Source organism: Castor canadensis, chromosome 8 (assembly GCF_047511655.1).
Source record: "Castor canadensis chromosome 8, mCasCan1.hap1v2, whole genome shotgun sequence".
In the NCBI taxonomy this organism is placed as follows: domain Eukaryota; kingdom Metazoa; phylum Chordata; class Mammalia; order Rodentia; family Castoridae; genus Castor; species Castor canadensis.
In genome coordinates this window covers 53717350-53824470 of record NC_133393.1, presented here as the reverse complement: position 1 = coordinate 53824470, position 107121 = coordinate 53717350, and the positions used below count along the sequence as shown (strand labels likewise).

Here is a 107121-nt window from a genome sequence, read left to right as displayed (position 1 = left end):
TCCAGTGCTTTCCTTTTAAAGAGGATAAAGCTGGCTGAGAAAAGGTGGTCAACTTGCCCAAGATCACTTTGAGAGTTAGGGATAAAGGCTGGTCTTGGGATTCCAGCAGTAGTTCGTAAACCATGTTGTGTTGTCCCTAAGTAGGACAGTAGGAAAAATGACATAATGACAGTGTGGTGCAAAGGGTAGGGTACATGCTGTCCATGGGCCTGGGAGCCAGGAGGAAGAAAAGGAAGTGAAGGTAATAGGGAAGAAACAGCCTCAGAACAAGGGGCAAAAAGCGCACTGCTAGGTCTGAGTCCCACTCTGTCTATGGGAACAATGCAAGTGCACATTGCATGGGAGGTTCCTACACAACCCGATTTTGTATACAAGGAGAAAAATGATGTTAGATGGAGTCTGCAAGCTCTTCCCAAAATGTTAACATTCTTTTTCTAAAACTTTCTTTTACTCAGAGCCTCCTTGTTTTCTCAGTCCATAAGAATTCATTAATTTGGCAAAAGTTTGGTAAATCCCTATTTTGTGTCAGGTCACATAGCTACAGTAATAAATTAGACAGGGTCTTTCTTGGAAGGCTGTTGTCTAGTGAGATGGATAAAAAATAACCAAATGATAATTTCTGGTCCTAAGTGCTATGAAAAAATAACAGAGTAATTGTGATAGCAACTACAACATCGACTTTTAAGTTGGGTTATCAGAAAAAGCCTGTTTGAAGAGATAATATTTCAGCAGAGACCTTAAAGACAAGAGAAGTTACGCGAAGAGCTGGGAATGATGTCTGGGTAAGAAGGCCCAGCACAGCACAGGCCCCTGGCAGGACCAAACCTGACAAGTCTCAGGAACACACAGAAGGCAGATGAGGCTGTAATCCAATGAGCAAGGAAGGACAGATGAAATGGGGTCAACAGACATGAGCCATGCCATGTCAGCTGAATGCATTGCTTCATTCAAAAAATACTTTTTAAGCACTTATGCTGAGCATTGTTAAGGATACAAAAAATGAATTCTGAGCCTCTTAGACTCAGAATTTAAGAATTTAGTAAGGATGCATTTCAGACATTAGTAAGGCTGACAGAACACCAAAAACAAATTCTGCTAAGGTTATAAAGATAGCCACAACTCAGACACGTTCCCAAGGGAGGATGGGTACTGTTCAGAAGCAAGTCCATCAACACATCTATGCTCTAGACCATAGTCTCATGAAGGGGGCACAACCATCTAGCGCCACGAGATATGAGGTCAGACAGCCGGCCATCTGCTTTCCCAATGAAGGCAGTCAGAGGTCTTCGCGGAGGTGAGTCATGTCGCCCACCTTTCCGCGCCGCGTGAGCCTTCTCGGTCTTGGTGGGCGGGGCAGGGCCGCAGGAATTCCCGTCCTAAATTTATCAGTCGCGCTCAGAAAACCCAGACAGGAGAACCCCGAAGACCAGGGTTCTGATTAGCACCTGCTTGATCGAGGCCATCAGGGCAGGGCAGAGACTGCTGGTAACAAGCCCCCAAGTGGCCCACGGGAAAAGGCCAGTGGGGACTCCAGGATCTGTGACCTTAGGACCTGCTTCCTGCCTCGCCGCCACCAAGGCCCCAGACTGCGCCTGCGCGCCCGCCCGGCCCTGCACAGCCAGGACCCTGGGAGCTCCCGGCTGTGGCTCAGGCTGCGCGTGCGCACTGGATCCCCGAGACCGCCTAGGCGCCTTGGTGCGCGGGGGCGCGGCCACCGGGAATCCGACTACAAGTCCCAGGGTGCGGGCGGGGGCGGGGACCCGCAAAGCGAGACCATTTCCCGGCAAAAGCGTCGGCACCTCTACCCGGCTAGCGCCGGGAAGTTCCTGGCAGTTGAGCGGGAAGCCCTGCCATCATGCCAGGTCCCCGGAGACCCCCGAGTCGCGCAGGCCCGCCCGGACGATTCCCATTGTCCTTGTTTGCCGGAGCACTAACGCCCTGCTAGCGCCTCCCGCGCCCCACCCTCCCCTCCCGCGGTGGCCTGTCACCAGAGCCGGCCACTAGCGAGTCGCGAGCGCAGTGCCCAGCGCGCTAGAGCGCGATCCGTCACCATGGGGAATGGGATGAACAAGGTAACGTGTCTCCGTCCTTCCTGCTGGTTTGCCTGGACTTCTCAGCCTCCCCTCCCGGCGCTGGGATCGCCCAATCCTCGCCCCGAGGGCAGGGAAGCAGGTGCAGCCCACCTGATCCCCGGGACACGGTCCCACCCGGATTGGACCCTGTGCACTTTCCGGCAGCGGGGAGAGGGGCGGGAGGCTGCGGCATATTTGGGGCTATGATCGCGATGTCCTGTGTTTCGGGGGTGTTCCCCCACTCCACCCCCCGCCAGCTTCCGGGTAAGCACCCCCCCACACCGCCTGCCCCGCCCGCCGGCGCGTTTTGTGGCTGAAAGGAGCTGTGCCCTTTAAAAGTGTTGATGCTGGTGCTTCTGAGATCTTGCTGGGCTCCGAATGGATGTGGTTTCTCTTCTCTCCTCCCTCCCAACTAGGCTCTTGAAGCCTCACCACCCACATCATTAGTAAACTGCTGTTGATGGGCGTCTTCTGACATTTCCTCTTTTCTCCCCATATTTGTGTGCATGTGTGCACAGACAAGTTTTAGTGGTGGAGAAGTTGACAGAAGCCTAAGAACTGAGCTGGTGTTTTTCAGTAACATCATAAGAGAATAGATTCAGAGTTGTGGCTTCTTCTAGGGCAACCTGTTGGCCGATTGCTTGTGCTCTTGACGCCTTCTAGAAAATCTCTGTTGCTTTCTTTGCCTCTGTTCTGGCCCCCACCTGTCTTCCAAGCCCTCACACCCCCTTCCTAGGTGTGCTGTGGTCTGTGCCTTTCCTGTCAAGGGAAGGAAGGCGCAGGATTCCAGTTCTGGTAGTGAAGCTGCTTGAGGTATTTTTGTATTAATCTCAAGGTTAAGGATTTTCTAATTTGATTCTTGCTGGTTAGAAGGAAATTTTTACAAGGCTTAAAAGCCCTCGACAAAGATAAGTTCCTCTTTACAGGTCTTTGAAATGGCCATGAATTAGATCACTGTCTGGTCTTGGGCTTCTGTTCCAACATTTTATTCCATCCCACCCACATCTCCACAAAACTTTAGCTTCCATATTGGGTAGGTATAACAATGTGACTTGGTTTTTTTTTTTCCTCCCTTCCCTTCCCTCTCTCCTTCTCCACTCCCCTCTTTTCTTCTTTCCTCTCTTTTTCTTTCTTTCTCTTTCTTCCCCAGGAGTGGGGTTGGCAGTCTTTTGAGTCTTTCTTCAGGAATGTGAAAGTGGGGATTCAAGGTAGGGAAGGAAAAGTGTAATGGGTGAGTCCTGCATACATACTTGATTTTTTATCTGCCCTCAAGTCTGTTGTGTGCTGGAATCCCATTCATGAAAAAACTGTTGTATATTTTGAGCCTGAGGTATTTTGGTGACCAGAACTTTTTTTTTTTTTTTTTCCTTTTTGGCTAGTGATCAAGTTTGAATCAGACTCCCTCTCTTGGATAAATACTTGCATTATGTCCCCATTAGCCCTGGTATTCATCATTATCATCAGTCTTCTGTATTTTAAATTAGAACAATGAAGATATTCATTACAGGTTTTAGGGTGGTATTTGCCTTCCCACAGATTGTGGCCCTACCTCAGCTTTTCTTTGGTATTTCCAGTCTTCCCCACTTGAGTTGTTCATTGGCCCATCTTTTTTCTACATTTAATTTGTATTATTTTTGAACTGCAATTCAAAGAATAGATTTAGGAACACAAATGATTGCCTAGGGAATCAAAATTAGTTTCATGCTTTTCAACATTCATATCATGCTTTTTATCTTTCAATGTAATAAATTTCTTGACTATTTTATTGTCTTGAAAATAATAATTATCTTGAAAACAGAGACACAATCTCCAATGTAGAAATAGAAAAGCGTGTACAGAGAGATTTAGACACTTCATTGATTTGATACCTACTGCTTGTGTACTTGCTATGTGCAATGTTGTGCTACTTAGAGAGGAGGAAGAGGAGTTCAGTGACAGGACACAAAGTTCCTAAATAGAACCTTCAGTGTTGATCAGTGCTTGCCCAGTAGAACTATAGCATGAGCCATGTATGTAATTTACATTTTCTAGTAGCCACATTAAAAAGTAAAAAAGGAACATGTGAAGTCACTTGAAGAAAAAAATTTAGTCAACTGAATGTATTAAAAATATTGTCATTTTGCCGGATGCTCATGCCTGTAATCCTAGCTACTTAGGAAGTAGCGATCTGGAGGATGGTAGTGCAAAGCTAGCTTAGGCAAATAGTTCAAGAGACCCTATTTAAAAAAAAAAAAAACTCATCACAAAAAAAGGTTGGTGGAGTGGCTCAATTTGTGGGCCCTGAGTTCAAATCCCAGTACCACAAAAAAAATTGTCATTTCTACATGTAACCGATATATAAAATTATTCATGGGGTATTTTGCAACTTTTTTCTGTGTGGTCTTCAAAGTCTAGTGTATATTTTATACTAAAATCACATTTCTTTGGGGGCTAGCTACGTTTTAAGAGTTTAGTATACTCTGTGGATAATGACCACTATACTGCACAAGACAGGTTGTTATTGTTTGTGTGTTTAAGTCTGTGTGAGAGAAATACACAGACAGAAGCAGAAAGAAAACAAATTCAAGGTGGAGGACTACAGATTCAAAAGTTAAGAAAAGCAGTTTCCTGAGAGTGGGGAAAGTAGAAGATGTGTTTAAATCTAGGCTTCAATCTAGGCAAAAGTCCAACTAAAGTAAACTTGTTTAACCTGAAGTCAAAAGGAATTACTCCAGATTACAAGGTTAGGTAGTGGTAAAGTAAATCTTTGGAAGCTAGCAACTAAGAGACTAACCTAGAGCTTCTCCATTTATTGTTGTGTAACTCAGAACAGGGCTTCCTAGTTTCCCCAACTGTAAAAAAGACAAAAGAGCAATTGATTTGCAGAATGAGTGGAAGGTACTAACTATAGAAATGGATTTCTAAGAACATTTGTACATGAAAATGCATTATGTCATTAGAATTAAAAACATAACCCAGAGTGTGTTTACCCTGAGGTTTCTGGGACAAAATTTCTTTCTCATCTCATACAAATTGATCACCCTTGGCAAAAGAACATTTGTGAACTAAACAATAGATTCCACTCTTGATTGCTTGGGGATCACAGTTTTTATTTATATTTCACCTCTCTGTGGTGGATCTTTTCATCAGTGTGTACCAGTCTCCTCGGTGCTATACAGAGGATGTGAGAGAAACAAGTTTGTATATTCTGTCCAATTGAAGATGAGAGGAAATAGTAGTAGGCAGCATAGCAGTTTGGTCTGTTATTTTTTGAGCCATCAATCACATGCCTGCACTTTATAAAATCTAAGCCTCTCCATGGACCCATGAGGTAAGGCTGTCTTATCCTCATTGTACAGAACGGGCATTAAGATTAGATCTTAATGCAAGAAGTGGTAGAACCAGATTTGAATCCTAGTTCTCATAGATTTCAAAGACAGTAGAAGTCTTTCCTTTGAGCAAGGATGTCAGTTCATTCCAAGTGAATTTTGAAGTCCCTGAAAAATAACCTTAAAAGATCCCCATAGTTTGAGATTAATTGTAAAACTCTTCCCTTCCTTCATATTTGATACTGATAACAAAGGGGTAAAAGGTAAGGTAAGTAGAATTGTCTTTTCAATGCTTTTTATGCAAGTCCCAAATAGATGATCTGAGCTTGCCAAAACTGTAATGAGCTTAAGTTGTGTCAGTCCCCTTTGGAGTACTTTACCACACAGTAACTCATCTGCTTCTGACCCAGCCCTATGAAGTAGGTGCTACTTATTCCATGACAGTTTTGCAGATGAGGTGTACAGAGTTTAAGGGATGTACCTAGGTCACACATCTAATAAGTGGCAAAGCCTGGACTCATATGCCAGGTGGTCTGGCTTACAAGATAGAGTGTCTCACTATGCTCAGAGCTCAGTCTAGTAAATGTTGTTGATAATATTAGGGGAAAAGGAAACAGGCTATTTCATGCAAATGCCATGTTTCTGTGAAGCCTTTGAAAATTCCTAGTTGACTCAAAGTTCTCTCAAGGGTCTTGACCCCCCCACACATCTTTTAGGGGAGGACCTATATGTAAAACTCCTATCCTCACTATCATCTTATGAGTCTTTAAGTACTGGAATGCCTCATTAAAAACAAAGCAAAAGCAATGCAGCTATGCAGAAGGCAGAGGTGGGAGGGTTGGCCAGCCTGGGCAAAAAGTTAGCAACACAAACCAGGTATGGTGCTGCTTGTCTGTAATCCCATATAATGCAGGTGATATGGAGGAATTGCAATTTGAAGCTGGCCCTGGGCAAAAGTGAGACCCTATCTGAAAAATAAACTAAGCAAAAAGGTCTGGGGGCATGGCTTAAGTGGTAGATCACTTGCCTAGAAAGCACGAGATTCTGAGTTCAAACCCAATTACAACACAACACACACAAAAACCCTTGTCTGTCTAGGCAAACATGATGTCAGAGAAAGCTGCCCAGAATACTTCTCACATGCATCCCTGTTGCTTGATCGGCTTCAACTAATGACTTAAAGTGTCAGAAGCCCTGCCATTCTAGGGTTGTGAATGCTGATTGCTAGAGTGGTTCAGCTCATTAAACACTGAGCCACTTGGCTGTGGCCTGTTCCATCCTCCCTGTTCAGTGCTCTCTGTAGGCACCCTGCCTAGTGAGAATGGATGTTGTCCTGATATTTCTTGGGAAATGGTAATGGAAGGTCTACTTTTCAATTATATCCATTTTCCATGAGAAGCGTCATCTGATGCATCGCTGCCACTCTGCTCATTTGTGTTCTTGAACAAACAACTTAATGTTTCTGAGATTTATTTTCTTTCTCTTCCAGGATTCATAGATGTTTACAACTAAAAGACCTTCAGTGGTTAGCTTAATCCAGTCTCCTTATTTGCTCTAAAATGAGTACAGCTGGTACCTAGAAGGTATCAGTTCTACTTGAGTTCTTCAGAGAAGCCAATGAAAATTTATTGGATGATATTTTTGCAGACCGTAAATTAGTAAATATGCTCCATTACTGGTGTTCTTGGATTTTTCCAAGCACTGGTTGCAGTGCTGCATCAAGCTTTGGATGTGGCTGATACCTGTTTTAGAATAACTCTTTCTTCCATAGAAAGATAAGGGAGTACAGTCAAGAAACAGTATGGTTCAAGGGAAATATGAACTCCAAAAGAGAGAAATGTTCCTCAACAACTTGCACAGTTAACATTGGGGCTCGATCATTATTTTTGTGGTGACTGTCCTGTGCATTATAGGAAGTTTAGCAACATCCCTGGGCGGCATCCAGTAGATACCATTTGTATCCTACCCTCACAGTGGGACAACCAAAAATGTTTCCAGACATTGACAGATGTTCCCTTGGGGCCAGCAAATTTGTCTTCAATTGAGGATCACTGGTCTAGGGTTCTCAGTCTCAGAATCTCCTGAGGCCTGTGTGATTTGGTCCTTTATAGGTATCATGAAGTGAAATAGGGCTTAACAGTTTCAGAAGTACTGTTTCATTAGAGGAAGAAGCTGGACAATCTAGCATCTTTATGATACTAAATGCTGCTCTTCCACCTGACACCCAGTGACTTTGTTGCCTTTGTAATTCATTTATTCATCCAGTCATCTGTTCATCACATTGTATTAACTGGATACCTGCTTTTGTCAAGGCACTGCACTAGATGTTATCATGGAAAATATGCAGGAGGTGAACACACAGCCACTGCTTAGGGCTGGACGTTGGACAATGGTCGTCTCTGTTCTTTTCTCTCCATCACCTTTTGAATGCTTTCTCATTTCTTCTTTTCTGGGGTACTGGAGATTGAACCCAGGGCCTCCAACATGTGAGATAAACACTCTACCACTGAGCTACTTCCCTGGCCCTTTTTACTTTCTTTTGAGACATGGTTTTGCTAAGTAGCATAAGTTGACCTCAAACTTGTGATTCTCCTGCTTTAGCCTCCCAAGTAGCTGGATTGCAGGTGTTCATCACCACACTTAACAGAACAGATATTTAAGGCAATGTTGTAAGAACACATGAGTGTATTCTCAGATTTTTCCCTTTATACTCTGCATAAGTCTATGGCCAACTGACATTAAGAAAGTGACATTTAACCCGTCAGGGAATCCACCAAAAATTTCCCCATTCATCCCTGGCTTTGAATCCCAGAAAGCTCTTTCTGACCTAGGAAGAATTAAGATTCAGCCTCACCCCACACACATGGCCTTGTATTACTGGCTGCTTGATCAGGAATTTATCTCATATATCTGTTTGGGTAGAGTTCTTAGATTTCTTTGCATCCTGAAGTACTAAAGGAAATGTTTAAAAATAAACTCAAAATATTTCCTGCCTTAAAATCAGTATTCTTTTGGGCATAAATATGTTTTTGAAGATAATGATTGTTAGTACAGTGTAATATGTGGGTATAAAGGATATTGACCAAGAGGAATCATCAGCCATAGGAGTCTTTAGTGGATCTCAAAATGTGTCTGCAGGATTCTGCCTTCATTGCCTATGCCCAGTCTTATAACAGAGAATAGAGATCTTTTGGACCAGAAGAATACCAGAGAACCTGTTCCTATGTGATTTCTGCTGTTTCACCACCATTTATTCACTGATTATCTCTTAGTGTGCCCGATGCTGGGACACGTTGGGGGACACAATCAGTGAACAAGGTGTGTCCTACTTTGGTTTGAATATGGTTTGACCTGACAAAAATATATGCTGTGTCTTGATCCTCAAAATAATGATATTGAGAGGTGGTGGGAAATGAAAATGAACCCTAATGAATGGATTGTTTTTTGTCACACAGAGCTATGTTTGCTACTGTAGTTCAGCCCTCTTGTCTCTCTTCCACATGCAACAGCTTGGCCATCTGCCAGAAAGCCCTGACCAGAAGCTGATCAGATGCTGTACCATGCTCCGGGTCTTCCAGACCTTGAGCCAAAATAAATTTCTTTCCTTTACAAGCTTCCCAGGCTCAAGAGTTCTACTATAGCAACAGAAAATAGACTAAGGCATGGCCCCATTCCTCAAGGTTAGTCAGAAAGGAAACAGATAAGTAAAACCATTTCAGATACTGATGAATGTTTTGAAGAAATAAAACTAGGTAAAAGAAGAGAGTATTGCAGGAAGTTTAGTGGTTAGGAGACTCTTCCCTAGAAACTATCATCTTGTGGGAGACATGAGGTAAAAGGGGCCTCTTAAGTGACTGATGGGGTAGGGTATCCCTGTCAGAGAGAAAGAATGATGGCTTCAAGGGCCAAACATCATTAGGACCAATTCAGTGCTTATTCTTTTAAGACATTCCCAAATCACAAACTTGTTAATTCTGCCAGGTGTCAGTGGTTTCACTCCCACCCTGTTCTTGCTCCTGCCTTGTGCCTTGGCTGGTCAGCCATGTTGTCCCAGATGAGCACTCTTTCTTCCCCAAACTCCTCTATAAGCTGTCTTCCTGCTGGAAAATCATTTCATTTTTCTCTTTCTCTGTACTAAGGGATTATCATCAATAATACTATCAGGAAAGTAGATGGGTCACATTTTTTTTAATGAAGCTGACTTATAGAAATTTGTTCATGGACTTTTACTTAGTATTCAGGTACCAGACTTCCTTGATCTTGTCTTTATAATTTTATATGGAAAAGAACCAGAATCTGACTACAGAAAAGGGGATGAGAAATTTGTTTTCTATTTTCAGCCCTTGAAATCCTAGCTCACTTTCCTAGTCTGGAAAAAAGAGTTAAAAGTTGATTGTCACAACTCTGTCCTCTCTTCACAATTCTTAAAAGTATTTTAAATGCGTATATAATACCCATCTTAACTTATTTGCAGTAAGTTGCCTGTTTGTGCAGACTTTCTGACTTTCCTAGTGTTCTCCTTCAGCACCAGTTTGGCCCCTGCTCTGCTCCCACACTGCCCCGATGCCGCTGATGTTTCTGGTCACTGTTTCCCACATGGAAACCCACTTAGGACAGAAGTGGAACATTTGATCTCTCTGATTGTGCTTTCATCACACTTCGCCAACTATCAGTTTTCATGTCTCTTCCTTCATTGTTTTGCCTTCTCCCATCCTGTTAACATTGTTTATTTGCTCGTGTATTCATTAAAAAAATTTACTTGAATACATATCCATTGGTAAACCAAACGAGTTTAGAAAAATATAATCAACCCTTGTTATCTGTGGGTTCCACATCTACTAATTCAACCAAAGGTAGATTAAAAGAAGATTGAAAAACAATATCCAGAAAGTTCTAAAACCAAAACTTGAATTTGCTGCATGAAGAGCACTAAGCTGAATCTACACAAATGCAGTTACCTCTGCCATTTCACAGTTCCCCAGTCTTTTTCCATTAGAACATTGTTCCCTATTCCTGGCACTGCATAGTTAGACCTGTGATGTCTACTACTTCTGTACTGAATATGTGCAGATTGTTTTTCTTTTCTTTTAAACTGTACAGTGCAACAACTGTTAACATAGCAATTATATTATGTCAGGATAGTAGGTCATCAAGAAATGATTTAAAGTATATAGGAGAATTTGCATAGGTTATGTGCAAACACCACATCATTTTATGTAAAGGACCATGGATTTTGTCACTCATGGGGTGTCTGAGAACAGATCTTTCTGGGCTAGCAAGTAAATTATTTACAAATACAATATAAGCATCAGATAAACTGTATGTTCATGAGCATAGTCATCCCACAGATGTGTTTCATTTGTTTATCTCAGTATTTGAATGAGTTTTAAAAATTTATTTTTTTCCAAAAATTGGGCTACTTTCCTACAAAACCTGGATGCTGACATCTGGGTACCCTGCCTGACTGTAGTCACTGTTGGGTCATGGTTTCCTCCTCAGATGGATTGTTTTAGAGATTGCATCAGGGAGTTGAAGATAGGATTGGAACTAAGTTCCCAAGATGGATTTAGGAGTCATGAAGACATAATCTGGAGCATTTAGAGTGCACAGGTGATCTAATCTCATGCTCTGGTTTTGGTTTTGTTTTATTCTAAAAATAATATAAGATGTATTAGTTTATGTTTAATAGAGAAGGTATTAGAAATACAAAGAAGAAAAGCAAAAATGAGCCATAATCTTTTCCCCAAATAATTCTTCTTGATTAAAAAAAAAAAAACCCAAAAAGGTAAATTGAAGTAGAGCATGCAGATGGTTAGAGCATGCAAACCCTATGTGCAATTTCAAGCAAGGTCCCCGTGGGCATGATGATGAAAGCACGTGTTACCCAAACAACTTTACTTTTCCATTTTTAAAAGACATTTCCAAGACATATTAAGTAAAAACACTTAGGGTCTTCTATCTAACAGTCTCACATATCTTAAATGTTTTAGTGGCTTTTCATTTCATGACATTTAACCTAGAGCCCTGAAAATGTCTAGTCGTTGCAGTGTCCTCGGCATGATTCCAGCTCCTCCCAGCTGTTCAGCTGCCTCCTTTTGGCCTCCCTTGTGTTCCTACCCAGTGAATCTAGGTCTTTTTCTCCAGGCTGACCATTACACTGCTCCACTGTCCACCCCCTCCCCCTTTCCTGACTGCAGATCCCCTGAGCATCACTGCTTACTGGACATCCATGATCCCAGAGTGGTCACATCAGCTCTACCTTCCCTCCATGAGAAGCCCCATGAGGGCAGGTCCATGTCTCTCAGTCATCCCTGCATCCTAAATGCACAGCACGGTGCCCTCATATGACAGGATCTCAACAGACACTTACCCACCTAGATGTCATATTGTAGTCCATTCTAACCCATTATCGTCACTGTTTGGAGATGGAGCCATTTGTAGTCACTACTGAAAAGAAAAATTATTCTGACACTTGTTAAGAATGACAAGACTTTATTGAAGGCAGTAGTATCAGGTTAGAGATTGTACTCAACTCTCAATGTAACAGGAGTCGTGGGGACTGAAAGCCAAGGAGCAGGGTGAGGGAGTGGATGGAACATAACTAAGAAGAAGAGGAGCTTGGTGTGATTCCAGGGAGCAAGGAGTCTCCATAACCTGGCTTAGGAGGGTTCTTTGTTCACAGGTCTCTGGGTTAAGGACAAGGCCTAGTAGAGAAGAAAATTCAGGAGTTTGACTAATATTTGGTCATAGGAAGTCTTTGTCACCATCAGGCAAAAGAGTCTTGTGATAAGTGTGCCCTTTAGCATCTAATATTACATCCTAATAAAAATAGGGGAGGCCCAGGGAAATGGGAGATCAGTTGTGAAAAAGCTCTAGGCAGCTGTTTCCAAGATGATTTTGCATTGTTAGGTTTTAAAACAGGAATGATGAAGTATACTCCACCCTTCCTTTCAGGAGAATCCTAAAAACTATGTTTCAAAAAAGACCTGTCAAGTGTTTTAACTCCTTTGCAGTGGATGGTGCTATTTTCCTCTGAGATATGTCTCATATTTCTTATCTACGAAGCTGATCCAGCCTACTTCCTGCTGTTACTTCCGTGACTGACCTAGGGGATCTATGGGGCACTCTCCAGGCTAATTTTGTGTCCTTAGATTTTGAGCCAGACAGGGTGATCAGACTGTTCCCTATTCAGGTCACTTTTCATTCCCAGTTTGGTCAATATGTTGTGTGGCCTCGGAGTTTAGCCACACAGAGGTTACCTCTGTGGCTCCGAAGGGTGCTACAGCAGACCCCCTGCATTGACTTTATCCAAGCTAGGGGTTTGTAGCAAAGCAGCCTGTGGTCAGAAAGATGCATGATGAAGTCAAAGCACTTGAAAGACATGACACAGGCTACTTTTGGCTTTCTCAGAGGGACTGGGTAAAATAGGGACTAGAGGGGCCAGAGCGGTGCTAAGGAGGGCATGGCCAGGATATCCCAGTATCTGCTATACCAGCAAGCTCTGTTCTTACAGCTTCCAGAGTATACCTGTATTTGGATTTCATAGTGTCCACGCAAAGGCCTGGCAAGATAAAAATTACCTTGGTGCTTTGCAAATCATGGGGTGCTTCTGAAAAACACCATCTTGGTTTGCCAAGAAATGGCCCATATGGAAAAGGTAGTGGAGAGGAAGGGTTGGTCAGAAATATATATTTATTTGCTGCCCAAGGGGCTTTACATTCCATCAGAGGGACAAGCTCTTCAACGTTACTGAAGCGTTGTCCACCAGGGCTGTAAGAGAAGTGCCCCCAGCACTGGGGGGACACCTGCATCTAGGTTCTGAGCTTAGTGAGTTGATGGGCATTGCCTGCATCTGTCCACAGGCCCTTTGAACAGGTTTCCCAGTGCTATGGGCAAGCTAGAACCTGGAGATGGGGTCCCCTATGCCCTCTTTCAGGGGAGGGGCTGGGAAGTAGGTATGGCAGGTGACTGATAGGGCTCTGATGGGACTGTGCAGCCTCTGCTAGAGAGAGGACCCTGTGTCTGCACCAGCAGCACCATGGGTTTGGGGAATGTGACATTCATGCCTCTGTCTCTCTTCTAGATCTTGCCTGGCCTGTACATCGGCAACTTCAAAGGTGAGTTCTCTCTTTTTTTAGCATAAAATGTACCATCTTAACCATTTATGGGCTGGTGAAATAGCTCAAATGGTAGAGCGCTTGCTTAGCAAGCCCTGAGTTCAAACTCCTGTACCACCGAAAAAAAAAAAAGCCTTAAAATACTGTCATCCTTTCATAACCATTTGTAAGTGTACAAGTCAGTAACCTTAAGTACATTCAAATGGGTTGTGTAACCATCACCACCATCCATCTCCAGAATTTTTTCCTCTTCCCAAATTGAAACTCTGAACCCTTCAAACATTAACTCCCTATTCCCTCTCCTCTGCCCCTATCACTATGAATCATACATTTTTGTCCTTTTGTGACTGGCTTATTTCCTGAGCATCACATTGAAGCATGTGTCAGAATTTCCTTCTTTTAAAGGCTAACATGGATAGACCACATCTTGTTTTCCATTTGTCTGCTAATGAACAGTTGAGTTGTTTCCACCAAAGATGAGTTCACTTTTTGAAAAATCAACTTTAGACTTCTCATGTGAGATTAACAGGAAAGGTGTAGACTGCATCGGCACAAGTCTGTTCTTGAAATAGTCATCATTTGCTCCCATGCCCAGGCTCCAACTTGACCTCAGGTCCTCCTTTTAACTGTCCACACTTGGTGGAATACTGTTATCAAAAGATGATTGGCAACAGATACGTTTAGCAAGCATAACTTATTTATAATCCTTTGCCACTTTTGTTTTACATTTATTGATAATAAATTTTCAGAAGCTGATTTTTTTAATCATCTGGGAGATATACGAGTTTCAATTTCAGCTCTAGCAGATTCTCACTTTTGACTTTTCACACACTTCTGATTATTCAATATTTATTAATTTTCAGTCAGGAATTGACTTTTTGTTTTTCACTCACCCATGGAACAAATCAGATGATGGTCACCAGACTTGTGGGTTTCAGGGAGGATCCTATTCTCTATGCTGTGTGTCTTTCTGAGTGTGCATATGTGAAAACATCAATGTGAAAACATTGAGATGAGGTATGGTTAACAGAATGGACAGACCAAGGAAATTTGCAATAAGTTCCTACCTGTGTTGTGTTGGAAGGAGTTAAACGTCATCATACACATCTAATTTTCCTCCTTCTTGGGACAAACCAGAACATGAGTAGACTCAAAACCACTCCTGTCTGTTGTCTGGTTTTGCTTCAATTTGTGAGTTCAGGTTCAGAGTGGAGTATAATCCTCATGATTTCTCTGCATCATGTGTATTTCTCTTTCTTGTGCTCTGTAGGCTCCTAGTGCTGATAATTGGCGTCAAAGAGAATTGAGCACAGGGAGCTGACAGCTACTAATTGTTGCTAGAACATGTTTAAAATAGTACTAGAATTCCTGAATTAGTATTTGTGGTCGTTAGGCTAAGTGGTGTTGGGATACATTAACTGGGAAAATATCTTAAGAGTTATTTAACTATTATTAACTGCTTTCATGGGAGGTAACTTTAGGTTTGAAAACAGTTTAGGATAAGTTATTAGAAGTACAATTGCTGGTATGCTTGCAAATTAAAAATTTTAATAAATAGCAACCAAATTCAATACTTCTGCCAGTAGTAAGTTTTAGCCTGACTTACAGAAAGCTACCTTCCTTTAGAAGGACATGTGTGTCCAGCATTAAGAAAATATTTGAAATTCTTTTTTATACTGAAATCTATACAGGTCTTCTAACTATCCAGTTACATAGCACTCCCTCAAGGTTCCTGGACTCTTGTTTGTGGTTTCATCTACTAGAGTGAGGTTCCAAGAGCTCACACTCTCTCCCTGCACAGATGGTCAGTGTTTTGTCACTGCCTTAAATTATTCTGATATTAGTACATGGTCATGTTATGCTCACTCATTAACTCACCAGACATTTATTAAATACCATGTGCAAGGCTTATCTAAAATAAAATAATAGTGTAGTGCATTGGCAAGAACCTGGAAGGAAAGCAGGTATTGCTACTCAGTAGTGCTGTGAACTAACGCACTCATTCCACAAGCTCATTGGGAATATGCCATACTCCAGGAGTTAGATGTGAACATGTATCTTCATCCACAAGTGTTCAGAGTTCCAGGGCAGGTACAGAACAAGAAGAGGCATGCAGAGTGCAGAAAAGCTGTCAGACGGCTTACTTTGAAATCTCATGACTGCCTATGAGGCAATCGTGTGTTTTCTGATGAGTTACAAGCTGGGTGTGCAAAGTAGAGATGGTGACCTGAACCTAATAGGCCACGGTGGGGCCCAACCAGACAGTGAGACCATGTCCTTAGTCATCTTGGTGCCTGGTACCTGATAAAGGGTGCTGTGTGTGGCACCCTTACTATGGGCTGTGACTATCTTGAGAGTGAGGTAGATACCAGTACCTTGCCAGGTCTTGTAGGCATGAGTGAGCAGGAGTTGAAATCTTTTTTATTCTCCTGGCACGTAAACCCAGCTGTTGTCCATGCTTTAGCATGGCATCTCATTTACTTACTTACCCTTCTCTTGAAAATTGCAGATGAAACAAGCCTTTTGTAATACAAGAATCAGTATAAAAATACGTAAAGAAAAAATGAACAGCTACTCCATATCTTCTCCCTTCTTTCTCCCTTCTACTTTTCTTCCCTTCTCTCCTGCCTTGCTTCCTGTGTCCTTCCTGTCTCCCTTCTTTCCTAACCACTTTCCCTCCAGTAGGATCCCTTAGATGCCACTTTACAACTTTCCTTTTTTATGAAATTGAATTACAAGTTGTTTTCTAACACCTGGTAATTTTCCTGCCATACAAGCTAGCTTATAGAGTCAGGTCTTTGACACTCTGCTGGGAGCCTTTCAGTTGCAGGGCCCTCTCATCTTTTACCCAGCAGCCAGCTCTGCCCCAAGACCAGGAGAGAGAGACCAGTGTGAGCAGGAAAGAACCACTCTTGCCTAGGCCAGAAAGTAGGGTTCTCTGCTTCTTTACAACTTTTGCTCAGACAAATATGGATGTCAGCTGTTAGAAGAAACCCTCTTTGTTAGAGGATGTCCTCAAGAGTAGGAACAAACTCAGTGAGTGTGTGTGTGTTGGGGGCGGGGCAGTAATGTGCATGAAGAGTATATTCAGGCCTCAGAGCTTTGGTTCTATGTCTGCCAGTGAGATAGACCATCTGGATGATGAGTCCTGGTTGTTCAGATAAGGTTGAATTGGTGAATGGCTGCACATGAGTATGAGGTGGTCTGCTGTCAGCTTAACCTAAGATATTGTGGTACATGTTGGGTGTCACTTGAAGGAAAAATGAGTTTCAGGGTCTTTGCAATAAGTATGTATTTAAAAACAGTCAGTGGTAACATGGATTGAGGTGCATACTACTGCCTTGGGACTTAATCCAATTGCAATAATAATGATGAAGATGATATGTTAGTCTGCTTTCTGTTGTTGTAACAAAATACCTGAGGCAAGGGCCCCTTGACTACGTCACAATGTGGCGGAGAAATGGAAAGGTAATTGGTCACATGAAAAGGGGGCCATGCATATGGGGTGGCCTCACTTCATAACAACCTGCTCCCAGGAGAACTGATTCACTCCCTCAAGCCAGTATTACTTCCTTCCAAGGGTGTTGTCCCTATGCCCTATTCACCTGCTACTAAGCCCTACCTCTTAAAGGCTCCACCATCTCACTAGGGACCAAGCTTCCAGCATGTGAACCCTTGGAGGACAAACCACAATAAGTGATGACAGTGAACACCCATTTACACATGCCAGGCATGTTACAAACTTTTTCTATCATTTAGTTCTTACAGCAGCCTTTAAGGTAGATATTCTTACTACTGTTCCCACTCTGCAGGTCAGAAAAGCGAGGCACAGAAAAACATGTGTGAGGTCAGCACATTTCAGAATCAGGATGTGGTCAAAAAGGGAACAAGTTGTCTCTGTCCCCGATTTCAGCTCCCAGCTTGGGCTGAAATGGATCCACTTAGATATCAAACCCACAATAAATTCATATCTTTAGACGTTATTATAATGTGTGATAACTCTAGAGTCATTAAAATAATTTCTCAGTAGGAAGTAAAACAAGACTGGACTTTCTTGCCCATCGGCCAATACATTCTCAAGGTTAGAGGGAAAGTTGTATGGAAAATGATTCAGATATGGCCTGGGGTTCAGAGCCTAGCAGAGAGGACAGCTTCTGTTTACTACAGAGAATTCCCCCACCCCCATCTCTGCATGCTTACTTGGCCACACTGTCCCTGAAGCACTGTAGTAGGTGCTGTGAAAGGCACTGCCAAAGTAGCTTTTTCCTACTCATTTATCATTTTTTAAGAGAGTGTGTTGATAGGAGAGAATTCTAATTATTGTTCCAATATATTTTTGTTAATTTTGTTCAAAGACAGTTCTGCTTGGCTTTTGCTAGGCTAGCTCCTTTCCAAGGCCTCTCTAGCATTTTCATACCTCACTATCAACATAAGAATGAGAGCTCTCCAGAGGTAAGCATGTGGCTGTCACTTTGCCCTTTGAGAACCACATTTTTCAGCAAAGCTACCAGTGGCCCCTGTCTCAGCACTCTACATGGAGCCTTCTGAGCCATGGAGGATACAGATGACCCAGAGCAGATATACATGTACCCATCACTGTTTCAGTGTTCAACTTGTGTGAAAGAAGCATTTGCATCACATGCTGTGGGAGGCTCCAGGGTAAGAGGCTTAAGGTAGGTGTGGGCAAGAATCCAGGGGCTGGCCAAGGTGTCAGCAAAGAGAGGAAAAGAATGTACTTAGCTATTAACCAATGAGGGATTGACTAATCATTTGACTTTCTAATGCATTCATATTTGAAAGAAATATTTTTAAAATCTTGCTTGATTACAAAAGTAATGTGAGTTCATCAGTAAAACAAATCAGCAAAAAACTCCAGATATGACAGAATGCTAAAGAGAGTGAGACTTGTCTTAATCCCACATCCTGGAATAACCATGGCTGATGTATCAACATATCCCTCTAAATGTTGGTTCGTTAGAAGAACTTTCCATGCTTGTGATTGCAATGTACTCCCAATGGTTCTCTGACTTTCAAATAGCATTATTTTATTAGCATCAGCATTGGGAGGAGATCCACTGGCCATAAGACCATTCACTCCAGGCCCTCCAGCACTTGGTGACTAGGGTACCAATGATATTCTGGGGTTCTTAATTAAATGCAGATCCTGATCATTCCATAGTTGTGGAATGGGTCTAAGGAATATGCATGTCTGACATGAGCCAGGTGATGCTCTCCTATCAGTTAGAGGAATCCAGGAAGAACTGACTTAAGACTTGCAGGCTTGTGCATGTGTGGGTAAGCAAACTGATGACTGCATGGCAAGACTCACAGCAAAGCACAGAGCGCATTACCACAGTGCCATGGTTGTAGGTTTCCATCCAGAATGACATCAGATCACTGATGTCAGTAAAAATAAAAAGTCCATTGCCATCATCCAGCAGTGTTTATTCCGTGCATGTTCCCTTCTGTGGACGAGCCTGTGCCTTATGGGAAAGGGTAATCCCAAGTCCAACATCCACACAGACAGCTCTTATGGAACAGAAAGCAGGCAGGCAGGAAACCACCCTGCCCATGAGTCCAGCAGCCTAGTCTGTTAGCATGTGTCCAGTGGTCCTCTACTCACTAATGTATCATTTTATCACCAAACCACTTCTTAAAAATATTAATCTTCTACAAAATAATTTTTCATTAGTGATGAAAATGTTCTAAAGTTATATTGTAAAGATAGTTGCACAACTCTCTGTGACTGTACTAAAAACTATTGAATTGTACACTTTAAAAGGGATGAATTTTATGGTATGTGTATTATCTATCATAAACTATTGTAATACAATGTATATTAAATACATTGTCTGTCAGTATCTGGTGGGATTTGGGTCCAGGACCCCTCACAGACACCAAAACTTGTAGACACTCAAGTCCTATTTATAAAATGGTGCAGTATTTGCATAGGGCCTGTCCATATCCTTGATATACTCTAAATCATCTCTAGATTACTTGTAATATCCAGTATGATATAAATGCTATGTAAATAGTTGTTGTTATACTGCACTGTATAGGAAATAATGACAAGAAAAAAGTCTGTATATGTTCTCCAGATGCAGAACCCATACATAATGGAGGGTCAACTGTGTATATGAACAAATATTGATTATTAAAATTCAAATCCTAGCAGAATGGGAACCTAAAAGAACTCTGGGGCACCACCATGAGCCTTCTCCATCAGGCTGTCTACCTCAGCCAGATTATCTGTGGGCTGTGAAATCTCCAGCCTCATCTTGCTTCACAGCTTGTCTAAAGTGCACATATTGGTGGCAATTGAGAAATAGAATTTTGGTATGAATGTTGGGGTGGCCAGCTGTGGATTCCTAAACAATTCCTATTCCTGCTAGTGTCAGTCAGCTTTCTATCCCTGTAACAAATACCTGAAACAATCAATTTAAAAAGAGGAAAGGCTTATTTTGGCTCATAGTGTCAGATGTTTCAGTTTACCATTGGTTGGCCCAGTGCTTTGGGGCCTGTGGCAAGGCAGAGCATGTCACCATGGGAGCATGTAATGGAAGAAGCTGCTCAATTCACATCCCCTGAGAAGTGAGAGAAAGGAATGTACTGTCATCCCACTGTCCCCTTTGAGGGTGCACCCTCTGTGACCTAAGACCTCCCACTAGGCTCTACCTCTTAAAGGTTACATCACCTCCCAGTAGCACTAAACTGAAGACCAAACTTTTAACACATGGACCTTTGGCGGACATTTCAGATCCAAGCTATAGGACTGTATAATTCAAACCTAATCTGGCTAACACCCCAAGTTGTGATAGTGGTGGGGGGAGGTCCAGATGTGAGCCTTATATGTGACAACAGCTGTTGGACAGCTGTAGATGGTTGGAGGAATGAAGAGTCTTAAAATTAAAAAAAAAAAACTTTAAAATTACTTTTGAAGGCTTTTTCCTGATGCTACCAAATATTTAAAATAATGTTTCATAATTTCTGCTCCATCTTAGGGCTTCTTAGAAATTCCTTAATTATACTATGGACCTAGAAATAAATTGGAGCCCAGGAATTGACCTTTATAACAAGCCTCTCAGGTAGTTTAAAGTGTGTTAAATTCTTAGAACCACTTGTGTAGAACACACACACACGCACACACACGCATGCACACTACTGAAGAAAAAAAAGCCACTTGTAATTCTATCTATTAATAAGTCTATACCAATCCCCCCACCATGTGTGGTTTTGCCCGTATATGTTTTTTCAAATTGAGTTTATATTGTATTTATATTTAATACCTGCTATTCTCCTCTCCTTAACATTCTATCATGTGCCTTTTCCCATGTCATTAAATATTTTCTAAAATCATGATAATTAAGAACCTTCCTTTGACTCCTGTTTACCCTGTATCATTTTGAAGAGTTTGGCTAGGCCAGAAGCACAGGAGAGGTGATTTAACTTCCTTCTTTCTGGCAGACTCATTTTATAGACTAGTAAATGTTTCTGATTCACAGGGAGTCACATCATTGGTCTTCTTTCTGCACATAAGAACATTGGAAGGAAATATAATTTTGGTGTCTCTTTAGTTTCATCAGCAGATGATTTAATAGTTAATTGATGACTGATGAGCAACTCTGAAGCTTCTAAAAACTTCCATTTTCCCTTTTTCTCTGAATAGAATGTAAACATCATAAACCATAGTCCAGTCTTAATTTAGACCTGACTCTGCTTTTGATAATCAGGATAAGCACACACCTGGTAGGCTCCTCTGTCTTCTGTATTTAAGTGAGAATTTGGTAGTTAGTTTTAACTTAGATTGCTACTCTTTATGAGATAATTGGGTTTTTAAATATATATCTTTATTGTGTATGTCTCATGTAAAAGTCTGATATAAGGGTCCACAAATGCCATTACAAATCAACTTCATTTCTTTTAACTATGACTTTCATTATTACAATGTTTATTAATTGAAGTGCTTTTCAAGTTTTAGATTAACACTTCAGATCAAAAATCATGAGGTAAATAAAGGCAAAATATATTAAAGCAGTGCCCCTAAATTCCCCAAATCTAGATTATTTTGGACATGGTCAATTACGAAGTTCCGTGAAAGAAATCTACCAGCTATGTTGTGTTGTTTCCTTCCTGGGATTTAGGAGTAATTAATTCACAGAAAAATTAAAATGTCCATCTTCTGTCTTCAATGACAGATGCCAGAGATGCGGAACAATTGAGCAAGAACAAGGTGACACATATTCTGTCTGTCCATGATAGCGCCAGGCCAATGTTGGAGGTAAGAGAGGGCTCTGTGTGTGTATGTGTGTGTGTGTGTGTACATGTATGTGTATTCATTTGTGTTATGTGGTAGTGCATATAACTCTAATGAAGGCAGCCATATTTTCTCTGACACCAGTGTGCCCCTGTGATCACTGGCACACTGGCAGTATTAAATTTTGTGCTAAGGCCAAATTATGTTTATGGCCTGCTTTTTGACATGTAATGAGAATTTTATTTAAGCCAGTAAGTTTTTGAGTTTGAACACCTTAAAAGTCACTAGAAACCATAGCAATTTCCTTAGATTTTTTTTCTCATTATGATTTTTTTTATTTGTTTATTCATATGTACATACATTGTTTGGGCCATTTCTCCGCCCAACCTCCTCACCCCCTCCCTACCCCCCTAACCTCCCCACCACCCGCTTCCAGGCAGAACCTGTTCTTCCCTTAACTCTAATTTTGTTGAAGTGAAAGTGTAAGCAATAATAAGAAAGACAAAGCATTTTTGCTAGATGAGATAAGGATAGCTATACAGAGAGATTCCTAGCATTGCTTCCATGTACAAATGTGTTACATCCCAAGTTGATTCATCTCTAACTGACCTTTTCTCTAGTTCCTGATCCCCTTCTCATATTTACCTCTGTCACTTTAAGGTTTCTATATTAGTTCCTCTGCAGTGGGAATATCAAATACTATCATGTTTTTTGGGTTTCTTAGCTATCCCCATAGCGCCTGTGTGTGCTCTCCCCTTATGTGACCCAAGTCCAACCACACTGCTGTATCTAAAGTCCGCATATGAGGGAGAACACGATTTTTGGTCTTCTGAGCCTGGCTAACCTCGTTCACAATGATGTTCTCCAGTTCCATCCATTTACTTGTGAATGATAAGATTTCATCCTTCTTCATGGCTGAGTAAAATTCCATTGTGTATAAATACTACAAGAACTGGGTGTTTTTTTCCTTAGCCATTAAAGTTAACAGGTTTTGGTTATTATAAAACAAATGAGAATGGAGAATAATAAATGATCCTATTAAACATTATCATACCACAGAATCAGGTGGGAATGAACCTTAGTTTATTGCTCCAGATCTAAGAATTTACACTTCCTTGCATGTTTTAGCTCATAGTTTTTTTGCTTTGTTTTCATTTTTGCTTTTTTTTTTTTCTTAGGTGCTGGAATTTGTGTTACATGGTTTTATTGAAAACAGCAAAATATATTTTGAGCCTAACAGTTCTTTTAAAATAAAGGTTTCCTTTATTTTAATAAATTACATAGAAGTCCTTCTCACACTCACCTACCAGGCCTGCCTGTTTACTTTATATTCCATTTGATGGAGCATGGCATATTGTAACCTCTATCTAGACACAAGATCTTAGAAATGAGAAAGCTCTGTCCCCTGTCTGTCCCATCCCATCCCCTTGTACAAACAGAAAGACCAGCTTTCAAGTAAAACAGGTGGGTTTGTAACTCAGATTAAAAGAGGCCACTGTTTGTATAAAACCTCAGAACCCTGGTAAATTGTGTCCCCTGTTAATATACTACATGTTTGTTTTTATCCCCTGTTTATTTTATATTTAAGGATAAATTCTGCCTTGAAAAAAAGAGAGGATAGAGAAGAAGGGGGAAAGGAAGAACAGAGAGAGAAGAGAAAGAGAGCAGAGGGAAGAGCAGGAAAAGAAAGGAAATTCTGCCCCTTTTAGATGGCTTTTACTTTTTCCCCAGAGCATCATATTACACATACTCTTCAATAGCCTATTCTTTGAGAATCCTCAGAACTTCTTGTTCTATTCTTTGGATGCTCTTATTACTTCAGCTTAACAATAAGTACTTCTCTGTGATTTCATTCACTAAGGGTTATACTGCAGTTTTACAGCACAACATAGTTTAGGATTACCCTTTTGTTCATTTTTTACTTCACAGGTAGTTCATAAATATGTTATTGGAAAAACATGTGGAGCAGATGGAGGCACCCAAAGCTACTTAAACTGATGCACCACAGTGTTTATGTTACTGGGGTTCCAGAGGTTTTAAGATTTTGTTTAGTTGTCTTCTGAAATTTCAAAATCAGTTCCAGAAGATATGACCTCACTCATGTGAGATGTGGTTGAGAAATTATTTGTTTGTAGCTAGTAGGGAATCGATGGATGGATCTAATCCTTTCTTAGCTTGATACTATGCTGGCCCTGATCCTTGGAGGGAAACAAGGCAGGGATGGAAGTAAGGGGGGAGTCTGTGTGTGGTGAAGCAAAAGGAGTGTGTTGATCTTCTGCCTGGTGAGGATTCCTACTTGAGGGAGAAATAAGGGATGGGAGAGGAAAAGAACTAGGACCCCTTCATTTTCTGAGATCTTCAAAGCAAGGCATGTTTATCAAATGACCCTAGGTTGCTGTGGAAAGCCCTAGTCTGGGGCTGGACAGGCAGTGGGGAGGTGGGTACTATAAAGAATTGAAGGGCTTTAGTCCTGCTGCATCTATGCAGGAGTTCCAGGAACCTTTCTGCCAGGAAGCCATGCATTGGGTATACTCAATGGGTTTAAAAGCACTGGGATACTTCACATCAATTAACAAGGGCTTCTAGTATCTAAAAGTCCACTTTTATTGCCAGGGACGCTAAGTGAGAGAGGTGTAGTCATATCATTGAATGTGGCCTCTAGAATTGAGGTCATAGCACAGGGGTTTTGAGTATTCTCAAAGAAGAGGCTATTGAATTGTAGCCATAGAATGTGATATTTGGGAGAAAAAATAAAGGAATTTAGGATACAGTTATGTTGAGAGAATGAAAGTTTTAAAGTTTTGCAATGCAGATGCATATTTATCAGTCTGTCTGAGCAAGGACCCAGTTTGTGTGTGTGCGTGCTTATCTTACCTACTGAGATCCCATGGAACTATCTACATTCCATAGACAACAGGTCCCATAGAGTCCAAACAAGCCTTTTGAATGGGTGTTTGATCAGAGGGTGCTCATGCATCTGCTGAGCTAAGGCAACCAGGTAGAAGAGACAACACCCAATCTAGTCTTGTTGCTAGCCGAGGCTGCCTTCATACAGATTGCCCCATTTCCATATTGCTTCCCTTGTTTCATTTTGAGAACTTGCTTTAGGGAGAATGGGAGGTTGTAGAGTTTTTGTACATGTTAAACATCCTCTCTGGACATAATGATCTCTACCCTGCCACAGTTTCTGACAAATGCCCATACTCTAAAGTACACTCACTAGAAAAGGCCTGATGAAGACAATTTTAGTCATTATTGATTTTACTTAGGAAAGAGATAAGGAAATTAATGATTTATTTAATTTTAGTTGGATTAGATGTGACTCTCTATTAGCTGGGTAATTTGAGGAAGGCAGGTTCCAAAATATCATTCACAAGATAGCATGCTCCTCTTAGAAGTATGAATGGTAGAAGACATTAGAAAGCTCTGTCCTCAGGCCTCCAGGTAGCTGGGATCTTTCACTGATAATCAGGTGGAGTTGAGTGGTCTCTCATGCTTCTTTGGTTGATGAAACAAAATTTGTGTGCCCTCTGAACCATGAAATGAGGTGATCAGCCTAGGGAAAGAGGCCTGACACTTAATTACTGTCACTTCAGAAGAGTATCAGAATGAAGACTCTTAGAAACATTGCAAAAATTTAGGAACCTTCACACTTAGGAGACTCAACCCTAAACTGACACCTGGAATTCTGAAGTGCTCTGATACTATACTATACTATTATCCTTTCTTATCATCCATTCCCTTTGCTTTTAGTTAGCAAAATTTTTTGTTTTGTTTCATTTGTTGCAAATGACCTCTTCAGTGTCCTGTGACTTAATTATTTCTTGAGCTCCTTCTATGCCCAGGTGCAAGGACAGGTGCTGGAGAGAGCAAAAGTGAATTTGTCCCACTATTTGCCCTTGCAAAGCCTTAGTGTATACAGAAGATATGTATTCTGACTATTTTGTAAATATATGTGATCATTACAGTCCAATGAGAAAAGAACTGTGACTCAAGACAGGCAGCAAATCAAATAGGAAGGAAAAGGAGTAGAAGCCCTGCGACCAAGATCCCTTTTTCTGCCTGTGAATAGAGAGGTGTTTGTAGTGAGCATGCATTTGACTGGGCCTTTGGCAATGACTAGGAGTTTGTGATGTTCTGGCTTGGTAGAAAGCTGACAAAGAGGGCCAAGATGAGACTTCACCTGGGTGGCCTATACTCTATACCCACAATCTCATTGATCTTCCAAGAATTTCAAGCCCAGCAAGGCAGATGGCATCATCCTCACTCTTGAGGCATAACTTCCAGGTGACACATCACCTTCTAACAAATGGCAGAGGATCTACTTGTGAGAACCCATGGTCTTATCACTAAAAGACACAGGTCTTCCTGCCAGCCATAAATCTTTGAAACTGTACTTTGGTTCCATAACATAGTAGTAGGTGATACTAGAGTGTTAGAGGAAAAATCGTTACCACATATATTATTTCAAATGAAACGAAATCCAGATTGTGATCATAATTTTCAAAGGTACAAAATTCTTCCTTCATCTATATCCATGTTTAGGACTTGATTGGGGAATAGCTTGCATTCACTGAAAAGTGTTTCTTTATGTGGGGTACTGACATGAACTGGTGTCTTCTGCACATACTGATTGCTTCAGATTGGAGGTGCTGAGGATGGTGATTTTTTTTCAAATCAGAAACCCAATATTGTTTGTAGGTGCTAAGGAAACAATATTGAGCAATGAAAGGTTTCTCTCTTCCCCTGAAAAATGAAACAGAACTATCTTTCTAGTGTAAAAATTTCAGAGTTTGTTTCATTTTTCATTCTTTGTATTTGACCAGCACACCTGCAGGAAACAAAGCTATTTTTCACTATTAACAGAATCACTTTAAAAAGTATTCTCATGCCTTCATGAAGCTGGTAACATGAAGAATTTTCATTTTGAAATGACTCATAATGTAGAATTCAATAGAGAAAAAAATATTTTATACACAGGTATGTAAGTGAGGGTATTATATGTAGATGAGGTAGATTTTAGGAGTTAGAATTTGGCTTGGGAGTTATCTATTTTAATTGTGGTTTTTATGTTTTGGGCCATTTGTGTGTGTGTGTGTGTGTGTGTGTGTGTTTTAGAGAACAGAATATTTCCACAGCCAGACATTTATTCTCTTTTCTTTTAGACAGGGTCTCTCAAACTCATGATCCTCCTGCCTAGCCTGCTAAGTGCTAGGATTATAGATGTGCATCACCACTCCTGGCCAGACATTTATTCTTCTTTTTTCCATTTTCTTTTTCTTTGTCTACATTCATCTGAGTTTAGATGTACTGCCTGAATAATCCAGACATACAACCCCCCCCCTTTCCCCTGGTTTTTCAAATAAAATCTTCACTTAGAAAACTGAACACTAAAGCATTAAAATACTCATTTAACTCACTTCACAAAAGCATTAACAGATGACATAAACCTTCCGTAACTATTTAAAGACAAACCAAGGCAACACTAACACCGAGTGTAAATAGACAGAGGGATACTGAATGGTCAGAACTAAAACTCTACCCAGATGAGGCTGTAATGGCAACTAACCATTAAAGACACGGAGATCCCAAACACAGCTAACTGTGGGTCACAGCACGGGTCCTGGGGACCACTGCACGTCACAACACTGCAACATGGATGGGTGGGGCACCCGCAGGGCCAGTGGGCATGTTAACTGCGATGCCTAAGACTGAATCCTCCCATGGGCTGACGGCTGAGTGCAGAAGGCGCAGGTCAGCAGCCCGGGGCTTTATCCGTACTGGTAGTTCATGCTGTGGTCTGTGTTGCAGCCGTAGCTGCCCTGTGAGGACTTGTAGGAGCCATGAGGGCCACTGTAGTTCTGTCCAGACCCTGGGGAGTTGTAGTTTGACTGTGAAGAGTACCCTCCTTGTTTGACTTGGTATATTTATTCTTAAGTGGTTGTTTTTTATTTCTTTTAATGTTAAAGACATTTTTTGAGGTATCCTTGCCCAGCATTTAATTTTGTGAGTTTTGTTGACTGCTTTCACTAGTTCTGATACATAGTGTTATCTGTATGTGTGTACTGTTACGGGCATTTACTTGTTTATTTATGAGGAAATTTTCACCAAGATGAGATGCCCCATCTGCCCCATCTGCTTGGACAGTTCTGTCCTTTTGCCCAGGGACTGTGCTCAGTGGCTGAATGGCCCTGAGATGGGAGGAACCCCATTCCACATGCTCTTCTGGTGGCCCTCCCCATTTCTCTCAAACAAAAGTTTTATTGGCTTCCCAAATGATAAGCAAACCAGAATCAGGGTGATAAGTAGTATTTAAAGTTTAAGAAAGCACACTTCTGTTCATCTTCTCTTTTATTTTTAATTACTATGTAAATTGCACATATTAATGGGGCTAAGTATGACATTTTGTTATATGATCAATATCAAATCCAGCCTCCTTTTATCCAGCCTCTTACCCCCTTCCCAACCTCTAAAAATTACTACTGTACTATCAGGTCAACTCTGTGTCTGTCCTCCTTTCCCTGTAAGCTCAGGCCTAGATTCCTTCCTCTTAAAGGGACACTTTGGTGCCTGCCAGTATCATGCTTCTTCCATTTTTCTGTGTTTGCATGTGTGCTTTTGGTTGGAGTGTGAATTATGTCTGTGACAGCTTCTCCACTATATCAAACAACCACCTAAACTCTGTTTGATGTTCCAAGTCTTCCTAGCACATGTTGGGCTCCTGAGCTGGTTTGCAAGCCCATAGCAGGCAGGTGCCCCATTTGGATTTCTTTGATCCCTACAGTATTCAGCTTGGATCTGGCACACAGTGGACCCTCTGAAGATGCTTACTGATGAATGGAGAGCTGTGTGCATTTTTAGCTTTATTCCAAAGTGAGAAACCATGTCCTTGGTCACTTGTGCCTCACTGGAAGTGAGAAAGAAGAGCTGAATTAAGAATGGTTTATTAATCGGGAGTTATTTATGAAGCCAGAGGCTCTGCTGAATGTGATGCAGCCTCCCTCTTATGGCAGTTGGTGCATTTCCTTGTTTGTCCAAAAGTTTTGGCTTTATAGAGTTGCTCCAGTTGAGAATGATCACTTCTAAAGTTAGTATACCCAGAGTCCCCTGTGAAGCTTCTGTGATTTTCTAATTGATCTCTAAAGGGTCCTTCAGCTTTCTTGGATTGAATTAGCAGTTTGGTCCCATAAGGAGGACCAGGCAATGAATAATCAATTGAAAAAAGATTTGCCATGCTCAAGGCCATGCCTGAGGTAGGGGCACGGGGACAGTGAAAACATTGTTTCAGATTTCATGGCACTTACAGTCAAGGCAGAATAAACTGAGAGAATATTCAGGAAACAGAGATTCATATTCTGGCTTCTCAAAGGCAAGCCCATCCATCACCTGTGGTCCTCCTCTAACAGCCCCCCTCAGGCATACCTTCAAGTATCACCTACTGCTGTGCCTCTTCACCTGGTGACTACATCATTCCTCAGCTTCCAGGAACCAGAGGCTCTTCATTCCCAAGTTATGAAGGCATAGGTCACATTTCTCCTAGCACAGGAGAATAAACTCCCAAAGCCTTACATCTTATGTATATACACACAGGGGTACAGAAGAGCAGGTGTACAGAAGTTTGTGGCAACTTTGTTGGTAATGGTTAAAAAAAAAAAAGAGCCAACCACCCAGAAGGTAGTGATCAGTTATAGTTCATCCATATTAAGAAATAACCTCCCAGCAATTTAAAACAAAGAAAATTTCTGTGTTCAAAGGGGAGAGTTCATTAAGAAAAAGAAACAAGTTGTGGAATAATGCTCACAATCTGTGCCATTTATGTAAAATTTAGAACCAATAGTTATTTCTCTTATAAGCATATAAATGCATAGATAAGGGTTTGAGCGGACCATACCAGGCCCCCACAAATGATTATTCTCTGGAAGAGAGAATAAGAGAGGTAGTATGGAAGGAGCTGGGGGAAGGATTGTTTTCACTTCTTTGTTTTTTCATTCCTTAAATCTTTTGTTACAATGATGCTGTCTCTGAGTGGAGAGAGGAAGGGAATGATGGTAGGCAGGTGGTAAACCGCTACATGTGAGTGCTCAGGCTTGGAAGAGATTCTGTGTTTGGTTTCACTGTGTCCCATGAATTCACATGTGATGTGTGGCATCAGACATACTATATCCTGGCTTTCCATGGTCAATAGATACAAAGCAAGTATATCATCCACTTCTTTTAAGTAGTTTTTATCTTGGAAGGGAGAAGATAACCCAAGACACACCTGAAATGGTATAAACTGCATTTTCAACATTGAGTCGATGGATATAAAAACAAGTTTTTACTCTTTTAGGATTCACAGATCCCCTAGTAATGCAGCATGAAGACTGGGCAAGATTCCCTGTTTGTATTGACTACTGTCCTCCAGTGTGATGATTTCAATTCTTGCTGGCACTGCTGAACCACCACACTGACATGTTGCTAGTAAAGTCCAGGACCTTTGGAAATAAGTCACTGTTTGACTTGGAATGGTTTTCAGATTAATAGCTGTTTCATCAAACCTCAGTGGCTTTCACTTCTCTAGGAAAATCTCTTTGATGTCACCCAAGAATCAGTGGTACCTACTCTACCCAGGCTTGCAGCAGCTTTCATGTGTTGAGGAAAATTTGTTTGACACCAACCCCAGACTTAAATAGATATGACTCAAATAGAAATGATTATGGTAGGTATCGAAAACTGTCTAGTAATCACTCTCAAATCAAGCTGTCTTGTGTAAGGGCAATCAAGTGCACAAGAGAACAGTTCTATCTGCTGGCTGACCTTTCTGCCACCAGCTCACTTGCAAATGGAGCTCTAGAAGGAAACCTCCTGCATGAATGGACTAGAAGGGCTTGAAACCCTCATACTGAATTGTTTCTAGGGAGGAAGTGCTGTTTCTAAAATCTCTGGATGAAAGAACTCTATGTTTGTCTTCTGATGGCCTGGCTTTCAGGACTCACCTTGCACTCCACGTGTGGTCTTTAGTACTCCTTGTCTCACTGACCAGCATTTCCATACAACCAAAGACTTATGCAGAACACCCCACTCTTATTTCTTGAGTATTTTCTGCTAAGCCTCCTTCTGGTCTTCCTTTTCCTGACTCCTCTTCATGATCAAACACTCAGTATGTGTGTGCCAAATACTCAAAGTGGATTTGCCTGCCTATGTCCATCCCAGTGCTCAGAATGGAGTGCTGAGATCTGCCAGAATCTCTGAGCCAGGCCTGAGCCAGGCCTGATCTTAGGAAAAGCATGGCTTTGGAACAGACAAAAAGTTTGACCTAGAAAGGTTTTTAGAAATAGAGAATCTTGCCCAGTTCTTCAAGTTGCATCACTAGTAGATCTATGAGTTCTAAAAGAAGTAGAGAAATTGGTTGTTTTAATATCCAACCAATTAAGTAGAAGTAGAACATACTTATGTTGAAAATAAAGTCTATACAATCACATGTTCTCCTTTGCATCCCAGTTGAGTGTGGTGTGCATTGACACAGCCACATTAAGATGGCATGCAGGTACTGAAACGTGGCCCAGATGTGAGAGCCCTGTCAGTCTATACGTGTTCTAGCTACTCATAGGCTGGGGGTTGGCAAAGACTAAAGATGGATGTTGAGGCAGCCTCATAGAACTAGTATGGTTTGACTCAGTGAGGAGGGAGGGAGGGCCAGTAGGAGTACCTTTCAGGGTGTACTCCCTTCAAGAGGGAGAAAATGAGCCCTGGAACCATAAGAGATATCCCAACGAGGTCCACCTGATGATAGAAGATGGTCTGTACAGTGAGGCAAAATTTGTCCATCTTCTGTTCTTTTGGTTAAATGGGAGTTACTTCTCCAAATCCCACACATACTGGGCACCAGCCTTGCAGCAAGGATTGAGGATGAAATACAGAGAGCAGTAAAAAGGAGCCCAATGCTAAAGAGAGATGGTCACATAAATCCTTACAGCAGCTCAGAGTTGTAAATTCGTACAAGATGGAAGGGTTCTAAGGGCACCCAGGAGAAAATGGCAGCTAGCAGTCTCTTCCAAAGAATTGGCAGCTTGTAACCTAGAAGGTAACACACACGCACAGGAAATTAACGTGAGTCAACTCCCTGTATAGCTATCCTTATCTCAACCAGCAAAAACCCTAGTTCCTTCCTATTATTGCTTATACTCTCTCTACAACAAAATTAGAAATAAGGGCAAAATAGTTTCTGCTGGGTATTGAGGAGGTAGGGGGGAGAGGGAGGAGGCAGAGTGGGTGGTAAGGGATGGGGTGGGAGCAGGGGGGAGAAATGACCCCTGCACATATTATTCATATGTGCCTTGTATGCACATATGAATAATAAAATAAAAAAAGAAGAATTGGCAGCTTGATCCTAAATGATAATAGAAGTTTGTTAGGTAGTGATGATTAGGAGAGACAGTTGCAATTGGGAGTGTAGTTCTGGGTAAAGAACACAACACAGGCAGCAACAAGGGACACACAAAGACATGGAACATGCAGAAGCATGGGTGTGCTAAGGCACAGAGTGCAAAGGCTAGGTGTGTCCCAGCACAAGAGAAAGGCTCAGCAGAGCAGGTCTTCACGGTGGCCAAGCTGGAAAAGCAGGCTCAGAGCAGATTAGGAAAAGTCTTGTTTGTCAAGCTCAAGAGACAAGCTTTATCCTATAGGAAGCAGAGACTCACCCAAGATTTATGCACAAAGTCAAGTGCATACTTGTTTAGATTGTTTTTCTTATAATGTTGATGTGGAAATGAGGTGGAGTGAGAGAGATGGATGTCCCAGAGATCCTTGGAAAGCCCTTGACATAGTCCTGGTTAGAAATGATGAAAGTTTGAACTTGGGCATTGGGAAGTAAGGTTTCTTTTCTTTTCTTTTTTTTTCCCTAGAAGTAAAAGAATAAAATTGACCCTGAAAATCTTCCATAAAGTCACACTGCAATGTTGAAAATGAAAGGATGAGGAAAGATTTTGTAGCCAACATAAGCCAAAAGAAAGACAATAGTTTTCTTTGTTGTGTTACTGATAATTGATCTCAGGCCCTCACACATGCTAGGCAAGCGCTCTACCACTTGAGCCATGCTTTTTGTTTTTTATTTTATTTTATTTTTGAGATAAGATCTCACTAACTTTGTTCAGGTTAGTGTTAAATTCACTATCCTCCAGTCTCCACCTCCTGAGTAGCTAGGATTATAGGCATACACCACCATGCCTAGAATATAGCAATAGTTTTATTAGCAAATAAACTATTAAAAGCAAAATACAAAATTGGGGGCAAAAAGGGAAACCACCTTTAAAAAAAAAAGAGTAACTCATCAAGAAGTTTTAACAGCCATGAACTTGTAGGCACTTCATAAAACAACTTCAAAATCTAAAGTCATTTCTCAGGAATGAAAAGGAATTGTCTTAGTGCTTAGTTATGGGAGTATATTGGGGGAGGTTTCAGAATGACTGAGGTTTCTGCTTGATGGGCTAGCAGGATGGACAGCTGGACCACTGATGGAGTACCCCAGAGGGTGGAGCTCAGTTCTGTGTGAGATGCTCCCACCATATTCCTAAGTGAATAGAAATACAGTCTCTCCAGGACCCAGAAGAGAGACCCAGGCTACACATAAAGATTTGAGTATTATCAGTACTCAAATGTATATATATTATATATATATATACATATATACATATATATGCACTAATACTAGTCATTATACGTGTGTGTGTGTGTGTATGTGTGTGTGTGTGTGTGTGTGTGTGTACCCCTGCCATTGGGTTAGTATAAGACTGTGTAAGAAAATGCTAAGAAAACATGATCAGGAGACAATGGTGGTGCCATGATTGCCTTTTATGTGATGTTATGTTACTATTCAATACATGTCAGCACAGGATCTCATCAGTCACCACATTTACATTGTGAGATAGGTGCATCTTTGTCATGCCTGTTAACCCCTTCTGCATTCTAATTCATCTCCACGCTTCTGAGTGCAGCCTGGGTTTCCCTGCAGGGTCACCATAGGGTACCTTGGCCCAGGTGAAATTGATGTTGTGTTTTACCCCAAGCTGCAGTTCCTTGGTCATTTGTCCTAATTCAAGGAGACCCTCACACACATAGCTGTTTTAGGTGCTAAAAGAGTAACAAATGAAACAAGGTTTAATAGGGGTGTGATTGTTTTGCTAAGGAGGTTAAAGGAGAATCGTGGCTTAGTTCAGTGGAGACAACAAAAGAATATGTGACAGAAGGAAAGGATGTTTCTGGCTCTGGATCAGGACAGCGTAGTAAGTGGCTGGCAATGTAATAGGAACCCGTGAGCACAGCACCATGATGATATATACCAAGGGGACTCCATGGGACATAGGCTTCTTGGGTGGAGGGCCTCCACGTCTGCAATCAGAAGTTTGAATGGCAAGTTAAAAATGGTCAGTTGTTTAAGAGCCAAAGCAGGGTTAAATGTCTGTAAGCACCATTGTTGTTTTTAGGCATAAGAAAAATAATAATTTAAATGCAGCTTGGTTTACTGAAGATTGGTTTAAGCAAATCTGCTGTTTTCAGGTGCCCTTAATAATTCATTGCTGGGTAGGCAATGCAGGTGGACAAGTGTCTGCCCACACCTGCAGGGGAAGTGATTTGACCTAACTTAAAATTCTGAGAGTGAAGCAACAGTGCCTAGTTGGTTTCATCACCTCTATGTAGGCCAAGCAAACAAGCAGTATTCAGAACTACTTTTACAATGTGTCACCCTCTGTAGCCTGACTCCCAGGAATGTCTGGAGACCTGTGTAGGTGTGTGTTGGGGGAAGGATGGTGCCCATCCCTGGATTTGGATGAGAATTTACTTCACTCCTTGCAGTTATCACTACAACTAGGACAAATGTCAAGATTCAGCCTTGATCATAGAGCTGGGATGTGTGGGCTACCTCTTGCCCTCTTCTCTGATGGAAAAGCAAATGAAATGCATGGTGAAAGTTCCAAGAAGCTAAACTATAGGTGGCTTCCAGTGTACTGACCCAGGAAGGGAAATAGGTGCGTGTGAAATCTAACTTTAAACCTCTTCCTCTTTTTTCCCAGCAAAAGGGAGATGACCTGCAAGGTCCTTTGCTCCTTCAGTGAGAACCACAGCCAGTGGGAAGGAGAATATGTGGGAAAAGGACCAGCAATCTGTCCTTTTGTTAATTAAGAACAACTGTAAAGACACAGACTTCCATGTCACTGCAATTCTGGGGTGAGGTGTCCGAGATGAATAGAGCTGAGTCCATAACCTTGGCCTAGACACCCACTCTTAGACACTGTTGCAAGGCAGAGGGGTTCACAGGTTACTCCTTGCTCTGCTCACCTGAGACAGAAGCTGGCCTTGTCCAGGAGGCCAACTTCAAGACCCCTCAGTAGAAGGCAGCTCCAAATCTTCTCTAAATGATGATCAGTTTAAACTGTATTTTGAAATGGTTCAACTTTATGCCCTCAAGGAACAAAGTAGAAGTAGCCTTTCCAAGTGTTGCAGTGTTTCCAAGTGTTTTGTTTTACTGTTTCTTTAAACTGAGGTTTCCTGCTTTTGCTGATGAAAACCTCTCCCATTGTTCCTGCATATGAGTGGCATCACAATGGAACCTCTTTGACTGATCACCCTTGGGGTCTTCTGGCCTCCTTGGTGGCCACAATACTTTCTGCCCTGGTGCTTCCTCACATGGCCAAGATAGCCTAGGGCTTCCTCCTATGCCTCTGTGCAAGAGGATGCAGCTGTCAAAATAAAAATAGCCATCAGGTTGCTAGCAGTGGCAGGCATGGGGGAGGGGGACAAAGTGCTGCCCCTTCAAAGGAAGGCCCTGGAACATTGGTACTTAAACAGAGGGGAGAAGGTGCTTTGCTGGTCACACCTGTATGTGTGAACCTCAGGCAGTGCTATGGAGCATGAAAAGGCAGCACAGTCCATCATTCACATTTACTGACATTGTGGAGGAATGCTGCTCCCCACGTAAAGAAGTGAGTGGCAGAATGTCCTTGTCCTGTCCTTTGCCTCACTTCTCCCCACTCTCTAGGAACCGGGCTGCTTCTGCCCTGAGCTCTGGTGGCCCTTCCTTGTGGCCCAGGTGTTGACCTTCAGTTCATCTGCCCTCTTCCTATAATGAGCCTGAGCCTTACCTTTGAAGGACTGGCAGCTCTTGAGAGCAGTGTCAAGCTCTGAGTCAGTGTTTGCCTCAGTCCCAAAACAAGCATTTCTAGGATCTGATCACAGAGATCAGACATGGTGTCAGGCTAAGGATGGTGAGTGCTGCTTAGAAAGGACTTCCTCAGAGCTGTAGATCATGCCCAAGCCTGAGGACACAAAGCAGTCTACACAGCCAATAACTCACACTGTCACTGATTGATCATTCTACCACAGGCAAAGGGAGCTGGGAACTCATTGATTTAGGCATCTGCAAAAGACTTACAAATAATCTTCCAACAGTGCTATATGCCCCTGCCCCCAGAGATAGCTGTTTTAAGGGGCAGTCATATCCCACTGAGAAGGTGATGCAGGCTCTGGCAGGTGCACTCATGGAGGCATAGCTGGTGCTTGCTCAAATCCTGATTTGTGTGATGCTATATATGTAGGCAACCAAGCAGATAGGTAAGACTGCCATTGAGGGAGGCCCTCTGACCATAAAACTGTTTCCAGCCATTTATTGAGCACCTAGTATGTACTAACACTGTACTTAGTCTTTCATATGTTGCATCTCATTTCCTTGTTTTAAAAAATCCTATATTTAAGAGAAATGCCTCTGCCCCTCTCTCTGGCATAGCAAGGGAAAGAACCAAGTTGTGAGTCTAAAAAGGCAGAGTGGCATGTCAAACACCATGAAAACGAGAAAAGTGTGATGTGCAAAATGAGCTTCAAATCCTCAGAATGACTTTGAGACAGGGGACTGCGTAGGCCAGGGCTCAGCACACTTTTTTTCTGTCAGGATTTGGGGCTTTGAAGGGTTCCGCTGCAGCTCCTCCACTCTGCTATGATGCTGTAGACAGCAAGTAATGAGTGGGCCTGTCTGTGGCCTGATAAGCACAGGCCTTAGCTTGCCCACCCTACCTTCACTGCCAGGTGCCTTGGAGAAACCTCTGTGATGGTATGGACATGCTTCCAGGAGCCCTGCCTGGACCTGAAGCTTGAGGCCATGTCATCCAGTTCTGAGAATGGCTAAGCTTCTTTGCATTATATTTTCTGTTCTTAGTGAGCCTGCTCACCATGCAGTGCCAAGACCAGTGACTATGGTAGTAAAGGTGGAGATGTAGGCCTTATGATAAGACCGTTCACTCTGGCCTGCTGACAGCAGGTCCCTTGACTAGCCCAGGAGCTGAAAGACAACTACCATAGGAATGTGGGGTCATTCATAAGCAGCCCTAGCCCACTGTGCTGGATGGTGGTGCTGCATGCTGGGGGTTGGTGGCGTGTTCAGAACAGGGAGCTGTAGATGGTGTAGGCTGAGCTGGTGAGGGGAGGCTTGCAGAGAGACTGGGCGTTACTTGCAGGAAGCTTTTGTACAGGGAGAGGATGCCACAGGAGCCTGGGCATGGTGGTGGGAGAGGACAGAACATGTAGGGAGACTCACAGCAGCCTAGTGTCCCTGGAGCAGGTAAGCTGGGATAGGAGAATGCATGGCTGTGTGAGTTAAGGAAGGGTTGTGCACAGCTAGCGAAGGACTTAGAAGATGACTTTCAGATACAGAGGAGTTTCTGAATATTCTTGGCCACACATGATCGTATAAAAAATTATCTTTTAAAGAGACAATGTTTTCCTTATAGATATCTACAGAATACTGAAGTGTTGACTAGTAGACTTCTGCTGGTTTCTAAGTGGTGCTTTCATTTGTGTCATTTTTTAATAAGGTTGTTTGGCATTAAACTGCACAAATGATGCCTTGCTTTGGAGCAGCTGCTGAAAAAGCCCCAGTTTTCATGAGTCACAATTGTGTACATCAGCGGGTCCTCACACTGAACTGAAAACACAGCAGAGGCTTTCGGTGGTGAGATAGCGCTAGCATGGATCTCCCCACTGTGTTCCCATACCCCACCCCATGCTAGCTGAAGGAAATCCGATGTGCCGACAAGGCCCACTTTAGGCTTTCATTGAAATACCTTGAGCAAAAATAAGCATTGGGGTCCTCATCTGTTGATCTGACAAGTCAAATGTATGTCGTTTTTTGACTAACCTGAAAGAAGCCAACAGGTGTAGGAGGTTTCTCATTTGCATCTTCTCTCACAAAGTCAAACCCAATGCTAAATCTTGTCTCTCCACTCTGACCTTCCCACCCCCTCCTCGCCCCACCAAGGACCACAGAGTTCTTGGAAGTTGTTATTTCTAGCAGCGTTGCCTAAATTTAGTGTGCAAGAAGAATCAGTGGCAAATGGGTACTTTTAAGAAAATGCATCTTCAATTAGGCTTAAGCTTGCATTATGTAGAGTAACTACAGGACCATATTTACCTTCAGTGGTGTTTTCTACAGTGATTTCTTGCAATGATGTCAACAATAAGAGGCAGAGGAAGACAGAGAGAGAGAGAGGAGAGAAATATTACCCCCTTGATCTTACCTATTTATAATTTTCTATGCTGATTTCCAGTTCTTAGTCCACAGTCATATGTAAGTTTTTCTAGGCACAATCTTCCCAGTGTTATAATTTTGACTTCTACTTTTTCCTTTTAATATGACATGATTTCTCAAAATGTTATGGACTGTTCATAAATTCTTAAGTTGAAGAGAAACACAGCAAAGTGTCAATCTCTATGTGCTTTCACCGGAATAGAGACACTGCAGAGAGGCCTGTATAAAGGAGACTACAGTTCCTGAACCTGGAGTGTGTATCAGCAGGCAGTTTCAAGTCAGCAGTCTTCACCTCTTGATGAAGTCTCTGCTTTTTAAGAGTCCAGATGAGTTTTTCAGAGTTTATTTGCCTCTAGGTTTATTTAAAAGTACAGAAGAAGTCAGATTTCCAAAGACAGAAAGGACAGTGGAAGTTCTCGGGATTGTTAGTGTTTGATGGTTATGTTTTGGAAGATGAGAAAGTTCTGGAGATGGATGGTAGTGGTGGTTATATAACCATGTGGATGTAATTTAAGCCAAGAACTGTATACTTAAAAGATCAAGATGTAGTTGGGTGTGGTGATGTGTACCTATAGCCCCTACGACTCAGGAGACTGAGGTAGGAGTACCTTTTGAACCCACAAGTTTGAGACCACCCTAAGTAACAAAATGAGATCCCAGCTCAAAAAAAAAAAAGACTAATATGGTAAATTTATATTATGGTTTTACCACAATTTTTAAAAAGTTGGGTGAGTGGTTGCTCCAATGGAAAAGCTTTTCTGTGTGTTTTTGTTTTATTTTGTTTTTTGGTAATAGTGTATTAGCTGTGGTCTGGCTTCCAATAAAGTGAGGCCAGTCAAATTTAAATTTTGCTTTTAATTTTCTTTTGGGAGGTCAGTTTGGGGGAAGATGCCATGTCTGTAGGATGAATTCCCTTGGGTTCACTCATGCTGTCTCTAGTACTGGATGGGCTAAGATATGAATCTAAAGGTTCTAATCATGACATTTTTATTGACAGCAAAAATAACTTTTTCATTGTATGGATTTCTAGCCTCTTCTAGAACTTACTCCCTTCCTTCTTGTGCTCCTGCAAGGATACAGTTATAATCTTTTCTTTAATAGACATATAATAGTTATATGTATTTATGAGATAGAGTATGATCTTTCACTGCATGTATACAATGTGTGATGATCAGATCAGAGCAATTAGCATATCTACCACCTCAGACATTTATTATGTCTTTGCAGTGACACAAATTATTTTGAAATGTACAATTAATTGTTGCCAATTATAATTACCCTGCTCTAGAACATTAGAAGTTATTCCTCCTGTCCAACTGCATCCCTGGTACCATTAATCATCCTTTCTAAGTTCCTACATGTAAATAAGATTGCAGTACTTGTCTTTCTATCCCTGACTTATTTCACCCAATACAATGACTTCTTTGATCCATCCATGTTGCTGCAAATGGTGGGACACAGTTCTAATCCATAACTTCTTTTTGTTAGCTTTCCTCAGAGAAAGAGAATAGCTTCTGCAGGGCTGAATCTTTCTTTTGAAAAGTAGAATGTCAACTGGGTTCTCCAGAAGACTTACTTAGGATGTTTCAGAAAGAAAAGAACAGTGAGTTTTAAAAATTGTACTTGAAACAAGCGAGAGTTTAATCTCTTTCCTAGACTTAGATCAGACTCTCAGCCTTGCTTTTCAGGGTTGTACCTGTGTATCGTTTTAAGTGTGATCTTTAGTTTCAGGCCTAAAGAAAGGCAAAACAAAACAAAAAACTGGCTTTTGGTGGTTACTGTACTTGTTGAAAGAGAAAACTGAAAAATAGTAATACTTTTGAGAATATGGACTTTAGACAGCTTTGATCTTTGTTCAAATAAAGCCTCTGGAATTCTTTCAGAACTTTCCTCTCAGGCCAGTGATGTCTATTATGTCTTTCAAAACCTAAACACAAGAACATCACCTCAAAGCTTTTCCTTATCAGATCCCTCTTAATTCTTTTAGTTCTTCTCATATTTTCCTTATTTTTACACTACATGGTTTTATTATAATTGGTGAGTGTTGTATCAAGAATATTCAGTGTATATGAAGTCACCTCAATGTAGATAGAGACATTTTCTGAATTCTTCCCTCTTTTTCTCCCTCTGGGGCCTACCTCATCAGTGTGCAATTCTCTGGACATGTTAGGACACTCAAAATGCCTTGTAATCCAAAGAAATTAGCTGTTCTTTCTTCATCCTCCATAGGAATTATAATAGTCTAAAAGCATAAATGGAGACCTTTCCAATAACAGCTTGGTTTGTGTGTGTGTGTGTGTGTGTGTGTGTGTGTGTATTTCAGTGTAACATGAGACAAGCTCTGCAGATTGAAAAGCTGTAACTTGACATTTAAGAAATCCATAAAAGTTTAATATTAATTGGCTTTACCCATTGAAATAGCATTGAAAAGTGCTGAATTTTTGCTTATTTAGTGAGAATTTCATTTCAGAGAGATAATAACCAATATTATTTTTGTTTTTGTAAAATCTTAGAGGTAATATAAAGAAGTGAATACTATGCAAGAAATGCTTCTGGCAATGTTGTTATTTTTATTGCAAATTTTTCACATTGTTCTAGAATTTTCTAAGTTCTTTTTAACTTCTAAGTTGCTATTCTTTCCATAATTGTAACTAAACATATCCTACACCTTATCTCTGTCTCTGTCTCTACATAGCTCATCACTACTAGACAGTGGTCTTATTAGAGGAACCATTTCTTCCCTATGGCATGAAAATGTTGCTCAACTATACTCATTGCTTCTAGGATAATTTTAAGTGAGCCCAGCTTTCTGATGGCCCCAGGGTCTGCTTGCTGCTTTCTAAATTAGTAACTAACTGTTATGAACTGTGCACATGTGCAGGCATCTGAAGCCTTTTTTAAGTAGCTTGAGTTCTATTGTCTGTTCCCTGAGAGATCTGTGCTTTGTTAATGACTAAGCCAAGATAATTAGATGTTCTTGGGCGGCAAGCAGCTGAACCATTTTGACAGTTTTGCCTCCTTCCGTGGCTGAATCTGCATGCTTCTTACTGTAGATCACAGTGGAGTGGTTTGCCACCTGTTAAGTGTAGGAGGCTGATGTCACTGGAGCGTGTGTAGATAATTTTCCCTTTGCATGGTGTGGCCTAAAACCCAGCTCTTTTGCTTCCATGGTTTCCAGAATAAGAGATGGGTACCTGACAGCATTTTCTTCTTTTTCACTATTGTCATGGTGTTATCTTTGTGGGAGAGATTTTCATCTTGTCCTTTTGTGCTCAGCAGACTTTTAGTGAATGCCTACTTGGAGACAGGCATCATTTCAGGGAAGTTTATTGTTGTTGCTCTGTCTTTGAGACAACATGATGATGTCTTATGTTTTGTATTTTTCTCTGTCCCGCCTTAACAGTGGGGTATCCCAAAAGTTGTAGTTGGGAGCCACTGTGTTCCTCTAGAAGTTGCACAGATGGGAAGCAGTAGCTGCCACTTGCCTACCCTACCTGTGAAGATGATGATCCCACATGCGTAAATTTGCCTCTTTGTCCTCAGTAGCTCTCAGGAGCAGAAACCCTTCATCTTCCTCTGTGGATAGCAGATTCTCCTGCCCACCTGATGGGCTCTTCTCTCTTCCTTCTGCGCATCAGACAGCATGGAGGCCACCTAAAGGAAGCACAGTGCTGCCTGTTCACCTGCTGTTGATATTTATAGCAAATGCTCTTAACAGGCAAAGAGCTATTTAACCTACCCTTTGTCCATTCTCTTCATTTTCTTCAATGTTTTTCTTCCCTCCAAATATACAAAGTAGACTGACTTTAGATCCACTAGAATGAAATGGCCATCTGTCAATATTAGAGAGAGGCAGGCATTTCTGTGCTACCTTGGAGAAGCTACTTCAGCAACCTGGCCTGACTAGACTTGCTGAGCTGAGCTGCAAATGACAGTAGCAGGGGAAATAGACTAGAATATGCTGAAATGATCTGAAAGGAAATTCGAGAAAGTGTATGAGCAGAAGGCATTTCACAAGCTTCTGAGCCCCATCCAACTACAAACTCTCACTTAAGAGTAAAAGAAAAAAGCTAGTGAGTCACTTCAATGGCGGCTACAGGAAGTGGTCAATGTGTATCTAGACCAACAAGCTTGCTTGTCCTCAATAGAGGGAAGGAGCGAAATGATTGATTTTTACAGTGGTGTTTCCTTTTCATTTGTCTTCCCTTAAATCACAGCTGCTCAAGATTCCCAACAGAGCACAGTCCCCAGAGTCCAGGAAAAATGAGGCCCAACACAGAAAGACTGGTGGGGATAACAGGGAAAGTCAAATGAGAGAGAATCTACTACTTCCCTTTCTACTTCTGCAGGCCAGTCCCTGAGCTCAACCCTTGGTGAAAGCCTATTTAATCTCAGGCAAGTGCACCCTTTGGATAAACAAAAGTAAAACTTGCCCTCAAGACTCCAGAAAGCCTTTGCTGAAAATATAATAATTGATCCCATGATTTGTAGTGAGCTCTGCAACTGGCTCTACTGCCATTTGCACCTGCAAGTGAATGCACTGCTATTCACCTGCCTCTTCTCCTGCTTCACTCACTAGTTCCTAGGTATTTACATGCCAGAACAATGAAACCCAATCCTGACTGCACACTAAGCAACAAGGGCAGCTGGGAAATGGTGTTCCCTGTCTTCTACCAGAAATGTGGACTCACTGTGAGGGGCAATCTGAGTGTGCATTTAGATGTTTCTCCTAGGACACACGTTCCTGATGATACAAGTTAACAGGAAAAGTTAGTGGCAAATTATAAAATGATTTCAAATAATTCCGGAAGTTGCTCCTCTGAAGGACTTGGGTACAGTCTGGATCACTGTTTTACATATCTGTCCTTGTATATTGGTTATATTTTTAGTTTCTGAGTTTCTCACCTCATTGTCCAAGATATAGTGAAAAGATTCTGTGAAATTTGGCAATTATGAGAGGAAGGGATTAAAAAGAGTTCATCTAATTCTTAATAAAGCTACATTCTCTTGCAAAATTTTTTGAGTTTGTATTTTTCTTGACATTGAAGACATTTGAACTATAATATCAATACTTTTAATAGAGAAACAGACCAGGTTTTCAATAAAACTTCAATTTATGTAATTATTGGGGGTTCTGAGATTGAAATAAGGGTCTCCTTCTTACTAGGAAAGCACTCTACCACCTGAGCCCCACCCCCACTCTAAAAACCTCAATGTAGCATGGTTTTTGTAGCATAAATTTACATAAACATTTTTTAGACTTTTTATAGGGAAAGTTTTTGTTTTTGTTTTTGTTTTCAAATTCAGACCTTGTTTTTAAAGAAATGTGTTAGTTTGGTGCACAAACTTTAGCTGTTCTGAAAATGAAGCAAAATAAATTATTCCAGGGTGTAAAGCACCTCGTGGTGGAATAGTAACTCCTGTGATACCAAAATCGACATAGAAAGCCATAACTTGACGTCACAGTTTTCAGTAGCATTTGAAGGTTTTGACTCCTAGTGCATCCTTTCTGGATATTCAGTATCTTAAATGAGCTACATAGACAATGTAGAATGTTTGAATAGCATGTGAGAGGATAGTTTTGAACTTGTTGACACTTACTGAAATGTACTTAGCTCTTTCACGTTTTTGTTGCACCCTTTGAGTTTCTCTAAAACTATAAGATGTTTGCAAACTAAGCATGAATATTTGTGTGGATGGCCATGGAAAAAGAACCAGGAACCTTAATTAAACAGTTTTTCCCTCAGTTCCTTGACAACAAAAGATGAATTAAAAACTTCTCCTTTTTATTTTTTTTATTTTTTGAACTGAATAAATAGTTCCTGTACTGAGTATCATCTTTTTCACTTATGTATTTTTTTTTTAATCATTCTATAGGGAGTTAAGTACCTGTGTATTCCAGCAGCGGACTCACCATCTCAAAACCTGTAAGTTTTTTTTCTGTATTATTTGAAGATGTTAACATTGAATACAGGACTCTAAAGTCAAATAAGTAAATTATTGCATCAGCCTCTGGGGCCATTGGTGTAGCTGCCTAGCCGCTGGCCTGGGAAAGAAGACATGGGGCCAGAGGTCAGAGCTGGCCAAGGCAGTGGCTGGAGGCAACTTGTCATTTTCCAGTCCCACTATGGCAACACGATGGATCAGAAGTCCTCAGAAAGGGCCTCATTTTTAAAAAGTATAGTTGAAACAAAACCTATAACATGTTCACCTTTTTTCTAAAAACCAACCCTTAAAAGAAGTTACTGGGTTTCGTCTAAAGAAGGAGCTGTCTACTAGAAATAGAGTATGAGCCACAAATGTGAGCTACGTTAGTAATTTTAAATTTTCTTGGATCCACATTTAAAAAAGCAAAAAAAAAAAAAAAAAGGCAACATTAGTCCTAATAACTTATTTTACTTAACCTAATACATCTAAGATATGAGTAGTACAGTATATACTCAATATAAAAATTCCGCAAGACTTCTACATCTTTTTTTATACTCACTCTCAGGAATGTGCTGTGCATTTTTTATACCAACAGCTTGTCTCACTTTGGACCAGCTGCATTTCCAGGGCTCAGTGGCCACATGTGGTTAGCAGCCTCCACATGAGACGGCACTCTAAAGCCTGTTTGAGTCCAGGGACTGGACTGGAAAAAATTCCAATCTTCTGTTTCTTCACAGTTGAATAAATGTTTGATGTCATTTTAATCTTGTGTGTACCTATAATCAGAGCTGCACAATTGTGACCCCTCCAGACTGCAGTAGTCACATGAAGAGTGATGGAATGAGGCTTTGGCAGAATGGGGGCTGGGGCTCTGGAGACCCATAGCAGTTACAGATGTAACGTTCACCCTGCCTGATCAAGAGTAGTCCAGAGGGACCATGGCATGGAGCAGACATGGTTTTCCTAAAGCCTGGATTTGACCCTTGCAGTCTGACAGGCTGGAAGCAGATAAGCCACTCCGTGTACCCTCTCATTCTCAAACTGGCTTGTTCAGGATAATGGGGGGTGTCAAAGATATAACAGTCCTCCTAGAATCACATGTTCTTGCATTTCATCAGGAGAAATTATGCATTTTAGTTGTGTTTGTGAGTTTGGGTGTCTACAGCCTTGTCAGGATTCATCCTTCATGGTTCACAATCTCACAAACAAATCTTACGTGACAGTAGTACAGGCCATACTACTAGCCCACGTGATCAGCGTCTCTGAAAGTGTTCAGATGCAGGAGTGTCATCCAACCTGGAGTTTTCACTCCCGGAAAGCAGAGAAATCACAGGGTATGCAATAATTTTGAGAGATCTACCTGTTCTAAAAAAAAGAGCTAGAGTCAGGTGGATTGAGTCAGGAGACAGGTGGTGTTGAGTTAGACCAGGAAAAGACACAGATAGGTGGGAAGTTGGGAGAGACATCTTCTACCCAATGGCTGTGTTTCCATACCTATTTATGATACTTTATAGAAAGGTGAAACTTTAAGATTAAGAAGAATGGAAGAGGAATTTTGCTAGGAAAACAAAGTAGTAGCCTAGGCCTGGAAGGAGGGGAAGAAGCATTAGAGAACTTCCCTGGTTACTAGTCGTGTCAAGAAACAGAAGTGGTTGGAAGGGCATGGTCTGTACGGAAGGAAGTGAGCCACACTGCCTTTCTCCAAAGACCACAGCATATTCTGCCCTTGTTTTGGTGGCTATTTTTGGAATGGTTTCTTTGTTATCTCCAACCAAGATTCTACCATGCTGCTGCACTTGTCAATATCTGATTAGTAGCTTGAGTATATACAAGAGTCTTAACTGTGACCTATCCTGGGCATCATTGTTATGGCCACTTGAACTTCCTGGAACTTCAGATTTTCTATCTTGATGTCCATGACAATAATCAGACTTAAGCATTGAGTGGTCTTGTATTGTAGAAAAGTGAACAATAGACCTACACGTCAGAAGATCTCAAATTTAAAACCAGTTATATCTACCTTGGGTAGATCATTTTACCCCATCTACACCTCAGTTCTCTCATCTGAAAAATGCCCATTCTTCAGGATTTGGGAAAGCAAGAACAATGGTATGTACATGGAGAGTAGTGTACCAAGTATATAACGTGCCTTGAGAATGACAGAAAAGGTAGTTGAAATAACAGACTTCAGGGCCCAGAAAGCTGTATTCGGCTCTTGGAAGATGTACTCACATGGAAGGACAGGGAGACAGAGCATATGGCAGCTTCCCTTGTGCATTCCAGTGCCCCATGGGTCAAGTCAGATTTCTGGCAAAACCAGCCCAAACATAGTCTCCCCTGGGTCTAGAGGACTTCCTATAAGATTTAATTAACTCTCTCCCATCCCAAATATTTCAAGAGGTCCTATGAAGTTTTGTGGTTACCTTTTGGCATCTGGATGACAGTGTGAGAAGGCTCCCAGGTATTTTCAGAAGCAGTGTATTTGGGGCTAATGTGCATAGAATGTTCTCATGGTGCTATTTCTACTGAAATTCTACAGCAGTCAGACATCCTTTTCAGTTAGAAAAGGAAATCAAAAACATAACATATTCAAAGGTAGAAAAGGTAGGTACTCTACAGCTGAGAGTTCTGCTCATAGGTACTTGTGTGATTCCTTGGGTAAATATTTATTTGTTTGTTTATTTATTTATTTATTTATTTATTTATTTATTTTATTCATTCATTCATTCAGAGACAAGGTCTCGCCATGTAGCCCAGGCTGGCATTGAACTTGTGATACTCCTGGCCTCAGCATCCCAAGTGCTGACATTATAGCTGTACACCACCACACTTGGCTGAAACTTTCATTTTCAATACATTGGTAACCACAGGCTTATCTATAAGGAAGGCATTTGACACACAAGTGTTCATTATTCTAAATATTTCTTGCTATATAGAAGTTATATGGAGATTATGAAGTTGAACTTGGAACTTAGAGTATACTTTGGTTTGTTAAGAGATAGCTTAGCATATAGCTTAAGTTTCACTTTACCTGTTGCCAGTGTCCCATTGGAAACATAGAATACTTTTTAATGGTGTATGTCTTAGTCTATTTCTGTTGCTATAACAGTCTGAGCTTGGGCAGCCACATCTGGTGATGGCTTCATGCTGCTTCATAACATGGCAGAAAGACAAAGGGCAAGTGAGCATGGCAAAAGAAAAAAAAAAAGGAAACCAAACATTTGAGAGAACTAACCCATTTCTATGAACAAGGCTTTAATCCATTCATGAGGTCTCCTCCCCTGACCCAAATGCCTCCTACCAGGTGTACTTCCCAGTACTGCTGCATTGAGGAATTAAGGTTCCAACACACAAATTTAGGGGAGACACAGTCAAGCCATAGCAGTGAGCATGCCTTCATGATATAATCATATGATTAACCTAAAACTGGCAGGCAGAAAGCTTGATTATCCATGACCAAATTCATTAGGGGTTTCCTGTATTAATTACTCACCACATATTAGGAGCTGACAATGAACCTTCACTTTCTGTATCATCAGGCAATGTGAATAGTCAGAAGACAAATAATCTTTTCTTTTTTTCTTTTTTTTGGCAGTACTAAAGTTTGAACTCAGAGCCTCATGCATGCTAGGCAGGCTCTACTAATTGAGCCATGCCCCCAGAGCTAGGAGCTACATTAACCATTAACCATTAATGCTTTTGTAACAGAAGCCAGAAAAATCATGTTCCTAGCTTGCTCTTAGTAACCTAATTAGAAATGGTAGCTCTTCAGTCTGGCCTTGTTGAATTCCTGATACCTAAGAGTTCCTCTATTTGATGACAAAATAAATTCTGGAAAACTGTACCACTTACCATCTTAAAAGGTACCAACTTAAAAAATGCTTTCCAACTTGGAATATAACATTTTATTTTCTAAGTCTTTCCCTGCAAACCCCTGAACCAACAGGAATTCTGGCTAATTGTGCTTAGAAAGGTTTGTGACCTTTGAAACTGACTGCTGTCACTTGACCATCAGTTGCAAACTACCCAGAAATGTTAGTTTTCTGTCCTGGCCTTAATCCTCAAGAATCTCCTCATGTGCCCTTCCAGGAAATTAAAATGTAGAAACCTGGTTTGAGATAACATTAACTCAAAACTTTAGCTCCGTTCCCCCAACCACCTACCCTGGTCAAGTCAGGAAATGTAAAGTTCAAGCTCTCAGTGTCCTAATAACCCCCCAGCCCCAGTGTGGTGTGTTTTGCATGATGTTGTAATTAGAGGTACCCTAGAGTAGGTATCAGTGGCATGCATTTTGTGTGCCCAATGTGGCTGGTGTCGGGAGGTAGTGAACTAAGGTCTTTGGAAAAACATACTTCCTTTTACTTTCTGGGTTTTTTTGTTCTGTTCTGTTTTGTTGGACTGGGGTTTGAACTCAGGACTTCATGTTTGCAAAGCAGGAGCTCTACCACTTGAACCACACCTCCAGTCCATGTTGCTCTGGTTATTTTGAAGATAGGGGTCTCACAAACCTGTCTGGATTGGCTTCAAACTACATTCTCAGCCTCTCAAGTAGCTAGGATTATAGGCGTGAGCCACTGGGCGCTTATCTTCTTTGGGCTTTTTAAAGCAAGGCATTTTAACCTTTTCTGACCTACAAAATGCTTATCTCATAGGATTTATATAGTGTTAAGTGAGATGATATAAGTGAAAGTGTTTTTCATGAACACTAATTATTTACAAAACTAAGATTATATTTTTTATCTACTCAAGTAAGGAGTACTGATGTGTTTTGAAAGTGAATGGTTAGATGTACACTAACCTGTATTTGCTCATTTTTGCTTTGGTATTTATTAAATTGGTATTTTGTAATTACTAAGTAAGTAATTTTTTTTTTTCTCTGTGAAATCCAAAGGATCTTGATTTAGGCTACAGAGCCTGTAGCATTGCATCATTACAGTAAGTCTTTGTGACTTCTGTGGTTTGAGAATAGAGCAGGTCTGTAAGTTTCTTGAGGTTTTAGTGGAGAGAAGACGCATTAGCAATACAAAGAGCTTTTTATTTAAAACTTCAGGAAACTTCCTTGCCTTATTCTACCTCCCTGTCTCTTTGTCCATTTTCTTTAGTGTAGCTATACTTTCAACTCCCTTTTTCTTTCTCTGTATTGAGTTGTATTGTTTTGAGACAAAGTCCCAACTTCGCTTTTTCTCTCACTTACCTTTTCTTTTAACTTTTATTCTTAAAGAGCAGTTTCACAAGATCTGAGCTAGGCAGGCCTTTGGATTACTGTGGTCTACTTCCAAACAGCTTCTGATGACTTTGAAGCTCACAGTGATAGTCTTCCTAGTCAAGGAGAAAATGAGAACCCTCTGGAGAAGGTGTCATCAGTGTTTGAGCTACCTTACTTGCTCCCTTGTTTTTGGTTTTCTTGAGTGTTTTTGGTTTTCAAGTTTACTTTTAAAATGACCTTTCCTGGCAAAATGAAAATTTGGTTTATAAGAGTTATTTTTTTTAATGTTGACAATGCATAAGATGTAAAAGTCAGTCCGTGAGTGAATTCTCTGTGTTTGATGCTGCGTGCTGATAGAGTGGCCCACTTGGTCCCCACGTAGTTGGTATGGTGAAGAATATTGCTCCCCTGGCTTCTGGGGATGGGGAGACTTCACCTTCAGAGTTCCAGTTGAAAGGTGGGTAGGGCAGGGCTTGGGAGTCTGGTCCAGTTCTGTCCCAGGAAGAAGCCCCTCTACACACCACACACACACCCCATGTAGATATACACACACCACACATCACACACACATACATACCAACACATCACACAAACACACACATACCACATACACACCACACAAACATACACCACACATCCATCATACACATACCACACATACACACTACACATCATATACCACACACATCACATGCATGCACCACACATCACACACCAAGAACATACCACACACCATGCACATACAACACACATCCCATCCACACACCATGCACACACTACACACATCCCACCCACACACCATGTGCACACTACACCACATGCACATACTTCACACCACACACATGCCTTGCACACACCCACACATCACACACACAACTCATGCACCACACACATCACACATGTATCACACACACACGCACACACACACACAGCACACACACACTCCAATACAGTTAAAGGAAAGCAGGCACATCCTTCTCTCAACAACACCTGGTCTGGTGCCACTTGGCTTTGGGGTGAAACTAGCTGCTATGCCAAGCATCCAGATCCCTGGGCTCTGACTCCAGCAAACAAAGCCCTTTTGGGCAGGACAGGACTGTCTCAGATCCCATTCATGGGGATCACAATCTCCAAATCTCACTGTCTTGGATCAAGAAGTACTTGTTGGCTTCAAACATGAACATCATGTGGTGTGGCTTAAAAGAGCCATCCACAGTCCTTTCTTGGAGTCCCAGCAGGTCAAGAAAGCTCATCTGGTTATGGGCTCTTTGGTCTCTGATGCAGAGTGGGGTGGGGAGGGCTGCTGTTAATGAGGTGGGGGGTTGAACAGTTGGCAGCTGGACTACTTGCTGTGTCCATACAGAGAATATCTCTTGCCACTGCACTGCGATGTCCTACCAGGATGAGTGGCAGGAGCTGGTGTGATAACCCCCAGGCACTGTTAGGCAAGTTTGTAATACACCTATAGATCACCTTCTAGGTGAGCTCAGCTCACTTTCTGCAGATAGAGCATGTATGGAAGTTCAGAGTAACTGCCAATCAAACACAAAGCAAGAACAGGGAACTGGTGTTCATTGAAACAGCTTGTGGTGGGATGGCTTCAAATTGGTGCTTCTGCTTCAAATTAGAGTTGAGCAATACAAGAAGCCAGGGCCATGGGTATTTCCCACTGTGGAGGAGGGAGTTTAGTGACCAGAGCTTAGGCTTATGTCATTAGCTTCCCTGGAAATAACCCTCCATACTCTATAGCACACAACTCTAAACCCAAGCAGCGATGAGGTCGCCTGCCTCCTGCTTTTCTTGGAAAAGGCATTTCTAGGAATGATTGTCTGGCTTGGCCTCATGCCTGATCATGTACCTGAGTCAAGCTTCACAACGGGGCTCTGAGCAGTCTCCCTATGGGCATTGTTCATGGGGTGAGAGAGCAAGTGGCCCTGTCACAGATACCTGCTCTGGAGTTCTACAGTAATTGCCCCTAACACACTGTGGATGGAAGCTGCAACCTGTGGGTTGCCCTGAATTTTACTGGGAGATCTATTCTGAGATCCCCCAGTATTAACACTTCAAATCTCAAGATTAGAGCCAAAATTCTTTCTTGCCTGCTATATACCAAGCCAGTTTTTGGATAGAGTTGCAATTCTCTGAGCTATTTTCTATGTTTACATCTGGAAAAGCTATCAGAAGTAGATCCTGCAGTGTTCTGCTAGTTAGAGATGTCAGGTAGGAGTCTGAAGCCCTAAGGTCATTCTGCTTGGACTTTTCACTTGTGACACTTCTGGTTGTTAGCAATACATGAGTGTGTATGGTGTGTATGAATGTGTCACACTTAAAATTTCTTCCACCTCCTGTCTGTCCTAATTTCACTGAGCACCTCCAAGTAAGACTGTGGAGTTTCTTTTGCAATCAAAAGCTAGGTGAGTTTGCTGTGATGGATGTGTGCTTCCCATTCTTTTTTGTTATTGTTTGTTTGGTTTTTTCACTACTGAGGATTGAACCCAGGATCTTGAAAATGCTAGGCAAGCCCTCTGCCACCTAAGCTGTGTGCAAGCCTCTACTCTGATTCATTTCACTTGTGCTATCATTTTGCAGTCATGAACTATATCTTATTAATCACTGATTGTCTTAAAGTTTATCAGAATCTCTGGTAAATGGGCAGTACTTGATCACTTGAACGGGAAATGAATTTAGTATATATATGGTAGGTTTAGTGTTTTCAAGCTTTAGAAGCCATTTGAAGGTAGAATACATGAAAGAAGCAGGTACTCTGTCTTCTTAGTACCTGAACTTAACTCATAAACCAGTCCAGAACACTGTCCTTCTGGCACGGGGCACACAGCTGCCTGGGAACTCATCAAAGTAGGGTTTGAGTCCTGTTCAAGTTTGTATCTCAAGTGACCAGGCATTGAACTTGACCTCTGAGAAGCTACACAGCAAGGTACAGCCCATGCATTTGAGCAAGGCCTTACAGGTATTTTCTCTCTCTCTCTCTCTCTCTCTCTCTCTCTCTCTCTCTCTCTCTCTCTCTCTCTCTCTCTTTCTTTCATTCTCTCTCTCTCTCTGTCATAGCTGAACAAGTGACCAGACAAAGTGATAAAGTGATGGCCCAACAGAAGAAGGAAGGTGTATAGCATTCATTGTCATTTAGGATTTTGGACTCAGCAAAGCATATTGGCATGTTACCTCATCTAGCCTCGGAGATGTCATCTCTACTTTCTAAGTTGCCCTTCCCAGGCCACATAGAGGGTTAGAATAGGGATTAACCTAAATTTGCTTTTCCCTCAGCTCTCCAGTGGCATGTAGACAAGACCTGCCAAGGTCCAGGGCGGTCACTGTAGACAAATGACTCAAGGCTTTTCAGCTTGTCAGAAGGAAAATACCTTTGAAGACTTGAGAAGTCCACATAATATCGACACCTTTCGGGGTTACTGTGGCTGTGCGAGGTTCACAGCTGGTGTGAGGGTCCCTGGTTTTGCTGTTGATCAGATTGAACATGGGAAGCTGACCAGGAACTACCATTTCCCTCAATCAGCAGAAACCTTATGTTTTAGGAATGGCTTGAGGGGAATTTACAGAAAATTTCAGGTGCTGAGAGGTCTTTGCAGACCTCAGCATGCCTGTGATTGAGACTAAGGCTGGGGCAGCCCTGGCCACTTCAGTTGCGAAGGGGTGGGACTCTGAGACCTTTCAAGAAACCTCAGGTGGATTTTTCTTATCATCATTTCCTACATAGAAGATGTCACTTCTTGCTTTTCTTTCTGTGCCTAGGACAAGACATTTCAAAGAAAGTATTAAATTTATTCATGAGTGCCGTCTCCAAGGTGAGGGCTGTCTCGTGCACTGGTACGTATGTCTCTTGCTGAATAATACCTTAGCTTGTTCTGGTTGGCTTGATTGCTCAACAGTGTCTTTCTGTGTGTGATTAATTATTTCATCTCCTAATAGTTTTCTCTAAACCCTGAATTGCAAATGCACACTCCACCTCTGCCCTGCTCTGTCTTAATCATTGTTTGCTTTTATTGAAAGTGAACCCTGATTGGTTTTGCTTTTGATTTTGTGTTTTTCATTTCACTCACCACCAGAATTTCTGGAAGTTACTGTCAAGGTTAGGACAAGAAACACTGTCCCTTGCTAGCCTGCCTCTAACATTTCGTGAGAACAGCCTCCCACAGATAGGACTGTTCTGTAGCTCATGCCTGAAATTTCAGTGCCCTTTTCAATACTCTTTTCCTTCTGGAGAGTTTTGATTGCAGCTGTGGGTATGTAGGAATATATTACTGTTAACACCAAAATAACCATTTCTTTTCCACTTACAGATTGGGACTTTTCTGTGCATTTGCCTTACTACATTGCTTTGAAACATTCTAAGTAGACTTTAAAATTAAGTAACAACTTTTGACAGGGTTTACACTGTATTGGGTACTGTAAGTAATCTAGAGATGATTTAAAGTGTACAGGAGGATCTCACAAGTATACCAAATATAATGCCATTTTATATAAGGAACTGCATTAATTTGGGTATTTGCAGTGAGCCCTAGAACCAATGACCCATGGGTACTGGGGGACAGCTGTACACATGCACACACACACTTTGTGAAAAGTAACTTACACTAACACTCAATCTAAGGCTCATGCATCTAAAGTTCTTGGTTTTCTACCTGGTAAATCGTGTGCCTGGAGCAGAGTAAGTGCTCCGTGAGTGCCATCGTTTTATTACCACGAGTGGTCATACTAATAACTTGGCAAATTTGCCTGGAAAATTAGTACTCAGCCTTCTGGAGCCTGGGCTCTGTTGACTGGACAGATCCCTCCATCTTTCTTTTCTCTTTTACTCATATGTGCATACAATGAGATCCCTCCATCTTGAATGAGGTGTAACATTAATTAACTAAAAGTGTAACAGTCTCTTCACTTCCCCAAAGTAGCCACTCTTGCAGCACAGACTCTTGGGAAATCTGATGCAATAGCTCCTGTGATGCTGCTGCTCAGGTTGGGACACCCATGCACAATAGTCAGAGAAATTGCTTAGGAAAGCTGAACTGAGCTCTGAGGGCCTATTACCCAAGATGGCAGGAAGGGACATGAGATATTTCAGTGGCTTCAAATGTAATCAATGTTTTGTGTATTTGTAGGGCTTTGAAAGTAATATTTTTTTTAAAAAGTTTAAAAAAGTAAGAAGTGTAGTAAATGCAAAGGGTAGGCTTTTAACTTTCAATTGCATTTGGTTTGAGGCACCCTGAGGTGCAGTTGGAGGCAATGAGAGTCGGGTTGTTATTTATTGATTGATAATAATAACGTTATTATTAAAATATGTATAAGCCTGATAGTCTAAGAATTCATATTTCATAGAGTATGATATGGCTTCTTGAAAAATGAGACATTTGCTAAACTTTTCCATCTTAAACCATTGCTAGAACCCTCCAACTTTGAGGATGAATAGTCTTATTGTGGCTAACTTAATTTACGTATACATTTAAAACTGATCTCCTTACTAAGCCTGATGGAGATAATTAAGCTTTACTGCCTATACCACCATCCTGACCCGAAGCCTCAGAGCTCACTCAGTGTGCCTTCTTTGCTGCTTTGCTTGGTTATGTCAAAAAAAAAAAGACAAAAAACCAAAAAACGAAGATTTTGGGATTTTGGTAAGGGCATCTGGATTTAGCTCTCATTACAGTAGCTAAGAAAACAAGGCTTTTAAAAACATGAAGACATTCTAAACTAATGCAGGTTATGAATAGAATTGTTGCGTAGAACTTGGAAGACTCATGACCCTCTCTCTGTGTAGTTGTTATTTTATTGCCTGAGGAAATGGAATACCCTAGGAGGACTCAGGACCAATGGAGGGTCACAAAGCATAAGTGTCTGGGCCACATCTTATCAAGGAAATCAAGGAAAATGGGGCTAAAATGCCTAAAGGATGTTGAGATTCTAATGTCCCCAGTAGAGGGAAACTGGTATGTTTCTATGTAGTTTCTTGTGGTCCACACATAACTAAGGCAGAACTCTCTAAAAAGAGGCCCTCCAAATCCCCTGCTCCAAATGATCTGGGTGGCAGATCCCTGGTTCCAAAACTGCCCTTGCACATGGGCTTTCTTGGTTCTACAGTCTGGCTGGGGTCTCCAGGAGTGTGACGCTGGTGGTTGCATACATCATGACTGTCACTGACTTCGGCTGGGAGGATGCCCTGCACACTGTGCGTGCAGGGAGGTCCTGTGCCAACCCCAACCTTGGCTTCCAGAGGCAGCTCCAGGAGTTTGAGAAGCATGAAGTGCATCAGGTAAGCAATCCTTGGGAGATGTTACCAAAGCAGGCAACTGCCTGAGTACTAGCCTTAGACTTTCAGAGCCACAGAGGACATGGGGCCCAAGGATGCCCACCTGCACCCCTGCCCCAGCTGCAGGATCTTACCCTTTGTCATTGTCCTTATGCCTGGTACTCCATATCTGCTTATTTCCCTCCCTTTTAATGAAGTACTATCTTCTTGGTTTTGCTTACTTTCTTCTTTTCTTTTTTGCTTTGAATTCACCTCCATCTTTCAGCTTCCAAAGGTGCAGTCAACCAGGTGAGGGAGTAGAGGATACTTTCCAACACTAATCATGTAAACTCAAATTTTAGGTTCTTCTTTGTAGTAAGACAAGTTCATCATCTTTACAAAATTATTCCAAATCGCAAAAATTCTCTCTATGTTTTTACCCTGGATTCCTCTATTCAATCCTGTCTGCCAAAGACAACACAAAAACACATTTTTCTTGCATCTGTTGTGGAGCCCTTAGCAGACTGCTCCAAGTCTACCAAATGTATGTATGCACTGGTGTGCATTGCTTTTATGTCCTCAAGCCAAAGCTTTGAAGGAACACTCTTTTGATTGACACTGACCAGCCACTCAGTCACAGAGCTCTGATCGCCCAGTGCCCTCTAATTTCCTTGCTTATATGTGGCAATAGTGCTACCACTAAGTAACAGGTGAAAGGCATCTTGAATGTAGGTATCCACATGTGTGTGACATTTTGGATTTGTTTCCAACTTCTCTAGTATCGGCAGTGGCTTAAAGAAGAATATGGTGAGAGCCCTCTGCGGGATGCAGAAGAAGCTAAAAACATTCTGGGTAAATATAAAGAACAAGGGCATGTGGAATCCCAACCTGGCACCAGGAGGTGGAGCAGCTTTTCCACCCTACCTCCTCTGGCCTACAATAACTACACAACAGAGACCTAACACAGAAGGATCTGGTGCCTTCCTTCTGCTGCTGTTGTTCAATGCTGCCTACGGGTGCCATGTGCTGGTGTGCTGGCTTCTGGCTCTGAGGACCGCAAAGGGAGGTGAAACACTCAGGACTTCTTCCCCAGAACCCTACCCAGCTCTGCACCAGGCACTTTCACTCTACCACTTTTACCCCGATGTTGGCCTCAACTGAGCTTGCTGCACCTGGGATGCTTCTGGGCTGCTGTGCACCACTGTGTGCATGTATGTGTGTGTGTATGTGCATATGTGATCAAGTGTGAGTGTGTGCATGTGTGCACAAGTAAAAGTATGTGCCCATGAATTTACAAGTATGACTGGTGAGAGAGTGTGCACACGAATGTGTCTGTGCATGTGTGAACTCTGAGTGTTCATATTGCAGGAAGCCATAAAACCCATGCTTTCAGGTTTGGTGTAGCCCCCTTTTTGTTTGACTCCACATGGAAAGCGTTTGAATTTGGTCTCTGAAAAGCTGCTCACCATATAGCAGCCTATGCCTGTAAGTAGAGAGTGAGGAGAACTCAGGGGGTAAGCATTGAAAGCAGTGGCCTCTTCTAGAACTTGGGGTGGTGCACAGGAAAAAGTAGCAATCAAGCCCTTCTGAGCGTGGGTATTTCCAGGGAACATGAAGGGTGTATGAGTATTGGGCCCAGGAAAAGATGTTCTGAACATTCCTTCAGGCTCTGTGCTGCTCAAGTCAAAGCTCTTTTCACCCTATCATGTCCCTGAGTTCTACTGGGTATCTGTTTTGTGTAAGATCACCTGCATTTGAGATCCCTGGTAAACTTCGGCCAAAGTTTGCATGCACCACAGGGCCCATCCTGTCTACTCCTATTCAGCTTCATGTATCCCTAGCCTCTTGCTGTTCTCACTTTGCAAGGGCCCCTTCTTAACCTTTGCATGCACCTTCAGGATTTGGGAAGAAAGAGCATTCATTAAGCACTGTAGCAGTTTGCATTTTAAAATGCCTGAGCATTTATTAAGCTCCTTGGTGTATGCTGCGGTTTGAACTTAGATCTCAGCTACCTCATTAAATGTTTTTTTGAAAAGGTGGGGGTTTTTTGTTTTGTTTTGTTTTTGTTATTCCAGTCAAGTCTGCTTCATAGTTGAAAATGGTCAATCGTGATTGCTATTGAAGCCAAAGGAAAAGGTATCAATATCATTGTGCTATTTAAAGTTTATACTTCAAGCTCCCATCATGCTTTCTAGTGGTAAACACCCACCTTGGGTCCATACGAGCATCCTGAGTTTGCAGTTGGGGCACCAGGCATCCTGGGACACTATACACAATCCTATGTCCAGTCTTTTATAGTAACTCCAATTTCTTAAGGACTCAGAGCCACACAAATGAAAATATATACTCAAACTCTCCCTAAAAAAGTGTTGCAACTGAATTTCTCTGAATTACACACACACACACACACATACACACAAGCCCCAGAATAAGAAGAGCAATATTCCTACTTACATAGAAGGTGAGCTCTTTGGGACCAGGAAAAGTGAAGTTGCCAACTGTACACACGTATATAGGCCATGTAGGTACAATGACTGAGAAAGGAAAACATGGCTATAGAATCATTCATGGTCACCTAGAACAGTTTACCTATAAAATACATTTTTTTCCTTAAACCAAAAAGAAATGTAAATATGCTATCAGAAGTAACTAGGAGAACTGAGGGTATAATTCAATGGTAGAGCATTTGCCTAGCATGCACAAAGCCCTGGGTTTGATCCCCAGCACTGAAAAAGAAAACGAACAAAAAAAATTTAGCACACTAGAATAGATGCTTAAATATGTGTACATGTTTATGAACAACTGCATATAGGTTTTGAAATGTTTTAATTTTTGTTGCCAGTAATGTTCTTTCTCCACAGCCACCCCAGGAATTCTGAAGTACTGGGCCTTTCTCAGAAGACTATAATATATCCGAAGTTTCTGAAATATTGCAAAGTTCATGCTTGGTGCTGCCAAAAAGAAAAACAACTAGAGTTTATTTTTAAGTAACTGAGTAGTGATTTGTAAACTTGTTTTCATTTTAAACTGAATAAATATATAATCACATTGTAATATGTTGAGAACTATGGAGATTCTTTGGCAAGAGAAAATATGTTACTTTACTTCCACTACTGTGACTATTTCTTTACCCTGACTTATGCCTGTAGAATTATCTCAGGAGCCCTGCTGCTTTGTTTTGGTCACTGTTTAGTAGTCAGCACCTGGGGATTGTGCAGTGTGAAGTCTGCTCTCATGTTCTTAAATTCCCCAGCTTGGCAAATATCTATTGGCGTGTGTTTTATCCATTGTTTGTGTTCTCCATGGTGGAATTTGCCAAAAGTTACACATTTTAATAAAGGGAAATTTGACCAACATCATGTGCAGGACATTATTCCTTAGGTGAGAAGGTTACATCATTTGTCTGTGAAAGACCACAAAGCAGCATTTAATCTGCTCCTGTTCTTGGCCATGCTCTCCTCCAAAAGGTAGTACAGTGGGTGCTAGGAGGGGCAAACTAAGGTCTCAATGGCACAAAACTGATCCCTGGAACTGGGGAAGTAGCTCAATGGTAGACTGCTTGCCTAAGAAAAACAAAAAAGAAAAATTAGTCCTCATTGTGGGTTGAAAGAAATTCAGACATTGAAGTTACGTTTTGCCTGCATTAGAGTGAAGACTGAATGGTTAGCACCCCTGGAATTATTGCATTTAGCACAGAATAAATAGTCCAGGTATTCCATGAACTTTTGCCATACATTATTGAAGACAGTTATTCTAATTCCCTATTCTGCTTTTAAAAAGCAGGAACACAGACTAGCTTGAAGAGCAATTTAAGTCCACTTACTGAATTTTCCTGGTGTAAATATGATGGAGGAAGATAAATTTGACTTGAAGGAAAGGCAGGTGGACTCAATAGCTGATACAGTGGGCTCTGAATGTAGGTCACAGGCTTGACAAAAGTTCTGTTTCCAATGCCTGGAAGCTCCTGGCCCAACCATAGGGGAGTGTAGACTGCTGCCAGCAGTCCCAGTGGGCATGAAGGAGAGACCTGATGCTCTAGGTGTGTGTATATGACTGAGGGTGACACGTAGCCTTCTTGTAGGTACCTCTGTGTATTCTCATGTGAAGTTAACTAGGAGCTCTGGGCTCAACCCACCCTTGAAAATGTAGGGACAATGGAGAAGCAATGGCCCCAGTTCTGAGCCATCTCAGAAGGACTTTCATGTGTGTAGAAGGAGACACACAGCAATGAAACAGCCACATGTCCAATCCATCAGGGCCACCCATCTCTCATGGCCTCATGTCCCTTCCAATCATTGTTTATCACTACAGGACCACATCTGACACTAACACCCACCTAATAATTGTGTGGCATTCTGCAGGTCACACACTGTCACTCCTCAGCTTTGTAAACTCAGGAAGAGGGATTATTTCATCCACTCCAGGTTCAGATGGGTCAATAAGTATATCTCACACTAAAACTGTCTGTACAGCTGCATCTTGAGTAAGTAAGTGGGTAGGAGGGGTTGGATGGCTGCTTTCTGTGACCAGAGAAGCTCAGCCAAGCAGCTCCAGTGTCCTGCCAAGGGAGAGCCAGACCAACGGTAGCAATGTCAGCACAACAGCTGACACTAAAAACATCAGTTACCCCACCATGGGCTTTGGGGAGTCATGGGCCAAACCTTTATGTGGAAGCTCCTGGGTTCTAAGATGGCATGGACCCTGCTTAGACATTAGGAGTGAGAGCCCCATTTCTGTACATGACTAGACCAAGTACTTGTGGAGACACAAGCTGGAGACAAGTTGGGCACCTTCATGTGTCTTGGGGGGGCTTGGCTTTGTAAGATGAGATGAGTAGTGGCCCAGGACCTTAGGCTGTTTTCTATTTTCTTTGAACACAAAATCTATTCTAGCCAGAATTCAGAATCACTGTTCACAAAAAGAGGAAACTCAGCAAAGTCAACTGCCCATTCATTCATGATTCACCTGATGAATCGATCTTCATCACAGCAGGGGTTGTGGGATCCAGCCACCACTCACAGACCCTCCCAATTCTCCAAAGGATGTAGAGGGTTGGAAGATAAGAAAATTGGCTAAAGCAGCAGCATTCAAGGACCGTTCTAGCTGACCCTGCTGCCATGGGGACAAGGGGAGTGCAGGGAGGGAGAAGAGTTGGGCAAAGGCTCCACATGTGGGTGAGGCTGGCGGCATGAGACAGCTTGGTGTTTGGAGTCTACAAGTCACAGTATAGAACTAGAGATATCTTTGGGATGGGAACCAGTATTAACTCAAAATTCATGTATGTTTTATATATACCTTAAACACATACACATAGGTATTCACATAGCCTGAAGGTAATTTTATACAATGTTAACCAGTGCAGCTGCACTTCCATTGTTACTAAGATTAGGTGTGGAATTTTTCACTTGTAGAAAATATCGGCACTGCAAAAGTGTTGGATTTTGGATTTCAGATTTTCAAATTAGAAGTGTTCAACCTGTAGTTGCAACCAATTATGATTTGCTGAGTTCCTGGTGTGCATGAACTACTTTACTTCTTACACCAGCCCCTGGAGCTAACAAAACCCAGAGAGTGAAGCAGCTTGCTTTGTTCCCCAAGGCCTGATTTCCTGAGCTGGAACCCTCATGAATGGTCACTGAACACGCTGAGTGAGGTTCCCTTTGGTGCCCATTGAGAATAGGGGGTGGAGGTTCAAGTTAGAGGCCTATCAGAAGCAACTATTACCACCGTGATCGTGGAGATAAGAACAGCCAAGCAGGAAAATGGACTTGAGGGGTGGGAGGTTCAGGAGGGACAAGCTGTATGGCTGGTGACCAAGCAAATGTAGGGAGTGAGGGCTTGGGGCCTGTTGTACTCTTTAGGTCTTGCTGTCAACACCATGGTTCTGTTGTATCCATGTCTCCCTGCACTGCATGACAGGGTGTGCCTGAGCCAGGATAGATTTAGGGAAAATAAAAGACTGGCTGGGTCCCAGATCTTAGCCACCACCAAGGAGACTCATCCCAGGGTATAATCAGTTTGCAAAGTAAGTACTCAAGCTTGTCCAGATTCCCAGAGCACACTCCCAGAGCCAGACTCATGAAAATTAGTGTATAATTCGAATTTCCTTCCAATCTCCTTATTTATTAAGAAAGAGAAAATAGACTAATTTTATTCCCTGGCTGGGCTATTTTTCCTTCTTTCATCATCAGAACTTTTAGGAGTTCAGTTTAGTCCTTGGTTACTATGAAGTAAGCATGGATGGTCAGGGCATGAGCTGCAGGGCTGGGGACCTTGTCCTGAGTTGGCTGTGTCCCTGGGAAGAGCACTGTCACCACAGCCAATAAAGCATGTGGGACCCATGGTGTTGTCCTTCCTCCACCCCTAGCTCTGTCCTTCCCTGGCTAGGCAGGTCTGCTTGCCTTTCCTGGATTCCAGGCCTACCACCCAAAGTGATTCTATGACTAATGTCACATTTTCCAGAGCACCTTCCTTAAATGTGGGCATTTATGCTTTTTCCTAAAGAGGGAATCCTGCTAATTTATGAGTGCTAGTTCCTTCCAGTTTCTGTCTCAGCAGGAACCCTATTTCAACTCCAGGGGATGTTTCATGTCATTCATCCTCAGAGGCAACTATAAATTCTGGTGATTGAGGTGTGTGTGCATACATACACACAACATGTTTTATTGAGTTTCTTTTATTTTTATTTCAAAGAACTCAGGCTCCAGAGGAGTCACGTGTCCCATGTCCAGGACATGAGCTCAAGTACCTACACCCTCAGGTAACTCAAGATGGCTGGTACCTGATGGTACCCAGGGAAATATATGAGCCCACATCCCATAGTCAAAACTGGTCGCCAAGTGCCACTGCACAGCAACCTCTAGTAATAGAAATAAGGAACACAGAGAGTCACACCCCTACTGTCCCACACCAGATGGCTCCTCCCATCCTGACCCTGAGTTATTAATACTTTTATTAAGAATGTGCTTTCAACACACTTGTACTTATATATGTACTTAACAAGAAATCACCAAGACTCCACAGGGTGGTTCCTCTTCCCTTTCCTTTTTATTGCCCAGAGAAAGAGAGAAATAGAGGAAAAAAAAACTGCCTTTGACTTATTACTGCAAGCTTCATTCTCTCTATTCAGTGGAGTCACCTTGTCTTCAGATGCAGTAGGACACAACCAAGGACTTGGAGAGGATCACATGTGGACAGCATCTTATCTTATGCATCTTATGCAAAGAGGGCAGGGCACTGTTTTCTTGTCTCCCAGCCCCCCAACTAGCAACTTTGAAACCTGTGATGGCAAATAATGGGACATACTTATTTTAGTGTCATTTCTGTCAGTATCACAATTAGTGTCCTCTTTTGCAGCTCAGGGTCAACCAGCTGAAATTAACATCTGACAAGGTTGTAAGTGCTGAGATCTAGTGTCTTTCCATCTGGGGAAAGAGTTGTCGGTGCATGTTTGAACATCTGCAAGTTGGGGTTTATTTTGGCTCCAGATCTCTATGCAAACTGTTGATCATGAGTGTTAGCAGTTCACAGTCACAGTTATCTTTCCTGAAGCTTCTAGTTCAGTTATTAGAGTCTGGCTGTCAAAGAGCTATTTTAGCAGGTGCCTGAAAGTATGGGTGGTTCAGTATTCTAATTGCAGAAGATGGTGGCTGTTGACTTAGAAGTAGGTTTATCAGAAGAGTCAATTTGAATGGGATCATACTTGGGCATGTCCTAGGTCTAATTAAGAAAACCAAATAGCGAGAGGTTGGAGGGACAATTGAGTTGGGGTTAATAATTCCTTCAAAGAATCATGTCATTTGGGACAATGTTTAGGAACAGTATTTGATCACACCATCTGTCTATCTTCCCAGCTTGGCCCAAGGAGGCACAGCAACTTGCAGGGGTCTGCCACCTGTCACTCAGGAGCATGTTAGTAATGTCTGGTGTGTATGTATGGAACATGTCAGAGATGGACCAGTGATGTCACTCTCCTCAGAGTTCAGTTACCATGGGCTGGCCCTGCCCTTGGCCCCTGACCCCAGGAGTGGCCAATTTGCCACAAACAAGAACTGGACTTTGCTGACAAGCAGGTTTGCTATGTGTTGACCAGCTCTGGGTTTTCCCAGAGCACTGGTGAGGAGCAATTTTGGAAAATAAAAATCAGAAGGCTCCTACATGCGTATCAGAGAAATGTCACCTTCTGCTTTGCAAAGGGTATGCCCTTCATGGGCCCAGGCCCAAGGGGCACAGAGCTTCCTCAGAACAGGATTCTCAAGAGAGGCCTATCATGTACCAGGGGTCAGAGACTGGAATTTGCCTGGGGTTTGTGTTAAGCCACAGAAGTAAGCTATGAAGAGAGAGGAGTGTATGCTCAGCTGTTGACAGTGGCTCTTTTCAGGTTTAGCTGTGTCCAAGAAGGGTGCTTTGAGGTGGCTAAAATTGCTTCATACCTTAATAATCACTGTTCCCCAGCAAAAGGGCCCATTCTATGCTTGCAGGGACCTTTTCCATCATCCTCCACCTGCTCAGGCAGAGCTGGTACAGGGTTTGATAGTGCAGGTCTGGGTGGAAACAGTTCCTTAGCAGACCCTGGATGGTGACCAGGTAGGCCTGGAAGTCACATACCAGGCAGGCCTGGCTGATCTCCAGTTTGGTCCCAGTTCTCTGGAATGCCTTGGGAAAGTCCCAGAGGAGACAGTCCATTCATGTGGGTAACTTTACTTCAGTATGCCATAAAAGAAAATCTTTAGAAGGGATGAGAAGAGCCAGACAGCACTGTCTAGTGGCACAATGATGTGACCAGAGACAGGTTCTTGGGTAGCATTTATGTGTCTGGGAAGGCCCCTTCTGATCCCAGAAGACTTCCCATCTAAATGGCAGAATCATCACCAAAAGATAGCCAACTGTCATTGAGCATGTAATATACCACAAGAGAGGGCATTGAGATGTTTTCTTTTGAAATCATCCCCTCACAATCTTATGAGATTAGTTTTACTGTACCTCCTTTAAGAGATGAAGAAATTGAATTTAGTCTCCCAGCCAGAAAGTGGTCAAAACTGGACTAGAATGCAAAGCAGTGTGACCCATAGCTACATGTAGCTAAAATTCCCCCCAGTCCTTTGGAAATATCAAGCTCCCTAACTTCCCCCTGCAGGAATATAGAATCACCTGTGTGTGCAGGGATGGGCTCAGCACCTGGCCTAGTAGCATATGGCTTTCTGTCCTGTTACTCTATTGTTATGCACAAGGAGGAGCACTGGATGCCCAGGATAGTATCTGATGAAGGTTGGAGACTTGCTGTGCTAGTCCAGGAAGGTATCTTGATCCTCCAGCAAAGCTGAAACAGAATGTCTTCCATGGACTGGTACAAGGTCCTGACAGGAAGCACATCCACTCAAAGTACTCATATGAAGTGACACCCCCAACTAGGTCAGAGAAGCAACAGTGGATGCTGAAGTATTCAAAGCCTGGCAGAAATTCCTTCCACCCCTGTGACCCAAGGAGTGCTGTCCACAGGACTTGGTAAGGTAGCCTTTAAGAAGTATGAAGAAGATGGAGGGAGTTGGGTAAAAGTGCCCCATCCTGTGTCCTTCTGTCCTATGACCTGGCCCCAAAGTGAGTAGCACAGAGCTGGCAATAGCCTTACTTGCAGGCAGCCCTGGCCCTGAGTCATGGGTGGGGTCGGAGACTTGGTAACAAGATAGAGGAAGTGCCACCAGCTTCCAAGAAACATCTGAGCGTCAACCAGCTAATATTAAAAGCAGGTCTGACTAGGGAGTCTGGCCTCCTACACGTTTGCCCCAGAAGCCTGCTGTTTGGAGCTTTGCTTGTGATCACTGCTCTCACCTTTAGAAAGCATTCTAAAAGCATTCAAGCTCCACATGCCCCTAACCCATGCTTTCCTTGTGACCTGTCTGGAGAGATGATACCTTCTAAGGAAGTTATCAACTTGGGTGGTATCCAAGCATCTACTGTGAAGTGTGTGTCATGAGAGATTCCACCTCTGTGAAGTGGGGAAGGACAGTCTGCAGTACCTCAGCCATGCTACCAAGTCCCAGCCCACTGGGATTGCAGAGCTAGCACTATGCAGACTACCATGAGAAATCCCTGTCCTCAAAGACTTTTTAATAGGGTAGAGGAAAGAAGGCTACCACTCTTAAATACTCCGTAAGCTAATGCTGAGCATGGAAGGAAAAAGCACAGGAGAGAGACTGCAGATGCCCAATGGAGGGTGCCCTGGGCAGGGAATGGGAAACACGGAAGAAAAGTCAGGAGCACCTTGGGTGTGGCACAGCATTCTTGAATGCTGCCTGTGCACTTGTCTTGGGAAGGTGATTGTGATCCACAGGCATGGGGTAGTACAACTGAAAGAACTAGACAACAGATGCCTGCTTATGAGCTGTAAGCAGCCACTGAAGGCCCTGGGCTTTGACTAGGGCCTGTGCAGGGTGGACCAGAGGCAGGAATGGAAGAGCTGTTAGGAGTTGGGGCAGATACCACAGTCTAAACTGGATACCTCACGGACCTCTCCAAAGAATTGAGATGACAATTCAGAGGACCATGCCCTTGTTGTAGTAACAGGCAATGCTGGCCTTGGGTACTCCAAAATCAGAAATAGTGAGGGGTGCCAAAGAGACTGGTTAGAGGTCAGTTCTGTGGCAGGAAGAGGAGGAACACAATGCAGTAGGGCACCATCTAACCACAGGCTGATCTCACCTTCTCTTGCCAGCCCCATGGGTGTTTCCAGCAAGGAGCAATGCTTAGGTGTGGCCAGGAACCCAGAGACTGGCAGGCCAGGCAAGCCCTGAAGAGGCCAGAGCTCTGGCGCACCCTAATGCTCTTGAGGACCCAGCAGCCTGTCAGCTCTCCAGGAGCATCTGGTACCAAAGGGAGACATTGCAGAGAGGGGCATCATGATGTGACTCGCATGCAGGGCTGCCTGAAATGATCTGCCTAGCTGCAGGGATCACATCAGCATTCAACAGCGAGTTGGTTGCATGGGTGCTTCTCCTCCATTTCCTCCTCCTTGTCTTACTCCCTCCCTACCATAATACACAAATTAGATCAGGGTACAGCGGGAAAGCATGAAAGGAAATAGGGGACCCCATCACTGCCTGTGCACAGTACTTCCAGCCTCAACACCCCCATGGAAGCAGCAAGACCCCTCTGCCCCAGTGCAGGAGACACAGGGCCATTGACTGTGGAGCATTTATACAAACAGTATGCAGCATATGACTGAAGGTTGATCTGTTTTGACACAATATTTCTCTCCCCAATAACAAAAAAAAAATTCTTGTTAGTCAAAATTCTAAGACTAAATAATTAGTGTCTTCACTGTAGAGTTTGAATGATATATATGTAAACTTCAAATGAACACATTTTAATTTTACATCTGTTTATTAACAAAGTATACCAGAACAGAATGAAGCAAACCACAAGGATGCAGACTCAGCTACAGTTTTTTTTTATCTTTCAGTAAATGCAAAACATTTTGGAGTCTGATGTCCATCACTGCACTCAGAGAGTAGATTGGAAATAGCCAACCAGCATGTAGGCAGTTACTTTAATTCCTAGGCTATGTGACCACTTGGAAGGCTTACTTGTCTGAAAATTTTTGACTTTGGAGATATTTGAAAGCTTCTGGGACTGATTCTCCCAAAACATACACATGCTATTATGGAATTTTTTATAAATGAGACTTTTAGGAATCTCTCCTAGTCTCAGCCTTTCCTAATTATCTATAGAGCTGTTGCTCAACATGAAAGAAAATTTTTTGAGTGAAAATAAAGCAAAAGTGTTCTTTGATCAATTATTGAAGACTGATTGAAAAATATGACATACAGAGAAGTTAATTTTTGCAAAATAACAAATTTGCAGAATTTTAGACTCAAAAACAGAAAGTGTCATTATTCATTAAGTGATAAACCAAAGTTTCTCCCCATTTTTCAAAATACACATTATTTAATTAAAAATATTAAGACGTGACTTTTTTGTTCTTTCTACCTGATATTTATTCATGTTTTTCAATTTTTTAATTATTTTGCAGTGCTGAGGATGGAACTTGTGGCCTCATGCATGCTAGGACTGAGACTACTTTCCCTATCAACCATGGCCTATAATATTTATTTTATTTTTGTTCTTTTTTAGTGGCATGATAATAAATATAAAATTCAATAAGATAACCTTTTACTGCATGCATTTCTTTTCCATCCTTTATCATCTGTTTCATTTCATGATCATTATTGTCATATAGCCGGATGTCAAATACACTAGCCATCCTCTGTGTTCACAGGCTCCTTCATGAAAGACAGAACAAAGTTTTATGTGCTTTACTTTCATTTTTTCTATATCAACTCCCTATTTCTCAGGAAATATTGGAGAACCTGAAAGCCCAACTGATTTATGATTTTATGTGTACCCTATTCCCTATTCTAATTTGATCTATCAGAGTTCCCAAACACCTGAGACTTGGCCAACTGATCCTATTTCATTGTTTCTACAGAGACAGAAGTGAAAGATCATGAAAATTCTCTGACTTTTCACATGTCTCTTTCATTCTTTGTGGTCCTTTCTTTAAACACAGTTGAAGATGAATTTACTTGCTTTTTAGGGCCTTAGATGAGAAAGCTGTTGTGTTTTCCCTATGCTGGGTCCTCCTGTGGTTCCCTCTTCCACGAAGAAGCTCAGCATATGGAATTCAATGGTAGCTGGACCTACCTCTTTCTCTTTTTCAAAGAATTCCCATCAAATAACTGTCTCCTCTGGTACATTTCAGAGCTGCAACTTATTAAGACTGTGTATGGATGTATGTAAATGGAAAAATGGAATCTGTTGAAACTATTCCAGTAGTGGGGAAAGGGGGGGATGAAGGAGAGTGGTAGAAGGGGTGAATTCAATTACAATATACTTGATATATTGTAAGGACTTCCATAAATGCCACAATGTACCAGAACAACGATAAAAAAAAAAGACTTCCCACCTCTACTGCAAAAACTCAAGGTACACATCTATTTGTTGATGTGATCTAATTGAAGTGTCTATGAATTTTTGGTGAGGCCCAGTTGCAAGCATACCCTCCTTCTGTACTTGGATTTCAAGTGTAGAAGTCTCCAGCCCTCCCACCCACTCTCAGACCCCATTCTCTGCTGTTTAGAAGAACCTAGTGCACAGAAGGACCTTGGCTACATGGACTCCCATGAAGTCACTGGTCCTGGAGATTTCTTTCCCCCTTCGTGCCTTTGCCTGTTGTCAGATTGCCCTAACCTATGCACTGGGTTCATTCAGGTAGTTGCTGCTCCCCTTAGGCCTGCAAGAACAGTTGCAGAGCACCAACTCATCCCTCAAAACCTCATGGCACAAGTCTTCCCAGGTCCACCACTTTCCCAGGAGCAAATGTACTCTCCATTGCTGTGAAAAAATACTTTAGATAATCAACTTAAGGGAATAAAGGTTTATTTTGACTCATAGTTTCAGTCCACTGCTACTTCCCCTCATTGCCTTTGTGCCTATGGTGAGGTAGCACATCATGGCAGGACACATGGAGGAAGTTGCTCACTTCATGTCAGCTGGGCAGCAAAAGAGAAAGAGAGAAAGGGTCTGGGATACCTTCAAGGCATGCCCCCAATGACCTAACTTCCTCCTACTAGCCTCTACTTCCCAGAGGTCCCACCACCTCTCAATAGCACCATATAATGGGGACCAAGGCTTCAACACTTGCACCTTTAGGGGCCATTTAAGATTGAAGCTATAGCAAAGCCCTAGGTGTGCCATTTTGTTCACAGTACACTTGCTAAATAGCTGAGCTGTCTGCTGGGAGCCAAACCTCTGCTCACCAAGTTCTTCCTATCTGCGATATATGCTTAGACCTTCTTTGCCCTCCACACAGTGAGCACCTGGAAATTGTAGAGATCCGAGCACAGTGTGGAAGAGGCAGAAAATGGCAAAGCCCACCCAGGGGACTACTTACATGCTGACATCATTTGTTTCTGGTCTTTTAAAAATATATATTTGGGGTGAAACTGGAAGACATTATGTTAAGTGAAATAAGCCAGAAAGAGAAGGACAAATATTGCATGTTCTCATTTATATGTGGAAGCTAGACAAAGCTGACCTCACAGAAAAGTAAAATTGTAATCACTAGAAGCTGGGGAGTAAATGGAGTTTGGACAACACGTACCAAAGTACAGTTCTAATGTGCTACAGCATAGTGGGTGACTATAGTTTAAAATAATTTATTAATATTAAGTATTTCATTAAAAAACTAGAAGAGGGGAGTTTTAAAGGTCTCAACCCATTCAAAAATGATAAATGTTTAAGGAGATAAATGTGTTAATCACTCTGATTTGATCATTATGCATTGCATGCATGTATCAAAATATCACACTGGCCAGGTGAGGTGGCTCACACCTATAATCTTAGCTACTTGGGAAACTCAGATTAGGAGGATCACAGCTTGAAGCCAGCAGGGAAAAAGTTTGTGAGACTTCCATCTCAATCAATAGATAGATGTGGTAGTACATACCTGTTATTCTAGCTATGAGGGAGGCTGAGATCAGGAGGGTAGTGGTTCTAGGCCAAACCAGGTAAAAAGCTTGCAAGACCCCATCTCAACAGAAAAAACTGGGTGTGGTAGCCCATGCCTGTCATCCCCACAACAACAAGCATAAAATAGAAGAATCATGGTCCAGGCTAGCCCAGGCCTAAAGCAAGACCCTATCTTAAAAATAATCAGGAAAAAAAAGGGCTACAGGTTTGACTCAAGCAGTAGATTGCTGGCCTAGGAAGCAAGAGACCCTGAGTTCAACTCCCAGTAAATAAAATAAGATCACACTGTACCTTATAAATATATACAATCATAAAAAACTCTTTTGGAAATTGAATCTTAGCTTCTTAAGCTTTCTTATGATCAAGGCTTCCCACTACCATCCTAACTTTTTAAATTTGCTTTCTTAAGCTAAAAAAATCACACTGACATGTTTCCTTCCTCTTTCTATATTTAGATCAGTTAATCAAAAATTATTGGCAACTTCCACTGTGCCAGTGTGACAGACCTCCCGCCCCCACCGCCACCACCCCAGCACAGAGGAGGGTCAGGGCTGTGTGATGGAGACAAAATGCTGGCTCCATCAGCTATGGCATAAATTTCTTGGCATGCCTGGCCAGAAACATTCTCTAGCTTCCCCTACCACTTTCTGGCTTAGGGTTTTAAACTATTATCTACCTCTTTCCATATCATTGACCTTACTGTGGTCACTGTTCACTCGGATCCATACACTTACTATCTGATAGCCTTGTTCTGTTTCCTACCTTGTTCAGTTATTGCCTTACTCAGTTTCTACTCATGCCTGAAAAGAGCTCGAGGCTGATTGTGTGCTGTACCAGTTGACAGGGTATCTTTTAGAGATACACATCTTCTGATTCTGAGCTCTTTTACTGCTCTACAAAAGATCTGAGCTAACCATGAGCCATTTGTGCCAATATCTCCCCAAAGCCAAGGCAGTAAAAGTTAAGTCCCAACTCAGACATCAAAGTGCCTTGGCTCATACTATAGTGCCACACACAGTGTCCAGGTACAGAAGTCTGTTTCAATTTGTAACATCTTTTCCCTAGGTTTCGTAGAAAAAAGGCCAGACCCTCTAGATTTTCTGTCCAATAACTTCTTTCTGAGATTATAAAACTGTTTTTCCTTCAAAGTAAAAAAAGTTCACCTTGAGATTCAAAAAATTACTTATATTTGGTCAATTCTATATGACTTTAAAAGTATTTTTCATTTATAGAGCACTTTCATGTATATTAATTCATATAGATCCTTATTCTTACATTCTTGTAACAAGCCTATAAGATTAACGAGTACCCACAGTTACACCTGTAAGATGAATATCCATGGTTAACTCTAAGTAGCAGAGCTGGATCTCACAATTGTGCCTGGCCTCTTGTCTGGGGCTCTTTGCCCTATATTGTGTTAGAACCAATGGATAATAAGCTCTTCATGCAAGCAAAACGAAGACAATCCACCTGACTGATTTCAAAGATCAAGGTAATGTTATCATATAGCAGTTTGTTACAAATGGATTTGTAAGTTAATAAGGATGAATAAATAGTGGAGAAACTCACAGATAACTAATCCATGAGAGAGTGTTGTCACCGTAAAATTTACTCATGCCAGAGAGTTGCTTGCCTCAGGGATATGTCTTGAGGCTAGAGGGACTTTGGGAAATCATCTTTGACATTTATAGACTTGAATTGGTACATGTGGAATCTCTCTGAAGAAGTCTGGACAAACTGGCTAGTGGTATTTCTACTTCCAAAAGGAAGTAGATAGAATTTGAGGTAAAGGAGAAAACAAATAGATCATCTCTAGAAATGTCACCTTTTTCTTATTTCCATATGAGAGTCTTGTTTTTAAAGCATATTTTGTTGCCCGAGTCTTGCTCAATGAGATGCCACTGTGAAATTGAGGTGTGTATATTTCACAGAACATGTGTGGAAGAAACCCTGTTGCTCTGGTGATCTTTAGCACCTTGTTGATCAGCAAAAACCAGTGAGGATGTCCTTATGACATTTACTAAGAAACTAGTGGGATTTAATTGAGTAGATAAACCCCTTTCTTGTGCTCACTCACCCTCCAGTTTTCTAGTTGGGCCTAATCAGAATACTTTATTATTTCACTTGCTTTTCCTGAAGTGGTACCAGGCACTGGTGGGTTCCTCATCTCCCTGACTGCCCTCCTGCTCAGACAGTCCCAGAGTGTACACTCCAGTCCTCAGTTTGCCAAGCCTTAGAAGAGGGAGAGCCTTCCTCAGAATTTTGATGTTTTTGTAACAAACATGCCTTTCTTTGGGAGAAATTAAAATTTTTTAAATTATCTCTTCTCTTCATTGTCCCCATAGTTTTCAAGTAAAGGGAATGAATTAATTTGCTATCATCACTTTTTTTTACCCAAAACGTTACCAGATTGAGGTGTTACCCCAATTTGTAACTCAGTTTTTAACTCCTTCGGGCTGAAGATTCTACAAATGCCAAGTATTCTCTCACTTGACATTGTGTGTTCAATCAGGTTTAGTGTTTATAACATTACCAGGAAAAGCCCTAACCTCAGGAGAGGGCGTACACACACACACACACACACACACACACACACACACACATACATTTGGTAGCAACCCCAGACATGCATCAAACCCCCTGAGAATCATATAGTCTCTGTATACAGAGTGCATATTTTTTACAGTAAATTAAGAGCAGTTGAACATTCTCCTAGAAGACGTGCTGTCCCATTTACACTAAGAGAGTCCCCAAAATTTCTTTGTATAACAACTGCAGCTGTCATTCAATGCAAACCAAAGGAGAGAGAATGAGAGAAAACTTTTTTTTTTTTTTTTTGCTATCTTAGAGGTTTGAGTGGGCACTGGGGTATTCTGAGTGGTTTCTAACCTCTTTATATATTATGTCACATAAGGTATGTAACATCATTGCTGTGAATTAATCTATATCCTAACAGAAAACATAGACAGTCTGTAAGACACACCTCTGCTGGTCGCCTGCCATCTTCCTGGCCATGTTGAACATGGGTGGCCATGCATACACATTATTTTCCATAGAAGGATACACACCAAAACTAATTAAACAGCCCATTGGCTTGCACCAGGTGCTAACAGACATTGCAGCTGTCTGGCCACCAAAATATTGTGAACTTGCTGTAACGGTCATTTGGGAGACAAGGTGGGGCATGGGATCTCTCTGCCTTTAGGAGATCATTCCTCATGAGCGAAATCACTTGGATTGGTTCTGTCTCCCATTTGATTCTCTCCTTCCACAATAACTTGTCAACTTCCTAGTTGTTTCATGGTTTTAAAATCCAGCTCTATCAAGGAAGACTTTATATGCCATAATATTCACCCATCCAAAGTATACAATTCAATGATTTTCAGTAAATCTATCAAGTTGTACAGTCACAAGAGTCTGGTTTGAAAACATCTTTTAACTTTTATTCTCTTTATCCCATACAATCACCGATCACCACTGCCCACTTGCAGTTAATTCTCAATCACACCACCAAGAGTGACAAACTAACATCCTTTGTGTCTCTATAAATTTGCATTTCAAGGGTGCTGCATAGAAATAAAATGGTCTTTCCTGCCCAGCTTCCTTCATCCAAGTTGTTTTCCAGATTTGCTATGCTTCAATCTGTATCAGTGTTTCTTTCCTTTTTCTTAAGTAGTGTGAAGTTAAGGACTGATAGCTAGTGGGTTGAACCAGTGGTTCTCCACTGGAGCTTGTTGTGTCCCCCTGGGGACATGTCTGGAGACATTTTTGGTTGTCACACCTGGGCTGGAGGCTACTACTGGCACTTTGTAGACAGAGGTTAGGTTGCTGCTTCACTTCTCAGAACTACCCAGTACATCCCCACACTAGAGAATTATTTGACCCAAATGTAGATAGCACCAAAGTTGAGAATAAAGTTAGACTTTTCTGAATTTCCACTTATCATTAGGGGTACCTATTTTTTTTTTAAATCATATGGTACACAAATTAAACCTTCCATTAGAGTGTGCTTACATGTCATTTCATTGCGGTTTTCTGGTTGTGAAATTAATGCCTTTTTTTTTTTTTTTTACCATTTGAGTAAATTGTAGAACCTCTTAAAACATTTTTCAGTATGTGCTGTCCACTGAAGAGAAAGATAAGAGAAGAAAGTACAACTCTGGTCTTGGTTGGTATAGCTAACATCTGAGGAAGAAGCAGGAACAGTTGGAAACCTTATAATAAATACACTTAATGAAGTTCATTCTGTTCATTAGGCAACACATTTCAGTGTGTGTAGAATAACGTTCTCTACACTGGTTATATTTTGCCATATCAGCTCCAGAATTTTGAAGACAATGTTATTCTTAACTTGCAGGAATAAAGTTTACATAGGGGTAGGGCTGAAAGAAAGCAGATCTAAAACAAAATAAATAAATAAATAAAGACTTTCTTATCTCCAAGCATTTGGCACAGCATAAAACCCCTCTAGACACAAGAAGAAATCAACCAGAATTTAAATATTTTGTTTTATCTCAGACCAGGGACTAGATGACTGCTTGATTCTTTCCTCTGGGGTAGCTGAGATGACAAGAGGTGGAATTCTATCTCTTGGTTTTTGGAGCTTTGTGTGATGATGAATTAACAACAAAGTGCTCTTCTTGGAGACTGTCTGCACTTGACAGAGGGACCTTTGGGGATTTGACAAATAAACAGTGCATTTCAGCTGTCCTAGGCAGCTTCTCCTCACTCTGACCCTTCAACAGTGATGAGGTAGTATGGGCAGCCTGGAGGAGAATTGTTGAAGGGAGAAAAGGGGGTGCTGACCAAGCTCCTAGTGGCTCTGCTGCATTTTAGGGTCTTTGTCCTCATCTTATCTGCACTAATAGTAAGCCACATCAGAAAAATATGGTGGAGCCCTGAGCTGTAGTTCAGTGGCAGAGTACTTACCTCGTATGCATGAGGACTTGGGCTCCATCTCCAGCACTGAAAAAAGAAAGATAGATAAGAAAAAAAAAAGAAAAAGAAAGAAAGAACCTAGGACAATACATAAATGTACACTATACATGCACACATATGTGTGTATGCACATGCATATCAGCACACATTGTACACACATAGAAATACATTCCTCAGAATTATTTGTAGGTACTTTGTACACACTGTCCTTTTCATACAGATATATGTATGAAATGTCATATATCTGTCCTAGGCAATTTCTCCTCACTCTGACCCTTCAACAGTGATGAGGAGGTAGTATGGACAGCCTAGAGGAGAATTGCTGAAGGGAAGAAAGGGATACAGATAGTCTGCAGTGCAGTTGAGAAAGCTTAAGTGCAGACAGGTTAAAATCTCTTGCTTAGAGCTTTATAGTTGTAAGATAGAATCGGGGTTTAAACCAAGTTTTCCCTATATGCAAACTCCAAAGAGAGAGGCAGTAAAAAAAATCTGGCTTTGAAAAAGATGTAACTCCACACGTAAGTGTTTCAGCAATCCCTCCAGGAAGTCAGGAGCCCTACCTGCATTTGAAGCTCAAGAGTGACAAATATCACCCTCCCCTCTTTCTCTCTCTTGATCTCTCTTAAAATCATCATTTTTTTTCTAAAAGTTAAACTAGCATATGCTTATTTCCAAAGTAGTATATATGTATATATATATATGAAACATAAAGAAGAAAATTAAAATTATCTCCCTTCCTTCCTCTAGAAAAAGAATCTTAGCATCTTGTCAACCCTCCAGCTGTCTGTCCAGACAGGTTGCATGGACAGATGTATTTCCAGATGCATATAAATGATAGTGTTGATAGATGCTATCCTACAGCAGACTGCACTCAATAGTGTGTGTTGACATTTCCGTGTCAACACATCTAATTCTGTCATCATTAGAATGAGTATATTGATTCATAGCCAGGATATATCTGATAATATTCTCTGGTTTAGACTTTGGAGGAGTTTTTTCGATGTCATGCATTCTTTCAACAAGTACTGACTAAATGCCACTCTATGCTTTACAGTCTTCTCAGTCTCACAGATGCACCAGCAGATCCTAGTCCTAGGGGCACCCATGTGCTAGTGGGAGGAGAGAAGACATAAATTAAGAAAGACATTAAGGAGGTTAGGGAGCTATGGGGTGCTGGTATTTCGTACTGTGTTCCCTTGGACATTGCATGCACCCTTCTTTGCAGGTGTAAGTGGTTATCTCCTTCAGATAACTTCCCAGAAGTACCACTGTGAGTCAAAGGATCTACACATGTAAATTTCCTCCAGGAATATGGAATGAAATTGAGATCACTGTCACATAACAGCAAAACGGTGGATTATGACTTTCCAGTTAATATCTTTCTCCTCCTTCCTCTTTCTGAATAAAAAAGATAGAGTGAATGCCCTTCTCCCTATTTTCTTCTAAACTACTATAGTTTAGAAGTATATGTACTTGATTTTCAGTGGTGGGAGGTGATAGAAGGGGGCTCTTAGAATTATCTCAGTGCTCATGTTCTGTCTCCAGAGTGGATGGATGGATGAAGCTCCAAGAATCCCAGGGAGGAGCAGTTGTTCTTATTGGTTGTTACCCTTCCCTTGAAGAATGTGTCTGTTCCTCCATGAGGAGGATATCCGGTACCCCCTGAAAACATTTGCTGCCAATGGAGCAGGAACCTCTCAGTTCTGTAGAAAGCCTTTACCTTTAAAATTTGCCTCAAAGACATGTCACTGGTTTCCTCATGGAGCTTGTTTGCAGCCTCAGGACACCTTTGGCTTTTCCATTCCTAGATGTTCTATTCTGTTGCCCTTCCCATTTCTAGATCTTTGGAGACATTTCATTTTGAAAGTAAAAGGGTTTCACCTTGTATGCTGCTGGTGGGAATGCAAGCTGGTGCAACCACTCTGGAAAAAAATTGGAGTCTTCTTAAAAATCTAAACATAGATCTGCCTTATGATCCAGCAATCCCACTCCTGGGAATATACCCAAAGGAATGCACACAGGTTACTCCAGAGGCACCTGCACACCCATGTTTATTGCGGCACTATTCATAATAGCCAAGTTATGGAAACAGCCAAGATGCCCCACCACTGACGAATGGATTAAGAAAATGTGGTATCTATACACAATGGAATTTTATGCAGCCATGAAGAAGAACGAAATGTTATCATTTGCTGGTAAATGGAGAATTGGAGAACATCATTCTGAGTGAGGTTAGCCTGGCTCAAAAAACCAAAAATCATATGTTCTCCCTCATATGTGGACATTAGATCAAGGGCAAACACAACAAGGGGATTGGACTATGAGCACATGGTAAAAGCGAGAGCACACAAGGGAGGGGTGAGGATAGGTAAGACACCTAAAAAACAAGCTAGCATTTGTTGCCCTTAATGCAGAGAAACTAAAGCAGATACCTTAAAGCAACTGAGGCCAATAGGAAAAGGGGAACAGGTACTAGAGAAAAGGTTAGATCAAAAAGAATTAACCTAGAAGGTAACACCCACGCACAGGAAATCAATGTGAGTCAATGCCCTGTATAGCTATCCTTATCTCAACCAGCAAAAACCCTTGTTCCTTCCTATTATTGCTTATACTCTCTCTACAACAAAATTAGAAATAAGGGCAAAATAGTTTCTGCTGGGTATTGGGGGGGGGAGAGGGAGGGGGCAGAGTGGGTGGTAAGGGAGGGGGTGGGGGCAGGGGGAAGAAATGAACCAAGCCTTGTATGCACATATGAATAATAAAAGAAAAAAAAAAGAAAATGTGGTATTTATACACAATGGAATTTTACTCAGCCATGAAGAAGAATGAAGTCTTACCATTTGCAAGTAAATGGATGGAAATGGCGAACATCATTCTGAGCAAGGTTAGCCAGGCTCAGAAAACCAAAAATCATATATTCTCCCTCATATGCAGACTTTAGATCTAGGGCAAATGCAACAATGTAGTTGGACTTTGATCACCTGACAAGAGGAAATCACATACAGAAGATATAGGAATAGGTAGAAAACTCAAAACATGAAAACATTTGATGTCCCCACTCCAGAGGAACTAAAACAGAAACCTTAAAACAACAGAGGTCAACATGAGAAGGGATTCAGGAACCAGCGTAAAGATCAGTTAGAGATGAATCAACTTGGGTTGTAACACATTTGTACATGAAAGCAATGCTAGGAATCTTTCTGTATAGCTATCCTTAACTCAACTAGCAAAAACGCTTTGTCTTCCTTATTATTGCTTATGTCTTTTCTTCAACAAAATTAGAGATAAGGGCAGAACAGGTTCTGCTTGGAAGTGAGGGGAGAAGGGAGAAAGAGGGTGGGGGAGGTGGGAGGGAGGAGAAATGACCCAAACAATGTACACACATGTGAATAAATGATAAATATTATTCACACACATGTGAATAATAAAAAATTTATAAAAAAATTAAGAGGGTTTCAATTACTATTATTTTTCAAATGGGACTCTGTTACTCAGAAAATATTTATCCCATCTTTGGAGGCCTTCATGCAAGCACAGGGAAGTGACATAAATCCTAAGTGGTGAAATCCCTCCAGGCATTCAGCACTTGGCAGACATCAGCTTCCAGCCCAGCCAAGGAAAATGACCTGTTGTTCATCTTTCCTATCAAACACCACAGTGCATTTTTATTTATTTTCTTTAATTGACAAACAAAAACTGTTTAATGTTTATGATATCCAGCACAATGCTTTGAAAATCAAGAGATTTATCATACACCAGGGTAACTGTAGTTAATAACATTGCACTGTATACTTGAAAATTGCTGAGAGTAGATATTGAGTGATTTCATCACAAAAAGATAGTAAGTAGGTAAGTAGGTGAGGTAATGCATATGCTAATTAACTTGAGTTAGCCATTCCGACAGCAGCTTCTTAACCCTCATTATATTGTCCTTAGGAGGTGCTTTTCACAACTCCTGAGAGAAAGGAGATCCATTTCATTTTTACTTCATCAGAGGGAGCAGGGTGACTACCGGAGAAAGATGTACTGGCCAGCTGTCTCCTGCTGCTCCATGCCAGCCACAGCTAAAGGCCTGAGACTTCATATTCAGGCTCATCCTCCTGTTGATCTTTTTACCCTCTGACCACTGGGAATCTTGCTCAGGGTCTTGTGATTAGAAATGGCCAAGCTAGATGCACACCTGTAATCCTAGTGATGTGGAGGCTGAGACTGGGAGGCCAGCCTGAACAAAAAAGTTCATGAGACCCCATTTCAAGAGGGAAAAAACTGGGCATGGTGGTGCATACCTGTCATCTCTGCTATGACAGGAAGCCTAAAATAGGAGGATTGCAGTCCAGGCTGGCTGGTGTGGAGAAAAAATTTTAAAAAGGCGAGACCTTATCTCCAAAATAACTAGGAAATGAGGGGCTGGAGTAGTGGCTCAAACCATAGAGAGCCTGTCTTGTAAGTGTGAAGCCCTGAGTCCAAACCCCAGTACTGCTGAAGAAAAAAAGAAATGGCCAAGGCAGGACTCAACTTGAGCCTTTATCCTGAAACTGACTATGGGGTCATGTTGGGCAGAGCCCAGGCACCCTTGTGGCTCACCTGCCCTTGGCAAGGCCCTCAGAAGTCACTAGAGAATCTGATGAGAGGAATTCTGTATTACCTGCTTTGGGATGTGAATGGTGCAGGCTGTCAGTCACCTGGTATCTCAAGCTTTATGGGTTTTTTTAAACAAAAGAAATGCAAACTATTCATAGCAGAATATTGCAAACAACCAGATACCCACTATAAATACTGATAACTTAATGTTTCATTATGTTTACTTTTTTCTGTAAAAGTAAACATATATTAGTATAATTTTTAAACATTTCAAATATAATTTCTATAACCTTTTTTCTTTAAATTTTTTTCTTCTTTTGATTTTGTTTTGTTTTGAGGAAAAGTAGGCAAGCCTATAATCAGCATCCTCCTGCCTCAGCATCCTGAGTATTGGGGTTATAGCCATGGGCTACCATTCTCAGAAAATTTTTTAACTTTTCAAAAACAGGAAAAATGCCATATCTAGTTCACAGGTGCATACATAAAGGTTAGAGATAGGAGTGTGGATTAAAGTCACAGCAGTGGTAGTCTCAGGAGGGCTGGGGCAGGGCCTGGGGTAGGCAGGAGACAGTAATGGTACTGTACTTCCAATGGTCCCTCTGTTAAGCCAAGCTTGATAGTGCAGAATGTGAGATCCTGATCTCCAGGACCTTGTGAGATTCACTTGGTCTCTGGGTGACTATCTGGAAGGACTAGCTGGCATTTGTTGTAGCCCTTCAAGTCCTTGGGAGAGGTCATATGGTCCATGGCAACAGGATGTGTTCTGGCATGATTTGGCAGAGCCTCGCACCTTTCCACCTAGCCTCTGGGGCTCCATCCTCACTCCTGGAACATCAGAATGTTAAGTGCACATAGGCTCTCTGTTCCCACCAGAACTGGGCCCTCCGCCTGGCCTGTTGTCTTCCATGGGAACCCTGATGAGTTCTCTGTACCCCAGAAACATTCCTTCTTTCACCCACAGAACCTTGTCCCTGTAGAAGCAATGAAAGCCTCCAGTGTATCAATTACCACACTGTGTTGTATGGGGAGCTGGTTTTAAAGGTGAGTGATGTCTCATTCATTGCACCAACCCCAGCCTCCACAATGTGCCCGGCCCAGTGCTGTTGAATAAATTATGTACTCACTGTGTGTGGGGCTTGTTGACTAAGTCTGCATACTCCAAACTCCTACATGATACAGCATCATGAGTCATGGGGAAATTTAAGCTCCCTCCTCTCCCATCCCCTGAAAGAGGGTCAATATCAATAGTAAACGCCTTAGGGCCAAACACATGTCTAGTATGAGGTACAATGTTGGTGATAGAGGATGGAAGTACATTTTGAGAATGTCAAAGGTAGAGGGCTGACTTCACAACAGATCTGCTGCATGGTGCATGCATTCAGTCCTGGAAGGACTGGCAAGGAGCATGTAGAAGAAGAAGACCTAGCTGGGCCATTTCTTAGATTTCCTGTGCTTTACTACGATTGTTGTTCTTTCGGTTTCATTGCTAATAGTTCATTTGGGGTTGTCTGCTTAAAACAAGAACCCACAAATGCACTGAGGTGTCCAATGTAGGCTGTGAAAGCCACCAGGGAAAGCTCCACAGCCGGCTCTCTGCCTCAGGAGGCCAACCTCCCTTCAGGACCCTTCCCCGTGGAACACCTGTCACCTTACAGACACACACGTAAGGCCACTTGTCAATCTCTAGGGTAAGGATTACTTCAGTTTATATTTTTAATACTTTAGATTAAAACAAGTATAAACATATGTGCTGATATATTCTCTTGGAGAACTTTCTCATGCTTTGTTCATTGAGACATGAATGCTGAGGTGGCCCAAGTTGCCTTACGTGATGTGCCCTAGAAGAGTGCCAAGAATGTGGTGGGTTCTCAGCATGTGCTTATTGATTGAGTAAAGGAATTTGGGCTGGAATAATTTCCATGAACCACAGATTGAACCATTGTGAGGTAGCACATGGGTCATGGCCTCCTGGTTGGCTGCAGATCTCAGCTTGTCTCTCCAGACTGGAGCTTTCTGTGAGCTAAGAGGCCCTCAGGCCAACTCCCCAAGCCCTGACACATTGCACCTGAGAGAACAACTTCCCTGTATATTAACAGTGGGTTATGGAGGATTAGAATGCAGTCTTCAGATATGCAAAGAGCTCACTAGAAAAATACATCTGACTACAGCTTCCACTGTAGAAGTTGATTTCTGAGGAGAGGTCTTTTTTTTTTTTTGTATTTTCTTTTTTGGTGCTGGGATCGAACCCAGGGCCTCGCAATTGCTGTACCACTGAGCTACATCCCAGCCCAAGGTCAATTTCTAAGGTACAGAAGGAGTGGTAGTAACAGTTTCAGCAGCTGATAGAGCAGCAGTAGCAGCAGTACTAACCGGGGCAGTAATATCACCTCTGTAGGATTAGTAGAAGTAGAAGCAGTGGCAGTAGTAGCAGTAGGAGGAGTTGCACTAGTGACCATAGGAGCAGTGTCAGGAGGGGCAGTAATAGCAGGCAGTAGAAGCACTAAGAATACTAAGAGCAGCAGCAGCCAGCTGCTATTGAATACCTTCTGTGAGACAATTAATGTAATAGATGTTATGCCCCTTAATCCTAAACCCAGCCCTGTTGAAAACCCTTAATGGCTTCAGTTCCCCTAAAATGCATCTGAACTCCTCACAGCAGTACCCGCCCTGCTCGGCCCTCTTCAGCCACATTCCCCACCAGTGCAGCCTGCAGCCTTCTCTCAGTTCCTCAAAGGCATTGTGCCCTCTCCCCTTTGCACTTTCCACCAACACCACGATTCTCTCTCCCTCTGCCAGTGAACCTTCCCTAAGCTGGACCCCTCAGGTGGAGCTTTCTCTCCTGCTCCTTCTGAGGAGTCAGAAGAAGTGGATGCACTCTCTGAAGCTGGGACCTCCACAGGATACAGAGCTCCAGAAGGAACTCCCATTGGCAAGGTCTGGGGCAAGCTGATCAAAATATGAACGATGTCATATTGGATTCTAACTGGTGGGACAAAATAGGAATTCATGAGTCTGCATGGACACAAAAAGTATATGGGCTGGCAGTATAACTTATATACATGTACTTTACATGTACATGCCTACCCATATTTCATCCCCAGCAATGCAAAAATATAAGTAAAGTACAAAGCCAGCAGGAGGAGGGAATTAGTTGTGTCGATCACTCAACTGTATTCCTCTAGCACCCAGCATAGAGTATGACATAGAGTAGGTGTTTAATAAAAAAGTTGAGTGAAAGAGCTGTGTTATTACCACATTTAACACATGAGGAATGAAAGCTAACAGATTAAATGGTTGTCTAAAGAGGTGCAGCAGGCAGAGCTGAGAGTGGAACTCAGCAGTTCTGACTTTAAACTCTGCTTTTTCGCTATGAGTTCCAAAGGTGAGCCAAAATCTCAATTGCCTTCTTAGTTATTATCTCCAACAATAAGCCAGGAGCCAGGATGGACATTAGACAGTTTTGTAAGATCCTGAAACCTTTGGCTTGTAAATTATACAGGGGTATCATGTACTGTGTATTATGCTATGTCCCATGAATCTTTGTAATCCAAGGAAAAGAGTGTCCTCATTTTAACAGTGCCATAATTTCAAACAGGGAGATTATTCAGGCCTGCCTTATGTCATTCAGACTGCATCTTTGAAAAGTCCAATTAGTTTAGAATGACAAAAAATAACTAAATGCTTTTCTTTTTGAGTACTTTATTTTAGGTACTTGAGTAGCACCCTTTAGCCTCAGTCCTAATACTGCTCGTATTGCCACTAAGGCAACTTTGTGCCAAATGCTCCTCGGCCCTGCTGAGCAGTTCAATACATACTAATGAATTCTTCAAAATTTGTGTCAGAAAATGATGAAACCATTACTGAAATGCCCCATAGTGTGTCCCTTTGCCTGGCTGCTTGCCATGGCATTCAGCTGTGGAGTGACTTGTGCTCTCCTAGATCCTATTTCCTTAAGAACTATTTTTAGAAAAATAAAGATGGAGGTTTGATTCCTGGTTTGAGGCTCCCCAGACTGGTAGAAGCTGGAATTGCTTCAAAGCCACCAATTCTTTTCTCTGGCCACTCTCCAGAGTTCCTAATGCTGAGTGATAAGGAGCTGCTAAACGAAACTGGAGTCAGACACTCTCCGTTCATTCTAACAGGAATAGCATAAGAACCTAGGCTGGGCCAGGTGCTGCTCTGGGTGGTGAGGGCACAACTGTGTCCAGACAGCCAGCTCCTGGCTCTCTGGGGGCAGCATCTCCATCAGAAGATGATAATGGAATATAACAGTGACTGCAAGTAAGATCTAAAATATGGCAATGGGTTTCAAAGAGAAGTGGTTGATTCCAGGACTTGAGCAGAGAAAATACCAGATGAGCCTGAGACACTTATGGGTTAGAAAATTAGGAAGTTCCTGTAAAAGAAAGCAACATATCAAGAGGCCACAGAATCAACCTGAAGGAACTGCCAATAGGCCAAACTGGAACCATTTGAATGGCAAAACAAATAATGAGTATATTGGGCTGGAATTTACAAAAAAAATAAATATCCATGAGTCCATATTGATAAAAAATAATTGAATATTCATTCGATAAATGGAAAGAAGGGACAGTTCCTCTTTATGAAAGAATTGAAGTTAACAAATGTGGAAGAAATGAGAAAAATAAAAAATGACCAATAGGTGAATATTATAGACTAATTGTTATAGATCCACTCCCCCCACCACATCCGTCACCTCAGCTCCCCTCATACCCATTATAAAGTCACTAGACACAGCAATAAGGAAAAACAGGATATTTGCATAGTCTGGGAGTATCTGCCCAAAGAGACAGATCAACTAGAAAGAAAAAAGTGGGGAAAACCTGCATTATTGCCTTAACTGAGTGATCAAGGGCTATTGTGACATCTTAATAGATCCTGTTGATGTCACATGCCCCTGATGTAATGCACTGAGGAGGACATAATGTCACTTCAGTGATATCTCTGCCAAAATGAACTGACCTCAATGTAATCAGAGCAAACATCAGATATACCCTCAATGAAGAGACATTCTGCCAAGTAACTAATAAAAATCAAAGGCATGAAAGACAAGGCTGAGAAACCATCAGAGGAACTGTTAAAGACTAAAAGCCAGGGCTCATGAAAGAGCTCAAGTAGTTTATTCCAACTGCCTAGCAAGCATGAGGCCCTGAGTTCAAATCACACCACCACCAAAAAAAAAAAAACCTAAACTAAAAACCAAATGATAGGAGTTGGGATAAATTGAGTATCATGTGGAAAGCCCAAAAATCAAATAAAATATTACTTCTAGGATCTCAAATAAATGCCCTAATGCTGCATCTCAAACCCCTAGAAAAACAACAACAAGCTGAACCCAGAACCAGCAGAAGGAGAGAAAGAATAAAAATAAGGCCAAAGTCAACTAAATGAGACCAAAAATCTATACAAAGAATCAATGAAACAAAAAGTTGTTTCTTTGAAAAGATAAATAAAATTGAGAAATGCTTAGTGAATCTTACTAAAAAAATGAATAAAATTAGAAATGAAAAGAGGGATATCACAACAAATATTGGTTAAATCCAGAGGATTACTAAAGACTACTTCAAAAACCTATACTCAAATAATTGGAGAATCTAGAAGAAATGGATGAATTTCTGGATTCATATGACCAACCAAAATTGAACCAAGAGGATGTAAATCACATAAGTAGATCTATAACACGCAATGAAATTAAAGCAGAAATAAAGAGTCTCCCAAAAAAGAAAAGGCCAGGACCCAATGGATTTACTGCTGAATTCTACCAGACCTTTAAAGAAAAATTAATATTAACATTCCTCAAACTTTTCCATGAAATAGAAAGGGAAGGACTACCAAATTCATTCTATGAGGCCAGTATTATAGTCATCACAAAACCAAACAAGGACACAACAAAAAATAAAAGAGAGAGAGAGAGAGAGAAAGAAAGAGAGAGAGAGAATTATAGGCCAATCTCTTTAATGAACATAGATGCAAAAATTCTCAATAAAATACTGACAAACTGAATTAAAAAATATAAAAATGGCCGTATACCATTATCACATTGATTTCATTCCAGGGGTACAGGGATGTCCAACATACTAAAATCAATAAATGTAATATAACACATAAACAAAAGCAAGGACAAAGGTCACATGATTATCTCAAGAGATGCAGAAAAAGCCTTTTACAAAATTCAACATCCTTTCTTGATAAAAGCCTTTTTGAAACTAGGAATAGAAGGAAAGTACCTCAACATAATAAAGGCTATATGTGACAAATCTATAGTCAACACTATAATAAAAGGGGAAAAACTGAAACCATTTCCTTTAAAGTCAGGAATGAGACAAGGTTTTCTACTGTCTCCACTATTATTCAACATAGTTTTGGAATTCCTAGCCAAAGCAATAAAACAGGAAGAAGAAATAAAAGGAATTCAAATAGGAAAGAAGTCAAATAATCTGTATTTGCAGATTGCATGACTTTATGCCTAAAAGACCCTAAAAACTCCACCATAAACCTCTTAGACATCATAAACACTTTCATCAAAATAGCAGGATACAAAATGAGTACATAAAAATCAGTAGCATTCCTATATACCAACAAAAAACAGACTGAGAAAGAATTTAGAAAAACAATTCTATTTATAATAGCCTTAAAAATATCTATGAATAAACTTAACAAAGGAAATGAAAGACTTCTACAATTAAAACTATAAACCACTAAAGAAAGAAATTGAAGAAGACATCAGAGGAGAGAAAGATCTGCCATGCTCATAGATTGGCAGAATTAATGTCATGAAAATGGCTATACTACACCATAGCAATAAAATAGCATGGTACTGGCATGAAAAGAGACATGAAGACCAATAGAACAGAACAAAAGATCCAGATATGAATCCACCTGGCTATGCCTATCTGATTTTTGGCAAAGGTGTCCAAAACATATGATGAAGAAATGATAGTCTCTCCGATAAATGTTGCTGAGAATACGGGATTTCTGCCTGTAGAAAACTGAAACTTGGATCCATGTCTTTCACCCTGTGCAAATATCAACTCAAAGTAGATTAACAACCTTAATGTAAGACTTGAAACTAGTGCAGGAAAGAGGAGGGAATACATTGGAATGTATTAGGCATAGGCAAAAAAGAATACTAAATAGAGCTCCAATGGCTCAGCAATTAAGAGAAAGGATTGACAAATGGGACTACATGAAACTAAAAAAGCTTCTGCACAGCAAAGGATATGGTCACCATACTGAAAAGGCAGCCCACAGAATGGGAGAAAACCTTTGCCAGCTACATATCCCAAAGTATCAATGACCCAAGGAATAAATGAGCAAATGAATTGAACAGAAATTTTTCAAAGAAACAAGTACAAATAACCAAAAAAAAAAAAAACAGATAGAGAAATGATACACCCCTGGCCATAAAGGAAATACAAATTAAAATCACATTAAGATTCTACTTCTCCCCTTTTAGAATGACTATCATCAAGAACACAAACAACAAAAACTGTTAGTGAGGCTGTGGGGAAAAAGGACCCTTCATACACTATTAGTGAGAGTGTAGATTAGTACAACCAATATGGAAAACAGTATGGAGGCTCCTCAAAAAACTAAAAATAGAACTACCATATTATCCAGCAATACCACTCCTAGGGTTATACTTGAAGGAATGTGAGTTGGGATACAATAAAGATACTTGCAGCGTTGTTCACAATAGCCAAACTTTGGAAACAGCTCAGATGCCCTGCAACCAACGATGGGTTAAGAAAATGTGGTATACATATACAATGGAATATTATTCAGACATAAAGAAGAATGAAATTTTGTCATTTGTAGGTATATGGATGGACCTGAGAGACATCATGTTAAGTAATCCAGGTTCATAAGTCAAAGGTTAAAGGTTTTCTCCCATACATGGAAGACAGACCCAAATACAAATATAGGCATTATCATATATACATCATATATTTGTTATATATATTTATTATACACACACACTATATATATAGAACATGTTTCCAAAAGTATGTTAGGCAAGACAGAAAAAGGAAGAATGACAGAGAATGAGAAATAATAAAAGATATCACATCTGTGTAGGAACAAGACACAACAGAACATACTTAAAACTGTTGAATAATACAGGATAAGGGGAAATGGGTAAGGAAGAGTAACAGAGGGGGATAGACTGATTAAAGTGAAACACATTTATAGGTAAAATACCAAGGCAAAACCCCACTGAACAATGAATAAAACCCCACTGAAACAATAAAGGACAAGAATATAAAACAGGTCATGCTAACAGAAGGGTAATAGCTGGAGGAGGAGTGTGGGAATTGAAAAGATACTAGATACAAAATTTCAGTTAGACAGAAGGAATAAATTCTTGAAGTTTACTGTATTAGCATGGTGACTGTAGTTAGTACAATGAATTGTATATTTGAAAATTGCTGAAAGAGTAAAAATCATCCTTACTACATAAAAATAAATATGTGAGGCAATTCATGTGCTAACCATCTTAATTTAGCCATTCCACAATGTATTCATATATGAAAACATCATATTACACACCATAAATGCTGTGGTTTGGAATGTCCCCAAAAGGCCTAGGTGTTAAAGGCTTGGCACTGTTGGGAAGTAGTGGAGTGTTTTGGAGGTGGGATCCAGCAGAGGGAAGTTAGGTCACTAGGGGTAAGCCCTTGAAGGAGATATTGGGACTTGGGTCTCTATTTATTATCTCTCTTTGCTTCCCATCTGTCATGAGGTTAGCCGGCCTCCTCTTCCTCGTCCTTTCACATGCTGAGTCACACAGGCCCAAAGCGACAGGGCCAACCAAACATACACTGAATCCTCGGAAACCATGAGCCAAAATAAAACTTTCCTCCTTTTAAGTTACCTCAAGTATTTTGTCATAGTGATGAAAAGCTGACCGACACAATAATTGTGCACAATTTTAGTAAATAAATAAGAAAGAAACATTATCTGACCAAAATAGTTAGTATGTTGTGCTGTTTTTAGATATTAATTACATTACCAAAAGTATTTCAACTTTGTTACAAATATCTTTTTAAATTGGCCAGAGACATTATACATACTCTGAGCTCTAACCCTGGGGCAGCCCATGAAGGTGAATGGGTCAGACAGGGGTGTCCAGAAAGAGGAAGCTGTGGTTGATCCATGGCTGGGATGGAGAGAGGCTGCCTCTTGTTGCTGAAGAGAACACTTGAGTCTTTAGGAGACAAGAGCACCCAGGGGTGAGAGACAGCAACGAGGTTGGGATATGGAGGCAGCACAGGACACTGGGTCCAAGGTTATGAGGACATGCAGCGTCACAAAGATAAAGAACTTTCAAAACACATCAGTGGGGGTTGCTTCAACAGCATGGTGAGGCCTAGAGATTCTGAGAAGGAAGAGAGTTCAGTTAGATGCTCAACGGATCGTGAACACTCTATGGGTTTAGAATGTCCCCAAAACCACACTAAGAGGGATGTCACGAGGGGGCTGGCCACTTTAGCAGAGATGCTGAGAGGCCCAGAGGCTCAGAAAAGGGATGAAACCATTGGATTTTTGCCAGGAGAATGTCACTAGTGGTTTTGGTAAAAGTAGTTCCTCCACAGTGAAGACCAGTGAAATATAGCTACTCATCTGAAAATATTGAGGACAGGAACCATGCTCTAATATATCTTTGCATTTCCCCCCCAACACCTCACTCAGATGTCAGCTTTGCACTCAATAGTGGGATTTATGTTTCCCCACTGAGAGCTTTAGCTGAAACTAGATTTCAAACAATCTAACAACATGTATTAATGCGAACGTAGAAGTAACTGACATCAAGGCATGCTTAAGGAATCAATTCTACAGTAGAAAGGAAGAGAAGGAGGGGCTTGTGTAGCTAGGGGAACTGAGTGAAAATGAAGGTAAAGAGGCTTTGTCCTTGAATTTGATATAAATCAGCATAATTAGTGAATCTTTCTGGACGTTAGTTTTCTGTTCTTAAGAAAATATCTTTATGGTTTTGATAATAATGCATGTTTATCCCCAATGAGTATTAAACTCAGGAAAAAAATAGAGATAAGAACCATTTCTATAAATGTGATGTGGCTCCACCACACACATTAGTAACACACTGGGGATTTCCCTAACTCTTGCACCTTTTTCTCAGAGCTAAGATCATATCATGCATGAAGTTTTGCATCTGCTTGTTCTCTTAGCTTCATATCATAGGCATTTTCCCCAAATTAATGAAAATTTTCATAAATAGAATTTTCAACTATCAGATGTCCCCATGAGTATTTAGTTGTTCCCCATGATTAGATATTTAAATCATTTGTGATACTAGGGATTGAACCAAGGGCGTCAAGTTTCAGCACTCCACCACTTGAACCATGCTCTAGTCCTTTTGCTTTTACTTTGCTTTTCACATAGGGTGTCCTACTTTTGCCCAGGCCAGCCTGGGATCCTCATACCTCTACGTCTCTCAGAGCTGTGATTAGCAGGCATGCATCAATACCCTGCCCCTGAGAGAGTGCCTTCCCACTTGCTCTCTGGAAGGAGTGTGCTCATTTCCTCCATATGGTTGTTGTCTTTTGTGTTCCCCTTTAAATGGATGTAAATTTGCTTTCTCTTTTTAATGATAGTCACTTGTTCATTTGTTTCTTTAAAAAAAAAACATTTATTGAGCATCTAATATGTGCAGAGTCCTTCCTAGTTCTGGTGATACCAGAAAACAAGAGAATGGAAGCCATTGATAAAGAAGGTGAACATATTCCCCTACCCTGACCATATTGGGCTCATTTCCTAAGGAGACTTGTGGAAGAGGCTGTCCTCACTCCCCAGATAGTTCAGTTGACATTGGGCAGCTCTGCCCTTTCATATCAATGTGTTCTTCTCTAAGATGGTATTATAATGCCTAAAGTGGCTGCCTTCCTAGGAAGCTCCCCAGTACCGTGTCCTCTGCCTACAAAATCCTGGCCCTTGATCATTTTCCCTCTCTTGTGTCTTCTCCATTGGCACTCCTGCTGGAAAGCTGGACAGGTGGGATCCCTGCAGCATTTCCTTCCCATGCAGAGCAGCCTGCTGCAGGCTTCAAAAGAAGTCACCTTGGTGGTTCCCACCCAGGGCAACTCCAAAGCCCTGTTGAACAGACATGCTGGGAGGGAAGTGATCAGTGTCCATGGTCAGAGTGAGCCTAGTTCCTCCTGACCTCCCCCTGGCCCCAACCTGCAAGTTAGGAGCAGGGAAATAGAGAAGCCTGCCGCTCACCACAATACCCACTGTGTGCGAGACACTTCATCATTGCCGTGTTCTCTCTGCATGTGCAGGTGCATCCAGGCCAGGTCCACCTACCTAGAGAGCTTGGGAAGTCAACTTGTCTGCTTTGGATAGGACAATCACTTAATGCCCATTTGGCCCGACAGGGCCAAGTTTCCTGGTGGGCTTCTGACCTCCCATCCTAAATCTCGTCACTTGGTCATTGTTTCCTATATCTGGTGATGGCACCACAGTAGCTAGGGCTCAGCAATCTTGAGGTCCAGCCTCCCCTTAAGTGCCCTCTGTGAGCCCCAGGGCTACCTCCCACCCTCAGCAGGTGCTGTCTTTCCACAGTTTGCATCTCTAGCAGGCTTAGTACCCTCATAAAGGTGCCTTACCGAAACAGAGTTGGGTTGTGTCACTTTCAACTGCAAAACTTTTGATATGCATTCCTTGCCCTTCTCTTCCAAGTGTGTGGTCCTCAGACCCCATGAATGGATGCCCCACACGCACACCAATGCAAGTGCAGATTCCAAGGTCTACTGGTTGAATCCCAATCTCTGGGTTGGGACCTCAAAGACAATATAATCCCATGATGTTGAAAACCAATGTCCTGGACATTCCTCACTGCCTCATTCTGTACCTCTCAAAAGTTACAGAGTTGAGATAAATTGTAGAACCTCAGAAGAATGTTGAGCTTTTTTTCAGATCCAGGATGTAATTGTAGCTTGAAACCGTCAAAATAGCAATGCCAGGATGTAATTGTAGCTTGAAACTGTCAAAATAGCAAAGCAGTTTTAGGATTCTGCTTTTGCAAGCTTTGCCTCAGCAGAAGACAGAGAGAGTCTGCGGCAGAATGTCTTATTGTCCTACTAAAAGAATACCCGAGCCCCACTCCCAAGGAGCTATGGGAGAGCAAGCACACAGACGGATGCCGAGATGCTCACTGGCACGTGGGAAGGACAGCTCATGGCACCATAAAGAGGGGAAGAAAATGTGACAGGTGTACAGGACAAATAGTGTCCTCAAATTCCTGAGTGTGAGCACCTTCCCAGACTTGAGAAGCCTGCTCATTCTGGGTTCACAGGCCCTGGAAAAGTAAAGTTCCTCTCTTGCTGTATTATGGTGTTCTGGGTTTTCTTCCTCCATTGGGAAAATGGGAACGCTGATAGAAATCTCTCTCAGACAGCCAGAAAGAGGCATTCTGTGTAATTTCCTGAGCTTTATCTGATGCCAACTGGCATCACATTGTGTGAGTCCTGAAAATGAGACTTCTGGAAAGAGTTAGGGAAACGTCAGTGGAGTTCATCTGCCTCATCACAAAAGATTGTGCATAACACATGGATTGTGTCACCATTACTGAGGTCTGTGCATGATAATTTAGCATTGTGAGAATAGGCTTTGCTTTGAAAATTATTCAGGAGGCTTATTCAATAGCACCAACCAAGTGCCTACTGATCAATTGGATGATTTATAACAGGTATCCAAATAGACACATCCTGGATTTTAATTTCGTGGGTGGAATTTGAGCTTAATTTTCAAAAGGAAAAGTCATTGAAGGAATTGGGAAGTTTGTATGGGAAAAAAGAATGTTAATTTATAATGGTGGAGGTGGGAGAAAAGGATATATGAGGTGCCTATTTTTAAAAGCCAAGAAAGAGTCAGGCATGGTGGCTCATGCCTATAGTCCCAGCTATTGGGAGGTGGAAATCAGGAATTTTGCCATTTGAGGCCAGCCTGGGCAAAAAGTTAATGAAACCTTTACTTCAGTAAGAAAGAAGCTGGATGTGGTGGTGCATTCCTATGATCCCAGGTATGCAGGAGGCCATAAGTAGGAGGATCTCAGTCCAATCCCGGGCAAAAACTGGAGACTCTATTTGAAAAATAACTAAAAGAATAAGAAGGAGGAGAGAGGGAGAGGCAGAAGAAGGAGAAGCCAGGAAAGGAGGGGGATGTAACTTATAAAATGAAAAGCTCATAAAATTAGCAAAACAACATTTAAAGTTTCCATGAAGTTCTATGCAGTTCATTTTTGCTGAACAAGCCCAAGTGCAACACAGAAGAATTGATTTATGAAACTGACGATATCATCAGGTACTACAGTGACACACAGTTCAAGATTAAACAAAGTACATCTGTCAAAGAATCTTAATGAAAATATTAACAGTATAGCCCCTCTGAGGTCCTACCTTCTGTATAAATTAATTTCTTCTACACTTAATGGATAATACCAAATCAAAACAGAATTTATTCAATGAACAGAAATGTACAGCCAAGTCCACGTTTTTTTAATGCAAGTCGTTGTATTCAAAATGCACTGACCACTGCGTTTGACAATTTCGCAGAAAGAGTTGAAGGAAAAAGCACATTTAGAAAAAGGGAGATACTGGAGGGGTCTTCATAACAGAAATTTCAGTTTGAGATGGATAAATGATACAGGTTCCTTTGGTAGTGGCTAAGGGCCTCCCGTGGACTAGTAGCTCTGCAAAGACAGCTGGACTGAGCTCCTCCCAGCAGATGTTCCCAGGGTCACGGGGGTTGCCTCATCACAAGGGAGACTTCGAAGGGATGGAAGAGAAGAAGGGAAACCGAAGTGCTCACACGGCCAGCAGGAGAAGGGCCCCATCACGCTAAAGGCCTCATGACATTTCTGAGAAAAACTGGGCTCATAATACCACTATCTGGAGCTGCCCAGTACACTTAATAAAAACAACTTAGGTGCAGGGGGTGTGGCTCAAATGGAAAAGCACTTGCCTAGCAAGTGCAAGGCCCTGAGTTCAAACCTCAATAGAGCCACAAAAAAAAAAAACCCTTATAGTAACATGTACCTTTTGAGAATGCCAAACTGTGCAATGTCCAAACTGTCCCTGGAAGTTGAGAGTTCCAAATAAGATATGTGTCCATGCTCCTAAGACCATGGATACCATCTTTCTGCTTATACCCCTCCCAGACTCCAAAGGCTTGTGACGAAATAATTAGATAATACCAGAGATGAAATCTCAAAAATGCCCCCTGTGAATCCTCCCAAAGCAGCCAAAGGGGCAACTCCAGACCCCAGAAGCAGGCCCCAGGTACCTGGCCTGTTTGTCATTGCCTCTGATCCCTCTACCTAGAGCTTTCTTCTGCTCTTCCCTACCTGGAGAAGCCCAGATTTCTGATCAAAGTTCTGCTCAAGAGCCATCTCTCACATGAACCTCACACTTGGATATGTCAAAAAAACATGTGAGTGGGGGAAGCATTTCCACCCTTAACTCACATGATGCCCTCACATGATCTGTCCCTTCGTATGTCACCAGCCTGAGAAGCACTGACTGGTGCATTATTGTTTGATACACAACGTGTAAGTGTATCAAAACATCACATGAAGCCAGGTACCTGTAGCTTATGAGGCTGAGATCCAAAGGATTGTGGTTTGAGGGCAGCTCAGGCAAAAAGTAAACGAGACTCAATTTCAAGCAATAGCTGGGTGTGCTAGTAGGTGCCTATCATCTCAAGCTATGTGAGAGGCTGAATTAGGAGGATCACAGTTCCAAGCCCGTATGGGGGAAAAAAGTTTGTAAGACACTATCTCCCCGGAAAAAAGCTGGCTGTTGTGTCTATCATCCCAGTAACAATAGGAAGCTTAAAATAGGAGAATCATGGTTTAAGCCAGACTGGGAAAAAAGCAAGACCCTATCTCCAAAATAAACATAGCAAAAAAGGCTGGAGTTGTGGCTCAAGAGGTAGCAAGCACAAAGTCCTGAATTCAAACCCCAATACCACACTCTCAAAAAAAGTCACATGGTACTCCACTGATAATTTACAATTTTTATGTTTTTAATGTGTCAGCCAAAAAGATAAATCTGAAAAAATAGTTTAAATCCTCTAAATTTCAGTTTGTTCCAATGATATATAAGCAAATAATGCTTTGGAAGAAGAAAAGAAAATCATCCTGTGCCTCTCTGCCTCAGCAGAGTCCATGGCAGCTCAGGGGGGCTATTCCCTTGCTGTGTGTTCATATAGATCAAGCTATATAAGAGACATAATTTTTAATGTGACTGATTATCAGTTTCTCTTTCTGTCCCCTGCTATAGGGCACTCTGCATTAATAAACTATACCTCAATGCTGAAAAAAAGAGGAGACAAGAAACAAGCAGGTGAATCACACAGAGAGGACACTAAGAACAAAAGAGACAAGTCTTATGAAAAATCCTGTGCACTTGCTGGAAAGGACTGCCTAAGTAGCTGTGCCCTACCCCACAGAAAGAAGGACTTCTTCCCTTGGCTGCAGGGGGTGCTTGGAGTCTCCAGGGCCCCTAAATTCTCTCTCCCTCCTAGTAAGGGTTCTACACCTCCATGGTACCCCAGCATCTGCCCCCTCTATCCTCTCAGCTGTCTGTGGCAGCCAGGGTTAAGTCACAAAATGGCCTGGCTTGGGGACATGCTGTGCAGGCCGAGGAGGATAAGGGCTGTGTCCCATAGGAACTACAGATGCTCCCCACTTTAGGGTGGTTTGACTTACTATTTTTTGACTTTACGATGGTGCAAAAATGATACACAATCAGTAGAGACTGTACTTTGAATTTGGAACTTGGATCTACTCCTGGGCTTACCATATGAAGTCTGAGCCTCTTGGCGATGCCAGGCAGTGGCAGTGAATTGCAGCTCCCAGTTAGCCCCACAGTCACAAGAAGAAACAACTTTACAATGTATACTATGTTGCTAGGATAAGGTGTTTGGGAGTTTAGGTGTATTAATGTATTTTGACCTGTGATACTTTCAATTGATGATGAGTTTATCCAGACTCCATCAAGAGCACCTCTACCTTTCTAGATGTGCAAGTAGGATTCCAGAGAACATTTCTGGGGCTGGGTGCTAGCCAAGTGGATGGGGAGCACAGACTCAGAGGAGCAGGGTCACTGTGGTTACACTCCCGGGGCACAGCACTACACACCTATCTGGGGTGCTGAAGATCCTGGAAACACACAGCTCTTTAGCTTTCAGAAGAGTGAGAAAGCAGTGACCCACGGCAAGCTATGTGGTAGGAGAAGGGTGGAAGGAGGCAGCACACAGTGAGTTAAAAAACTTTGGGAGGAACTTCAGTAGAAGCTGCAGTTCAGAGAGTCAACAGGACATGATACATAGCCCCATTCAGCATCACTGCCACTGAGTAGGGAATTGTGTTTTGTGTCTCTGCAAATTTGGGCTCTGGGGTTAGCGGTGCTGGTTTCCAGGAGACACAGAGAGGGTACCACTGGTGTGAAGCTGAGGTAGGTGTCTGGGAGGCTTCTTAGGTGGGAGCTGGCAGGGAGATGGCACATTCGAACCACATTCAAACTGTAGCACAGATGAAAGCTGAAATAGTCTGAAAAGGACAAAGGAGGAGGCCCTAATGGACTTCAGTCAGAGCCACAGGACCAGGAACAAGGGCCGGTGCTGGATTTGCCCCCACTTATCTTCATCTTCTAAGTTTTCTCTCAAATGGGGCTGATAGATGCCTTAATTTTTTGTTTGTATAATTGAATTCCACAAACTAGGTTCACACTCTGGAAGCTGGCAAGTTCAAGAGCATGGTGTTAGCATCTGGCTAGGACCTTCTTGCTGCACCAGAGCATGTCATAGGACATGACATGATGAGACACAGAAATGTTAGCTCATGTCTCTCTTCCTGTTCTTATAATACTTCTAATGCTGTCACAGGGGTCCCACACATTTGACCTCATCGAATCCTAATTACCTCCCAAAGGCCCCACCTCCAAATACATTTTAATTGGAGGATTAAGTTTCCAGCCCATAAATTTTGGAGGACACATCCAAATCATAGCACCTGAAAGGTATTTGAATTTCAGATAAACAATGAATATTTTCTTTAGCAGATTAGTTTCAAATACTGCATGAAGCATAATTATACTATAATATGTTCCCCACTATCTGAAATTCAAAATCAATTGGGAGTTCCACATTTTTATGTGCTAAAACCCACAGTGTATTCCAGGCAGAAAGGGCTGGAGCAGCTGTTCCCAGCAGCTATAAGAAAAAGTGAATGAAAGCCAAGCAAGGCATAGACTTCGGGAAATACAGTTCTGCCATGCTCAGATCCCCACTTGGGCATGAAGGCTTGCTTCCCCAGGATGGGCACTGCTTGGGGAGGCGGTTCTTGGCAGGCAGTCTTCTGTGGAAATTGGTCAGGCTGAAGGAAACTACCATGCTCAACTCCCACCTTCATCCAATGCCAGTCTGCACACTCAGTGACTGGTCAGCCCATGTGTGAGTGCACCAGCACCACCCCCCAACTTGGACCAGGCTTCTTCCAGTTCCAGAGTTCTGGGGTCTTGACTGAGACCTTCTTGGTTCAGCATTGCTTCTCAGCTTCTCTTTCTCTGTCCAGTCCTGCTTCCTTCCCTTTGACCTCATGAATTTCAAGAGCACTTCTTAATAATGCACCCCTAACCCAAAAATCTAAAATCCAAAACTTTTTGAGCACTAACGTGATGCTGCAAGTAGAAAATTCCACACTATGAAACTTTGTTTCATGCAAAAAATTATTTAAAATATTGCACAAAATTTCCTTCTGGTTATGTGTATAAGACATTTCATGTTTAGATTTAGGTATAAACCCCAACTCCAAGATAGTTCATTGAGTATATTCAAATATTCCAAAATAAAATAAAATAATACCAAATCTGTGACTCGTCTAGTTCCAAGCCTTTAGAAAAGGGACAATCAACCCAACAACCCTGCTCCTGCCCCAGTAAGAGTCTGAGAAATATTTAGCTTCTCGGTGATACTATTCCCCAATCTCTAAACCTAGAGTCTTTGATTCCTACCTCACCACACCATATGCACCCAGCCTGTCATGTCTTCTTCTCCTCTTCTCTGTCCTACCTATCTGTCTTGTCTGAGAGCTCATTGTCTTTCCCCACAGTTTCAGGCGACATCAGGGCATTACTCTCACTCCTGCCATACCCACACTATGGCCAGACAATTCTTCCTTTACTAGGTTCCTACCTTGTTAAAGGAGAATGTGAAGCATGGCGATGTGACTCACTGCCAAGCACAAATGTGAAGAGCCAGCACGTGGTTCTCCCTGAATCCTTACTCTCTGCCAAGTGAGCAGGTATGTTCTGATTGATGCTCCTTTCTCAGCTTGGATTCTCAGAGTGGTAATGAACTGCCCTGAACATCTCATGTGAGCCAGAAAGAACACACACACACCACACACACACACACACACACACACACACACACACACACATATCTCAGGGGATCTTATTATTCCAGCACAATCTAACTTTTCCTGAAAGATACAATCTACCACCCAAAGTGCCTCCCTCAGAGTCTCAGGTGTAATGCCTTACGTGTGATAAGTGATGGTATGCTGTTTTGTAATGTTTAGCTGAAAAAAGTTGAAGTTTAGAATAATCCAACATAACACACTGCTACAAATGAGTAACATTAGACAACGCCACTTGCCTTTCACCTATTGCTTCAGTTTTCAGAAAACCATCCAAGTGATTGCAAACCATTTGCATTCTTATTGGCTTAGGGAAGGGAGTTGGCAGTATCAAGAGATTCCTTGTTTAAAGCCACATCACTACTTATGTAGTGAGCATAATAAGTCAGAGAAAAAAAAGAGTATTACAAGGAAACTTCTTAGAATACTGGCAATAAGAGAAAACATAAGGGGAACAGTTAGATGTTTATAAACATGAGGAAAGGAGTCAATGTTGTCATAGAGTCTTTGACTTTATGACTTCTTAATTGCATAAAATGACAGGTCTCGTTTCCTTTGAGCCTGGGAGTGAGTTCTATTATGTTAGGAAAAAGCTGTGCATATTAACTCTGTGTACCAAAGGAGCTCACATGTTGCTTATTAACAGCCTGTGTTCTGGGGTGTTTAATGTTAGAACTCTGCAAATACTTTCTTCAAAGAAACTCAATGTATTTTTCAAATTAAATTAGAAAAGTATATACAACTCTGCATGAACAAAATCCAGTTTTCTGCATCAAATTATATTGCCAAAGATAGTATCACTACAAAGAACATCCGACTCAATTCTTTTAAATAAGGTATGCAGTGTGAGCATTTCACACATAATTTTATTTCCAGAATTTTCCATCCCTGGGTTGGGGTCAGGGCTCAAGTGGTAGAGTGCTTGCCTAGCAAGCACAGACCCTGAGTTCAAACCCTAGTATTGCCAAACAAACAAAACACCAGAATGTTCCATTCTAAATCCTGTCTGCTATAAGTTGCTTATGAGGATAGTTTTTTTCATCAGATTAAATATTCAAGGGAAGAGGCTGAGAAACATCACCAGTTTCTTCCAATTTCCTAAAAGTTAATATAGCTCTGTGAAGAAGAATGAAGTGAAGACCAGTGGTTAAGTCAGTAGCTTTTTCAAAAATGCAGCTTTTTTTCTTCTAAATTGGCCAGTAAGAAGCCGTTAATTAATGATCATAAGTTAGAGCAGAAAGAAGAAAAGTATTTAGGGTTGAGAAAAGATAGGGAAGGGCTTGGTGGCCACCTGCAGCTAACCTTCACTTTATAGACAAGGTGTCTTACCCATGCTGGCTTAAGCAGTGTGTACCAGGACTGGAATGCAAATGCCATCTCCTGATTGACAACCTACACTCAGGTTGATTCAGAAACATTAACTTCAGGGGCAGCCAAAGGGCTGTGTACACATTAAAAAGAAGAGTGCCTCAGAGCTGTGTTCTTGGGCAGGCCAATGGACCACAGGAGACTTCTCTGGATTTCTTTCCTTATCTGTACAATTGGCCTGAATACTGGCTGCCCTGCCAGCAACTGAGATAAAGTCTGTGATACTTCTCCAACTGTTAAAGTAGGATATGAATGGAAATAATCCTGATTTTTTGAACATTTATGATATACCAGACATCGTATAAAGCATTGCTTCATCATAACAATACCACCAGAAGGCAGAGACACCATCACCCTCACTGAACATGGGAAGGTTAAAGAGTACAACACTGGTAAGAATTAGGTCTGGCTGACCCTCAAACCCAAGCATATAATCACCAGTAACACTTCCCAGCCATTCAGCACGTCATGATCAATGATAATGGTACAACACATATAACCAAAGCGCATTAAAGGAGATAGATATCCTATGTGAACTTCAACAAAACAATAAAACTTTTCTGCATTTTTGGCAAGTAGTTAAAATGATTTCCCTTTAAATTTTTTCAAGGATACAGTTGCATTTTTTAAAACAAATTGTAGCTCCACTCTTTCAGAGAATAAATTAGTGAGGCTGGGAGGCTGGGGATGGAACCAAGGGATTGGTAGAAGTGAAACAATAGTTCTTCCCCCCTCAGCTGAATTGTTGATTTTTTTGTGTGCCTAATATGAGTTTGTCTAAAATAGTTTTCTTGTATGGGAAGGTGTAATTTTAAGAGCTCAATTTTTAAACATCAAATTTAGGTGTATTCAGTTTTCTTAAGTCTCTTTATGATAAATGTGAATTGAAAACTGAAATACTCAATTTAGATTGGACTCCATTCTCTAGAACACTTCATCTGGATAATTCACTGAAATGATCTCCTGTGGGATATGAAGATAGCCTTTGCCTGGGATACACATTCAATTACCTGACTTCCTACTTGTTTTTATTTTTCATCTTTCAGCAAGTTGTGTTATTTGAAGATAAATGTCTAATGTTTTACTGTTCAGTATGTTCATTTTTCTCAAGTCTCAATGTGGGGCAGAAGGGGTTAGAAGGAAGCTCCAAGTTGAAATACTCATTTTTGTTTCAAATATGACTATGAGGAAGACGTAAAAGTCCTTGGTGAGCAACTGGTAGCATCTACCTGGTTACTCCCTTCTCTCTCCTAGGGATAGGGACACCAAGAGTTTTAGTGATTCACAATGGATTCAGCACTAAAGAAGAACAAAATTATGTTGTTTGCAGGAAAATGGATGTAATTGGAAATCTTCATAACAAAATGAAATAAGCCAGTCACGCAAAAAACAAGTATTGCATATTTTCTCTCATATGTGGAATTGAGGATGGAAGAATGATATGAAAGTAAAAGGGAGGTTAGGAGTGTAGAAAGGGAAAGGCTGAGAGGGAGGGGAATAAGAAGGGCTATAAGAGGGGGTGAATATGATCAAAGTACATTATATGCATATATGGAAATGACAAAATGAAACCTATGACTTTATATAATTAAGCTAATAAAATGTTTTAAAAAGAGATTTAGTGATTCAAAATAGTTTGTTCTTTGTATTCACCTCATCATTTAAAAAAAAAAATCCCTTGTAGTGGATCAATATGACAAACAAGTAAACCAGAAGATGGCGTTGAAGGTTAGCAATTACGTTTTAAAAGGAGGTAGCTGTGCACAGTCTCAGAAAGTTTCATGCAATGACTGTTGTTTGAACTTCTAAAAACAGAGGATGTGGATGGGTGATGAAAATGCTGAAACTGACCTACTCAGTCCAGAGGGCAGGTGCAAAGTGCAAAAGGCTCTCCTTTGCCATGTCACCCATAAGTAACAGTCTCCTGTCTGTATGTGCACATTTTTTGGAGGGAAAAAAGTAATTCGCTGATAACAATGAATGTGACCTGAAAGTAGCAATCTTTGCTCTGCTATGCAGTTTGTCCCATGTGCCTCTAACAGTTCCTGACAAGTAGTAGGTGCAGGAAAAATATTTGTTGAACGAATGAATCAGTGAAGGAAGAAGAATGGAAGAAAAACAGATTGTAACCAGAATTTTCTTCGAATGAAACTTTGTTGTTTATTGCATAAACTTTCATAATGGAAAATTTACTTGGGTGAAATAAATATACAGCATCCTGTTAGTTTCTGAGAAGGTCCTTTAGTTTTAGGGAAAGCATACCTACCAGTACCTCACTACCTGTTTTGCTCTGGCCTAAACTTTGTTGTTGCCTTAGGTAGGAGACACTGACCCAGTATATAAGATTAAAAGAAAAACTGAGACATAAGTGAAATCAAAAACTTTTCAAAAGTTGCAAGTTGCCCTGGAGTGATGTAAAATCATATAGAAACTGGCGATCTGACAGTTTACACTCAGCCATCCAAAATGAACTGATGAAAGTTCAGAGGCACAAATTCTGGGAGTTGATTTTAGAGGCTACCAACAACTTGGAAATGCTTAATACTTACTACTAGTATTAAGTATTAGGTATTATTCCTTAAATAATATTCCTACTTGGGACATTTATACCTCACTAGGAAACCAGACTGTGGTTGAAACTGTATCATTTTAAAGTGAGCTGAAAGTCAGAAATTATTAAGTACTTGGACACTTCGGGACCCCCATCTCTTTCATGTCACCATCATTGAAACTCTCGGGGTTGTGCATTCTCTGAGTCATTTCAGTTCATCGGTTTAATAGATGCAAAAGTGTGTAAGCATTTCAAACACGTAGTCACAATATTTGAACCACGGTTTATAGTTCAGGGAGTCGGACCCTTTCTTATTTTCTTTTTAATGAATGCGATGCTCTCTAAATTCCGCGGAGAGGAAGGGTTCTCTCTTTGCATTGGCAAGCCAGGGGTGCTCCCCCACCCCTCACTCCAGCTCTTCTATAAGGACAGTCCTCGGTGTTAGGTCACGTGCTCTGCAAAAGTGCCCTTGCTGCTGATTCCTGCTACTACTCGCGCCCCTCCCTCCCTAGTCATCTCACCGCCTTTAGCTTTTACTAGTCACTGACAAGCCTCAGGGCAGCTACCGAGGGCAGGTGCAGAGGTGAGATCCCACTCCGCGCCTCGCCCTTCGCGGGAAATGGCCCACAGTGACTGTCCAGGAGGTCACACACTCCCGGCTCGATCGCGGAGGGTAGCTGGACGCGCCAGAGTCCCGATACTCGCCACCGCAGACCCTTGCCCTAGCCCTGGTGCTGGGGCTGGCAGGCCGGGCCCCCACTCCCGCCGGCAACGCCCCCCCCCCACCATCCCGCAGGCGGAGTGTCCCCGCCCCTCTCCACGCTCCGCCCCCACCGCGGCTTTCAAGCTCTATAAAGTTCCTCTTTCTCACCTCTCTCTCTCAGTTTCACCACTTGAACTTGCGACCAACTGCTGCCCTCAGCTCAGAGTGCCGGGCGAGGTAAGGCGTGGAATCGGACAGAGGAGGAGTGTGAGAGGACAGGGGCTCAAACCGAGGTTCCGTGTCCTATCTCTGGCAGCGCTGGAGACCCCAATTTAGGAGCGGGGAGTGTGCGCGCCGGGTCAGGGACCCCTAATTTCCACCCATCTGCGCTGGGTCCGGCTAGTGTGTTCTGGCTCTATGGAAGGCTGCCTGGGGCGCTGCCAGAGCATCCCCTCCGCTCTCCCGGTTTCTACGTCTAGTCACTTTGTTGGTGCGCCCAGCCCACGTCCGGAAGGCGCCACGAGCTGGACTGACAGGCTAACGGGACTGTCAGGGCTTCAGGAGTGACAGAGGTGGGGCCTTCAAAGGAATCCAGGCAGGGGGCAGGCTTGTCCGCAGGGGACAACGCCTGACCCTTTTGGCCCAAATCCAAGGTCCCTTCTTCCGTTCCTCGTCCTTATGGGGCCCCAACTCACCCCTGGCCCATGGCTACCCAGTTTATGAGGGAGGAGTAGCTCCAAATTTGGGCTGCTCTAAACTCTGCATATTGCCTCCTCCACCCCTTCTCTTGTGCGCTCCTTCACCTCCCAGGCCAGGGAGCTGGTGTAGCCCTCCCCAGAACCCTCCCTGCCTCAGCTGTCCCTCACCTGTCCCTGAGGTCGTGCCGATGCTCTGCGTACAGAATCTCCCGCTACTTGCTATTCTCGACTGATATCCACATTCCGCCACTTGTTGCTTCCAGGGCCCACTTAATTCTCCTTAGCTGGGCAGGACTAGGGTTATTTGGTGGACAAAGAAAGAAGAAAGCGAAGGGGAGGAGGCGTTAGGTCCTGTGCACCTGGAAAGCCTGGACCCAGGCGACACCACGTGAGAGGTCCCCCGCGCATGGGGGCCAAGGGAGTGTGAACTTGGGAGTGGGCAAGAGTAGAAACAAAGTGAAGAGAAAATGGTATGGAAACTGGTTGGGAGTGGGCAAAGAGGAGCAGGAACAAGTGAGTATGTAAACGGAATGCCAAGAGCGGTGGCAGCTGGATTGAGGAAAGTGCAGAAAGTTGTGTCCCAGGAGCTGTTGAGCTGTAGGGTGCATTCAAATAATGGAGAGTTTGGGAAGGTGGGATAGGAGGGTGGACTCCGTGGAGGGCGCGCTCGGTAAGCGGCAGAACTGTAAGTGCCAAAGAGACGCTCCCTGGACTGTCGAGAAAGTGCCTTCTCTCAAGGGACTTTGGCGACATTGGCACTGCACACGCGCGCGCTTCCCAGTCTGAGAGACCCCGGGGCCTCGTGGTCACTGCCGGAAGGGTCTGGGGCAGGGTGCCCCGAGCGCGGTTGGTGAAGGGCAGCTCTCCCCCATGCAGCGCAGAGCAAGTGCAGTCTGAACCCGGGCGCACGCTAGGGCGGCAGTTCTCACACTGGGCATGAACCTGGAGGGCGGAGGTCGAGGTGGAGAGTTCGGCATGAGCGCGGTGAGCTGCGGCAACGGGAAACTCCGCCAGTGGCTGATCGACCAAATCGACAGCGGCAAGTACCCGGGGCTAGTGTGGGAAAACGAGGAGAAGAGCATCTTCCGTATCCCATGGAAGCACGCGGGCAAACAGGACTACAACCGCGAGGAGGACGCCGCTCTCTTCAAGGTCACCGACACGCAGGGAGCCCATGGGCGGGCTGGGGTGGAGGGACCCAGAGCCCGGCCAGGCTTTGACGCGGACTCAGCTGCGAGCCCAGTCAGGAGCGCCCAGCACATGGAGGTTCTGGAGGAAGGGACTGTAAAGGAAGGACAGGATGGGGTGAGCCCCTGTGGGGCAGTGACCTGGAGCATAGGGTGGCGGTGGCGCCTGGCCTCAGCCCCTGGAGAAGGAGAAGGCGGGCGAGGAGAATTGAGCAAGTAAGGGAACAGGTTCCAATCCTGAGCAAACAAAATACTTCCAGGGACTCAGTCAGATGGCTCCAGAAGGAGAACATCCCGGGAGGACTAGGCTGAGGAGGTCGCCAAAGACCCAAGGGCACATGGTTGTTGCTCTGTGGGTTCCTCTGTTTCCAGTCAAGTCTTGGGCCCTTTGGAGCCCTCTCTGCCTCCGTTGGCTACTGTCTCTCTGACTCTTGGCTTTGGTGTGGTGCCCTTATCTCTCTGCTTTTCTGCCTTTCTCACTGTGTCTGTTTTACTCTGTTTCGCTACTTTTCCCTCTGTTTCTCTCTGGATCTTTTCCCCTTTGACTCAGTCTCTGTCCTCTCCTCTTCTCTCCTCTCCCCTCCCCTCCCCTTCCCTCCCTCTCCTCCCCTCCCATCTCTCCCCTCCCCTCCTCTCTCCTTCCCTCCCTCTTTCTGTGTGTGTGCCCCATCATGACTACTTTCCCCCAGAGCAGTTGACCCAGTGAACTGTGAGGCCCAGCCCCCACCTGCAAGCAAGACAGGGTCAGGGGACTTCCTCCGGGAATTTGCTCTCAGAATATCTCAGACTGTGTAACCATCCAGAAATACTCTGTAGGGGATCTGCTCTGCCCACACAGCTCTGTCCTTCCTGGCAAACTTGATTCAGGCACTGGATGGAGAGTTCACTCCAGGGGCCTTCACCTTTTATAAATACCCAGAAAATGTTCAAATGACTGGTCTTCAGGCTGGCAATGATATAGTCCTAAGTGAGAAATATTTTACCTAGAGGACCCCTGATGTCTCTCTGCCCCACATTTTTGGGACAGCAAAAGAGTAAATCTGAAGCACCATTCTTTCTTTTAGAAATACAGTTTCCAGTTTCTTTTCTAAAAGATCCACATTTGACTTTTTGTTCTCTCCTTTCTTTCCCACCAGGCTTGGGCTCTATTTAAAGGAAAATTCCGAGAAGGCATCGATAAGCCAGACCCCCCTACCTGGAAGACACGTTTACGATGTGCTTTGAACAAGAGCAATGACTTTGAGGAGCTGGTTGAGAGAAGCCAGCTGGATATTTCTGACCCCTACAAGGTGTACAGGATTGTTCCCGAGGGAGCCAAAAAAGGTAGGGGCTTTCCCGAATGTGGGTCACAGAACAGAGGCAGCGTCACATATACAGTGCCTTAATTTCATTCCGAGGGTCACTTTCTATTTTTACTTCTCTATAACCTGCTGCCTCCTGCCCGATATTCAAGCCCAGCAGCCTCCTTGCCCATATCCTCTGGGTAATGAGTTGAAAATCTTGTGATATTAGCATAGGATAATTTCCCAGACTCTACATCTGTGTGTGTATGTACCTGTGCGTGAGCATTGAGTGTGTATTTTCCAGTTAGACCATTCAATTACAATATGGACCAAATTTTCAAACAAAACATAGGGAAGACTCACTAAAACTTAGCTTTCAATGAGTAACCATTTTTTAGAAGGGGAACACACTGTACACCCATAGATTGTTACATTTATAGCAACAAAATGCCAACTTTCAGTCTAGAACATAGCCAGGAGCTTATGAAAATTTAGATTCTAGACTTCTTTCTGACCAGTGCATCCAGAGCAGAGCCTGGAATCTGCATTTTAAACAAATCATGCCGGTGACCTTAGCTGGGCAACATCTCTCTGGTGGAGCCCTTTGGTGAGTCACAAAGCACATTTATTTACTACTTTACCTATCACACACAAGTCAGACCTTGTTTAGTCATTTCAGTGGCATGAACAAATAATCACCCAAGGGGGTTGCTAAAAATGCCTTACTTGTCAACACTGTCCTATGCATTCTAAGAATTAAGCTCTTAGGTATTTTTCCAAGATTTTATGTTTAGTTAAATCAGTTCCTTTTTTCACTCTGTGCCATTTCCCTTTTCTCCAAACACAGGAGCAAAGCAGCTTACTCTGGAAGATCCGCAGATGACCATGGGCCACCCATACACCATGCCGGCACCTTACACCTCACTACCAGCCCAGGTATGGGGCGGGTAGGACATGCCAGGCTTCTGGAAGGCCAAGCTATGTCTATGTGGTGGACCAATATAGAGGAGGGAAAACACAAACAAAACCAGCAAGACTTAGATTTTGCTATGATTTGTCCAACAGATGAACAAAACCCCTGGTCACTGAATGAATGTTTCACTTTTCCACCTAGTGTTTAGGTCCCCGTTGGT

General features: G+C 42.1%; 2 protein-coding genes across 11 annotated transcripts in view; both read left to right on the top strand.

Annotated features, from left to right (window-relative positions):
• The first annotated feature begins 1688 nt into the window (after positions 1–1688).
• Positions 1689–59044, top strand: Dusp22 (dual specificity phosphatase 22). Of its 8 annotated transcripts, none has more exons than XM_074083005.1 (8): positions 1695–2072; positions 13464–13497; positions 21693–21775; positions 44181–44230; positions 53203–53277; positions 55543–55714; positions 56470–56542; positions 58552–59044. In XM_074083005.1, the coding sequence occupies exons 1-8, from the start codon at positions 2052–2054 to the stop codon at positions 58596–58598; spliced, it is 555 nt and encodes a 184-aa protein (XP_073939106.1). In that variant the 5' UTR covers positions 1695–2051; the 3' UTR covers positions 58599–59044. The 8 variants fall into 8 exon arrangements, 7 of the variants coding, with proteins under 7 accessions (XP_073939107.1, XP_073939111.1, XP_073939106.1 ...); XR_012450792.1 differs by having other exon boundaries at positions 1696–2072; positions 56470–57826; XM_074083009.1 differs by lacking the exon at positions 1695–2072 and adding exons at positions 2132–2336; positions 42521–42698 and having other exon boundaries at positions 56470–59044.
• Positions 59045–102985: 43941 nt separating this feature from the next.
• Irf4 (interferon regulatory factor 4) overlaps positions 102986–107121 on the top strand; it is a 19268-nt gene continuing 15132 nt past the window's right edge. For all 3 annotated transcript variants that reach the window (XM_020161519.2, XM_074083003.1, XM_074083002.1), the window contains exons 1-4: positions 102986–103057; positions 104395–104670; positions 105842–106028; positions 106836–106924. In XM_020161519.2, the coding sequence (XP_020017108.1) occupies positions 104455–104670; positions 105842–106028; positions 106836–106924 (492 nt within the window). In that variant the 5' untranslated portion in view covers positions 102986–103057; positions 104395–104454. The remainder of the gene's footprint in view (positions 103058–104394; positions 104671–105841; positions 106029–106835; positions 106925–107121) is intronic.

Excerpts from the sequence above, each read along its gene's own strand:
- Dusp22 (XM_074083004.1), top strand. The coding sequence starts at position 2,052 with ATGGGGAATGGGATGAACAAG. Across the intron at positions 21,776-44,180 it reads GCGCCAGGCCAATGTTGGAG|GGAGTTAAGTACCTGTGTAT; the intron begins GTAAGAGAGGGC and ends ATCATTCTATAG. Across the intron at positions 53,278-55,542 it reads GAGGGCTGTCTCGTGCACTG|TCTGGCTGGGGTCTCCAGGA; the intron begins GTACGTATGTCT and ends TTGGTTCTACAG.